This window comes from Hemicordylus capensis, chromosome 2 (genome assembly GCF_027244095.1).
Source record: "Hemicordylus capensis ecotype Gifberg chromosome 2, rHemCap1.1.pri, whole genome shotgun sequence".
Lineage (NCBI taxonomy): Eukaryota > Metazoa > Chordata > Lepidosauria > Squamata > Cordylidae > Hemicordylus > Hemicordylus capensis.
This window is the reverse complement of record NC_069658.1, coordinates 375,445,281-375,589,459: the sequence shown is the minus strand read 5'-3', so window position 1 is coordinate 375,589,459 and position 144,179 is coordinate 375,445,281. Positions and strand designations below refer to the sequence as shown.

Here is a 144,179-nt window from a genome sequence, read left to right as displayed (position 1 = left end):
TACTTTACAGTTTTAGGGGATTGTTCCAGATGGAAAAAATAAACTAAACTAACCCCTTTCCAGTTATCCAGGATCCTGTCTAATGTCACTTCTTTCATTACAGTTTATATACACAGTAACAACCCATATCAAGCTCTTACTAACCACCAGTGCTCTCTCAAATTTTTTTCATCTTTTCATCAGTTTTGTTCTGGCAGTATCAAGGCAGTGTGTGTGCATATGCATTCAGAATGGGGCCTTCCTGATTCAGCCTGAGTGGGATATAAAATTAACTGAGCAGACATCAAAAAAAATTGTGAGTGTGCACACATGCACATGCCTTAGAGGGAACACTGCTGTCCATGTGCGCTGAATATTTACTCAGCACTCAATCCAAGTAAAATAAGACTTTGTTCCAAGCAAGGATGGCTGTCGAGCCCTTGAGATGGCTCAATGGCCGAACCAAACCGGGCCTGGGCCTGATCCAAGCCACTCATGGGTGGCTTGAATCCAGTCCAGATTCAAACCGAACTGGCCTGACTGCTTTCATGCATATCCCTTTTTGTTTTTTATTAGACAGAGAAGGAACTGCAAAGTTATTAAATATTAAATTTATTAATGCTATTGTTAACCGCTCAGGACAAAGTTGGGGGCGCTGTACAAATTTGATAAAATAAATAACAAAAATAATAAATTAATGGATTCCAACTTTATTTTGGTACGTTTCTGTGATAGCCATAAGAGTATTAGAGAATCTTTTTTTTTTTTTTTTACAAAACTTGGATTCAATTTAAACAGTGAGCTTTATTTCTTTGATCACAATGAGAAAGTAAGTTGTCTGCAAATGATTTAGAAATCATATCATATGAGGAAGCATGTGTCAGTAGAAGTCACACTCGGAGAGGCTGTATCACATTGCAGGAAAGCAAAAATATATCTACATGTCAAGAGCAAACATGACTAGAACTGGGAGCCTCCAGATCTGAGGTGCACTGCTTCCTGTATTATAGCAAGCCACTCTAACAGAATGAAGGCATTCAATGAAACAATTGTATTATCCTCCTTAGTAACTCCACCCACCCAGGCAGCTTATTGGTTCTCCTTGGCTGGGTCTGACTTGGCTATAAATGCATGTGATATGATCAAAATGCCCACTCCCAGTTAATAATCTTGCAGCACTATTTTGTACAAGCTGAAGTTTCCAGACCATTTTCAAAGGGAGCCACACGTACAACACATTGCAGTAATCTAAGCAAGAGCTTACCAGAGCATGAGTAACTGTGGCCAAGTGATCCCTGTCCAGGTAAGGTCACAGCTGGCGTATCAGCCAAAGCTGATAAAAGGCACTCTGAGCCACAGAAGCCACTTGAACCTCTAGTGACAGTGTTAGACCAATGAGCACCCCCAAACTGTAAGCCTGATCCTCCAGGGGGAGTGCAACCCCATCTAGAACAGGCTGAACATCATTCACCCAGGCAGATGAACCACCGACCAGTAGTACTTCTGTCCTGTCTGGATTGATTCTCAGGTTATTCATCCAGTCCATTACTTCATCCATGTGCAACTATTCAGGACAGACATCGTCTCATCATCTGTGTCAGATGAAAAAGAGAGATACAGCTGAGTGTCATCTGCATACTGATGAGACCTCAGGCCAAATCTCCAGATGACCTCTCCCAGCTGTTTCATGTAGACGTTAAACAGCATCAGGGAAAGATAGGAACCCTGTGGAACCTCAAAGCATAAATGTCAAGGGGTTGAGCAGTAATTCCCTAGCACCACATTTTGGGAATGGAGCTCAAGGTAGGAGTGGAACCACCTCCAAACAGTGCTTCCCATACCCAACTCACCAGTCTATCCAAAAGGATACTTTGGTCGATGGTAATGGAAGCTGCTGAGAGATCCAAGAGAATTAATAGGGTTGCACTCCCCATCTCTCTCTTTGCATAGGTCATCCCACAGGGCAACCAAAGCAGTTTCTGTTCCAGAGCCGGGCCTGGAGGATCTAGTCTGTTTCCTTCAAGAGTGTCTGGAGTTGGTCAGCCACTGCACTCTCAAGCACCTTGCCCAGGAAGGAAATATTGGCCACAGCCCTATAGTTGTTTACATCCTCTGGGTCCAGGATGGATTTTTTTTAGGAGTGGTCAAATAGCAGCTCCCTTCAATAGAGCTGAAGCCACTCCCTCTCTCAATGAGGCATTTAGTAGGGATGTGCGAAACAATTTGGGTACAAAATGATTTGTACCCAAATTTGTCCAATTCGAGTGATTTGTAGACAAATCACCCCTGTCCTCAATTGCCCAGATTCAGCAAACAAATCACCCCCGATTCGGATCCAAAAAAGTTGGAGATTCAGACCTCCATTTGGTGATAAAATTACTCATCCATACTTTTGGCACTTCCTACCCAAAAGCAGTGAAAAGTTCTCCGACACCTGTGTTTTAATGACCTGGGAATGAAATGGGCTTCTACATTAATGTAATGTTAAAGAGTATTTCTCCCTTTATTTTAGTTGTTTCTTTACATTCCTTGTGAAGTTCATAGTGGTGTTGTCATCAAAGTCAAACTAACCAAGTTGCTGATTCCTATGTCAGAAACGCTAACCCCTCCTTCTGCTTATCCCATCCTCATTATATCTTGTGAATGTAATAGGACTGCTTCTCCTATGAAGCTGAAAAAGACTGTGAGGGAGTGGGAAGGAGGTGTGCATCACAACCAAGGCCTTCAGCATCTAGGATTCTGTCGCACATTTCACAGGAAGGAATGAAAACATTTCTGCTGCATCTTTTTCTTTTCTTTTCTTGTCGTATCTAAAACATGTTCCGGAGTAGAAATGATTCATGTCAATAACGTATTAATAAAGCCACAATATAACCAGTTGATGGTTTGAGAAAAAGCTATGTGCCAACAGCAGGTGATGCTTAATACAGAGCTGAAGTGTGGGAGGAGCAAGGTAACAGGAACAATATAAACTGAAATTAGCCCTGCCTTGTTATCTCTATAGCCATGCTAACTTACCCATCCTTTCATATTTCAAAATTCAAAGCCAAATGTGAGTTTCAGACATGATTGGGCAGACATTAAAAAAACAAAATTTCTTTATATTATTTATTTATTTATTTATTTATATTCTTTTTTATACATTCATTTTTATACCACCCTTCCAAAATGGCTCAGGGCAGTTTACAATTAAAACAAAAGCATTAAAATCAACTAACAGTTAAAACAGAGGTTATAAAACACCATAAAACAACAATTAAACAATCGGAACAATTCAAAAACCCTGAAAAACCAGATTACAACGTTAAAACCATTTATACCAATTTAAGAGCCCTGGAAGGCAAGGCCAAACAGATAGGTTTTAAGGGCTCTCCTGAAAGCCAATAAAGAATTCAAATTATGAATTTGTGCTAGGAGTAGATTTCACAACCCAGGAGCAGCTACAGAGAAGGCCCATCTTTGAGCTGCCACCAGATGTGCCAGTGATAACTGGAGATGGACCTCTTCAGATGACCTTAACATGCAGTGGGGATCATGCAGAAGAAGGCACTCTCAAAGGTAACCTGGACCTAAGCTGTTCAGGGCTTTAAATCAGCACTTTGTATTTTTCACAGAAACATATCGGCAGCCAGTACAGCTGTTTCGAAACAGGCATAATATGGCCACTCTGTGTTGCCCCAGAGACCAGTCTGGCTGCCGCATTTTGAACTAACTGAAGTTTCCGAACTATGTACAAAGGTAGCCCCTACGTAGAGCGCATTGCAGTAGTCAAGCCTGGAGGTCACCAGCTGTTGCACCACTGTTTTGAGGTCGTCTTCTTCAAGGAATGGATGCAGCTGTTGAATTGGCTAAAGCTGTTAGAAAGCACTCCTGGCCATGGCCTCCCTACCTGAGATACCAGGGTGAGGCATGGGTACAGGATATACGGTGCAGATATATCTTTATAGCAGATATAAAGATTCTTGATAGTGGAGAATCCAGTTTCAAAATTTGAAAGCACTGCCTTGTGTTAAAGAAAACAACCCACTCTTTATATTCAAAGTATAATTTGTTCTGGATTCCACAAAGTTCAACTTCTGCATCTGCTTTCAGTGCCACAGTTCAATCTTGCAAAATTCCATCTTCTTTTATATTCCCTTCATTGTTGAAAAGAAAATTGAGTAAAATGCTAAATTCCATTGTCATTGTTAAATGTTGTCAGTGTTTACTGTTTAATGCACGTTGCATCTGCTTTAATGAACTGTGTTAGCAAAATGTAAAAACATAGCACAACAATAAAAAATATATCAAAGTCTAAACTTTCCAATGAGTAAAACTAGAGATGCCAGAGGACCTCTCCATAGGGATGTGCGAACTGACTCAAACTTGAGCTGGTTCAAGCTCAAACTGGTTCAGCTTGAGGTTGAGCCGAACCCTTTGGGTCAGTTCAGGCCCAGTTTAGCCATTAAATTTTTAGTCCAGCTATTAAATTTTGTAAAGAAAAAGAAAAATGTTTGAATGACTGCTGCTGAGGGCTTTGGAGGGCCATGGCGGGGGGATCTCTAGAAACTCCCCCAGTCATGCAAATGGCCTGTGTGCATGCGTGGCAGCCCCTTAAATGGCTGAGTGTGTTCTTAAATATTGAGTGTGTTCTTGAATATACTCTCAGGTCATGCTAGATAATGGTAAGGCTGAAAAGGCCTGATAGTGCTTTTCAGATCTGAGTGTGTAACCAGGCAATGCCCCAGAAGGCTCTGCAATGTGCAGGTGCTCTATTTGTGGCAGAGAATTTAATGTGGAAAGTGAAGGGAGAATGTTTGAAAATCACTAAAATGGTACATTACCTGAACGGGAGTACTATGAGTCAGCAATAAGGCAGCCCAAGGGATATGTGAGGGTTCCAGATGCACATCAGTTGAAATGTGCCAGCCTAACTGGGTTGGGGATTAGGCTTTCATCTAAAAATCTGACTGGGCCAAATGCAAGATCACCTTGATGGTTTTGCTAGAATATGCTGAGGTTTGCCTCTACCAAGCCCATTATCTGGGTGGCTGTTAAAAACATCAAACATTCCTTTTATTGTCAAAGTTATCTGAGGTTACCCTGTATTAAGAAAACTGAAATTGTCCCAGTGCAGGATTTGTTCATGTTCAAAAGCTGAAAGTCAAGGATGGTGGTGGTGATTGTGGTGGTGAGGTTAGATTGGGCAGAGTCAGTGTAGAGGCAAAGGAACTACAGTAAACATTTCTCTTCGGCACAGCCTTCATTAACAAAGCTGTGCATGTTTAGTTAATCTGTTTCATTCACACACACACACACACGCACACACACTTTACCTTTTCCAGTGGACCATGCCCACTAAATTTGCCTCCAGTTTTACTATCCAGAAGCCTTAACAGCCAGCAGATTTATGGTTTGTTGAAAAAGCACAGTATAACCTTCAGCAGTAAACCTTTTTCAAATACAAGCTCATGTGCTTGGACTGCCAAGTGAATTTAAATATGCTGCTGGCAGTGTGAGGAAATGGTTTCTATGCATCATCAGTATGAGTGGTCTGTCTTCTAAGTGTAGACTGCGACACAACAGGTTTTTCCTTGTATGTATATCACACACACACACACACACACACACACACACACACACACACACCTCTTTATGAAAAAATCTTCGTAAAAGACCACTGGGAGTTGATAAAAAGGAGAGCTGGTTTTCTTGCACGGAAAGGCAAACATCATGTATCTGCGCTGACTCAGCCTTATCAGAGATGATGTTCCCCCTCTAGGTCTCACAGAAAAATTCTTGAAAAGAAAATAATATGCTTTCAGCATGTATAAGTGCACTACTGAGGAAGACACTGCACTGTTCTATCTCATCAGCTAAAGTAGAACCAGACTTGAGTCTTAGTCACAAGGCTAAGGTTGCCAGGTTACAACTTAGAGACTCCCTAGCCCTCTTCAAACACTTGTTGCACATATGTGCAGCTGTCTGTATATATGTACATGCTTTTGTGAGAGTGACTGTACATGTTCATTTTGAAAGCGAATCTGGGACCAGGCCACTCAAAAGCCGGGGACAGATAGGGAGTGTACTACCAAATGGGCACTGAATGTAACATGCAAGTAATTGTACATGGGTATAGATCTGTTCATGAATACAAGATACATAAATTGGACATACATTGAATCGAACAGGTTCCTAAGGCTCCTGTTCAACAGTGGGCTGGTTTTCATGCACTTTTAAATGTTGGAAGAATCGAGGGTTGGGATGTGCTCGAAGCATTTCAGCACTTTTGTTTTGAGGCACCTAAACACTTTGAGTGGCCCCAGCCGAATCGTTGTGGCAGGGGGCGAGAGGGCACTTTACAAGGTGGAAGGCAGGTCTTACCTGCCCCTCCCTTGCTCCTCCGCCACTCTCTGCCAGTCCCGAGCGGCTCTGTTTATATTCAGCAGCTGGGCTCTCTGTTTGCCCAGCTGTATCTTACTGGGAACAGGAAGTTCCCTGTTCTCAGAGAAGCCCTTAGGCAGCATCAGGAAGGAAATGGCATCTGAGCAAGTGCAGACACCATCTTGAGTGTTTAGTGTTGCTGAACACTCAAGATGGCATCCACACATGCTCAGACACTATTTCCTTCCTGATGTTTCCCAAAGGCTGCTGGGACTTCCTGTGCCCAGCAGCACTGCTCATGACACTTGGGGGTGGCAGGGGGCAGTGGAGAGCAAGGAAGGGGTAGGTAAGACCTGCCTTCCTCCTTGTAAAGAGCCCTCTTGCCTGCTGCCAAAACGATTCAGCTGGGGCCGCTCGAAGTGTTTCGGTGCCTCAAACCAAGAGTGCTGAAACACTTTGAGCACACCCCTACCCTAGATTCTTCCAACATTTAAAAGTGCACGAAAAGCAGTCCTCTCCCGGATGTGCACCTAATGCTTCGTGCACACCCCTAATCTAGGACTTCTGGAGCTGCACACACTTTTATTTTGTGATTGTGTGGATCCAGAAAAGCTCACTGCTGCCAGATTGGCAATGCACCAGCCCAAGTGCCTCATTCTGACATAAGATCGAATATCACTGATTTCGGGAAGAGCTTGGGCTTGGGCATTGCCAACCTGGCAGCAGTGATCTTTTCAGAGTTCTCAGCTCACAAAACAGGAGTGTGCATGGCTACAGAAGCCCTAGATTCGATCCCTCCTGACATTTAGAAGATTGTGAGAACCATCCCAGTCACAGTGTAGATTTAAAGGCAACTGCCGCATCCTTTGTTCTTTTGCTCATTCCTCTCTGTCAGCGGGCCAGGAAGAGGGTTGACAAAAGGATGTGGGGAAGTTGGAAATGGGCAAGAGAAGACAAGCCTTCCTTGTCTCCTGATTCAGCGGTGGATGGGGGAAGCTCCAGGTCGTATACAACCCTACAATTCAAATAAAATACCATGTATTTGGAAGGAAAATGAGAACCTTTCAAGCACATATATTCAGTAGAAATGCGTGGAAAGTGTCCATTGGAATCAATGGAAGCTTCCCTTCCCAAACTAAGAGCAACTTTATAGCATAAGAAGAATGAATTAAAAAACCCTCTGTCTTGATAATCATAATCACACCCCCTTCCATGGATGCTATTTATATTTGGGGGGAAATATGTAAGGCCAAACTACACATTTAATGTAATTTTGTCCATGGATGGTCAACATAATCCGAAGTGCATTCACACAGACATGAGCCTCACGAGTTCAATAGGACTTCCCGCCTGTTTAGGATTTCATTCTAAGCACATAGAACATATTGGATATAGCATAAGACAGGGCTCCTCCAATTATTTTTTTCTGCAATATCTCTTGAAGTCTCTCTCCTTCCACCCTAAACAATTTCCTAAGGGGCAGAAACCCACCACCCTACCCTATGCACATTCTGTTGGAAATGGATTTCCAGTGCATCAACCTTTTGCACCAACTATCCTAATGACCACTGAGTAGAGATAGTGAGTAAGGGTCTCTCTAACTGTTCTACCTGTCTCTACTCTATGACCCCTGATATGACTCTACAGGTATTTCCTGTGTTGAGCCAGAATCCCTTCCATTCCTCTTAGAGAGCAGATGGAAACTTCTCTCTCTCTCCCTGCCTATTAATTATGTAGTTCTATAGATTAGGCCTTTCCTATTCAAAGTGTGCTTCACCAATAAATATTAGTAAGTATTTAGTTCTATAAGAATCTCCATGTGTCTTCTCTAAATAGCTGCAACCACTCAACTCTGCAAACTACTCTGTAACTGGAGTGGGTAGCTTCTTTAGTGCTCTGCTGATTAACTGGGGGATAAAAATTGCAACCCCCAACACATTCTGTCCACAGAGTGGGGATTAACTCATAACCTTTTGCCATTCTTCTCAATCAACACTAGTGCTTCACTACATATTTATGAGATTCTATTTTCCCTATGAAAGTTGGTTTCAGGGGGCACAAAGATGTTCATAAAAACTTCCACACGTTGATACATTGTTTATACCTGTGTACAGACAGATATGAGGTGGGGAAGGAAATGTCTGTGGATAGTTTAACCTTTCCCCTTGAGAAATTTCTCACACCCCCTGGTCAAAGGCTACAAAACTATTTTGTAATCTATCTATCTTACATATTTTTATACCACCCCAAACTTACCTTTCTGGTGGTTTACAACAAGATAAAAACAACATTAAAACATTAGTTAAAAACAAAAACAAGAAATCTAAAACACAATTTATTTTTTTAAAAATATATATTCTAAAACAACATTAAAACATGGGTGGCTGTCAGGGGGAGGAAGGAATGCATCCCTTTTGTCTAGGCAACTGAGAACCTTTCATACTGAGATATACATGAGAACGTGCATCCCACTATAATGCAGTCAGTGCAGAGGAACAATGTTTGCACTTGAATGCCCATCCAAATGTGGTTGTTGCTCCTCTGCACAGCATTACTTTGGATGCCTAATGTTAGGACATGTTAGCCTGGTTGCCTTGCCAATGAAGGTGTATTCCATCTTTCTCCTACAGTAATATGCCCCCCTTGCTAGTACTTTTGTACCTGCATCAAGGAGTGGGGGGAAAAATTGCCAAAATATGAAGCCTTATTTTGCGAGAGATGAAAATATCCATGAAACATGCCCCTCCCAATATTGGTTCAGTACTAACTGACACTGGCTATGCTATCCATAAATTTTAAGCTAGATGACTCTGAAGAAGGGTTCAGTGTTACTGCCGAACCTTTCTCCACCTCTTTTGCTCATTCTTTGTGCCTTTTGCATACTAGGAGGGGCAAATACAGGTGAAACTCGGAAAATTAGAATATTGTGCAAAAGTCCATTAATTTCAGTAATGCAAATTAAAAGGTGAAACTGATATATGAGACAGACGCATTACATGCAAAGCGAGAGAAGTCAAGCCTTAATTTGTTATAATTGTGATGATCATGGCGTACAGCTCATGAAAACCCCAAATCCACAATCTCAGAAAATTAGAATATTACATGGAACCAAGAAGACAAGGATTGAAGAATAGAACAATATCGGACCTCTGAAAAGTATAAACATGCATATGTATTCAGTACTTGATTTGGGCCCCTTTTGCAGCAATTACTGCCTCAGTGCGGCGTGGCATGGATGCTATCAGCCTGTGGCACTGATGAGGTGTTATGGAAGACCAGGATGCTTCATTAGTGGCCTTCAGCTCTTCTGCATTGTTTGGTCTCATGTCTCTCATCCTTCTCTTGGCAATGCCCCATAGATTCTCTATGGGGTCAGGTCAGGCGAGTTTGCTGGCCAATCAAGCACAGTACACTGTATACTTTTCAGAGGTCCGATATTGTTCTATTCTTCAATACTTGTCTTATTGGTTCCATATAATATTCTAATTTTTTGAGATTGTGGATTTGGGGTTTTCATGAGCTGTATGCCATGATCATCACAATTATAACAAATTAAGGCTTGACTTATCTCGCTTTGCATGTAATGCGTCTGTCTCATATATCAGTTTCACCTTTTAATTTGCATTACTGAAATTAATGGACTTTTGCACGATATTCTAATTTTCTGAGTTTCACCTGTAGGGTAGCTAAATTGGTCTCTGTGTGTGCATTTTGGCTCAGTCCAAATTTTCATTAGAATGCAAAGGTAAACAATTTCAACTAAAATGGATACAGTGCACAACAATAAAGCTTAGCAGAGTGATCACATTTCTGTGCTTTTTTGGCTCTTTAGTATACACGTTAATCAAAATAGAGTTAGGGTTAGGAATATCAGCAGTAAACACAAAGTGTTTGCCTGGTCTTACCAATTAATTGTTACTTCAGTGCTGAATAATCCTGCTTCAACTCCACTTCAAAAATTCAAACAGCAGCACTAACGCTAATGATTTCATGTACCGAATTCATCATTAATCTTTTTTTTTTAAGTAATGAGGAAAAAATGAGCTGATTGCAGAGATTCACCTGTTCATTGGAACTGTATGTTCTCATTCTGTCATGCCCAGAATCACGTGCTAAATAGCACCTTGCTATGGGCAGAGACAGAAATCAGAGGTAAGGTTCTACTCAGTAGTGATTAAAGATGGTAAATATGTCTAGCAGTAAATATCAGCCTTGAGACATATCTGCATCACCATTTGCTGTGGATTTATAATGAAAAGTAAAGAAATTGAATTAATATACAGACATAATTTCCTGCTGTGCTGTAGGCACAGATGCCCAACAGCTGTCATGTGAAGTCAATGGGTCTTTAAAATTGTTTCCTTTTATCAGTTTTTATCAGAGAAGCCTAAGCATTATCAACTTAAATGATTTAAAGGTAAAGTTGTGCTGTCGGGTCGGTGTTGACTCCTGGCAACCAGAGAGCCCTGTGGTTGTCTTTGGTAGAATACAGGAGGGGTTTACCATTGCCATCTCCCACGCAGTATGAGATGATGCCTTTCAGTATCTTCCTATATTGCTGCTGCCCGATATAGGTGTTTCCCATACTATGTCTATACATAGACATAGTATGGGAAACATACCAGTGGGGATTCAAACCGGCAACCTCTGGCTTGCTAGTCAAGCCATTTCCCCACTGCGCCATTAGCAGACCTTAAACTCAGCTAAACTGGCAATCCTGTTTCTCCATGTAGCAAACAAGTGTCATAGTGCTATGAACTATACTTCTCCAGTAGCAAGCTGTGTGTACGTGTGTGTGTGTGTACACTACACACACACACACACACACACACACACACACACACACACACACTTATAAATTCAGGAATCCAAAACTGAGGATTAAGGTGCTTTACATTTTCACTCGTGCTCTGAAAAGCATGGGAATGGCAAGTCATGGATTGTGTAACTGTTCCCTCTTTATTTTGAAGCATGTCCCATTTAGTTTAATGGAGCTTACTCCCTTGGAAGTGTGCAGATAGAACTGCCACACGAACAACCTACTTTTTTGATATAGACTGCCCTTGAACACGGAGAGCCAAACTGCCTGTGTTTGATGTAGAACCTCCATGCACAATACTAATCTGCACCATAATGCTGGTTTCTTCGCACTGGGTGGGAATGGTTTGGGGGATTTCCTTGCTGCATCTCTTTTGAGCATCCTAGCATGGGGTACTTGGTCCCAATCCTATATATATTTACTCAGAAGTAAGCCCCACAAAAATCAATGCATCCCCACTGCATTAAGTTATTTTATGCTTTGCTGAGGAGCTTGAGGGCAGGGAAAAGAGAGCTCACATTCTTTCTTAGGAACCCTGCTGGTCCTGATTCCTATGTCTGCTTACTCAGAAGTAAGCTTTAGTGAAATCAATGGACGTACTTCTCTGTAATTCATTCCAGGCTTTGCAGAGGATTTTGATTCCCCTCTTTGGTGGGGATGAGAGAAAAGAAAGAAAGGGGACAGAGCAAGAAAACAAAAGCCCATAAAATGAAAGGGAGGGAAGGGAATGGTTGTTTACAAGTGCAGAGTGCTTATAAACTCTTCTTATCATAAGAACAACCCGGCTGGATCAGGCTCAAGGCCCATCTAGTCCAGCATCCTGTTTCACACAGTGGCCCACCAGATGCCTTCAAGAAGCTCACAGGCAGGGGGTTAGGGCTTAACCCCTTTCCTGCCATTGTTCCCCTGCAACTGGTATTTATTAGCGGCATCTTGCCTCGGAGGCTGGAGGTGCTCTTTAGCCACGAGACTAGTAGCTATTGATAGACCTGTCCTCCATGAATTTGTTTAAGCCCCTTTCAAAGCCATCCAAGCTATTGGCCATCACCACATCCTGTGGCAGAGTTCCATAAGTTAATTATGTGCTGTGTGAAGAAGTACTTCCTTTTCTAGGTCCTACATTTTCCAACCTCCAGGCACCTATAATCAGAACCCGGAAGTCACTCACTAGAAATTGTCAGTACTTGCCCCTCCAGCTCTGGCTTCAGGACCTTCAGTGGGCAGAATCACTGATCTGTGCTCTTAGTTATTGTTTCTCTGCCATTATGGGGATTTTGAGCAATAATTATTCAAAACCACAAGATGGATGTTTTTCAAACAAGCAAAAGGCACTGGTTCAACATGGAGCTGAATTTTTGGGAAATACTAAAAAGATACTTGCATTTCTAAAAGATATATTATCTGTGGTGAAAAAAGGCTGCCAACAGTCAGACGCCTCTTTTTAGAAATTAACATTAAAACTGCTGCATCCCAGCCATTTTTCAATGGAGCACTAAATTTGGAGAGAATAGTATCTCTTGTCACCTAGTCGATGTGTGGAAAATCTCAGGAAGATTGGATGGATGCTTTTGATTTTATAAGCAATAGAACGTTCAGGTCTTGAACATCTCCTTAGCATACCTATAGTGGCATTACTGTGCCAGTATCATCTGAAATGAACAACATTACTATTGTCTGGAATGCAGACTGTCCTCCACCGCCCCCCTCCCATAACAGATGACAGCAAATGTATTTCAAAATATTTGGCCAATACGATAAAGCTTCTAATATAGTATCACCTCAGAAAGACAACAGATGTTTTAAAGCATTAATAATCAGTTTATGTCAGTGGTCCAAGTCAGACACAAACCTGTTAATTTAGCAAAGTCAGACTGCCTTCCCATTTCTTTCTCACACTGGAAAAGGATCCAGCCACTACCAGAGACTTTCAGCGGCACCACCTAAATTCCATAGAAGCTTACCTGTGAGCAATATTACCCAAATCCATGTTAGGAGCCTACTCCCAGATCCATGTTAGCAGCACAGTACCAGAAGCATGCCCTTGGGCATGTGCTTAGGAAAGACAAAACATGAATTTTAATATCAGCATTTGAAGTACTCATTTCAAAACCATCATGTAGTGTGCAGAATCAGTGAATGGCAAGAGATACAGGTGCTTATCAGTAATAAGTGCATGTGGTCCAAACATGTCTCTAAACACAGGAACGTTTCCACACAATTTGCTGCAGATGACTATGGGACTTAACATTAACAGTATCCATGTGGAAATCCCCAATGCAGAAATAGTTTTCAGAGGCCTCCAAGTGAAGTCTGTATCACACAAAGCACCCTCTCCTCATTGTGTTCCAGTGGGTCTAAACTGGTTTAAACCCCCTCCCATTTGATAGGTTGAATATAATTATTTTTGCCTTTTTCAAATCTCAGCTCTGCTTTCTGGAGCAGTTGGTCATATTACTGGAACAAGGTACAGACTTCACTTGGAAATCCTTTTTGGAATGCAACAGGAGTACAATATGAAAAAAGCTCCTTTATGTAATAATGTCTAACCTTACTGTACTGTACATCTACTGAGGCCAAGAATTATTTTAATAATGTAATTATAAGTGGTAGGACAAGTGCGTTTCCATTATAAGGCTGCTTTCCATAAAAGAAAAAACTACTTTTCATCCTGTACCACAGTAACTTATGCACCCCTGTATGTAATTTGCCCAGAAAAAAAAAATGATTGGAGTCATTCTCCATTTTCCAAAGAGATTTAGGGCACAGCCCTATAATCCAGCTAGCTGGGAGGCTGTAGGATTTGGCGGACTTACTTTTATGTTGGCATACCTTGCGAGATGTGGTGATGGAGCTGTGATATGAGCAGAGCAGAGTTACGCCAAATCAGCTATCTGCTGGTTGTGTGCCTGGTCCCTACATCAGTATAACATTACTTCAAAGGTGGTACAAATCAAATGCCTCCCAAAGCCAATAGACTGCTCCCCCTCTGCCCAAATGAAGTATGAGATAATTTCAGACTAATGCTGCAGTCAATCACAGTACATCCACACTGTCCCCCTCCCCCTGGTACATGACCACCTGACAGAGAACCCATAATTCAAATGATCAGTGCAGTGCTCTGGATGATCTCTCTCTGGCCTCATATTGTGTGCACTTTGAGCACACAAAGGGGGACTTTGGTGATGCCAGCTATGGAGAAAGTGCACCTGGCACAAGCAGCTTTGTAGGAGAGCTGGTCTTGGGGTAGCAAGCATGAATTGTCCCTTTGCTAAGCAGAGTCTGCTCTGATTTGGATTTGAACACTGAGTGAGTGAACACTGTAAGATATTCCCCTCAGGGGATGGGACCTCACTGGGAAGAGCATCTGTATGCTTGCATGCAGAAGATTCCAAGTTCCCTCCCTGGCAACTCCAAGATAGGGCTGAGAGAGACTCCTGCCTGCAACCTTGGAGAAGCCGCTGCCAGTCTGGGTAGACAATAGTGAGCTAGATGGGCCAACGGTTTGATTTGGTATAAGGCAGCTTCTTAAGTTCCTAAAATACACAGCGAAATGAAGAACAGATTACTACTACTACTACTACTACTACTACTACTGATATTTATATACTGCTCTTCAACCAAAGTTCACAAAGTGGTTTACAAAGAAAAATATATAAATAAAATGGTCCCCTGTCACCAAAGGGCTCACAATCTAAAAAGAAACATAAGGCAGATGCCAGCAACAGCCACTGGAGCAATGGCGGAGTGGACCGCCGGCGGCCTGTGTGCGGCCGTCACCGTGGCCCCGCTGACCCCACCCCCACATCTGACGTCAGATGCTGGGGCTAGCCACGCCCCTGTATCTGACAGACACGGGGGCATGGTCTGGCTGAACAGAGCCTTGAGGCCTTGAGCCTCCGTTGAGGCTCCATTCAGCCCAGGACAGGAGAGTTGCCCTTTAACTGCCAAAGGGGCCACGCGGCCCCTACAGCAGTTAAACGAAGGTGGGCGCTGCTTTCACAGCACAGCCCAGGAGAGGCTCTTCCCTGCCTTTTGCAGGGAAGAGCTGCTCCTGGTTGTGCGCTGGGAAAGCAGCACCAGCCTTTTAACTCCGGAAGGGGCTGTGCGGCCCCTTCAGGAACTACTTAGGTTGGCACTGCGTTCGCAGCATGCAACCAGGAGCGGCTCTTCCCTGCCTTTGCAAGTTTACATTGGTGTAGTGCCTTTGCAGGGAAGAACCGCTCCTGGCTGGCACTGAGAATGCAGTGCCAGCCTTTGTTTAGCTCCCGAAGGGGCTGCATGGCCCCTGCTCGGGAGCTAAACTAGCCTCCCCGTGTCTGATGTCAGACCCGGGGGGAGGGCGTGTTGGGGCCACGAGATGCAGCCCCTGATTGGTCGGCAGCCCGGGTTCTTTGAACCCATTGGCCCAATGGTGGCTCCGCCCTTGCACTGGGGGGATGCTGTACTGGGTCTGGATATGGCCAGTTGCTCTCTCCCAGCTAAATCTTAGAAAAGCATCACTTTAAAAGGTGTCTCTTTGCTCAATTAGCAGGGGTTAACATGTGTCTTCTCAGAACTCTGAAGCAATTGTGCCTCAAGACTCCACACACAAATATTCACCAGAAGTTACTTCTACTTCTTAATCCCAACTGGGGATACAAGGCCAACAGAGCTCATACAGGTAAGCATGAATGCTGCAATTCCACAATCTCTCAGTTGCAGTCCTCATTCTATTCCATTTATGAGATGGTGATAATACTACTAACCTATCTAATAGGGTTGCTGTTAGGGTTACTGATGTTACATATTCAAAATTGCTATGTCCAAAAAAACCTAAAATAAAAATTATACTATATAAAACACCAGAAACCCAAGGTGCCCATGCTTAACCAATCACCATTCACTGGTCTAACATAGGATAATTTGTCAATATCTTCTCAACATCAGCGTCTTATTCTGGATTTTTGCCTTCACAATCCAATATAACCCAAGATAAAATAAAGATTAAATGGTGAGATGAATATTATCCCAAAATCCTGCCATCAGTAATACATGAGCAAGTCTTGTTGACTTCAGTGGGACTTGTGATGAACAACTCTGTGCAGGATTATATGCACATAAACAACCTCAGCGTTCATGGAACGCCAATCATAAATTACATCACATTTGCCTTCTGATAAAAGTGCTGTTGAAGTTTTGACATAATACCACATTTAGGATCCCATATCTGGTGTCTGTGGGATATGTAAGTGGAACAAAGCAAACAAGGAGTCATTTGCAAAGCAATCTATCTATATCTTGAACAAAAAATGGCACAATCATATTTCTTTTTGTAGGCAGCTGGGTAAGGTAAAAGCTCTTGCTGCACTGTGCAAGTGCACTTCTGGAGAGCAGTCAGTAGCAACCCACATGGAATGGACCAATGACATGCAATGGCAGACTAACGGAGAGGCAGAGCAGGCATTTCCCCATGGCTTCAAAATGTTGCCACCCCTCCAGTTTTACCACCCTTCTCTGGGGGTGGCTGCAGCTGCGGTATGTGTGTGTGGTAGTCCCCCCATACACCTTTTTAAAAATGCCGCTGAGCGCCGGGATGCGGGAGGCAGAGACTGCAGCAGTGGCTGCTGGGAGAGTGGTGGGGAGGGGAAAGTTCCCCCATTTACCTTCTAACACAATGTTGCTGCCTGTGCGGCAGGACAGGGTGATGAGGATGCTGAGAGAGAGCACCTTCCAGCTCCCCTCCTTCTAAAATAATGTTGCTGCATGGCAGGATAGGTCGACAAGGCTGGGGGTGGCAAGAGAGAGCTCCTTCCAGCTCCTTCCTCAATGACTGAATGGCCCCATCTGCAGGCAGCCTGTTATGGGCCTTTCTCCATGTGCATGCAGAGAAAGGCCCAAAAGAGGCTGCCTACAGGCAGGGCCATTCTGTCATTTGGAAAGGAGCTGGAAGCTGCTCTCTCTTGCCGCCCCTTGCCACCCCATCCTGCCACACATGGGGGACCTTTCCTCTTGCCCCCCCCCCACTTTCCCAGCAGCTCTCACTATAGCCTCCGTCATCCCCATCCCACCACTCAGTGGCATCTTTTTAAAAGGTAAAAGAGGGGACTTGCCTCTTGCCCCCCGCAGCCGCCACAGTCACCATCGTCCCCATAGTGGGGGTGGAAAATCCTTAGCCGCCTATGGACAGCAAAAATTTTAATCCTCCCTGATGACATGACACTGTCAGCCTAGACAGAGCACATTCACCAGCAGCATATCTTCACAGTGCAGTATAAGCATTGATCTTCCTTGGCTGCCTCCAACAGGTACCAGATGGTGAGGCTGTGCAGCTCACCTCTCATATGGTTACTGTTTAGCAGTGGCAATATACTGAGGCTATTCACACAGGCAGCAAAGCCCAGGCTTGGGCCACCCATCCTGGGCTTAGCTGCTCATGTGCACCACCGGAGTTGATCCTGATCCCAGTGCTGCCTCAGCTCCAAGCCCAGAAATTTACTCCAGGTTTTAACCTGGGTTTAAGGGCATGAGCACTCCACATAGTGACCAGGTGGCAAAAGCACCGGTGGGTCCCTCAAGGCACTGTGCTCCTGGCATGGTACATTGAGGAATGTTGGAGGACTTCCTCCTCTGGCTTCATGCTCTTCTGCTCATGTGCTGTGGTGAGCAGTAGAGCTTCGACAGGGATGTTGATTCTCTGCAGGGAGACAGACAGGAGCCTGCCTCTGTGTCAGCCCTCCGCCCACCAGAGAAAATGGCTGTGCTCAACTTTAAAGCACTCAACTTTAGTGGGTTTCTACCCCACCTCCCTAGCTATGCTTTCCTTAGCCATTCGATCAATACTCCTTTTTGGATAATACAGACCACCTGCACATTCATTATCTAACACCTTAGCCCTAAGTCAATGCATAGTTAGGGTAATGCATAGAGAGCAAAGCTTGACAAATCCCAGGCATCTAGAAATTTAACCATGTGATCTAGATGAGGATATTCAGAAGTAGAGTTATTTAATAACAACTTTGTTTATCCCAGGTAGCCCTGTTTCTGTTTCAAGTACATTACTTTTAAAAGAGATAGAAACCCATTGACCCTTCCCCTCCAAAATGTCAACCATTGTAATTTTATTAACCAACAGTTGTCTGGCTCCTAAATTTTTGGGCTGGCTCCTATATTTAAAAGGTGTGACTGGCATAGAGTGGTTTACATTGGTGTAGTGATAGGGGCATCTTGTGCAGATCAAATTGAGCTCATCTCTCTTCTTGTGTTGCCTGCCAATTGCAATCCTATTAAAATAGTCTCTAAAATGTATTCAATTCAGCTATATAGGGAAGCGCTGAAATAGCTGGCTCTCTTTTATCTTTAGAACTGAATGTATGCGAGCGATTCGAAATCTTGCCTCTTCATCCCAATGAACCACTCCCCTTCTTGACCCATTCCTCTCTTTTGCCATAGCTTTTAATGATTCTGGTAAGAAATTTCTGGCAATGGCTGCCACTGATGGAATAATGCAGATATATCCTGTTGGGACACCAGAATAACTGATTTGCTTGAAGCATTGGCATCATGTCACTAGTCACAATTTTCAGAATTACTGCAAGGGATATTGTCAAAAATATATAAATTACTAATTACATTGTGACAGTGCTCAAAACTATACTCACCCACCCACCCAACCAACCAAATGATTATTTTTTTTACCTAATTATGACATTTTCATGACTCTCCCCCTTTATTTATGTTTGTGATGGGCTAACCCTGCTCCTCCCACCCCCAGCATCAGGACTTGGAATGGCCTGAGTTTTTCTAAGCCTTTTGGGGATATTGTTCAAAGCTTGAGATAGCTCTATCATGACCACCGCATAAACACCCTTTGGATTAACTTTGGGAACTGTAGATTTTTATATCCTCATTGAGTCAGGAAGAATTAACAAGTAGTTCTAGTAAAAACTTTCCCATATTCTGGGAAACATACCAGCAGGGATTTGAACTGGCAACCTCTTGCTCACTGGGCAAGTCATTTTCCCGCTGTGCCATTAGGTGGTGCATGCAGTGAAACAGATGCATAGCATGACATAAAATAAGCATGGTTCTTCCTACAGGGAGGTTCAATCCATATACGATGCTGCCAGGCAATAGTTTTTAAGTCTTAGACCCTCCTGCCTGTGGTTGCTAGCCTGGCAAAAAGCATGGGTAACCGTGGCCGAATCTGACTTCTCAAGAAAGGGACACAAATTGTTAGCAGAATGGGGAGAAGCAGAGAAAACAGCAGCTGAAGGGCTTTGCCAAAGGCTTTAAGCTTCCTGCTCTCTGCAATGAAGACTCCTGAGAATGCTAGAGCCCTCCAATGTCAACAGGGACTCTGGGAACTGTAAGGGTATTTACATTCCTGCTGGTGAATGAATCAAGAAACAAAAACAAAACAAAAAAGACACTTCTCAGATTCAACAATGCTTGTTCTGTTCATGCCAAGAAGTCCTCAATAAAGATGAAATAAACATCCTTTGGATTAACTTTGGGAACTGTAGATTTTTATATACTCATTGAATCAGGAAAAATTAACAAGTAGTTCTAGTAAAAACAAATCTGCCTACTTATCCCTACAACTGGACTAAATTTGATCCAAATCGGTTAGGCGGTTCATAAGTTAGCCATTAGCATTAGTGATGAGCCCGGACCATTCTGGAGGCCATTCTACAGGCCTTTGGACTGGTGGAGAAGTGAAGCATGTGGAGACGTGGAGACATGAAGCACGCACAATGTGCGCGTGTGCGCATGTGCAAAAGGCTTATTGAAGCCTTTTGCAGCGTAGTGCAGCAGCAGCCAAACAGGAGAAGGGGCGGCAGGGAGGTATCCTGCCACCCCAATTATTAGCAGAACTACGGACTCTGGAGGGGGAAGCGGCGGGAGAGGTAAGTAAACCCTCCTCCCGCTCTTAAAGGAACCCCCCACCGCAGGGCCGGACCGCAGTTCCGTGCACACCCCTAATTAGCATCTAAAATGTTCACATGTCTGCCATATTGCATCAGGGTGGATAACACCATTACAAACTAAGCCCTTGAGCTGTCCCTATGTGTCCCTACAACTGTAGCAAATTTGGTTCAAATCAGTTAGGCAGTTCATAAGTTAGCCCTGTAATGCCTCAAATGTTCACGCATCTGCCATCTTGAATGGGGTGGATGACATGATTACAAACTAAGCACAAGCATCATTCAGTTTTAGCCTCAATTGCTCCCTCTCTCCAGCTTGGTACGTTTGTGCAAGGGTGGAGAAGGATGGAATAAGAGAAAGCATGGAGAAGAGGGCTGGTGTCAAGCTATTACAAGACAAGGTGATACTTTGAGATGGAGTGGGTGGGTGGAGAACTGGGCTCCACTTTAAAGGACACAGGAATGCCTTAAGTGGAGGACTTAATTCCCTATTTCTGGAAATCTTGTCCTTTCCTACTTTATATTAAGCTAGAGGCAAAGATCACAGTTGCTCTGGAAAACATATCTTGTGTTTTTCAGAAAAGGAAATATAGCATCTACAAGAAGAAATTTGGTGACTATAATTCCAAACAATCTGTGAACAGTGCATTTTCAATTTTCAGTATGTTTATGATGAAAATATTGACACTGTTAATCAAGGAAAGTAGATGTGGCATACACAGAGAATGCCTTATAGGGCATTCAGATATAGACAAGGAATTAATCTGAGAAAACAGGGTTTGGCTTTTGCAATGTGTAATAAGACAGAGAAGGCAAATGATCTAGCTCCCCTGATTTTGTCATTTGTCAATGTCTAGCAACCAGTGGAGTGTCGATACATATTGTAAGTCACATTATATGGCATTGGTCAAAAACTTGGCAAGCTGCTGATCTCACTTGGAAGTCAAAGTAGCTACCCTGGAATGTTTAGGATGCCACAGAACTAGTCATTCACAGTACAAGCATTAGCAAGTCAAATCTCTAGATTTCCGAGAGTCCTTGTTTCTTTCGTGAACTGCCATTTAGTTCTGACCACGCTGGCATTTTTTTTAAAGTGTGTTTGTGACTGAAATGTAAAAGAAGTTGTGATTTCTCATAATAATTATGGGGCAACATATGTTCTGTATTACAGTAGTTAAGCAGATGTGCATTGTTTTGCTTTGTTTTTATTCTTAGATTTGTAAGCCACTCAGATCCTATTTGGAAGATGATTGAGGTATGAAATTATGAAATGATATGATATATGGATGCATACCTACATATTTTATCATCAAATTTAGAGCAGAAAATGTGGGGTAGGCCTCTAGCTCAGTGGCAGAGCATCTGCTTTGCATGCAGAAGGCCCCAAGTTCAATCCCTGGCATCTCCATGTAGGAATGGAAAACCTGAAACCTTAGAGGGCTGCTGCCAGTCAGGGTAAAGGTAAAGTCTGCCAACAAGTCAATTCCGACTCCTGATGCCCACAGAGCCCTGTGATTTTCTTTTGGTAGAATACAGGAGGGGTTTACCATTGTTTCATCCTGTGCAGTATGAGATGATGCCTTTCAGCATCTTCCTATATCGCTGCTGTCCAATATAGGTACCAGCGGGGATTAGAACCAGCAACCTTCTGCTTGTTGGTCAAACATTTCCCTGCTGCACCATTAGGTGGCTGCTAGTCAGGGTACAATACTTGAGCTACATGGACCAAGGATCTGACTTTGTATAAGACAGCTTCCTATTTTCCCATCACCACTTCTTTAAGTGAGGAAAAGAGCTGGAGCAGCATGCTGGAGTCATTCATGATACTGATAGTATTCTTCTTTCTTTCTTTCTTTCTTTCTTTCTTTCTTTCTTTCTTTCTTTCTTTCTTTCTTTCTTTCTTTTTCAGAAAAAGGGAAGAAGTCCAGCTCACTAGGAACACTAGCAATTCCTGTCTGTAGAATTATGTTTATGGTTCTATTGATTTGCCAGCCCAGGAACTGATCCAGGATCCTCAGGTATGCTGGCATGAGGTTGCTTTGTGGCAAGTTGAAAAGCTGACTACACATTCTCATTAAAAAGCTGACTACACGTTAACCTTAATACATTTTAAGAGGTATGCTTAAAAGCACACACACACATAAATAGCAATGGAGGTCCTGATCCTGATTGGAACTCCAGTGCAGGGGGAGAGAGAAATTAATGTACCCATTCCATTGTCATGTGTAGCAAACGGATGATTAAAGGATGAATGGCAGCTTTGGGGTGGGCGATTTTTGATGAGAAAACAGTTCAAGGGGGAAATTCTAATCTCCTGTGCCATCAGGATTGGGTCCCCACAGTGCTTTTTCTAAAAGAAGAGGTGCTTCAATTTTTAAGCATGCCACTTCAAAATGCATATAGGTTGTTGTGTAGTTTGGCTCCTTGACCTGACACTTAATATATGCCAGATCTGCATAATATACGCATAATTCCTTAAAGACTGAATATCTGTAACTAAAATATTCGGAAACTTCAGTTGGTGCAGAAGGCAGCTGCCAGGGTTCTCTCTGGAACTGCTTACTCAGAGCATATAACACCTATTCTGAAAGAGCTGCATTGGTTGCCAGTTTGTTTCCAGATCCAATTCAAGCTGCTGGTTATTACCTTTAAAGCCCTAAATGGTTTGGGCCCCAGATATCTGAAGGACTGCCTGCTCCCAAGGGTTTCTGTCCATTGGGCACGATCCAGTACAAATATGAGTGTGGAAATTCCATATTGTCAAAATCCTTACAACCGTTGCCTACATTATCACATATCTAATAACAATACTGCCAAAATATAGCAACAACTCCAATATCAAATCCTGAAATTAAGTATCACTGGGTATCAAATAGTGCCACAGGCAGCTACTTTAGAGGATGCAGGTAACAAAGTTGGAACTTGGTTCAGAAGCAAAGCAGGAATCAGAGCCAAAGCGGGATAATGGGTGGGCAAACCAGGATCAATGAGCAAGGCAAGGGCTGCATTAGCCTATAATGCGGAACTGCAGTTGAAGGAGCAAAAGGTTCCACAAGCGTTATGTCTGAATGTGTGCAACTGAGGTCACACGCAGTGATGTACCTGAGGTTGATGTTTTGTGCCTCCAGTCTGAACCCTTGGGTTGTAGTGAGTTTTGTCATCGCAACCCAAGGTTTGACGCAGCCTGCATTTTGTCTGAATTCAGAACTGCAGGCTGCATCCCCTGGAACGGGAGTTGAGGGAGGAGACTCCTCCCTCAACTCTGGATGTGATTGGCTATGTGGGCTGTCCTTCATGGAAGAAAGAAGCCCACACAGCTAGTTCCCCCTCCTCTCTGCAGTCTTGCTGACTGCAGAGAGGGAGCTCTCTGTTTTGTCTCAATTTGGATGGGAGAGTGGGGTGAGGAACGGAACTGAAGGTCCATTGGACCTGCTATTCCATGTTAAGCGTGAATGCAGCCAATGTCAGGAACAAGCCAAGGGCTCAGCTGAGGAAACAGTCAGGAACCAGGAGCAAGCTGGAAGTTCAAGTCAAGCTGAGTAAATACTCAAGACACAGTAGCAAGTCAAACCAAGTGATACTGAGACAAAAATTATTTCAACCCAGTTCTTATTTCCTTCCTGTTGTGAGGGCAAGCAATGGTGGGGCCAGGACTTGAGGGCTCAAAAGCTGCTGCAGTGTTTCAAGCTGCCTCAAGGGGCAGCGGTATTTGGAATCTCCTCCTGTTTCTGGCAGCTCCCAATAAAAAGCCTGCAAGAATATGACGAATATTATAGCAGGACAAAAACATGAGGTTCAACAGGGAAAATGTGGAGGATAATTGGGGAGCAGCAAATTATATTAGCTTAATATTTGGATGGGTATTAGGAAATTGGAGTGATTCTCAGGATCCATCTATCCACATGATTCAAAATAGGGGAGCGCACGGACCAAAAACTGTGATTCGGCTGGAATTCAGATTGAATTTCAACTGACTCATGTGCTGCTGAACCAGTTTAATCACGCTAACCATCTGGTCCAGTCTGCTCATTTTGACCGAACCAGTTTGGCAGTTTGGGTGGCTAATACATGTAAGGGGAATCCACCAGTGAGGATTCCTCTTTACAAGTAAAGGGATGGGGGTCCTGGGAATCCTTTAAGGGGCAGCTAGAGGTGGCAAGAGAAATAGTTTAAGGGTCTTACCTGGCTGACACGGCTGCTGGTGCCACCACTCAGCCCCCAGCACAGCCCAAGCATGTGTGATGCCTCATTAGCAAGCCACCTGTGTGGCAGTGGCACGGTTCCAGCCTTTGTGGATGTGCACATCGCACACACTTGGGCTGTGCCAGGGTGCGGGGAGGGGGAAGCAATGGCATTGGCAGCTATGCCGGCTGGGTAAGGCCCTTAATCTACTTCTACTTCTCTCACTGTCCTCCCCACCGCTGCATGTTCAATGCTGAACAGATTTGCCTGACCGGTTCAATCACAGACTGGACCACCCCTGGTGATTTGCGATTGAGCAGCTGAACTCCCCCCCCCCCGCCACATTTTGCAGTAAATTGGTTCCGCATCATTCAGTTTGTGCACACCCCTAGCTCAAAAGCATGATTGGAACATAATTTTTATCAACAGTTTTTTTGCTTGATGTTTCTAGTTTAAAGAAACAAGATACTAAATGCCTTTATTATATTGGACTGTTCCTTCCTTTCAAGTGATCTCCTGCTGGACCTCCTCCTCTCCTTCTCCATCTGGGAAAGAAGCCCAATAATAGATCTATTCTTATTACCATCTGCCAGATCTCTAGAATAACGGCGCAGTCACTAATGTTTCAAATGTTGTCACATCATGTGCTAATATGTTTTATTTCCCTGCACATGGAGGATCACTAACCCATGAGTTGTAATTTGTATCAGTCTCATCTTCCTGACAATGTTCATTATGTTTCTGATTTGGCATGCAAAGGAAAGCAGAGTTGTTTGCTATATTTCAGAGGCTGGAGCATGTCACTGTCTTTATTCAATGTATGTAACATCAATCATGCAGTCATATGGCCATTGGCATCAGCCATTCAGAGCAGAAATTTATGGTACTATAATTTTCTATAATGTGATTAAGCATTTGGTTTCTTAGTACTGATGGGTGCTTTATGTTCTGAACCTCAGATTCTAAGCATATCCACACCATGGGTACTTGTGCATTCATGGACATGCATACAGCTACGGATGAACTGATAAAAAAATAAGTTATATGTGGAGGTATGTTTGTATATAATCCTGCAGCAGACAATGAAGGAACTGCAACTGGAGGTGCTGTGAGGTAGTAGTGGTGTTGGGTTCACAGCATCTAAATGCTGGAGACAAAAATGTATTTTACAACCGAAGTATAATTTGTCCCCAGCCCCTAATGAGTGGTGTCTCTTCTTGCATCACTACTAACTTCTCTCATAGAATTCAAAGTGCCCCCCCCCCTTTGGTTTATAGGAACAAGTAAGCAGAGTATATCATTCTGGGTCATCTCTCTGGGTTGGAACTCAGGGACACCATGTTATGGTGGCTGTGGTCCTACCTGGAGTACCATACCCAGAAAGTGGTGATGTGGGTTCCCAGCCTGTCCTTTATCCATTGGCCTCTGGGGTGATTCAGGGTTCTAATCTATCCCCTGTGCTGTTTAATATAGACATGAAACCGCTGGGAGACATAATCTGCAGGTATAGGCTGAAGTGATTTCAGTGTGCTCATGACACTCAGCTCTGCATATCATTTACACCTGATATTGTGGAGGCAACTGATGTTCTGAACTGGTGCCTGAGGACCACTCTGGGTTGGATGGTGGCAAGCAGAATGAAACCTAATTCAGATAAGATGGATGTGCTCTGGGTCAGTAAAACTTGTAATTCAAGTGGTGAGGTAAATCTGGTCTCAGACAGGATCACACTCCCCCTGAAAGATCAATTTGATCACTTGCAGGTTCTCTTGGATCCAACACTCTCCGTGGAAGGTCAGGTGGCAGCTGTGCTCAGGTGTGCCTTTTACCAGCTTCAGCTGGTACACCCACTACATCCCTAACTGGACAGTTGCAGGAGAGTAACAGCAGGAGAGAGGGCATGCCCTCAACTCCTGCCTGTAGGCTTCCAGTGGCATCTGGTGGGCCACTGTGTGAAACAGGATGCTGGACTAGATGGGCCTTGGGCCTGATCCAGCATGGCTGTTCTTATGTTCTTATGACAACTGGGAGCTAATTTGGATTACTGTAATGTGCTGTACATGGTGCTGCCCCTGAAAATGGTTCAGAAATGATAGCTGGTTCAGAATACTACCACAATGATGCTTGTGGGCTCTAGTTCCTACCCAAGCACCACACCTATCTTGCATCAGCTTCATTGGCTGCCTGTTTGCATCTAGCCCAGATTCGATGTGCTGGTTTTGTCCTTCAAAGCCCTACATGACTTGGGTCCAGGGTTGAGGAAGTGCACAGAACTGCTCTTCCCAGTTTGGCTTGAATCCAGACTGCGGTGGTGATGCAAATTGTCTCTGTGCATGCATGGAAGTCAGTGTAATGGCCTCCGTGCATACACAGAGGCCCAAACCAAGCCACAGCCTGCCCGGCCTGTCATTTGGGAGGCCGGGGGTGGGGTGTGTGGTGGGGTGGATGCGGCTCCACCACCTTATTTTAAAATATGTCCTTTTCTCTTCCCATCCACCCATCCACCCCACATTTACTTGAGGGAAAGCCCTTTACTTGTCAAGGTAAATCCTTGCCTTTGAGCCAAGTCAGTTCAAACTCAAGCCTGGCTCAATTGGAGTCAACTCATACACCCCTATCCAGGCTATCTGTCAGACCACATTTACCCCTATGAATCTCCCAGGATCCTTTTTACTTCTCATTGTCATTTGTCCTCCTCATGACAACATGCAATATTGTAACATCCAGATGAGACTGATGCAGAGATTCCCAACCAGTGGTATTCCAGATGTTGCTGAACTACAATTCCCATCATCCCCAGCAATATTTTTTGTGGCTGAGGATGATGGGAGTTGTAGTTCAGCAACATCTGGTGCACCATAGGTTCGGGACCCCTGGACTACTACTACTTCTCTATGTGGGGCTGCCCTTGCAGATGGGTTGGAAGCTTCAGCTGGTCCAGAACGCTGCTGCAAGCATGCTTGTGGGCGCAAGTCCCTTCAGAAGTGTTACTTCCATCCTGCAGTAGCTTCACTGCAGTGGACTGGTTACCAGTCCACTTCTGGGTTAGATCCAAGATGCTGGGCTTGACCTTTAAAGCCTTACATAGGAACATAGGAAATTGCCATATACTGAGTCAGACCATAGGTCCATCTATCTCAGTATTGTCTACACATACTGGCAGCAGCTTCTCCAAGGTTGCAGTCAGGAATCTCTCTCAGCTCTATCTTGGAGATGCCAGGGAGGGAACTTGAAACCTTTTGCTCTTCCCAGAGCAGCCCCATCCCCTGAGGGGAATATCTGACATTGCTCACACATCAAGTCTCCCATTCACATGCAACCAGGGCAGACCCTGCTTAGCTAGCGGGACAAGTCATGCTTGTTATCACAAGACCACAGCTACCACAGCTCTCTATGGTACCTGTTGGATCCCATTCACCCATATGAATCTGCTAGGGCTCTCCATTCAGCATCCTGGGCCCTGCTCATGGCCCTGCCACTAACAAAGCTTTGGCTTGTGGGGACTAGAGACAGACCCTTTTTGGTTGTGGTCTCTCAGCTTTGAAGCACCCTGCCAGAACAGCTTCACTATGCTTTCCCCTTCAGTACTGTTTATAAAGAAAATTAAATACTCATCTTTTTAGAGAGTCAGTCAGAAGGAAAGGTGGGCTGAGGCATGCTGCCTGACATTCCTCTCTCATCCCCTCCTGAAGATTACTCTTCTTGTTTGAAGCTGTGATGAGTCCTCCAGTCAGGAGCCAACAGAGAGTCAGAGAGCTGGGAGGTGGGATTGAAGAGTAAGCTGTTGTTCAGCCAGTAGCCCCCTCCCTCAGGGACCTAGGGACATTGGTCTCATCTCCTTCAGTTATAGCTATGCCCCTGGAGCCTGTTACATACACACAAACACAAAGTCCTTATGTGCAAAACATGCTGTCTTGGGTCTCATGAAAGTTAAAGAGAGTTTTCTTGGGAAATGGCATCTCCAGCTCATATAGTATCTGCAGGACACACTATATATAAAGCTCTGTGTAACTCCCTCGTGATCCTTTTTAAAATGAAACGTAGCTCTGGAATCTGTAATTAGGTCAGAAGAAGGAAGACTGACTGTAGCTGAACCCACCAGCCAGGGACATCCATTGGGTATCCCCACTAATTATAGGGAATCTGTTCATGCAGCCCCCGCTTTGCTCCTTCTCTTCTCTGCAGGGGCGTAGCAAGGTTGGAGTGGGCCCAGAGACAAGATTTTAAAATGCCCTCCCTCTCTGAAGCTCAGCTCATGAAGTATAGAAATCTTAAATGAAGCTGAATAGTGGTAACAAAAAGCATATATATGAATAGTGGTAACAAAAAGCCACTAGTGGTAACAAAAAGCATATATAAATTATATTCAATTTATTGACTATAATGAAGAGTCATGACTATAATGCTAATGAGGGGGTTCCCACGTGACTTGGACACTCAGATGGATATGTGTCCATGCTCAATGTTTTACCTCTGCTAGGACTATGAGTATATGGTGGTGGTTGGTCTGCTTTGCAGAGAAAACCGGAGAGTCAGGGGCAGGGAGAGAGACAGAGGGAGAGAGAAGCTGATCTAGTGGAAGAATTAAGGGCAGAGGAGAGGACCCCAAGAAAGCCTAAGGAAATAAGAGAAGAGAAGCTGGTCAAAGAACCAGCAGACAAATCTGAGGGCAGGGACAGAGGCGTAACTAGGGAAAACGGCGCCCAGGGCAAGCACTGAAATTGCGCCCCCCCCGCGCCCCCCCAACATACATCTGACTTGCTTGAAATAAAAACACAGGCAAATCAAAAAGATCATGAATAAGTAGGGGTGAGATTTTTCTTTGTTTTAAAAAAGCCTTCCCAATTTCCTCTTATTTTTAAAACTCTCTCAAAGGAAAATATAAGTTTAATATGTGAAACAAAATACACATTGAATGAAAAACCGAACTGAAACCATTGCAAAAACCATTGCAAAAGGAAACTCACGCAATGCAAGTGGAGCCACAAGTCGCTCTCCTCCTGGCTTGCATTGCGTGAGTTTCCTTTTGCAATCCCACCTCCCACCTCCTTTTGCAATCCCTCGGAGGTGGGAGGAAACTCACGGAATGCAGAATCCTGGATGCTCAAGAAATATCACCTTTTTAGAAAACTGACACATTCCTTAGATTGACTGACAGTAGGCACAACCAATGCTTAATAGAGTTTAATGCCAGCACACACATAACACACGCACCAACCAAGGAAATATGAGGCTCCGGTACATAACAATAGGAAAAGAACGGAGTCCTGAAAACCAAGGCGGTATGCCCGGGTTTCATGGCACAGACAGAGGGGCTCACGCTTAATTTGACAAGGTCAGGAAGCAAGAACAGGAGAGAGGGAGAGAAATCTAAACTTCTGCTCCCGATCGACGCTTTAAAAAGGGGGCGGGTGTCTGAAGGAAAGACAAAAGAAAATTGCCGCGCGCCAAGGTCCTACCTTGTTCGGATCTTTGATTTGGGGACAAGAGATTTGGTTGGGCTTTCCCTTGTGCAATGGAGCAGCAGCAGCCGCCCAGCCCGGTCTCTCAAGCAGCCTCCATTGCTCTCCCCGCTGCGGCTGCCACACCATGGCAAAGCGAGCAGTGAGCGAATTCCATTCAAGCGATCACATGCTCTTCGCCTGCAACCCGACAGCCTCAAGTTGAAAGGCGGGGAGCAGCCGCGGTTGGGGTCGAGGCTCGAGCTACAATTGGAACGCTGCCAGCTGGGTCTAAGAGAAGCCCGTTCTGCTCCTCCAGCAAGCAAGCCACTCCCCAAAGAAGCGCCCCCCTCTGGGTTGCCATTATGATTGCACAGACACACACACCTTGTTGTCCGTCCTTGATGTTATAGTAATGTGTGCGAGTGCGACACAGACACAGCAGGCAGCTGGCAGCAGCAGCAAGTTAACACAACAAACGTTCTGGTTCTTGTTCTTCTGGTCTGACTTGGCTCCTCGTGGTGGTCGCCGACGCACAAGACGAAGAAGTCCACGTGCAGGCGGCGCGGCTGGCGAGCTCTCCTCCCACTGGCTAGACACGCATGCGCGGCGTGTCCTCCTCCCTCCCGAGTGCAACTGGTGGCGGGGCGGCGGCACCACGGGGCAGGGCGGGGAGTGAGCTCAGGCTAGCGGAAGGAGATGTTGACAGCGATGCCAAAGGAAGAAGAGCAGCAAGCAGGCAGGCGGCCGCAGGCAGGCACTTCTCTGCAACTTTAGGCACCCGGTGGGGGGGGGGTGTGCCGGGACCCAGGGAGGGGGACTGCTCCTTGGGGACTGCCTGCTGTGCAGTGTGCTCAAAAAAATTTTTCTCAAAAAAAAATTTTTTTCGTGAAATTCAGGGGATCGGCGGGGGCACTTTTTTGTGCCCCCTACCGAGTGGCGCCCGGGGCACGTGCCCCCCTGCCCCCCCTATCGTTACGCCCATGGGCAGGGAGGAGAGCATCCCAAGAAAGTGGGGGGGGGAGGAGAGACCAGTAAAAAGAACTGACAGCAAGGCCAGGGGCCTGCAGGAAGAGCCTGGAAGATATTGCTGGGGGGAAAGAGTGAGAGAAACTATTAAAAAGGACTGGAGGTGGAGAGGAAGGACAGCCCAAAGGAGTTCAGAGCAGGAGAAAGAGAACCAGAAGGTCCCAAGAACCAGAGGCAAAGAGGGAGGGAGGGAGGGAGGGCAGACAGGAAAGCAGATCATAGCATGAGAGAGGGGAAAGGGACAGAGCTTCCCTAACTGTGGAGGAGAGCAGCTGCCAGTTCCCCAGTGGAAGGTGAGTCTAGGCACTGAACCTATGTCAATGTTGGGAGGCTGCTGGGAACCAAGAAATGTGAATGGAGAAGGAAGTGGCTCCCTGTGCAGTTGGAGGCCACCAAGGATGAGCAGTGATCAAAGTGTGAAGTTGCTAGGGTCTGGTGGCAGAGAAACAGGGGCATAACTATAATAGGGCAAGGGGAAACAGTTGTCTGGGGGTCCACTGCCTTGGCCCCCCCTAGAGACAAGTCACATGACTGACTCCCCCAGCTTTCTTGGGGTCCTCTCTCCTCTGCCCTTAATTCTTTACTAGATCAGCTTCTCTCTCTCTCTGTCTCTCTCCCTGTCCCTGACTCTCTGATTTAAACCTGTGGTTGTTACTTTCATTGGGAAAAGTCGTGCCTACAAGGTCCTGAAAGGGGTAAAAAAGCACCCCTCGTAATAAGCAAGTGGCTAGGGCATCCTTAATTTTTCCACATTGGGCCATTTTTCTTATCAAAATTGTCTCCATCAAGCTGCTATTCTCTCCACACGGGAAAATATTTATTTCCCTAGAGGCAAAATAAATGATACCAATTGAGTAAATATATGCAAACTTGGGCAATGATATTAATCACAGAGTTCGATTTCCATGCTGCAGAATATGGGCTTCACTAGCACACAACCATCAATGCCTTTGAAAGCCAAAAGCAAATTACTCCTCTTGGTAGTGTTTAAAAGAAAAAAGCAGCATATATAATATGAATAATATGAATGGACACATACATTTCCACGACCAACTTTCAATATTAAAAACAGCATTGAAAGGCTTCTAAAAGTAAAGTCAGAAGGATTTGGGTAGTCTAGCAAGGGTTGCCAAGTGCCAACCCTAAGACCCCAGGGTAGTGGCTGGGGATGACAGGAGTTGTAGTCCAAAAGCAGCTGGGGTTCCAAGAGTGGAAAGCCCTGCTCTAATGGATATCTCAAAGAATCAGGTTATAAACAGTTGGGGATACTGGGTGTGCTTTTACAGAAGGTTACACTGACACTAAGAAGAATTAGACGTTCTCCTGAGAAATGAATGGTCCCAACCCTGCCTTTGCTATGTGATGAGAATATGGGAAAACGGGGTTACTTTCAGGGGAACATTGGTGAGTTGGATGAAAGAGTGCTTAATCCCTCCCATACCTGTTGATTCTCGCTTGCAAATGCCTTCCTGCATTTATGTATGTATGTATTTTATTTATATACCGCCCTTCCAAAATGGCTCAAGGGGCCTTACAGCACAGTAAAAACAATTAAAACAAGTTAACAGTTAAAATCAAACTATAAAAACAGAATATAACCAATTAAAAAAATTCAAACAGCTAAAAAAAACCCCTGAAACACCAGGGCAGCAATTTAAAACAGTTTGTCAATCATTTAAAAACCCTCGAAGGCCAGGCCAAACAGACAGGTTTTAAGGGCTCTCCTGAAGGACAGTAATGATCTCAAATTATGAATTTCTTTTGGGAGTGCATTCCACAGCCCAGGAGCAGCTACAGCGAAGGCCCGCCTCTGAGTTGCCACCAGATGAACCAGTGGCAACTGGAGACGGACCTCCTCAGATGACCTTAAAGTGCAGAAATAGAGAATGCCACTGTTGCTGAACTGTTTCAAAATTAAAACCAGGCAAATTCCCCTTTGCCTTCACCTCAAAAACCTGAATGCCATTTAACAGAAAAGCAACAAGAGCTAAAACAAATATAACTGAGCACATGAACCAAACCACCAGGGTTCGACTTCCAGCTCTAAAAACAGTCGCCAAAAAACAATTTGCTCAGGCATTAAAAGATGTAAATGTTGCACTTGCAGAAATAACAACCAATAATTTGCAATAAACAAACCAACTAATGTACAGTGCAGCAACAATAACAACACAAGAGCTCGGATATAAGATCAGTGGACCTGTAAAAGAAGAAAGTAGTAAAAGCTTTATAAAAAAAGCAATGAACATGTGGAGTACACAGTTAACAATCAATGGTGAGGCACTTGGACAGGTTAGCATTAGAAGAGGTATTTTCCAAGGGGACTCACTATCCCCTCTTTTGTTTGAAATCGCCATGAACACTTTCACAAATACTAAACAAAACAGGCCTCGGATACCAAACATCTAAAACATCAAGTAAAATAAACCATCTGCTCTACATGGATGACTTGAAGTTGTATGGAAAGTCCCAATCAGAAATTGAATCACTGCTAAACACTGTCCATATATTCAGTAGCAATATAGCAATGGAGTTCAGACTAGACAAGTGTGCTGCATTAATAATGAACAGAGAAAAAATAAGAAAAAACAGAAGGACTAGAACTGCCCAATGGAAGCAACATCAAGAACCTGGAAGAGAAAGAACATTACAAATACTTGGGCATGCTCCAGGCTGATAACATCGCACACACTGAAGTTAAAAGAAAAATTGGTCCAAACTCAATGGTGGGAACAACATACAAGCCATTAACATTGGGCTATACCTATTTTCAGATACAGTGCAGGAATAATAGACTGGACCCAGGCAGAGCTAGAGACGCTAGCTCATAAGACCAGGAAAATAATGACCATCAATCATGCTCTGCATCCCCGCAGTGATGTAGATAGGCTATACCTCCCTCGCAGCTCAGGTGGAAGAGGAATGCTGCAAGTCCATCAAACAGTAGAGGAAGAGAAAAGAGGCCTTGAAGAATATATAAAGGACAGTGAAGAAGATGCACTTAAAATGGTCAATAATGAGAAACTATTCAACACCAATGAAACAAAGCAGGCCTACAAGAAAGAACAAGTCAAGAACCGAGCAGAAAAATGGAAAAATAAGCCACTGCATGATCAATATTTGCACAATATAACTGGAAAATCAAACATCACCAAGACCTGGCAATGGCTTAAGAATGGCAACTTATAGAAAGAAACAGAGGGTTTAATATTGGGTGCACAAGAACAGGCACTAAGAACAAATGCAATAAGAGCAAAATTAGAGAAATCAACAACAAACAGCAAGTGCTATGAAAAGAAGCAAGTGCTATGTAAAGAAGCAGATAAAACAGTGGACCACCTAATCAGCTGTTATAAAAAGATCGCACAGACTGACTACAAACAAAGGAATGACAAGGTAGCAGGGATGATACACTGGAACATTGTATCATAGAATACAGTGTTCAAAGAATACAAAGAATACAAGCTACCTGTAGCCAAAAATTGGTGAGACCATAAAATTGAAAAAGTTGTAAAAAATGAAGATGCAAAAATATTATGGGACTTCCGACTACAAACAGACAAAAAATGGGATGCAACCACCAAAAAGGAAGGCATCTGAAGAAGTTCTTAAGGTCCAGGTTGGGACATAGGGGTTAAGGTGCTCTCTCTCAAATACCCTGGTCCCAAGCCTGGCCTCTGGCGCTTTATAAGATGTAAAAGAAGCCAGTCAGTCATACAGGAAAATTCCCACTACCTGAATACTAGTGTAGTGTAATAGCCAAGAGATAGAGTTTTAGCTGAGAAGTCTCCAGCTTAATCCTTGCTTCTGCCATGAACTGGCTAGGTGGTCTGAGACAACTTCTATATCTCTGCATCATAGCCCATCTGCAATATGGGGAGTATAACAGTGATTGATTATTGTAGTAAAGGTTGCTTATATAATGTATGTGAAGTGCTTTGAACACTCAAAACACCTTACAAATGCAAAGCAACCAAGGGTCCTGTGGCACCTTAAAGACTAACACATATATTACAGCATAAGCTTTCATGTACTAGAGTCCACTTCATCAAATGAAAGCTATTTATTATCATCCTCCTAGCACTGGCAATAATTGCATTTCCTGGACTTTTTCATGCACTCAGATGCCTGAGCTCTTCACTCAGATGAAATGAAGCGGGGGGGGGGAACCCTCGCAAACAAACAAACCAACAACAACAACAAAAACCCCCACACATGTACGGTATTTAAAACCCAAGCACTTATATTAGCAGTTTCACATTTGCCCCACTGAATTTCATAGGGATTATTTCACAAGAAAGGTGACTTTGAAATGAAAGATGGCATCTGAAGACTCCCATGATATAACATAAACATTGTCTCTGTGCTATGATTAGGAATATTTAAAACTCCAGTCACATCAACAAATATGACAGCCATGTACGGCTCTGGGATTTATATCATCATTGGGTAGCTTGATCTACAACTAACTGCTTCAGCATTCATAAAACACACATTGTGTTAGACTGGTGGACATATCCATCCGAATAGAAAGTACATACACATCACATTAAAATGGAATAGGGGTAATAGATCTTCGGGCCCTATTTGTAGTTTTACATAATGGCTAAATAAAGAAGCAATGAAAATCCTGGTCACATCCAATTTACCTTGACACTGAACTGGTTTGTGCTTAAAATAGTTATTGGGCCCATTTGACAAGTGTGCAAATGACACATGATTATACCCTTGCATTGTTGCATTCTTCATACATTTGCTTGTGCATTGTATGAAGAAGTTAAAAAAGATTAATGAGCCAGCGTAGTGTAGTGGTTAGAGTGCTGGACTAGGACCGGGGAGACCCGAGTTCAAATCCCCATTCAGCCATGATACTGGCTGGGTGACTCTGGGCCAGTCACTTCTCTCTCAGCCTAACCTACTTCACAGGGTTGTTGTGAGAAGAAACTCAAGTATGTAGTACATCGCTCTGGGCTCCTTGAAGAAAGAGCGGGATATAAATGTAATAAATAAATAATAAATAAATAAAACAGCAATAGCCTAGGGTAAGGGGGCGGGGTCAAGGAATGCTGCCATATGGACCTTTAGAAAAACAATTTCTTCTATACAGGCCTCATCCATCCATCCATCCATTTATTCATTCATTCATGGTTCAATTTTATGACTTTTCATAAGACATTGAGAGAGCACAATTTACAAAAGTTAAAATACAATACAACTCCATAAAAATCACATTTAAAACCTTAAAATCCATTAAATGGTAAAACCATAAAACACACACAAAAAACATAAAAAGTCAAACAGAAGTAGGAAAGCTTGAGAGACCTGGCAGCCCCAATGGGATAAAAGCCTGAACAAATAAAAAGGTCTTTAGTTGTCTTTTAAAAGCAGCCACAGATGTCAGAGTGGACATTCATTGGGAGAGCATTCCTGAGCCTCGGGGCAACAACAGGGAAGGCCCTGTCCCAGGTGCACAACAATTTAGCCTCTCTCAATGTTGGCACATGGAGCAAAGTTCCTTCTGACAACCTTGTTGAGTGGGCAGAAATCCTTGGGAGCAGGTGGTCCCTCAGGTATCCAGGGGTCAAATTGTTAAGAGCTAAAAGGTAATAACAAGCACCTTGAATTTTATCCTAAAACAAGTTTGCACCCAGTGCAGCTCTTTCACAATAGGTGTAATATGCTCCAAGTGAGCAGTTCCAGAGAGAACGCTGGCATCTACATTCTGCACTAACTGAAGTTTCCAAATATTCTTCAAGGGCAGCCCCATGTAAAGCACAATACAGTAATCCACAATGTGACTTCTCATGAAAGGGATGCTGCTGGCACACTAGCCCCCTCCCCCACCTAAGCTGTGCACTTGCTCTTTCAAGGGGAGTGCAACCCCATCCAGAGTTGGTTGACTCACCTTATCTCTTCATCATAGTATTTCTGTATAGGAGGAGGCCGAAGGATCTGACAATGTCTGCTTCTCCCTTGACATCCCATATATCCCCTGCACCAACATGAAAGCCTTTTGTGCTAGCAGAGCAGATGAGACTCTCCTCCTCCTCTTCCTCCTTCTCCTCCTCATGTCACCCAATAGGAGCAACACATGCTGGGCATTCTGTTGGAGCAACAGGTTGCATGCAACCCTCCTGTGGGTTGAAACCCAGATCATGAACACGTATGCACAGTAAACTCAAATCAAATCTATAATAACCCATTTCATTTGGAAGACTGGAATTTCCATTGATTAGATCTTATATAGACAAGCTTGTTCACACAAGCATGTTGATCTTTTAAGAGCCCTAGGATCAAGTGATTTTGTGTGTGAGTAGAATAAGTGACCGTAGATCAAAAACCACAGGCGAGGGTTTCTTATCAGCTATGATAATCTGATGAGGGCCTCCAGGGTTTAATCCTGTACCTCTGGTATGGCTGGTAGAGACACATGAGAGCACCATTTCTGTTGTGGTACTCAAAATATGAGACTCCATCCCAGAAGGTTCATTCATCACCCTCTTTGCCATGGACTGAAACACAGCTTTCAATGTACATGCAGCTTAGTGATTTCAAGCACAATACTTTCAATTGAGGCACTTAATACATTTAGCTGAGAATCAAATTTTGCATACATTTTTGCATTTGAACCAGAAATCCTATGCTATTCTTCACTATTGAAATATGGTTTGGTTCAGTCTATATTTCAAGACAATATTCCTTGTTTAGTGTCACTTGATTGCTTCAACGCACAGCCAAATTGTAGCCCACCACACAAGCATATACAGGTGGCCCTCATTATTCACAGAGGTTCTGTACTCACCTACAACCTCGAATAATGAAACTGCGCATAACAAGACCATGAGTCCATGAGAATTGGGTGGGGTGGGGGTTAGGTTCTGGAGCCCCAGAAAATGACCAAAAAAAAAAAAAAAATCACACACAAAAGGGGGGGAAGCAGAAATTAGGATGAAGCACAGTCCTTTACCTTGGCTACCTCAGCTTTACCACTCTGCCCCTCTCCAGGTGCTTCAGCTCCTCTAGTACGGTGTAATTCTGAAGTTTCCCCACTCCACAGCTGAAATCCAGCACTTGGTAGCACAAACCCTGGCCTGACTGGTTGGTAGGTTGGCCAAAGAGGCAGCACAGCAATCGCTGACCAACAAGTCAGCTTTTGGAATGGGGCCCCTAAGAAACTGCATTATGCATGCCAACCTCTCTGCATCACTATTTGAATCTATGTCTTTTCCCAATGATGTTTACTCCCTATTTTATATTAAAATAAATGAAAGCAGATTGGGAAAATAGTGAGTTTCAATCTTTATTATTCAGGGAATGATTTACATTTATAGTCTTCCGTGTATTCACTGTGGGCAGCCATAACATTTTATGTTATAAAAGGCAACCAAACTATTACTGCTACTGTATGATTTCCAAGAAAAGCAACAAAACCTCAAGAAAAAAATAACAAAAAAAATCAGTTTAATTAGTTGGATTTTATTTTGAAGTCTACTCAAGGGACACATCCATTATTCGATATGTAAATGGGAGAGTGTCAGATTCAAAATCAAATGTATATTACATAGCTGTAAAAATGTTTGTGTCTAATCACATGAACAATAGTTTGCTTCAAAGCTATATAACAGATGGGATATTGCTTGATCTGATCTGCTGTATGCTAGTACATCTCTGAGTTTCATTCACTTTATTCAAATCTGTTTGCTTTTCATATCTACTTTAGTACTGCCAATAGATACACTCAGGTGCACTTATATTCCAATACACACACACACACACCTCACATCTATATAGTCAGAAATTTGAAATGCCAGCCATATAAAAGGCAAATGTTTATCCTGATTATTTGTCAGACTTGGCTTCAAACTGCAATATAAAGCATAAATATTTCCATATAAGCAAACCATTAGTGGACTATGGAGTTCCACAAAGTTGAATTGTACTATATGGGGGAGATGCAGCTGTTGGCCAAACCTGCATCCATATGTCAGGTTCTCCGCCTCTCCTACAGACCATATGTGATCACTTGTTCTGTATGGTGATTGATTGCACCACTTGTGTGCCCTTTCATGTCCTGCTAGTGACAATGTAATACGTGCAGAGAAACACACCATAACATAATCACGTGGAGCAAGTCATCCTATGTATTATGGAGAATAACTTGTCATGGGGATGCCACTTCTAATGGAAGTCTTGGGTCATCAAGAGCAATGTGTATTTACAATCTCAGGAGCCATTCACAATTGCTGTGAGCCTTATGGGAGTTTATTTCCCATCAAACTTCTTGTGTCGTTTCTGATTACAGAAGACACCAACTGCATGGTGCCTTCCCATTTAATTATTACCTGACTGGGAAGGAGAGTGGCAAATGAATTGGAAGGTACCACACAATGGCTGAGTTCAGACATACAGGATAACCACAGTTATAGCTGGCTGAGGTTGTAACTGCAGTATGCCCAGAGGCGCTCTTACCCCTGAACTTCTGGGCTGAAGTCCAGGGCCTCCACACGGTATGTATTTCACACTTACCATTTGGGAAGGTGCCATGGGAAATTGTCTCCCATGCTACTAGCTGTAAGTATGATGAGTCCTCTTAAATTGACTTTGCTGCAAATTCTATAGGTTTTTGGATTGTAACCCAAGACCATTTGATCCAGGCCTAATAATTCTGAAGTGCTTGAGTTTTTGGTAGTAGAGCACTACTCAGGTCAGTGAGTTTGAAATCAACTGCACTAGTTTAAATGGATACAACCTTCAGTTGTATACTTTCATTGACCTCAGTGCCATGGATTACCCCATGTAAATACAGTATTATAGCAGTTGGTGTCAACTCCTGGCGACCACAAAGCCATGTGGTTTTCTTTGGTAGAGGAGTTTACCATTACTGTCTCCTGCACAGTATGAGATGATGCCTTTCAACATCTTCCTATATTGCTGCTGCTCGATATAGGTGTTTCCCATACTCTGAGAACATACCAGTGGGGATTCGAACCAGCAACCTCGTGGCTATAGCTTTTGTAGCCAAATATTAAATCTTGTTCAGTAACTAGCAAGTGCCTTTTGAACACAATAATGTCTAATTGCAGTATTTATAACAAGTTTATGCTGGGGTAAGTGGGCTAGATATTGCAGCCTAAATGGATGCAAATCTATTAGGCATTGCTGTTGCAGTAAGATGATACAGTGCCAGTATCTAGTGGCTGGAAAGGCAGGATCAAAATATTTTAATTAACCAAACAAACAAATAAATAAATCCAATTCATACAACTTCCCAATCTTTTATTGTTTCATGTATTGTTATTTTCAGGAAGCAGTTCTGTAAATCAATTTCATATTTATTTTATGTTATAATATTATAGTCTTTGTTTCTCACATTGTCTTGAGAAGATAAAATATACACATTACAACCATGCTGAAGTGTAGCAAGAGCCTGGGGTCCAAAGAGCTACTTTAAAGACACCCACAAGTAATGCCTTAGAAGCACCCAGTACATGCTCACTGGGGTTTTTGACATTTTATAACCTATCCCCATACCATTTTCACAAACTACTTTGAGCTCCTCACAGTTTCAGAAATAGTTTACCAAAATGTTGAAAGCACACACTCCCATGTATTAATTCTGCTATGTTAACCAGAAATAAAATTAAAGTAACCTGACTTGATTTGTTCTGAACAAACATGTGCTGGCCATATATAATGGTCCCATTAACAACCTTCCATATTAGTCATCTAGGCTCTGCTACTAGCTTACATCCCACCTATTCACTATTTTTTTAATTTCTGGCACCTGTACATTCACTCTGTGCTTAATTTTAATTTTATGTGATCTCCATTTGATTGAAATTTAATTTATTAGGCTGATTATTTGACTGAGGGGAAGAATAAAGCAATAAAATCATGTAGTTCATTTATTTAGTTTGCAAATACTGTATTTCATTGTTAAACTTAAAGGGAAAAAGGATGTCAATTAACTTATTACTCCAGTTATACAAATGTTTTCCCCATGCCAATTAGTTTTTAATGGAAGATAAGTTCAAACTTTCATACTGATTTGAGATATAGGAGAATGGGATAAATCTTAAAGTACTACTTGGTTTATACACGCACCTTGCCAATATAATTGAACTGAAGAATTACAGCCACTTCACATGGAGGTAATGGACAACCTTAACACAAGTTGTTTTTGAAGAGGATTTACAGCCAGATATGAAGTATGCTTACTCAGAGGTAAGGCCCAGTTTCCAGCCTAAATCTGGGAAACAACTCTTTCAAAAAATCTCAGTTGAGTTAGAAGATTATACGAGTCTGAGTTTATGTCCTGGCAATATACATAATTTTATTACTGGTTACTTATTAATTGTTACTTGTGGTGTTTTTGGTTAATCCATTCCTTGATCCAGGCCAGTTTTTGAATGGGGCTTTAGTTACTTGTATTCCAGTCCTGGAGTAAAGGCGGGGCTAACAAACAGCAGCAAGGGCACTGAAAAGCAGTCTGCACTATTATGTACATAATATCTATTTCATTAATATTCCTGATTCCACTCCATGGCCTTGTGTTTGCATACCACAACTCTTTCCCTTAGATTCTACACTACTCAGTGTGAATGTTAACCATGCCCTATTCAAGTATGCGGTAAATGGCAAGTAATTTGAATATATCATCATTGCACACAAGCCTTCCCATGCACTGATACAGTGACATTTGGTTTTATGAATGTTATTGTCCACAATCAGTTCTGAGCCCCACTGGAATTTATTAAAGAGAAGATAGCCAGGAATAAAGAAAGCTGTACCACAGCCAACTCACTGGAAAAAGATTTGTTGTGGGTTTTTAAAAAATGTACATCGCTGTAAACAGAGATAAACTGATATCCTAAAAACACCTGAATTATCATGCACAGGTGTTTCTATGTAACACTTTATGCTAGGCTGCCAGACCAAATACTTAACTGTGGCTACTGCTAAGAGAAGTATTCTTTATCACACCTTGGTTTATAAGGCTACTAAGCAATTATTTTTCCTTGCTATAATGAGAATTCTATGTGTTCTTATGGCATGCATGCATACATGCATAAATAGCCCAAACTGCTGCATCGAATTCCCAATTCAGTCATACAAATGTGATGCAAAACAACTATATTTTATACCTAACAGAATTCCCTATTCCTCCATCATCACTGAAGGCCCACATAAAAACAACTTGGAACCTGGGTTTAAGCCTTTAAATGTGTGGGAAGGTAACATCATACTCATGGAGCAGTCAGTCAGTGAGAAACAATTTTTGCTTCTGTACATGTGGGATATTACCAAGAGGTCACCTTCAGCAGACCATTGAAGCCATGAGAGGGATATAGAGAAGAAAGCAGTCTCTTAATCTATGTAGGGTCCACATCCAAAGGGATGCTTCACACGAGTTGTTTTCACACTTGTTTTCCTCATTTTGTTGCTGGATCCACAGAAGCCCCCAAATGCCCTTTAATTCCCTCCTCAGGTTTAAAATACAGATTGGAGAACTGATACAAGACCTTTTAAAATAGTGTAGTGATAGTCAGGTTTGAGGGAGTACTAGGCCTCAATTAGAATAATGGATTGGAGGGAGGGCCTCTCAAAATAAGGAAGAAAGCCTGGGAGAATCAAATCCCTGTGGCCCAATCCAGGGACTGGGTTTACTGGACAACAGCCTATAGAGAAGTAGGGGAGGGGTGTGTGATTTCAGTTCATCCCTGGAGGCCTTGGAGTGAGGTCTGATCAGCAGCCTCTGTAGGAAAAGGGGTAACAAACAGCCTTGGGCTAGGAAACAACTAGAAGCTCTTTACCTGGCAGTAAATAGGAAGGACAGGGACCAGTTTAGCTAGATGCTTCAGGGAATTTATTTTTATTTAAGTGCTTGGATTTTACTGCATGATTCTTGTAGTTCCTGGGGAAGGGTTTTGCTTGAATGAAAGCAGTGATTGTTGATGTCTCTTTAGTTTTCCTTATCATCCAATTATTAATACATCATTGTTGTTGCTATAGAGAGTTACTCCTTATTGGGCCCTGCCCTAGTCACACACTCCTGAAGGCCTAAGACTACTCAAGCCTTTCTTGTAGGGAGGGGTTTCCCACTTTACTCTCCCAGAATATTCCCTTGGAAGTGTGACTCAGCTCATATACAAAAAGTAGATGGTGAAAGCCTACCTGGGCCTCACAGACAGAGAAGAGATTTTGTATCCTGCCCTCAGAGGAGAGCTGGTCTTGTGGTAGCAAGCATGACTTGTCCCCATAGCTAAGCATGGTCTGCCCTGGTTGCATATGAATGGGAGACTTGATGTGTGAGCACTGCAAGATATTCCCCTCAGGGGATGAAGCCGCTCTGGGAAGAGCATCTAGGTTCCAAGTTCCCTCCCTGGCATCTCCAAGATAGCGCTGAGAGAGATTCCTGCCTGCAACCTTGGAGAAGCCGCTGCCAGTCTGTGAAGACAATACTGAGCTAGATAGACCAATGGTCTGACTCAGTATATGGCAGTTTCCTATGTTCCTATGTTCCTCTTTTGATAGTAACAAATAGAAAAATTGAGGAAATGACATTTGTGCAGCAGTGACCTTTGGAGAGGTATTAAAGAGTATTATGGAAGTCTTGTGTGGGCAGCTTCTGAAAATGTAACAGGGAAAAAATGGGTCTGCATGCAGAACATATATGTCTTGATCACATCCCATAATATTTTGGACTTTATAGATGAAATGCAATAATGGAAAAAACCCATACACTTGCTAGTTTGTCTTTTCAGTCTCTAGCAATAGGAACCCATGCAGTCTCAGTCTTCTGGACCACAGAACATACACAGACATAATAAACTAGTATTTTTTTTTCTTTTACAATATATTACATAACAATATCTGTTTTCATATCAAGCACTCCCTGTCTTCATGTGCTGTCTTGTAAATAAACATAAAAACAAATTCGTATATTTTTCTTTCTACAATTGGATAAACAGCTGCATGACATACAAAGGGCTCTTTAGTGTGAGATATTTTGTATTAGAATACAGCTATGAAATCGACACATACCAAGTGTGTTTTCACTTTAAAAGACATGGAATCCCATCTAGAGAAAATAAGACTGCAATCCTGTAATGTTAATTGAGAAGTAAGGACTATTGAACCTAGCAGTAGTTACTTCTGAGTGAACTTACACAGAAATGGGCTGCATATCATGCTTATGATCCCCTGAAATTAATGAGCAGGTTCAGCATGACTAACTTTCTACAGGTAAGGTCATGGAAGTGACAACTAAAGAAGAATGAGAAGATTAAATATGCAATCCCCCTCTGCTGCATAGTCTGAGGCCTTGAGGAGAGACAACATAGGAACATAGGAAGCTGCCATATACTGAGTCAGACCATTGGTCTATCTAGCTCAGTCTTGTCTTCACAGACTGGCTGTGGCTTCTCCAAGGTTGCAAGCAGGAATCTCTCTCAGCCCTATCTTGGAGAAGCCAGGGAAGCAACTTGGAAACTTCTGCTCTTCCCAGAGCCACTGCATCCCCTGAGGGGAATATCTTACAGTGCTCACACTTGTAGTCTCCCATTCATATGCAACCAGGGTGAACCCTGCTTAGCTAAGGGGACAAGTCATGCTTGCAAAACCAACTCTCCTCTCAAGAGATCACATGGCAATCCAGTGGGGCAGAATTGACACTACACAAGAATGACACCATATCACACACAGGGGCATAGTTATAATTGAGCTTATGGGTTCAAAGAACCCAGGCCCCCAAGCTCCAGAAGGCCCCTCAGCTCCACCCCTCCTTATTTCCTTCATTGTCTACCTCACTCTGAAGGGCCACTGGGGAGAGGGGTGAACACGGATCTCTTCTTCCCTGATCACACATCTTATTCAACTAAATATTACCAGGAAAATGTAGGTTGGCAATGAATTTCCATATGTTCCCCATAATATTTAGTAAGCAGGGCTATACACTGAACAAATATTCCATTTGGAAGCTCCTTAAGAGGTTCTGCAAGTTGTATGATTCAATCTGCTGCCTTGGCAGCAAATTGAGCTACAGTTTGACCCACTTCAAGGGGTTGTGTTTCTTTTCAAAGATGATGTTTTGGCCATGGACTATAATATGAAATCATTAAAATGATTTGTTTATTGTCCAAATGGGATAAAACACACAGTAAACTGACTCCTTTGAGGCCATGGTGCCCTCCAAATTTCAGAGAAATAGCTCCAATGTGCATGCACAATTTAAAGTTTTACAAATCTCTTTTGCCAAAGAATGCCTGAAAGGTTTTTTTTTCCTTGTCAGAATTGAATAAAAGCTGTAGGCATGTTAGTCCCTTGAGAGGGCATGATACCCATGAAATTTCAAGCACATTATTTCATTTCTGTGCAGACACACTTAAAAATTCTACCTTTGCTTTTGATAGCTAGCAGCCACCAATCAGAAACAGGGGAAGCAGCAGAAGGAAACATTTAATTGGCTCATTCACTTTAAAGGAAAATAAGTCAAATGCCTTTAAGTTTTTTGTTTCATAGGAACATAGGAAGCTGCCTTATATCAAGTGAGACCATTGGTCCACCTAGCTCAGTATTGTCTACACAGACTGGCAGTGGCTTCTCCAAGTTTGCAGGCAGGAGTCTTTCTCAGCCCTATCTTGGAGATGCCAGGGAGGGAACTTGGAACCTGCTTGCAAGCATGCGGGTACTCTTCCCAGAGTGGCCTCATTCCCTGAGGGGAATATCTTACAGTGCTCATACACATCTCCCATTCAAATGCAAACCAGGGTAGACCCTGCTTAGCAAAGGGGACAATTCATGCTTGCTACCACAAGACCAGCTGTCCTTTCATTGATTTCATTGTAGAATGAGATAGAACTTGCAGATATTTTAGTCCCTTGGGTGGGTTTTAAGGCCTCCAAATTGCAGAGAAATGGCTCCAGGAGCTTTTTCACACAGGGCTTTTAGTTTGCATCTCCTCTGGAATGCAGGGTGTGCATTCACATATCAGCCAGATTTACCCTGAAGTCCCTGCAAGCTACTGGGGACACATGATTGAGGTTTTTTTATTGTGCGTTAGAGTGTAGCCCGGTTTATATCCAGGGTAAAAAAATCCACCTTTTGTGTCAGGCCTTTTTTTTTTTTTTTGGCAACTTAGAACTCCCAGTAAAGCCTCCCAGTAAACTTGTGGTAAAGTCTGCTGTCTGAAAATGCTCCAGGCATTTCTGTGTAAGTACACTTTAAAATTCCACCCCTTAAAAAAAAAAAAAAAGGCCAAATAATTGCCCAATTGAAGCAAGTCAAATTGGCCGAGTTTGGCCTGAATAAGATTGTGACTCAATTTGGAGATAACTGGGCCACATCATTCCAATTCTGTTCAGCCTCAATTCAGACATTGAAGCATTGGGCAGCCTTAGTCTAATGCCCCCAGCACTACAGCTATCTCTGCTTTCAGACCTCTCACTGTACACCACAAAAATCAGATTTGAGCACAAGATGATGTTTCCTTTATGACTTCCTTTGATCACTAGAAGTGGTAGACTATCCAGCAACATAAATGGGTAGCCCAGTCCCCTCTCATAGAGGAAGTTGAAAAAACAACAGAGGTTCCTGATCCTCCTCCTCACCCCCATCAGGGAGTGATGTAGCAAGGAGAAGCAGTCACAGCCTCTGGTGGTTGTTCACTTGCTTGCCCACTCTCTCACTCTGCCCCAGACAGACGGTAATGATTGGGGTAGAGTAATGATTGAGGTGGCAGGTCCATTGAGGTTGGAGGGTCAGCTGAAGACAACTTACCATCCCAAACCTGAAGCCAGCACTGCGCTGGCCACTACAACTGGCAGGCAGTATGTATGAGCAACCTCTAGATTAGCCTGACTTAGTATAAACACAAGGAGTCTGGATTTCTTACTTTGGCAGTCAACATAGCTGTACTGTCTCTTTAGTGCATTTCAAGGTCTAGCTTTCCCAACTCCAGTGACATTTACCTCTGGAAGCCCGAGATGGAAGGTCCATATCTGGTCATCCCAACTTGGTCCTGATAAATAGGAGATTGTCCTAATTGCACCAAAGTACTGACGGCTGCTGCCAGTCCTGATATACAGGAGGAGTTTTCTTAAGAACATAAGAACATGGAAGCCCAATCAAGGCTGCTAGGTAACATACTGAAGTCCAGGACCCCCAGGGTAGCATTCTCTGAAAAGCTACCTGTTCCACATGCAGGGCCAGTGAGACACACAGAGCTGAGGGATCTCAATTTTTGGATGAGATGTTGGTGACATGAGGAGGGGTTTAGATTTGTTAGGCACTGGGATACATTTTGGGGCAATCAAAGCCTGTACAAAAGGAATGGGCTCCACTTGAACCAAGATGGAACCAGACTGCTGGCCAGGTCACAGACCAGCTTTTAAAATGACACCTGGGGGATAGCCAACAGGAACTGGGTAGTATTTCATTCAGCAAACAGAATCCCCTATGGTATGAGGGTGCAAACATTTCAGATGTACAAGGGGACAGAGTAGAACCAGGAGTAGAGCCGATGGAAGCACATGACAGCTGGTCAAAAAGGTCAAATTACAGTAAGGGAGAGAGCAGAAGGCCAATGCCTGGTAAGAGACTTGGCATTTTAAGTTGGCTGGAGTGCTTGGTTGCTAATGAAAACATAGATATAGTGTGCATAATGGAAACCTGGTGGAATGATAAGAACCAGTAGGACACTGTTATTCCTGGATACACACTCTACAGAAAGGATGGAGAGTTGGTAGATTGGGAGTGGATTAGCACTGTATATTAAAGAAGGGATAGAATCCAACAAGCTAGAAAACCTAGGAGGACTAGCGTCCTCCACATAATCATTATTGGTGACAATACGAGGAAAGAAACGATAACTGTTATTAGGGATGTGCTATCACCCTCTGAATCAAAATGCTTAGAGTGACCTGGAGTTAAAGAAACAAATCACAGATGAATCAAAGAGAGACAGAGCTGTAATAATGAGGGACTTCAATAACCCTCACATAGACTGGGCAAATTCACATGAGGATATTGACAGAGAGGCCACATGTCTAGACATGCTAAATGACTGTGAGTTAGAACAGTTGGTTGTGGAACCAAACAGAGGGAAGATGACCTTGGACTTAATCCTGAGTGGTGCCCACAGCCTGGTGTGAGATGACAGAGTTGTTGAACTATGGGGGAACAGTGATCATAGTGTGATCCAATTCCGCATATATGTAAGTGGAGCATTGCTAAGGAAGTCCAACACAGATACATTGGACTTCAGAAGATGAAACTTCTCAAAAATGAGGCAACTGGTAAAAAGGAAGCTGAAAGGGAAAGTCAGGAGGGTCAAATCACTCCAGGAAGCATGTAACCTATTTAAAACTACAATAATAGAAGTTCAGTTGGAATGTATATCAAGAAAGAGGAAAGATACCACCAAGTTCAGGAGGACACCAGCATGGCTAACAAGTAGAGCCAGGGAAGCTATAAAAGGGAAGAGGATTTCTTTCAGAAAATTGAAGTATTGCCCAAATGAAGAGAACAGAAATGAACATAAATTCTGGCAAAAGAAATGCAAGGAGATCCAAAAAGAGAGTTTGAGGAGCATATAGCTAGATGTTGCAAGGGTAATAACAACAGCTTCTTTAAATTTATCACAAGCAGAAAACTTGCCAGGGAGGTCATTGGATTCTTAGATGATGAAGGCATGAAAGGGATTATTAAGGAGGAAGAGAAGGAGATTGCAGAGAAGCTGAATGAGTTCTTTGCATCTGTCTTCATGGCAGAGGATACTGACCATATACCCACTCTGGAACTGAGCTTCTCAGGCTTGAGAAGAACTGGGCCAATCTGAAGTGATGAGAGAGTTTTTCAATTGCCTTGAAAAACTAAAAATCAACCAATCACCAGGGCCAGATGGCATCCACCCAAGAGTTCTGAAGAAACTCAAATATGATCTCCTAGCAAAAATATGTAACTTGTCCCTGCAGTCTAGGGATGTGCCCAAAGTGTGGTTCAAAGCATGGTTTGTGTTAGAACTTACTTAGAACATAGAACTTAGAACTTAGGAAAGGAACTTTAAGGAAAAAGAGAGCAGGTGCTTACCTGCTCTCCACCACCCCTTCCAGTTTCCTGCTGTGGTGGTGTGCATCCCCAAAAGCCCAGCACACCATCAGTGCTCCCACGGCATCCACACATGCATGGACACCATGTATATACAGTACACACTGGTTATTTCTATTACAGTACCAAAAAATCACAAGAAAAGCAGCCCTAACTTGCACCTCAGTCCCAAACTCAATACTTCAGGTGTTGGACCAAATTAATCTGATTTCTACATTTCAAACTTTATCAAACATTTCACAAACTTTTCTAAAGACAACCAATATTTTCTTACTCTTGTTCACATATGAATTTCAGTATTGCGATGCATCAGTATTCTATTGATTTCCAGAGTACCTTCCCCAACCTAATATGTATAGTGTTAAGGGGTGACAGAAATCAAAGGTCAGCAAAGCAGTTCCCTTAGGAATTCCCATTTACCACTCTTGCATTAGATCTATATAGTTTGCAAACGCTACTCTTTGAACACAGCTTTTAAACCTTAGGACTTTCTCCTTCAATTTACTACTATTTGCGTTGCATTGAAAACGGCACTCCTCTCCAGTTTGGTTTTCCAGCACCATGGAGAGCACCCAGTAGTCCTAGAGTGATGGCTTTTGAGCAACGTCCTCAGTTTGTATCGGCAATCTGCTGCACCTTGCTTCTATAAACATGTCCATTCATAAAATCCGAAGCTGATTCCCACAGCTGGTGGGGGGGAAGTTGCGGGGCGGGGGGAGGAGAGGGGTGATATATCTATGGGAACGCGTGCATGTAGCCAGAGAAAGCTCAGTATTTAGCAGAGTATACTGTGTCTTATTGGCCACCTGATGTTATTATTCTGCTGGGCAGTGACAGATGCATCCTTGAACAGGCAATGACATTGAAAGGGTGCTTGGCAGCAAAGGGACTTTTATTCAAAGTGATATTAAAGAATCACTTTCCTGCACCATTTGGCAATGGCAAGAAAATCTTTCATTCAGGAACATAACTGTCACACACACACACACACACACACACACACACACACACACACCTGTCCAAAGATGGCATAATAATAACAACCCACCTCCTCCAAAACCTAGCCTTGCCTTGTCATTAATATAGCAAAGATCACTTTGGACAAATATGTCGCCTCCCCATTATCGGTGTCTAAAGGTGAGGAGAAGGCAAGACTTGTATGGCTTCTGTTTTACGTGGATCTTTCTTTAAGCGTCAGTCAGCAACACAATATGTATTTGGGTATTAACGATCTCTCTCCAACCCATCCTACATACAGAATATGTGTGTGTACTAACCACACTCACTCAAAGGGGGGGGGGAGAAGGAGGGAGAGGGGAAGCATCTTTAACATTTCCTAGTTTCTATTCATTCATATTTATGAACCGACTGAATATTTGATCAAAAGATTGAATAACAAGGAAGGCAGATTGGGAAGGTGGGTGATTCTCTCCCCCCACCCCCCGCGCCATTTCGGCACTAGCCTTGAAAAATCAAAATAGTCTCTTTGGTCAATTGCATCTGTCCGAAGATTGTATCTGTAGCTTCCCCCCTCCAGCCCTAAAAGATCTCCCTCCTTCCTCCACTACTATCCCAAATCATCATCATCATCACCATCATCATCATCATGTTGCAGATTGTAGAAAGGATTTGAGTGTGCAGCCAGAGAGAAAGGGATTAGAGAGAGAGAGAGAGAGAGAGCGCTGGAAGTTAAATTGTGCTGCATATTAAAAAAAAAAAAATGGGCGGATTGGTCTCTAGATGAGAGCTTGGTACCACCTTCCTTTCTAAAATAAAATCTCTCTGGCATGAAGTCACAGCCTATTTCACATCCGGTTTACCCCGGGACGTACTACTACTGTCTTGGTAAAGAGCAAAGCTTTTTGTTGTAGAGCTGCGATCTGAATCCCAGGGAAGGAAAATTTGGGTGTTAAAAATCGAAGAGCGAAGCAGCAGCAGTAGCAACAGCAGCAGCGGCGGCGGCGGCGGCGGCAGAGTCCATGATGGCTGAGAGCGACTGAATGAGTGAGAAGAGCAGCGGAGTCTTAGCCGCTCTAAGGCGCCCTTTACCTTCCAGCAGCCCCGGCTTTCTTGGGCGATTCTCTCGGGCAGACTTTCCCAGTGCATCGGCGAGGCTGTGCCCAGAAGGTCTCTAGGTAACAGTCGCTTTCCTTCCTGCTCTAACATCTGCCGGAGAGCTCTTTCTGTGTCTGCTTCCCCCCACCCTCTCTCTCCGCGGGAAGAGCATTTATGGATGGAGGGGACTAATTTTGCTTTCTTCTCCCATAGCAGGTACATCATCGGAATGATTTGCCAATATTTATTCCCCCATCCCCCACCCCATCCCCCTACCCAGGTTGAAAATCCGCAGCGATCGATGAGCAATTGATAAGAAATGGGGGGGGGGGGAATGATCTGCTGGCGAAACAATCAGAACAATTACACATATTTCGGAGGAGGTGGAGGGGTGGCTGGGTGGTGGTGGTGGTGGTGGTGGGGGTATGACTTTCTCAGGGAGAGGGAAGAATACAAAGTTGCTATGCAGGCTGCAAAAACAAGTCTCCATCTCCTCCTCAGAAGCAGGCGGAATTTCTCAACCTGGGTCCAGAAGCAGAGCTTTATTTTGGTTCTGAACGGATGTGCCTGACATGGATGTGTGTGGGTATCTCCTATGCGTTGCTCTTTCCTTTAGAACTATTCAAAATAGTGTGTGTGGGGGGGGGAGAATGATGGGCTGGACTGATATAGGAACACATTTTTTATTTATTTTTCGTTGCCTTTGATGGGTCCCCCCCCCCAAACAGGCTGCATCCTGGCACCTGTAAGGATTTGGTGATTATATGTATGTATTTATTTGATTTTTTTTAAGGGTGGGGTAGGAGAATGGAAGGGTAAGGGAAGCTCATTGTAATGGACTGATATTTTAAAACTGCTTGTTTCAGGCACAGTGCAAAAGTTAATATTATAAAGAATTGTGCTTTTGAGACTACAGATGCAACACCCATCTTTCTAGGGGAAGCAGTGGAACTCACAGTATTCCCTGCTACCATGAGGATCTCTTGCTCTGCCTTCCCATTCCAGTCCATATGGACACCCTCTAAATTTTGCTCACCAAGTGTTTAGCTCCAGATCCTCGTACTCCAAACACCATCTATCTCGTTAAACTGTCTTGTCTCCATTCCATTTTGCAATAGCATGGTGTTGTCTGAAAAATTTCTTTCTCTCCCTCTTTTGTGATTGCTTTCAAATAGTCTAGTCAGTATCAGTGCCAGGAGAAAAAATTCTTGGGTAGCACATGAGACTGTAGTGGATTCCAGCACTTGACATACAGCAAGAGGCAGGAAGCAACAGCATTGCCTAAGCAGCCACACTGGATTGCAAAGATTGCTTCCAGAAATATCATCCAAGTTTGTTATTGGGTTGGGGAAAGGAAATGGGGCAGGCCTTTTCTTTTTACTGAAATTAAAATGGGACTCGGCTCAATCATAAAGTGAAAAACAAAAACATGGAGTCTTTTGTAACAAGGGTGTGCTTCTATCAGCAGACAGGGAGACTGGTTACTTACAACTTGAGGAAAGGACAATATTCATGCAATCATCATCAGCATATGATTTGCTTATAATGTGTGCCCTTTAGAATGATGGAAGCATCCATGGGTATAGATAGCAATGGAATCCAGAATTGAGATTCTTGTGTTATGCTGCTGCTAAAATACCTTGGTAACCAAAGGCAGGCATGGAGATCTCTCTAGAAGAAACTTCATAGGACTTCCTATGGATCTCCAAGACCCTAGGGAACACCCTTTCCCTCAGCATTGACTGGGATGTTTATCACTCATTAAAGCTGAAATAATATTTAAATCCTTTGTGGTTCATTTATGTTATTATAAGGATTTATAAATCTAAACTTGAAAGTATCAGGGGGTCTCCCCTCCTTTTGTTTTGTTTTTGAAGGATCAGAGTAGAACAATGAGAAACCTTATATGAGTTCCAGGACTTTTAAAGCATGAGATATGCTAGATCTACATTGCTCCTTGAAGCCAAATGGAGAATCCACTTTCTAGAAGTAGAAATTATTTAGTGTGGAATGGATGGAGCCATTTTGTTTCCCTTTGAATGGTACACCAGTGTAAGTCACTGTTTTGACTTCAAGGAAAGCCATCTGAAGTTCTTTTAACTCTGTTGTATTTTCAAGTAGTATTTGAAATCAAGCAATGCTCACGTGTTTATATTTTGTTTTCAGCCTCCAAAATCTACCATGAAGATGACGCATCTTTTCTATGACAGCCTTTGGGCCTGGGCTCTCCTCATGAGTACACTCAGTGGAAGAAGGTGGGAAAAGATCTTTTTAAACCATTCAGCAGTATCACTTGGAATCTTTTTCTTATTGGTTACAAGAGAAAGAAATAAGCAGCACATGGGCTGGGCTACTACTAAGTGTATTTGGGGAAAGTTAATCCTGCTCAAATCCCAGCTAAGTCAAAATACAAGATTGAAAGAAAACTACAGTTTGTTTGCATAACATCTTTAGTGCAATGCTGTTCAGAAAGAGTTTGCCAAAGACTGCATGACCTACACTAAGGTTAGATTAATGATTTAAATGCGGCTAAAATATATAGTCCTTCATACAGACAAAGTGCACAAGAGTGTTTTCAGCATAGGAAAAGCAAAATATAATTTCATTTTAGACAATAACACAAAGGTGTCTTGATCTTATCTTGTTTTCGTGGAAATTAGTGGGGCTGGCCTGTGAATTCTAGGGCTGGCACTAACTTAAGTATTTTCTCATGAAAACCAAACTTTATCAGGAAACTGGATCGCTACAACAGATTGCATTTGAAAACATGAACAATATTGCCAAGACACCTTTATTGGTGAATTAAACATTTTAGGCCAGGTGACAGGATGCATGAGAAGGTTATAATCCACAGTCATTAAGATGAGTGGGAAATTTGCCACTGACACCAATGGAATAGAAAATACACTCAAATATACTGAATGAGGCATTGGGATAGCTCTTAAATTGTGAAATGCATTCATCAAGATTACATTTCTCCCCAAAGTGAACATATCACCGGAACTATATTTTCAATGTGAATTACAAATTATGTTGAATAATTGTGTATCTAACTCGATGTTGCTCAATTCACCTTCTTTTATGCAGCAACAACATTTTAATCCACCTCATGAAAAAACCAGAATGTGAATTAAATTGTATGAAGAGTTGGGATGGTGAAGGATAATCAGATTTAGTGTCAGCATTTCTTCTAAAAGGACAACATAATCAGACATATAAACAGAAGATGTACACACAGCTTAAACTGATGAGAGATAAAGGAACAAGCAACTGAATTTCTGAAGAAAAGGAAAGGACATACATGGAGAGGAAAGACAACTGACCAATGGATGTGTTCCATTGCATCATTTTCTTTATGGCATGTGCTGGCATGTCTGTTTCACTAGATAGTGTAGATTTGAAAGAATCAAGATGCATTTGCCTGCTTTTGAAAAATGATATGAGGTGTCACTATTATAATGACCTGTAGATGGAGTTAGTGCACAGTGTTTCATTATATAGTTGTTTAGTGAGAAACCACAAACAGAGTCACTAACATTTTCTTTCAAGATGTTCACAATGAAAAACAATCATTCCAGGGATAAAATGTTTGCCCATCCTTGTTCATGTTTGTCTTATGGCTGCTAATAGATCAATAACACAATGGAGAAAAGTCACACAAAGTGAAAGGTCACCAGTTTGCAGTCAGAGAGTTCTGTACCAGAACTGGCACTTCCAATGCTAGTTATAGATGGTCGAGATTGGTTACATGTGCCATAGATAAATGGCAATGGAAAAAGATTTGTCATTTTGCATTTCAAATTATTTGTTTTGAAATATTGGAAACAATGTGTTCATGTTAGTAGTATATGTAGGCCTATTCATACAAAACAGGGTGGCTGTTTAGCAGAGAAATGATCAGGAAAAATAGTCAGAAGTTGCTGAATTAAAAAAAATCACATTCAGAAATAGTTATAACCAACTGTGTCTTCACTAAGTATTTTTCTTTTTTTCTTTTTGGTACATCACATGGATCTTCACCTGCCTTCAAGTATATACATGTATCAATGCATTTAGAGATAAACTAGGCAAACATCTACACAGAGTTAAGCACACTGTTGAAATCAATATAACTTAAGTCCTTCATTCTTCACTCAAATCATCATTGAGTTAAGTGGGGATTGTGACCACTGGTGTAATTCACCTTAAAACTGAGATAGCAGTTCCAGAAAAGTTTGACTGAGAAGCAGTTCAAAGAATTGTGCTGGTATTGAAATTAATGGCAGATACACAAACCAACAACTTTGAAGATCACATTGCTTATGGGTAATGTAGTCTTGTAATTAAGGTCTGGAAATTGGTGCTTAGTGCCATTTTACACATTTAAGAGAAGCTGGGTCCTTGCACTGGAGGCTGATCATATTGTATTTGAAAACTCTGAATGGCTCTTGCATCTGAAGGCTCATCAGAAACGAATTCTTGGAAGCCTCTGCCAATCATGGCTCATGGACATGTCTGCTGTGTGTTTTCGGAAATGCAAATAACCTTCAAATGTGATAGAAAAGAGATAGTTGATATGTGGTGGGATCCATCTTTTCTTGAATGTGTGAAGTAGCCCTAACACTTTCATTAACAAATGTTACATTATACTGTCTAGGGAGTAGATTTTCAAGAAATATGAAGACTTCCCCCAGTGTTTAAAAACTATCATAGGGAATTTAAATATCCACAATTTTGGAAAGGTGTATTTTATAATAGGAGTACTATTGTTATATCTCTCAGAAAAAGCTAAATATTTTTTTTCATAAACCAATTTAATTAACAAGCATTTAATTGTAATTATTATACATCTATATAAATATATGCTGTCAAGTCGGTGTTGACTCTTAGCAACCACATAGATTCTCTCAAGAAGAGAGAATCTAGCATATGTGTGTAGCAAATGTATATATGCTATACATACTTCTATATATTTTTGAAGTAATAGGTTGGACTGTTGTTGGACAAGTGATGATAACAATTATGTAGGACATTTTGCTTTTTTAATTTGGGATTTTTTAAAATTTAAAAATTATTTTTAAAAGAACTGTAACTGAATCACCTCAGTTATTAACACGGTCAAAAGAAATGGAGCTTGCAAAGGGTTGAAATCATTCTTGGAGAAATACACTTCAAAAAAGTGTTTGGTAAAAAGATCTCAGTTAATCACATCACACCAGATACCAAGGAGGCTGATTCAGTAATAATGTATGTGACAAAGTGATCAAGAGGAGAGTAGCTTGGGTTCAAGGGCTAAGTCTTGCTGAGTTTACACTGGCAAATGTCCCACTTTGCAAATAGGAGCTTTCCCAGTTAAAGGGCAGAAGAAGGACTCCAAGATTTGGCTTCAAGACAACCAAGATAGATGATTAGGAGAAAACAGTATGACTTGTACTTGAAAGTGCAGAAGGGGAACCACTTTCTTAATGACAAGAACTTTAGGTGTTTGAAGAAGAGGTTGGGAATTCGACTCATGCCCATGGATACCTGCAGAAACTATTTGTTACAAGGGTTGATAGACTAACATTTCAGTCTGGTAAAAAAGGAGATAACATATTGACTTCTAGGGACTATGCTAATATTTAGAGTTCTGTCTATGGTGTACTGGGTGCAAATATTTCTCTATCATGAGAGTAATAAGCATGAAATCTAGGGGAAAGATAGGAAAACAACAATGCCATCTCAAAATGTAATTTCCTGCTCATGGTTTAAGAGTGTCTTCAGTTTGGCTTTCCTGAAAGCATACTTGGAAGCAAAATAAGTCAATAATACTGAGAAGGTTTCAGTGTGCTTGCATTTTAGTAAAACATTTGATTACACTTTTTACTAATGTGCCAAAATATTTGCAGTGATGTGAACCAGGCTGCTTTGTGTGGAGGTGATATCATGGATGCAATCTTAAACACACTTTCTTGAAATTTGTGGGGTTTACTTCCAAGTAAATGTGTTTAGGATTGGGCTAAATAGCTATTTCTTTTAGCATATTTCAGAAAGTCTTTCTTTCATGATGCTTTTCATTCTAAGAAAATAAAATATAAAATATAATAAGCCATTTTGTCTTTGAGTAAGAAAAACACACTACCCCAACAGTCCTAAACAGAAATGTTGCAAAAATGAATGGGAGGTAAACAATATAGGACCAAACCCAAACTTATTATCCATTTCTAGGCTTACACGTGTTTTGGCCTAAGCTATTTAATGAGTATGTACACTTTAAAAAGAAAATATGTAGTGGAAAGAACCCTATAATGCTGCCACAATCTGGCTTGATGGAAGAGATTTTGCATTTATAAATCAGTATAAGTAAGATTAAGCAGATTTCAGAATTATGATTTTGTAGGTTTGTGGGTGGATTAATGGTTTATAATGTTAACAGCACTGTTTGTTTTTCAGCTATGGACAAACTTCCTTACAAGATGAAATTAAGGACAACACAACGATATTCACCCGAATTCTGGACCGTCTGCTTGATGGTTATGATAACCGCCTGAGACCAGGATTGGGAGGTGTGTGTTACTGTGATTTCTGGATTGGTTTTAAAAAGAACATTGTCTAAAATGACGGACCCTTTGCTTTTTGTAAGTTGCTTCAGCTTCTGTTCTAGGTCTATAAAGCTGTAGAATGAATAAATAAATAACAAACAATATGGACCAGCTCAATGCTGCAGCATACCTGTCCTCACCTAAATCCCATTGCTTTACTAGTGCTTCATAATGGATGGTCAAATTTGTTGACCCAAAGCTGAACAAAAATGTTTGTTCAGGTTCCTGATAAGAAGTGAGCCAAATTGGTTTAAATGTGACATTTTCAGTTTAACTGAGTCAAGGACTGAGTATCTTAAAAAGCAAAATCTGCTTTTTTCACTTGAAATAATATGAAATAATAAGGATAACAATGGAATTGCATTCCCAGTCATTTTTAAGATCATTTTTAAATGTATTGATTTGTGCAAATACAGGAAGTGTGAGTGAGCTGTGCTACCTGTATTTGTGTATCATTAACACCCAAAGCTTCTCTAATGATTATTAGCATTTGGTCCACAATGTTTTTTCTGTGCAGTTCTCCACTGTTCATTACAATGCATATAATTTGTCAGTGTTGTTAGGAAAATTGCTGAATTGTCCTTCTGAATCCATAAGGAATCTATCCATACACAAATAAACAAGAGAAATAAAGCCTCAATGCTTTATATTGGGGGCTTTCCTGATTTCTACTACTATTTCCTCACATTGGAGCAGAGGCTGCTCCTGAGACTCTCTTGATGTTCAGAAGCAATGTTGAATGGGAGTGAGGGGTTTCAGTGGGAAAGCGGGCATGAGATGCACTGGTGTCTGATGTATGATTTTGGATTTTGCCCAAGTTATGTTTCATTAAAAATTCTTGGAAATAGTTTTGAACTGATTCTTTTTGTTGTCTGACATCTTTCAAGAAGAATTTTTTATACTAGCTCAATGAACATAGGGTTTGATTTTAAGTATCTATTCCATGAATGGAAGGCTATTCTATTAACACAAGAGAAGGGGCAATTTTTATTGATCTCCTTCCTGCAGTAGCCTTCCATGTTACAATCCTGTTCTCGAGGATCCCCAACCTCAGAAACAGATATTCAGAGGGGTGCAGGGAATTACGAAGGGAAGGAGAATCAGTAAAAATTGTTCTCCTCATGGGTGGAAGTGGGAGAAATATTTAGGATCCGATCTAGGGGCTTCAACTGAATCTTTGTTGTCCATTATATATCAAGTTTCAATGGGTGGCTTCACATGATCACTGCCAAGTAGGTAGGCTGGGTAAGCTGGGAATCAGCAGGCATGTCATGTGAACCCGATTCTACTAACTTGCTCTGCCAACTTCAAGTCTTGGTTACAGAAATCAGGTGGAAATTGACAGAGGCTCTAACAAAAGGGTCAGGAACTGCTGGTTGGCGGGTAGACACGACACACCTGCTGGAAGCATACACTTGCTGAGAACCTCTGGTTCCCAACTCACCAACTTGGCAATGACCGTGTGAAGGCACCCATTGTTTTATGAGCTTTCAAAGTTATAAGTTCATTGCTTGGATCCAAAGAGGGCACACACATGAGAAAGAGCTGAGCATGCAGCCAGATCTTGAATTTCTGTTTCTGCTTTAGCAGCTCTCATAGCTACAGAAGCAACACATTTTCTAAACCAAACAGTTTCTTGTCTCTTCAGCAGCTGGAATTGCAGTCACAAAGACAGGAAGTAAAACATTCCAGATATGTGTGCCATTCTCCTTTGTGTATACATAATCTTTGTTTGGATCGTAAACCATCTGCTAAGCATAGAGAGATGAAATAAGACTCAACTGTTAGGTATGTCTGTTTAATGGAAAATTGAAGAGTTGGTCACTCATCACATTTAATTTTAATAATTTTCAAGGACCATTCATTTACCACAAAGCAAACAAGCAAACAAATAAAAAACATGCGACCTATAGTCTAACAAACTGTCCAGTACGTTTTATTTTTCAATGATACCATTCTTTCCAATCGATATTGAATAAAGTCTTTGATATAATTGTATTGCATTTGCAGATTATTTTCTTTAAACTTTTCCATTCTTAAGTATTGTGTATATATTATTCTGCTGTTAAGAACTCTATGAAATACTGGATTGTCCCACACTGAGGATTTTGAATGTAATTTTGAAAGTAATATGTAACAAAACAAGTAATCATTTTGTTCACTCACTGGGATAATATTTCCTCTACTTTCATGTAAACTCTGGGATTAGTCCAGGAATAAATATTTCTTGATCCTTGATTAATACAATGGTGGGTTTCAGTCAGCCTTAATGGTAAGAGCTAGTATCATTGAGTGTATTACACAAGTAAATCTGGGTGATTTCAGTTAAATAGAATATATGAATTTACGCCAATGTCTTCTCTGATTATTTTGGCATTTGCTGCATTTTGAGATTTACTGTATATTATTCTAATGATTTAGGGAAATTCAGATGTAGGGGTGGAAGGGTATCTCAGCCCTAAATGTTAGACTGGCATAGCACCTATATTGTAGGAATTGGAAGGGAGTAATTTAAATCACTTAAATTGTCTATTCAGTGGTCACTGTGAACCTTTCAGTCATTTTCTGGTGGCCAAACCCAGGATGGCTGCTGTGTGACAGTCTGCTTGACCCTTCCCTATACCCAGCATGTAGCTTAAGATGTCCATGTCCATCCTCTTAGCACTGAGACATTTCTACATGGGGTGCCTCTTTTGTGTATGGACCCCTTGGGTCCTGTCTATAATCAAAAGATCAGAATAAAATATAATAAATATAAAATTGGTTTCATTCACAATCAAGTATAGTCATGTCCAATCATAATACAGATTGGCACCCTCATTGCACTAGCACATTTTCTAACAGTGGCAGAGTCGCAGAAACAATGTTTCTAACAAGGAGATATAGATGCCTGTTGAGAACGTATATTTTATCTCAACTTAGGCTTTTCCTCTCCCAGCAAAATGAATGCCTGTGGTATTAGGCTGTGCTAAACCAAGGTTTGTTCAGACAAGTAAAAAAAGAAGAAGAGGGATTTGTTGTTCCTCTTAAATCTCTTTATTGCCAGTTATCAAAAATCAAAGCTCAAACACTGACATGATGTCAAGATACATAACTTCATTAGAGGTTTTCAGTTTCACAGCAGAACAAAAAAGACAAAAACCAAGAGAGGTTCAGGATGCAAGAAAAGCAAGTCATTCCCTGCCCCCACCACTTAGGACTTACTAAAGAAAAACTTGCACAGTTGACTTTTCCATCCCTTCTACCCTGTTTCAGGCCTAAGTTAAAGGTGTTCTCTCCCTCTTCCCCTCCTCCCAATTCAAACCAAATGTCAGGCGCTAATGATCTAATCGTTTTTACTGGGACATGCGTCAAGGCCAAGCAAGAGTGCAAAATAACAGTTCTCAACAAAAACAGGGACTCACACAAGTCCTGCAGAAAATGGCTTTTCTCAGGTTCACTTTTAGTCACTTGAGAACAAACCCCCACCAAATCCACCCCCAAAAGGGACATGCCCCATAACAGCAGTTTCTGGCAGTGTTAAATATGCCCTCATCCAAAACAATTTTGTGTGCACGCTAATATAGGAAGTCTTTGTATTAAACACTAAAATATTTAAAGCTAGCCATTAGGTGTGTAATTTTGCAAAGCAGGGCAAATGTTATATGTGGTAGTCCAAGGAAGATTAAAAACTGCTACCAGTTACTTAAAGTATATGTGTTAAAATGTATTTATAAAGAACTATAAGATGGAGAAGAAATTTCCCATGCCTGCTTACAGGCTTGGTCCATTTCACTGGTCTCTCTCATGTTTCTTCCTGTGGTGCACACATGGTCTGAACATGTGGACTTGATGAGGGCCAGGTATTCCCTGAAAGACTTTAAAACATTATAGGGCTTAAAAATGGTAAAATAGTGAGGCTATTCTCACGACCTCCCCAGAAAGGGCTTAAGGAGCCTAGTGAGCCTTAATGAGTGCTCTGCTAACCCTGCTCTTTTGATTGTGAGTGGCTGCAGTGTGGCTCCATGCTGTGGCAACTCATGAGGAGACCCCAGACTGGAAGGCTACAACAAGCCTCTCAGCCTTGGGGGGCCTCCCCAGAATGCCCCACACCCTTGAGTGGGGCATTCTGAGACTTCTGGGGGCAGGCGGCCCCCGCTCCCCGCCTCCCCTACCTGCTCCATGATGGAGCCAGTAGTAGTGTGGGTGGCCAATCCAGCCACCCAGGGCTAGGCAGATGCTCATGTGCAGGGAGAGAGGGCTTGACCCACCAAACCCCTTACAGCTCTCTACACTGCTCGTGTGGAGAGCCTCAGTATCTATTAAGAGGTGAAAGACAGATCAATAGAAAATGATGCCTGTAACTGTGGTTCTAAATAAGCATTCTTTGTTATTGCTGTCCAATAGTGGTGTGTACAGACTGGACCATTTGGCACAGTTCGGTTCAAATTCGAATTCAGATCAAACCGCCCTGAGCCGTATCGGAAGGGTGGTATATAAATCTAACAAACAAACAAACAAACCACACCAAATCAAACTGGTTCAGTTGAACCTATCCAGTACACAGAATGTTGTACCCAGAACCTATCCAGTACCCAGAATGTTGGGGGCAATATACTAAATCATTGTAAACCGCTTAGAGAGCTCCGGCTATAAAGCGGTATATAAATGTAAGTGTGTGTGTGTGTGTGTGTGTGTGCTATCGGCTGGGCCGGTCAGTTCAATGAACCAGCTCAAATTAGTTCAAAGCAGTTCATGACTGAACCACTCAAAATGGCCCAGTCCTCAGCGGCCTGTTTCATGAGCGAACCAGTTCTGCACATCCATACTCTCCAAATCTGAGAAAGTAAAATAAAGGTTAAAATAAAGGTTATTGAAGCTATGCCTGACCACAGTCTACCATTTATTAAAATTAAAAGTAATAAATAGAAGTGGCTTCAATCTGATCACAATCCCTGCCTTCTTTACTAACATTGATGACAACTATTTTTTTAATTACTCATCAGTACATTCGCTCTAATGCTGAAGATTTCTGCAATCATTTCTGTCATCTTGTCTGTGTAACAGGGATTTGTCAGGCAATTCTACTTGCTTCAGCTACTTAGGGTTTGTTGCTCCCTGCTCCCTGACCAAAATTTGACAGAGATAATAATGAATAAAAGGAAACATTTTCCAAATCTGAGCTGGATGTCCAGAAAGTTAATACTGATTCAGATTGTGTATAAGTTAGGCCCTGATGGGATGTAATGATTATTCATAGGATATACTGGAGCCTGGAGACTCCTGAGGGCCCAATGCAGATTTGTTTCAGACAAGACTTAGACTTCAAATAGTCTAGTGTCTAGTCCAAAATGAATATATGGGAAAACGGGTCTTGGACTCCTCAAATCTGACAAAAGTGTATAGAGTGCTCAGCCATCTCTATCAATTACATTTCTTGAAATCTGATGGTGTACTACAATAATTCCCTAGAAACCATGTAACATGGAGAACAAACATTCTTGTCAGTTCTCGCAATATGCTTTCTCAAGTTTGCATCATAAATATTCTCTCCTTGTTTTTCTTGGTCAGCATGAGAAGCAGATATAGGAGTTTGTGGATTTGTCTGCTTATCTGTATGTTTATACATGTATGTTTATACATTATACATCTGTATGTTTATACATGGTGCCAAGACACAACTCTGTAGAATTTTGAATGTATAGTTCTCTTAATATTGTGGGGAGGGCAGAGGTTAGCCATTCCAATAACTTGTAGGAATTATATACCCAAAGATTAGTTTCTTTGATAAGACCACAATTTTTTTTGTATGTTTTTCACTATTAAACAGAAGTCGGGAAACATAATTGGAATTCAGATTAATAGCATAAGAAAAAATATTTCATTTAATGGATTGTTTATTGATTAATGCTGGTACAGGTGACCCTTGTTATCCATGGTCACCTGCAGTTTTGTGTATCTGCGGTTGGGCTCTATATACCCGACCTCGTTATGCCTGGTTCTAAAAATAGTAAAAATTCTCCCATCCACAGTTCCTGGGTGGCTGGAAATGCTTTCTGATGTAATTTCCATCCATCATTTTGCACCACGGAGCTATTTTGTGTCTCTTTCTTTAAACCACCCCCCCTGCAATTTTTCATGGAAAATCATAGGAATTGGGGGTTGGGGGGCATTGCTGGACAGCTGGAGACCAGGAGAACATGGTACACTACTTTATTTCTCTTCTTTTGCCTCCTCTCCACTTTTCAGCCCTTTTTTCAGCTCTAGGAACCTAATCCCCCCATTCCCATTGACTCAAGGTCTCATTATCTGCGGTTTCATTATCCACTGTTGTAGGGCAGAACTGAAACCCTGCAGATAATGAGGGCCATCTGTATGGAAGTTAACTTGAGATAGATGTTTAAAAGATTGCTACGTAATAAGGACCTCCTATATCATGTAGGGTGGCAATAATTGTGATATTACTGATGTGTTTCTCCTTGCAGCACAAAGATACATTCAAACCATCACAGACATGCACAGATCAAAGCAGGATGCCCTGCAACGATATATTTGTGCCAGTGTGCCACTATAGTGTTAGCAAGAATCTTTTCAATAAGTAAAGCATCATGTTTTACGACACGATACATGAACAAGCACAAGTTCACCAATCAAAGCAAGCAAATGCAGAAAAACTCAGGATTAGACTGCAAAGCTGATTAACAGGAAAACATTTGGTTCATTATCCAACACAGAATTAAACATCCCAATACAGAGTTAAGTGTTTTTAAACACACTGATGCCAATATTTCATTATCAGTCTTCTTTCAGACAATAGACAGTGCATTTTTCATTGTGTCTGATGACAGTACACCTGAGCACGTTTTGTTTTGAAGTGGTGAATGCTGTACATCTCTGGTACTTTTACATTAGATGGAATTTTTATTGCCAACTCTACTACCCAGTGGCATTATATTTTATAAAAATAATAAATTGCATTTATTTATTTAATTAGTTTTATATACTGCCCTTCCAAAATGGCTCAGGGCAGTTCACAGCATTTTGGTGATTCATGTTTCAGAGCTTTTGCAAAGCATTTGAAATATAGCTGAAAATTATTTTAAAATAACTATGTGCCTGTTGCTATGTATTATAGGGATATATAGCTTGATTGTTAGTGGTGCAGATCTTTAACTGATGTGACTTTTGAATGAGGTTGGGGGTTGCCCTCCAGTATCTTTATATGAAGGCCTTTAGATCCCCTTGTTGGGAAGCTTTCAACTTGTTGGGCATATATGGCATCGCTATTCCTACTCATAATGTTTGGTGGCACTGCTGTCCACACACACAAATATATTTATGTTCACCGTTTATTCTGTTATCATATGTAATACCCATTAGAAGCTTCTGTTTATCTGGGAACCCCCTATCTGCAACTCCTGTCTTCCCCTGTTACAATTGATTGTGGTTGGGATGATGGGTGTTATAGTTCAGCAACTTCTGGAGAACCACTCCAGAACTTTGTTTTGGAACTCCTGCCATTGATACAGCATAGTTCCTAACAAAAGAGACCAAATTAAATTTGTAATAGGCTTTATCTGGCATGTATGGATCACAGAAAATATCAGGGATTGGTTAAATGACTGGCCCCTGATATTTACCTGACAAATGCAGGATGAAGGCCATTTAGGACTGCATAGGCCATAATTCCTATGGATCTGGAGGGCTTTTTTATTTTGGACTATGATGGCAACAAACACCAAAGACTTTAAAAAACAGGCTACACAAAAAAAGAATAGCCAAAAACTTTATTATTATTTCTCAACTGCACAATTTTCTCACAGATAGTAGATTAACATCTGTCATGGTCATAAGTGTGTGTGTGATTGAGGTGACCCTTAGTGTTGATTGTGCTGCTTACTGTTCTTTAAAGGGATATCAGGGGGCTAAGAAGTACCAAAACATTATCTATGGCAAATGTATAAGAGCTTTCTCATACAACCATGTACATCGCTCAGTGTCTCATCACAGAATGATACATTACTTGATGACTCACTGCTTGAACATGTGCGTACTCATTGCTTCCTTCATTGGAATTTGGAAAGCACTGGTTTTGAGGTGGGGTCAAGAAACATGCAATGGATGTAGCATTTGATCTATTAGGGCAGTTTTACAAATGCAAGTCATCACTTGATGTGACAGTTATTAGGCAATAGATGTGTGCACTCCCTCTTCATGCCAGTGGCTAGAAAAAATTATGAACTTAGCCTGGCTTGTTCATTGCTTTTGTATTTAGAATAATGAAAAACATTACAAACAGTAATGAGTGCAAAGATGTACAGGAAGGAGTGATACTCTCTCAGTACCAGCATCAACATTCTGCTTCAGCAAGAGCATAAACATTGCCTACATTAGGTAGCATCCAGCCCTTCAGCACAGTAGTGCATCATCAGCGAAAGCTCCTTCCAGGAAGGAAAGGAGAGTTTTGCTTATTCAAGAATCCCTTCTAGTTGTGCATGGACCATTTCCAAGAGTGCAACTCTTCTGTTCATTAAAGAAGCTTCTGCAAGTGGTATACCACTGCACTCAAGGTCTGGATGCTACTCATCATTTCCACCCATTCTATAAAGCATTGGTAGCAACCTTTGCTCCACCAAATATTTTCTTGTTATTACTAAATGTCCCAGAATCCATTTTATTCAGGCCAACCAGGGAGGACCTGATATCAGTAATTTGTTACACTTGACCAAAAGATCCTACATTTGAATGCTTGCTCAAGGATGAAGTTTCCTGGGTTATCTTGGGCCAGTCACCATCTCTCAACCTAATCCACCTCACTGGGTTGTTGTAAGGACCAAAAAAACCAAACATCATGAATTTCTTGGAGAAAGGATGGGATACAATCATGTTAAATAAAATGGGAGGTGGTCTCATTTCTAAGCAATGCAGGTTCCAAGTGTACTATATTGCTCATTTGTATAGAAATGCTGCCATTAGGTTTTGTAGTCCCTCTAGATCATGGATATGAGCCCAAAACATGAAAAGCACAGGCAAAATTATTTCATTGTGAATTGATACCCACAGCTCTGTGAGTCAATTGCTGCAAAGCTGTGTCCTATATAACAATGACTCATTATTTTTGGTGTATCTAACAAAGTACAGTTGCATCATCTTATTGAAAAAGTAGTAAACAATTAAGAACAGAGAGACAGAGATAGAGATAGAGATCAAAATAGAGATGTAGAGGTAGAGGTAGAGATAGAGGTAGAGACAGAGCCTATGAAAGGGCAAGTTCTCTTCTCAATGCATATGCATTATCTATCTATCTATCTATCTATCTATCTATCTATCTATCTATCTATCTATCTATCTAATTCTCTAAGGCGTACCCGTGGCTAATCCTGTGTGTGGCAACTCTCGTGAGAGCTCATAAGCAGAAGCACCGTGGTGATTGGGCAGTCGAGTTTCCATATGCAGATAGGGAGGAGGAGCCTGTGATGGTTAAGGTCAGTTGGAATGCAACTGTACTGGTCAGAAGATGTTCTTGATTTTAGGGGAGAGGAACCTATATATAAAAAAGGATAGTGGGCAGGGGTCTGCTAAGAGAGGGGCCGTGAGGGAGAAAAGAACTCCTTCAGAAGAAGGAGGCTGCCATTGTATGAATCACATGAGGAAACAAGATGAGCTAGATCTGTTAACTCAGGAAGGGAGAGAGAGAGAGAGAGAAGAAGAAGAAGAAGAAGAAGAAGAAGGGAGGGGAAGAAAGATAGAGGGGAAGAGCGAGTGGAGGACAGAGAAAGAGAGAAAAAGAAGGGAGGGGAAGAGAGAAAGAAGGAAAGGCGAAGGCGAAGGACGGGGCCGAGCCCGTCAGTGGCCTGAGGGAAACGAGCTATCATGGCTGTGCCTATTGGCAACAAGGAAGGGCCCAGTCAACCACTGCTGCTGTTTGGGGCTACTGAGGCCATTGGTGGAGGGAGGGAGGCAGACAAGGAATGGGCCCGGGTCTGTCAGCGGTCCAAGGAGAACAAGCAGCCATGGAAGTGATGGCAGTGAGGAAGGGCCTGGTCAACTGCTGCTGCTCCTATAGAAAGAAGCAAGAGAGGGGCTTGGATGAGGGTAGGGAGGTCTCTGGGGATTGGGGGATGCAGCTTGGCCAATAGGCACCAGCAATGCTGTAGCCGCAACCAAGAGGGGTGAGGGGGATGGAGTAAAGTGATGGAGGAGTGACCAAGAGGGGTGAGGGGGATGGAAGCAACCAGATGGAGCAGGAGGAGGAGGAGTGTGGCTCAGATGAGGGTGGAAAGACCTCTGAGGTGAAGGGGGCTGTGGCAGGGGATGAAGGGAGCAATCAAGTACTAGCACGCAGATGCTCTGCGAGGGTTAAGCTAGTTATCATTTTTAAAAATCTAGTAAAAGCTGGCTATTTGTACAGGATAGAAAAAGGCTCATAACACTTGGGATAACTATCAAATGATACAATGAAGATATTCAAATGAGCAGCCCAACCCCAGGCTAGGGCAGTCCAGCCTGGGTTGGACTGCTTGTGTGTTGCGCCAGGATGTTCCCAGTCTTGGTGCTTTTGCCCCTGCTAGCCCAACTTTTTAGCCCATCATTTAGATAAGATTATATGAACCTGCAGTTCATTTAACCTTGGCACGCGATCACGAGCATGATCACCACCAGGTTAAAAGGCTTCCCCCTGGCCAGGCAAAGACACCACTGCTCATCTTTAAATTATTTAAAATAAAAATTTCGTATCCCGCCTCCATGAGCAGTGGTGCGACCTCAAATTGTTATGTAGGAATTGTCAGGTAAAGTGCTGTAGGTCACAGTGCTACAGATTGTCATTATTGAGGCTGTTTGTACCTTTACAGTAGTTGCAAAGCAGTTATTCTTTAACATTCTTTCCAAGTCACTGTGGGAAGCAAGCACTTTGATCCAGTTATATCACAGTCCTGGAATTAAATTAAAGTGATTTAGTGCTATTGATTTCCGTAGGTCTTACCACTTAAGCTTATGAGATTCATTCCAGCAAAGTTGGAAGTACTTTGGAAGGGGTCCTGCCACAATAACATCAGAATGTGAAATCCTAACCAATATCTGGTTTTGACATTCCAATGCATGCATACAGAATTCTGTATGGAGCACCTGCCTCACATATGACATTTCTCCACCATGCAGACTAAGTTGTTGGACCATTTTATGTGTGATCTACACTTAAGTGTGGATTGATCATTTTTAAGCCATTGAACTGGTGCTTCTAGGCAGATTAGTATACTCATTTCTGATGCAGCAGATCAATGTGGTGTAAAGCTATTTTATCACAGAGAAGCAGGAGAGAGAGAGAGAGAGAGCGAGCAAGAGAGAGAGCGAGAGAGAGAGTGAGAGAGCCCTTGTTAAAATTGTGCCTGGTTTATGCCACTCCATCATGTAGGTAGGACGTCACTTAACTGAATGATCCATCATACAATTAAAAATAATTATCCTGCCTGCTGCAAACTGGTCTTTCTCACTAGCATGTTGTTTTCCACATGGAGGGAATCATTTTAATAGAGGAAAAATCACAAAGAGTTGCGTGGCATCTTAAAACTAATACATTTATTTTAGCATAAACTTTCATGGACTAGACCCCATTTTGTCAGTTGTATTAAGTGTTCTCAGTTTGTGTGTGTGTGTGTGTGTGTGTGTGTGTGTGTGTGTGCAGTGGCCTTTGGCTGGGGATTATGGGAGTTGAAGTCCAAGAACATCTGGGGGCCCAACATTGAGGATCCCTGCTCTAGAGCATCTGTGCGCTAGTACTTGATTGCTCCCTTCACGCCCTGCCACAGCCCCCCCCTCACCTCAGAGATCTCCCCACCCTCACCAGAACTGCACTCCTGCTCCTCCTCCTCCTCCATCCCATTGCTTCCATTCCGCTCACACCTTTTGGTCATGGCTGCAGCATTGCTGCTACCTTTTGGCCAAGCTGAAGCCCCAGAGACCTCCCCACTCTCACCCGAGCCCCACAGGAGCAGCAGCAGCAGTTGACTGGGCCCTTCCTCTCTGCTGCCACCACCATGGCTGCTCGTTCCCCTCAGGCTGCTGACAGGCCCAGGCCCAGGCCCATCCCTTGCCTGCCTGCCTCCCTCTGACAATGGCCTCAGTAGCCCCAAACAGCAGCAGTGGTTGCCTGGGCCCTTCCTTGTTGCCAATAGGTGCCGCCATGGCCACTCATTCCCCTCAGGCTGCTGACAGTACATCTTCTGACCAGAATCAGTTGCATTCCAACTGACCTTAACCATCACTGGCTCCTCCTCCCTATCTGCATATGGAACCCCCACTGCTCAATCACCATGGTGCTTCTGCTCTCACAAGCTCCTTCTCCCTATCTGCATATGGAATCCCCACTGCCCAATCAGGTGCTTCAGTGGGGGCATGGCTTGCGACATCCCCCCACACACCCCTGGACCATCTTCAGGAATAGCATGTAATCTGAAGCATACAGCCAAGATTACAGGCTTACCATTTCAGTGACATCTCAAAGGAAATGGGTAGGTGAGACTAGGGTCAACTATAGCACTCTACAGGCTTTTCATCTATTGTTAAGGTTGCCAACTAGGGATTTTTATAGAGGACATGCGACTATTTGGGGGGACCAAACAATCTTGTTTGCATTAGGAGGAACAGAGACAATTTGGGGGACCAAACAACTTTTTTGGCATGTGTTGTGCAGTCCATAATTCTGGGGAGCAGCTGGAACATTTTGTTCACTCAGAACACTTTGCTCTCATGAGCAGCTTCTTTTCATCTTCCTCCTCCCCCTTCCTACTGAACATCCCTTCAATGGGGAAGCCGGAACTGAGGTTGTGTTTCAGTGGCAGGATGCATAGCCACGTGATGCAGGAGCATGGATAGGTGGGCCCGGCAGGTACAGCTTGCTTCCTTCATGTGGTGGTGGTGGCGGCGATGACAGTGAGAAGTTATCAGTTAGCTAACAAACTTTACTCAGCAAACTTTACTCAATTGGCAACGATCCCTGCCAAGTGAGTAAAAATTCACCTTTTAACGTAGCGAATCTCTTCTATTTATCATGGAGAGAGCAACTGGCCCTATCCAACCCCAGCACAACATTCCTTCAGTGGCTGATGCTGGTGTTACCTTGCATTTCTTTTTAGATTGTGAGCCCTTTGAAGACAAGGGATCATCTTATTATTTATTTTTCTATGAAAACCACTGTGAAACCTTCTGTTGAAAAACCCTCTATAAATGTTTGTCATCATAGAGAATAGCAAGCGAGTGGGAGACCGTGCATGCACTGTTGCACCAACATGCAAAGAGGCTGGCTTGGTAGGTAGCATGCTGTCCTGCTTCCAGCCAAGAGGTGAAGTTGTTGGCCTGGCTTGGGAGAGCAGGCTGGGTGACCCATGGGGGAGGAGGACAGAGGACTCACCAGGAGATGGATTTACAGTTGAGCAGCAGGGGCCTTGAGAACTCTGCACCTAGACAGCAGAATGAGCAGACATACAGCTCACCTGGTCACCAGCTTCACAGTGGTGAGCTGTATTTATTCTGGATTGAGCTTTTTTCACCATCTGGACCTGGCAACCCTACCTATTACCATGGGTATAGCTACAGTAGTGCCTGGTAGTGCACATGCATTACCATCCTCCATCTTCTAGTTCCTGTACACCTGCACTTTTTTCTCCTGCTTGCTTACATGGTGTCACTTGCAAAAACCACACACAGACATATTCAGATGTGTATCTGTAGTTTGCCAGCGTCAATAGTTTTGGACCTTTCTTTCAGCCCTTTCATCTGGGAACCTAAGTGGGAGATTCAGAGCCTCAGGGCCGTGTCTATCTATTAATCCACCGATGGGATTGAGTCCCTACCAAAAACTGTGTTCCTAGCTCTGTGAATCTGTAGACTTTAAGCTCCTATTGGTTGTAAGGACAAATTTGGCCTCGCCTACTCCAACCTGGTTTAGTGAAGTCATGTCCCTGTTTCACTCATTGTTCCTCCTGCTGGCGGATGCAGACAAACTTGTTTCTCCCTAGTTTAGCTGACCGGTAACCTGTAAGTGTTCCTGCAAATTCAGCCCATAGAGCTACAAGCTGAATTGCAAGTTGTTGTTGTTTTAAGGGATTTCATCTACCCCAATCTTTGTCTCTAAACTTGCAATAAAACCCTTTTGTATTTTGACTGTGTGGATTTAATACTGTGCTTGAAAGCTCTGAAGGGAGTTTATGTGCCCATTTGGCTCACACTGTTTGCCCTGAAATTCAAAATACAAAGGGATGTTGGTTATATCTTCCCATCTGTGTTGGTAAGAAGAGTGGAGGTTTCTGATTCCTAATGTGGTCTAAAAATCGAATGATCTTTAGGGTACTGTTAAGGAGATGGCAGCAGCAAGGACCACCCAAAAGAGGAATCTGAAGAGGGAGCGGATTACATTCAATTAGCCCTCTCCCCAACAATATCCTCATCATACCACCAATTACCATTTAGTGAGGTCATTCACACAGCTGGGTGGGTGTGGCGGGGGCAGGGGGAAGGCTTGTTATACCTCCCTCCTTCCAGAGGACCGAGTCCATTTGCTGGGAGCAACTCTCACAAACCACACTCCCAGACGAGGAGCACTGAGTGAATGCAATGTGCAGCTCCAGAGGCTGGGACAACACGTCCCAGCCCCACAGTGCACCGCGTGACATGTGTAATGCATTGGGGGATTCCCCCAAGAGACAGGCACTCTAGGCTCCCCTCTCTGCTAAACCCAGCGAAGACACAACCTGGTAGCCCAGGTTAAGGGAGCACTTGCTCAATAATAGCTGGGTTAAAAAGCCGAGCTAGGTGGCACTGCCCCGCCAGGATTGGGCCCGATCCCGGAGGTTCTCACTCGTTAGGCTGGGATTAGGTTAGGCTCCGTGTTAGAACAGCCTCATTGTCTGTGGCATTTTGTTATTATGCTGGGCAACAATTTAGAACAGAAGTGCAGAATATTATATTTTAATTTAATCAACTCTTGCGTTAGTGTAACAATTGTCTAAACAGGCATTATTAATATTTTGTTTTTGCTGTAGTACAAAAAGTAGTTACACGTTAACACTAAGAAAGGAAGTAGGTCAGATACAATTGTGTGGAGCAACGCAAAATTATTGTTTTTGAGCCACATAGCAGAAAACGTTCTGATGCCTAACCAGTTTAATCTGTCACCTTATGCCGCTGCCCACTACAGAGCAAGTAGCTACATCACTGCAAACATACTGGCCTATGTTTTCTTCTTCAAAGATTTCAGCAAATTAATTCCTGATTAAACTCCCATGCATTCTTGATTCAGAACTAGATCTAACTCTGTTTTTCAAACCATGGAAAACTTTTCAAAATCTTCAAAATGACCAAGGCTTAAATTTTTTTGAAACCATTCTTTTTGGAGTTTGGGGGTATAGAGTACAACATGTTGCATGTTAGATCTGTACTTTTCACTGGATCTAAGGAGACACTGGTCAACATCCAGACTAATAAAGTTCTGGTGGTATAAATGGTGCTACTGTGACTTCCAAAAATATGATCTTCAGAGGCATGACCCTCAGGGGATATTTTTGGGAGTCACAGCCAGCTTCAAAGGCAAGAGAAGATCAACAAAAACAGGTCTCCCCCATAACAACCATTTCATTAGTTGGGTGTTGACCACTGTTTTGTTGCCATAACTAAACACACACACACACACACACACACACACACACACACACACACACACACACACCAGGTTTCTTCTAGATATCCACAAATCTGTGCAAGATAGTATCAGTCGGGTAAAACATTTGCCTTGTCCACTGCTTCTCCAGTCTGTCCCATCCCAAAGCAGTTGTCCTGGAGAAAAAAAAAGAAGTTGTTTGGGTTTGGCTGTTTATGTTTGTATGTAACATACAGTTAGACTCATAGGCCACTAGGGATGTGCAAACCAGTTCGAATTTGAACCGAACCAGGGGGTGGTTCGATTCGAACCAAAATCGAACCACCACCCCCTGGTTTGAACCCAGTTCAAATTCGAACCAAACCGGTCGAACCAGTTCTATGCACATCCCTATAGGCCACTGGGCAAAATCTAAATTTAATCAGCTCTTTTCTATGAGATCACAGACTTCAATTCCCAAGCATTTTGCTCAGCTAAGAAGACTAATTTTTCAGGATGAGTATTTCTTTTGGGATTTACCGTAAACTTGCTGTGCTTTGAGGTTAATTCCTTGTTGTGACCCTCTTTAGGATTAAACTCAAACCCAATTAGATGTCAAGAAAATCCTTACCTTTCTTTAAAGCAATTAATATTCTCATAAGCAGATTTGATTAGGCTTCATCCATTTTGCTTGATGGCTAATTAGGAAATTCTACTGTCCAAATGACTTTTCAATATCATTCATATGTTTGTCAGTCCTAAAAGCAATGCAAAAAACAGCACTCAAACAGCCATCGATGGGTACGTAACTTCAGATGGAATTCTATATCACTTCTTCCTGCCTAGAGAGAGAAAAAGTTGATGTTGTCCCCATTGCTCTATGTGGGCACCACTTAATCACTGGCTGCTGGTACCCTCAGTGGTGCATGGACTGATTCAAAGGACCAAGGGCAGCCTGTAACATCACTTACGTGATTGTGGTTTTGCGAGAAGAATACAGGAGAAATAGTGTACCTGTAAAAAAGTCCCCAGGTAATGGTAACAAAAACCTGAGGATTGCAAATCCTCAAACGTCATTTTGAACTGGGTGGTGTTTAAAGGGCAGTTTGAGGGCACTGCAGGGAACCGTGGAAAGAATGTGTACACAGATGCACACAGATGGCATGCAGATTGCTTTGTGGATCTTAGGCGAACTGCTCAAGATGATGTTGTGGACCAATTTGAGAGGAACTAAGTCAATGCATTTGGATAAGAGCTTCTAGTAGTTGGATCTAATGAAAACTATTGATAGGCACTCACTGTCCTAATTTCCTGCTTCATCAGAGCGTGTAACTGAAGTGAAGACTGACATCTTTGTCACCAGCTTTGGGCCTGTTTCAGACCATGATATGGTAAGTGATGTTCCACCTTCTTTTTGTTTTTAACTTCTTAGACTTCAAGACAGGTGAGGGAATCTGCAATAACCTCTTTTGTCTTTTACACGGACTGCATTCTACAACTGTAGCCGTTTTTACAATGTTAACCATTGCCATTCATATTGATTGTATCTAAGGGCACCGAAATATCCACCTTGAGCACTGTCTTTAATGAGGCCATTGGCTTGCTCTGTACTAGTTTTTCACACATGTATGTGCAGTAGCAATTAGGAGGGGAGTTTTGCCTATGGTCAGCATATTGCCAGGGCCAGCATCCTAACACAGCATCTAAGCAAGCAAATAAAACAAGTGCACACCTCTAGTGTCCACACTTTTCAAGCGTGGCTCTGTGTGTGTGTGTGTGTGTGTGTGTGTGTGTGTGTGTGTGTGTGTGTGAATTGCCCATGCTTTGGAGGTGCAGATGCTAGTGCTGTGTATGTGTTTCCCTTGCTTGCATGGGCATAGCGTCAAGATGTGAGCCCATGTGAACAGGTCTTACTAAAGATATGGTGAAGAGATTATTCACCATAATCATAATCAGTCAGCAAGATTAGAGAAATTCAGAGGATAACAACTAATTATTTCAGACCACTATCAAAACAGTTATCAATGGGATGTAGAATAGATGCCATGTCCTGCCAACACAGGTACTTCATTCAAAGGATTATACCTTTTGACTTCAGATGCAGATGTCTGTAATGGTTTGGATAATGTTTAACTACTTGATTAATTACAAGTCTGAGCATTCACTTTGCTATATGAAGGGTCAAAAGAAAATCTGAAACTCTGTAATGCATCGGAGATATTTTATTTTAGGAATCATGCTGTAGCAAAGAGATTGCATAGCTTAAAACAAAAAACAAAAAAGGCCCAGACACTTTTAAAGCTGTGCAGTAGTTAAATATGGTATTATGACATTTATTAAAAATAAATACAGGTTTTTAAAAGAGCCTAGTAAAATTGGGAAAACTGCTTCATCCTGTTGATCCTGTAGTCTATATTTCATAGCTGAGTAGATGCAGTTTTGTAGTCTACATTGGTATATGTAATGACCTGTGTTATGTTTAAGATGCACCATTTGCAAAACCATTTTCTTTTGGGAGTTGCACATACACTTGCAAAACTAATTCCTGCATGTTAGGAAATGCTCAAATGTATGGAGCATGCATACTGCTGGAATACTTTGGGGGCTGAAGTTGAAGTCCACTCTGTTCATAATGTCTTGTTTTTGCAAGATGGTTGGAAGAGCTCACCAGTGCTATCCATCAAAAATATTACTTTATGAACTTCTCTCTCTGTCTCGCCTTCTTCCCCTCTCTCTTCTTCTCCCTCTCGCCCCACCGACTTGCCTTCCCAGATGCTATTATCAATACGTTTGGAAGATCTAAATCATGCCTGACCTCCCCAACTCTTGACTTACCTAATGTTCATGTATTGGACATCATGCTTGCATATGGGCCATATAGTCCTCAATGCATGCAGGAGGGAATTGTGTGTCTTGTGGTGTACAGACCATGTAATTCCAGCCTATGAATGTTGGGCTCCACATGCATAGGCTTCTGTGTTGATGTGATATCCAACATGTGGACCTCAGTTACACTGAAGGAGTAGGGCTGGCAGGTGCAAATATGATCCCTGTATATTGTGCTGATAATTATGTCAGCTGAGGGCTTTTTTGTTCTTCATAATTGTCTTCTGTAGTCATTGGAACTGTCTCCATAGAGAGTGGACTCATGTACCATGCATTGCAGCTGATGCTCCATCTTTAGAATCAGTCACTTTAGTCCTATTTAGAGATGGAAAGATGAATCCAGGATTCATTTTTGGCCTGGAATCTCAGATCCTGTGAAGTTAGGGGCAACAATTGCATTTCTGAGTAAAGATCTGAAACTTGATAGCACCTAAAAGTGCTTGGAATCACTGGTGGATTTGGTTTATTGGTTACTTGTGCTCTGTTAAGTGAAACTGGGGTGGATGAGTGAGGGAGGAAAACAGTCGGTTGGCTGTGTGCTACTGAAATCCCTGCTCATTAGTTTAGTGTATTCTATTCGTGATCTTTTGAAATCAATGAAGTCAGACCAGTTGGAAAGCACATGATGTGACTGCTGACACATATTGCCAGACCTTAGCCAGGGCTGCCCAAGATTGCTAGGTGCTGAGAAAGGAGTGAGGTCCAAAACAGGTATGAGTGAGGCTGGAAATGGTAGATCAGGGTCCAGGGGGCCAGAAGAAAGGCTGGGCTGAAGTTTCAGACAGGGCAGATCAGGGTCCAAGGGGACAGGCTTGAAGACTGCACCCTAGAGAAGACTGCAAGCCAAAGCAGGGCAAGGTGAGAAAGAGCAAGGCACTAGGAATCTGCTGCTGCTCTTTTTTTTATGCTCTATTGCTTAGGCGGATGGGCAAACTCTGAAACCAGGGTCCTGTAAGCCAAGGTGAGCATGGATTGGCCCGTGGAGGCCAACTGAGGGTTGCTGCAGCCCAGTTGGTTCCCTTGCACTACAATGCTTCATCTTTAAGTTTGCAGTGGAGGCAGAGTGCTGGTGGTGCAGGCATTAAGCTGTTAAGCTGCCAAATACAAACTGCTGGGATCCTCCGCTTGTGCCTTACCTGCCTGGTGCAAGCCGCTCTGACTTCCTTGGAGAAAGAGCAGAGTGTGTAATACATTAAATATGCCTACATATCTGGAGCATACCCCTTGGTTAATTCTTTTGGTGTCCCTTGGTGATAGTCTAATACTGACTATTAGAGTAAAATAAACTCTTGTGAAGTGGCAGAATCAATGTGAGGTTTGTGCTTATATCTGGGCTGCAGCATTGCCATTGTGTTTGCTTCTGGGTGTTAGTATTTGTGCAGGTTGCCTGTGCACTGAAGTCATAGGCAGCTCTGATTAGTTACAAACAGGCAAGGTTCAGGTGAAGTTCAGGTAGGAGTTCAGGGAAAAAGAGAATGAACAGGGCGTCTGACAGTTGGCTCCTTCAGAATGATGAAAGGCAGAAGCCCTGGTCCCTCTGAATGGTGACCATTTTTCTCTATGGGAATTTGGTGTGGTTAGATATTAGTGTTTTGAATATTAATGCTCCTCTATGATTTATTGATTTTGCTTATTTAAAGGCCCAGGTGCAGAAGAGTGGATGAGTAACATTTTTCCAGAGACATATATGGGTTTCAGAGACCTTGTTGATGGCCTCCATGGCAGCAGAGCAGTATATTAATTTAAATATAAAATAGCAGCATAAAACAAAATCTCCCTGCTCCAGCTTTTTCACAGTTTTCTACAAAAGTGCCTCTTTAGCCCCAGAGCACATTTCCTGTCTTTGGATTGAGGAGGCCTAATTTTCCATCAGAAGAAGGGGGTTCACTCTACTCATTGCCTCGCCAAAATGTTAGGACAAAACAAAATCAATAAATGTTCAGTCTTTTAAGTGCAGTGTTCTTGAAGCCTCTGCTTCTTCAGTGCACCAATTGCCAAATGGGCTGTTTTCAAAGGTTCCCATTGTCTTCCTTTAGGAATATACAATAGATGTATTTTTCCGTCAGAGCTGGAAGGATGAAAGACTGAAGTTCAAGGGACCCATGACAGTCCTCCGACTTAATAATTTAATGGCCAGCAAAATATGGACACCTGATACTTTTTTCCACAATGGAAAGAAATCCGTAGCTCACAACATGACGATGCCTAACAAACTCTTGCGAATTACAGAAGATGGGACACTACTGTATACAATGAGGTGAGAATAGCAACATGGTGCCTTCCTATTTGCGAAAAGAAACAGAATAAATCATGTTTTTGAACAAGTTAGTTATCCCACTCTTTTTCTTTTACAGATATTAATGTTAGATACTATAATGATGTGTGCACCACCAAAGGGATAAATTGGATGTAGTCATTTTCAGTGTTTATTTTTCTTCTGCTCCTCTATCCTTACCTTTTTGCTTTGTAAGTTGATTTAGTTCCACTGAACTTTTCGGGATAGAGAGAGGCTTCCATATATACATTTAACCTGTTTGGGGATTAAACGAATAAAGCCTAAGTTTAATAAGCTTAGGCCCGAGTTACCTTAGAGAGCGCCTTCTTCTGCGTGATCCCCACCGCACATTAAGGTCATCTGAGGAGTATCACATCCAGTTACCACCAGCTCGTCTGGTGGCAACTCGGAGGCAGGCCTTCTCTATAGCTGCTCCGGGGCTGTGGAATGCGCTCCCTGCAGAAATCCGCAATTTGAATTCTCTATTAGCCTTCAGGAGAGCCCTTAAAACGTATTTGTTCAGCCTGGCTTTCCAGGGTTTTAAAATCTGTTTTAATATTCTAACCCAATTTTGGGGCTTTTAATAACTGTAATTGTTTAATTGTTGTTTTAAAATGTTTTTAAATTGTTAATTGTTATATTGTTTTTAATTTGTTTTAGCTCTTTATTGTTTTAGTGGTTTGTTTTAATTGTAAACCGCCTGAGTCATTTTGGAAGGGTGGTATATAAATCAAATCAATCAATCAATCAATCAATCAATCAATACTAAATAAACTTTAGCTGCTGCTGTGAAAACAATAATTCACACCCTGGCACTAAATTAGCATCCTGACAAGTAGGGTTTGGTCTCGCTTAGCTTACAGTCCACTAACTGGACAGGGTACAAGGAATGCAGTTATCCTCATTTGGAGCATAGGGACCCATTTCTGGTCCTGTTTTGTCTGCCCCAGAAAAGGCTCTTGAAAGATGAGGGCACTGGTTTACATCTCTGCAGGACTTAGATATGAGTATGAGCATGTCCAGGAACCTATTTGCAGACCACATTGTCTTATTTGTCTGGCCCCACAAAGATGTGCATTTCCAGCCATTTCAAGTTCTGAACGTAATGATCAAAAGCAGCCCAGAGTAACTTATTAAAGGCACACATCAATAGTAATGGAAGCTGAATAAAGAAAAAGAAAAGGGAACTCTAGTTGAAATCTAGCATTGCTAATGTTTTCTAGATTTACACATTTAAACTCATTGGTTCTAGAGCTGTCCTACTGAAGTCTGCCCTGTAATGAGTGAGCTCCAGACTGACATATGTTAAAGCAAAAATGGCTATGCCATAGTCATAGTTGAACACATTACTGTAGAACCTCAATAGCCGCGGATTCGTGTATCTGCAGGCAGGTAATAAACACTCAACCTTGCTATACGTGGGTTAAAAATGCTTTTAAAAGGGTTGTATCTGTGTATCTGTGTATGGCCAGAAATGACCTTGGAGGTCATTATCAGCTGCCATTTTGTGACAATAAGCCATTTTGTGGCTCATTTTGATTTAAAAAGGCAATTCCCCTGTGATTTTTCATGGAAAAATTGAGACTTTGGAATGTCAGAAGGCCCATGGAGCATGGCAAGGCCCTTTATTTTGGCATTTGGGGGGATTTTTTGGCATTTGGGGGTTCTTTTTCAGGTACCAGGAACTTAAACCCTGGATTTACATTGCCCCAGTGCCTTGGTATTCGTGGTTTCAGCATCTGCGGTACTAGCTCAGAATGGAACCTCCACAAATACCAAGGTCTTTCTGCATCAGTATTGATAAAGACATTTGCAAGGTGACATTTGAAGAGTGAGCAAGGAACGCAAATGAAGCTTTTAAACCAAATGAGTAAAAGTATTTTTGAGTAAGCTTGTGCAGATGATTGTTTGATACTCTACATTAACCAAACTGTGATAGAATGCATACCTGTATTATAATTTGCGTGAAAGTGACTTTTCGTTACTGAATCTGTTCTATTGCCTGTGACCCCCTTATAGACTCACAGTAAGAGCAGAATGTCCAATGCATTTAGAAGACTTCCCCATGGATGCACATGCTTGCCCTTTGAAATTTGGAAGCTGTAAGTTGACTTTAACATTTCCCCCCCTCCTTTCCACAGGCCACTTAACAGAACAGGGCATCCAAGAGCTTGGGATTGAATGTGTGTGCACACACTTTCCAATCTCTGCAATTTTATTTTGTAAAAAAAGATTTTCTACATGAATGAATGTAATCCAATATCTGGCACAGGTGTTAGTCTAAGGGGGAAATGGCTACACTCCAGAGATGTAGAGAAAGATGTTACTGCACTGCATATAAAGACTTCCCTGTATCAGCTTGATTATAGCTATGTTTCATTACATAAAAAGTAACTTCAGTAATATGCACAGGGAATGTGTGTGAATTGACCCTGATAACAACGAACTGCTTCCAATTATAGTTTATTTTTTCAAATAAATTTTATTATTTTATAACTGGTGAATTTTTAATAATCAAGACACATCATAAAATGCAAATAACACAGGGTTTTCAGAGAGAAAAAACGTCTTTCCAGGATATAAAATAATCACGTGTCAGATGTGTCAGATATAGGGCTGGTTGCTCATTTTTAAAGTCACGCCAATCATTTTATGTTATTCATAGCTGTTTTTAGAAATTGGGAGTAGACAGAAAGCTAAAAACATTCAAATGAGAGGATACTTTTGGCCCTTTTTGAAAATGAAAATAGGTGATCCATCCACTGGGAAACCATTCTGTATAAAATGCCCATTTAAATAATAGTGTGCCCTTATACAATGCCTTTTCATTTTGGTTAGGCTTACAAAAAGACTTCCAAGTTGGATGCTCCCAGAATGAAAGCTGGCATTTTGAATGTTTGGAGCACCCAAATATCAATGAAATTATTAATGGAAAAGATGTGTTCAATCCAACACATCAATGCAGTGATGACCTACAGTCAGCATTTGCTCCAGCTGTGGTAGCCATGTTAATGTTGCATGGTGATCCAATGATTCAGCACAGATCCTTGGCAATACCTTCAAATGATAATACCTGGCATTGTTCTCTTGCCTCTATGTAGGCTATTTTGAAAGTATGTGGGCAAGATTCAAGGGAAGAGCTTGTGAGATAACAGAGACTATAAGAAAATATGCTTTGCATGAAATATTTTCCACACAGATTTGCTTTTCATCCTGGGGATGCTGGTTGGTTACTATAGCTCAGAGCTGTGGTAGTCTCTCTTAAGCATATTCCAGTTGTCCACTCAGAGAAAAGCCATAATATGGACCAGATCCTCAGCAGACAATGCACCCACTCTGTGCAAACATGGATATATTGTAATGTCATAATGATAATTTAAGAAAATGCAAGTTGCCGTGTCAATGACAATTTCATTTTCTTCAAGAAATGGAGCATTACTCTGATAATAGATATTTATTATCTGTATTTTACAACTCAGCATGCTAATAGTTAAATAATTTATTATTATTTATGGAGTTACTCTAGACTGAAGAAACTCACATTTACTGAGTGAGGTAGAAGTGAATGATGGATGTTTTTCAGTTTGTGCTGCTACTGCAGCTTAGGAATAACTTATTAGGAAGTCATTGTAGGAAAATGTTTAATGTTTCACCACAACAGAAACTTGACAATTAACAAAAAAAATTGCTTCAGGGCTCAGGATCTAAAATCTTGAAGTATAAATCTGGGCATAGGCTGATTGGGATATTATTTGAAGTGAAATACCTTGGTGGTTGAAGATAATTGGATAAATCATGGAACAAAGAGCATGGATAGAAGACAAAGCATATATGGATTCAAGCCATATGGATGTCTTGGCAGTGGCCCTCAGTGTCACCTTTTGGTACACTGTTGTATAAGGTGGCACATGCTTTTTCATCAACATTCACCACCCTTTACAGTTAAGTGTTGAATTGATACACTTGGCAACATTTTGCCTTGACCATATTTCAACAACTTCAAAAGACTCTCCAACTCCTATCAATATTTCTGCCCTCCCAATGGTGTACAGCTGGATCAGTGGAAAGCAATATTAAAATTGGCATACAAAACTATGTCATCATTCTTATGACATGTTGATGGCGCTGAAAAATAAACTAAACTGTTGGACCAGAGATGAACATCTGGCTAGAAAGAGGAGCAGGGACATGAATAATGTGATCATCATCATCATTATCATCATCATCATCATCATCACAAACTACGCCATTGAAATGGCCAACAAACTTTTTTTAAATAAAAAATTAACATTTGTAATGATGTACTGTTCTTTTTAATTAGATGCTTATACAAAATCAGAGGTAAGATATGAATGGACACGGGAACCAGCACAGTCCGTTGTGGTTGCTGATGATGGCTCTCGGCTGAACCAGTATGATCTTATGGGACTAAATGTGGATTCTGATATTGTGCAGTCAAGTACAGGTGAGGAATATGGTCTCTCTCTTGCTATCAAACAAGATCTGTGGGGATAATATAGCTATAGAGTAAATATATGTGCAATGTTATAGCACCCTCTGCAATAGCAGAGTTGGCAAATATGAAATAACATAACACAGCATTTAAATTTTACTATATTTTTAAAATTTATACACTATCCTAAAAAGCACCCAGTTCAGCTTATAAAGCATAACAAGTTGTTCTAGTAAGAACTAATCAGCCTACTTTTCTTTCATTGTCTCTACAACCAGACTAAATTTGGTTCAAATTGAGGTCCTCGTAAGATCTCTTGCACCTCAAATGTTCAAGCGTCCACCATCTTGGATTGGGGTGGATGACATCATTACAAACTAACCATTGAGGTGTCCCTGTGTGTCACTCACTACAACTATACCAAATTTTGTTCAAATAGTTTAAACAGTCCTCAAGTTAGTGCACTTCCAACTCAAAAGTTCTCACATATGCCATTTTGGATCAGGGTGGGTGACATCATCACAAACTATGCCACTGAAGTGTACTTATATGTCAGTCACTGCAACTTATATAGTCCACGAATTAGCCTGCTTGTGCCTAAGATGTTCATTTGGCTGCCATTTTGAATGGGAGTGGATGACATCATCACACACCATGCCATTTGGGCATCCCTATGTGTCCCCACAGCTGTAGCAAAGTTTGTTTAAATCGGTTCGCTCACTTGAGCCTCAGAAGTTTATGGTTCCTCCATCTTGAATTAGGGTGGTTGACATCATCACAAACTACACCACTGAGGTATCCATGTGTGTCACTCACTACAACTGCCCTGAGCCATTTTTGGAAGGGCGGTATAGAAATCGAATTAATAACAACAACAACAACTGTACCTAATTTGGTTCAAATCACTTAGACAGTCCACAAGTTAGCCCACTTGCACCTCAAATGTCATAGTGTCTGCCTTCTTGGATGGGGGTAGATGACATCATCACAAACTATGACATTGAGGTGTCCCTACATCTGCAGCAAATTTGGTTCAAATAGGTTAGACAGTCCTCATGTTAGTGCACTTCCAACTCAAAATTTCTCATGTATGCCATCTTGGATCAGGGTGTGACATCATCACAAACTATGCCACTGAAGTGTACATATATGTCAGTCACTGTGACTGTACTCAGTTTGGTTCAAATGTGTTAGGTAGTCCACAAATTAGCCTGCTTGTGCCTAAGATGTTCATTTGGCTGCCATTTTAAATTGGAGTGGATGACATCATCACACATCATGCCATTGGGCATCCCTATGTGTCCCTGCAGCTGTAGCAAATTTGGTTCAAATTGGTTAAGCGGTTCACAAGTTTGCCCACTTGTGCCTCAGAAAGTTTACTCATCCACCATCTTGGATGGGGTGGATGACATCATCACAAACTATGCTGTTGAGGTGTCCCTACATGTCCCTACAACTGTACCTGATTTGGTTCATATTAGTCCAGGCGTTGCAAAGTTCATGGGACGGGAGGAACACATGGATAAACAAACAGAATGCCACAAACAGAATCTCATAAACCTACTGGAAAGTAGGCTAAAAACAAAGCTGAAAGTCTGGGTGGGGGGTGGGGGTAGAATCAACTTCTTAAACAACTGCAAAAGCAGCAGAATCTTAATTCAAATCTTAATCCAAAGCCATCAACATTCCACTAAAACCATAGAACAAATCTGGCCAGCTTTTAATTTTGATACGCTCACTGTTATTAAGTGGTCTGGCACTCTAAGTGAGGTCCCACCTGATAAGCTTAGCTTGGGTCTCATACAGAAGGTGGTGTTCCCTTAAATACTCTGGATTCAAACCATCTAACAATTGAAAGACCAGAACCAGCATTTTAATACTTGTCTGGGAGCCAAGGGAGTTCTGCTAGCACCGGTATCAAATATTCGCTGTGGCCCATTTTGTGTAAATAATGGGCTGCTGTCTTCTAAACTAGTTGCAAACATTCTCTGAAGGCTACCTGATATACAGCAGATTAACGATAGTCCAATCTAGAGACTACCAAGACTGCTATAGCAATGGAAGTCGCTAAAACATATTCCTGCCCATGGATACCTAACCCTCAAGGAACAGCGCCAAGTCCAGGAGTACTCTTAAACTCCACGCCTTGATGGGAAATGAAATAGAGGGCAGGCAACCAACCAACTCTCAGATCAATCAGTCCACCCACTGTTAACCATAAGTAATAGTGCCCTATTATTTAAGCCCAATATGATTGGCAAATATTTGCTTGGCTTCCACAGTATGTGGAGGAAGAACAGTATTCCACTAAAGTAAAAATTTCTTTAATTTTATATTACTACAAATTTAAATTTTTATATCCTACCATTCTGCTAAACAGGGTCCAAGGTTTCCAACGACAAATATAAGATAACCATGACTGTAAAATGCACACATGCAGATGATATTTACACCATTGATTGAAAAAGAAGTCTCAGTCTCTAGATGCTAAAAGTGGTCTGAACAAAAATCCTTGAGAGTTAGGCGGGGACTGGCTCATCCCCACAGAGCATCCTTGCATAGCATGCTTTGTTAGAGAGTGGGTGACGTCCTTCCTAAGATGGTTGTGGGGATATATTATTTTCATTGGAGACAATTGTTGCATTTAAGTGTTCTATATAAGGCTTTGCTGAATATTTACTTTCCTATTCTATGAAGCTTTTGGTTTATCAGTTGTTGAACTGCTGCTTTGACTCCCCCCCACCCCACACCAGTGCTGCTCAGTTTATTTCCCCACCCCCCGCTACTGGAGTTCTTTTATGATGAATATGTATATTTTAGTGGCAAATATGTATATACTGCTTTTCAACAAAAGTTCCCAAAGTAGTTTACATAGATATATATGTATGAATGAATAAAATGGCTTCCTGTCCCCAGAGGGCTCACAATCTAAAAAGAAACATAAGATAGACCCCAGCAACAGCCACTGGAGGGATGCTGTGCTGGGGCTGGATAGGGTCAGTTGCTCTCCCCTTGCTCAATGAAGAGAATCACCACTTTTTAAAAAGGTGCCTTTTTGCTCAGCAGGGGAATTTAATAATGATCATTATTTGGTTTATGGATCATTTATATGCTGTTAGTCACATTGGGTATTTTATTAAATAGAGAGATAGGAAACTAATATTTATAATAAATAAATATTATAACTCAAATAAATAAACAAACGCTTGCTTGACCAGCACAGTCACAGAGCATCTGCATGCTAGTACTATATTGCTCTGCTCTTATGGTCAGGTAATGGACACACAACCTTGGCATATGTGGTAAAAAAATCCAGCCAAAGGAGTTAATTCCACATATCAGGGTGGCCAGAAATTACCTCAGGGATCATTTCCAGCCACCATTTTAAGCACAGAAACCATTTTATGGCTCATTTCTGTAAAAACAACAACAAGACAACCTCATGATTTCCATTCAAATTTGGGGGACATTTGGACTTGCGGGGGGGCATGCTTGGACTCCAGACGTCCCATAAAGCAAGTAGGGCACTTTATTTGGTCCATTTTAACATTTTGGGGTGGGTTTTTTTTAGTCTGAGAACCTAACCCCCATATTCTCATTAACTCAAGCCTTATCCACAGTAGTCTGTGGGAATGGAACCCCAACAGATGAGGTACTCCTGTACTTGCTACAGAGCCGTGACTTGCCTGTATTCCAGGGCACAATACAATTGTTGCAGATCTTTGACTTCTGTCATAGTAGAACAGCTGAATTTTGAAAAAATACTTGTGGAGAACTAAGGTCAGGTAGTTTTTGAAGACTTACCCTTCTTTTAAAACCGGGCAAAACATATTAGTTTGGTCTTCAATGGCTTAGTGTTCCAGAAGTTGTACTTGTTTCATTGTTTCCAGTTTGCCCAGTTTACAGGATATCTGTTATGCTTCAACACAGTCGTGCTCATGCATCTGTTAGGGATGTTCATGAACTGGTTTGTGCACTCCTGGGAGGTGGGGGGGGTGTCCTTTAAGAGGCAGGGAGGGTGCCCTTAATCTGCTCCACCACTTTTCCCCTGCCAGCGCTCTCCCCAAAAGTGTTGGTGTGGGGCTTCAGCATAGCTGCTTGTAGCCCCAGTGAACATCATACCAGAAGTGGCCAACACACATGTGCACGGCACACAAACGCACCAGCCACTTTCAGTACGACATTCATCAGGGCTGCAAGAAGGTACACTGCAGCACCACACCAACATTTTTGGAGAAAGCACCAGTAGGGGGAAAGCAGCAGGGCAGGTAAGGGCACCCTCCCTGCCCCTTAAAGCAGGGATCCTCAACAGTGGGCCCCCAGATGTTAGTGGACTTCAACTCCCATAATCCCAAGCCCCAGTGGTCTTTGGTTGGGGATTATGGGAGCTGAAGTCCAGTAACATCTGGGGGCCCTATGTTGAGGATCCCTGCCTTAAAGGACACCCCCAACTCCAAACCAGCTCAAACTCCACACTCCCAAACCTGTTCAGCACTCCAGAAAAGGAGCACCAAACCAGTTCTTGCATACCCCTACCATCTGTAGGTGGCAGTTCAATAGGGTTGGCAGAGGAGTTGAACACCCCAGGAGCAGAAGTTCCAGAAAGGTTTCACAGGCAAGAGTCCCAATTCAGTGGTCACTTAGTCAGAGCCTCAGGAGCAAGGGAAGATCATCCAGGTCAGGCAGAAGCAGAAGTCCTGGGCTCCCACTGGCATGAGAACTCATCAGGCTCAGACCAATTTTGTGCAGTTGTTACCAGCAACTGGGCCAGGAAAGGAAGTGATCTAAATACTGTTAGAAATGGGCCACAACCTTTTCCTAGAGATTGAGAGCAGACATTCCTTACTCATGTGGAATCTGGCTGTTGTTCCTCTTCTCGGGGAGATCCCCTAGTTTGTTGCATTCTAGCTGCAAGGCAAGCACTCCTGTGCCTTTGGTTAAGTTCCTTGCGGGCATGGGTATGCCGCCGTGTTGAGGAATCCAAATAGGAGTCCCGACAGGTCCCAGGGGTTGTGGCCACACCCCTGTTCTTGACTGGACTTGGAGGGATGGAGGTGGCTGTGGAGCAAGGGGTTTCCTAAGAGGGACTGGCTGGAGTTAGAGGTAGTGGCTCCTGAGTGTCCTCCCCTGGGATGTAACTGTGGAGTCCTGGGAAGTCCCTAGAGGAGGTTCTTCTTCTGCTGTAAGGGGAGTTCTGAAGCCTCTGAAGGTGCTAGTGTCTCCCATTCCTCATCTCCACCATCCACTACTGATTCTTAAGCCTCCTGGTTGTCCAGCTTGGAAGACCTCTCAAGTTGGGGTCTGACAGTATCATGCAACACTGCACTGAAGGCTGCAGAGAAGCTGAATGAGTTCTTTGCGAATGTCTTCACGGCAGAGGATACTGAGCATATACTTGTTCCTGAACCAGGCTTTTTAGGGATGGAGGCTAGAGAGCTGAGTCAGATAAAAGTGACAAGGGATGATATTCTAAACTGTCTGGAAAAACTGAAAGCTAACAAATCACCAGGGCCAGATGGCATCCATCCAAGAGTCCTCAAAGAACTCAAATGTGAAATTGCCGACCTCCTTGCCAAAATATTTAACTTATCCCTGAAATCGGGCTCTGTACCAGAGGACTGGAGAGTGGCAAATGTAACACCGATTTTCAAAAAGGGATCCAGGGGCGATCGGGGAAATTACAGGCCAGTTAGCTTAATGCCCGTTCCAGGCAAATTGATGGAAAGCATCCTCAAGGATAAAATTGTAAAGCACCTAGAAGAACAGGCCCTGTTGGGAGTGAGCCAGCATGGCTTCCGCAAAGGTAAATCTTGCCTCACCAACCTTTTGGACTTCTTTGAGAGTGTCAACGAGTGTGTGGATCAAGGTGATCCAGTTGACATAGTCTACCTGGACTTCCAAAAAGCTTTTGACAAAGTTCCTCATCAAAGACTTCTGAGGAAACTTAGCAGTCATGGGATAAGGGGACAAGTACATGTGTGGATTTCTAACTGGCTGAAAGACAGGAAGCAGAGAGTAGATATAAATGGAGAGTTTTCAAAATGGAGGGAAGTAAGAAGTGGGGTCCCCCAGAGATCTGCACTGGGACCGGTGCTTTTTAATTTATTCATAAATGATCTAGAAGCAGGGGTAAGCAGCGATGTGGCCAAATTTGCAGATGATACCAAACTCTTCCGGGTACTGAAATCCAAAACGGATTGTGAGGAGCTCCAAAAGGATCTCTCCAAACTGGGGGAGTGGGTGACAAAGTGGTAAATGCGGTTCAGTGTTGGCAAGTGTAAAGTGATGTACATTGGGACAAAAAACCCCAACTTCAAGTATATGCTGATGGGATCTGAGCTGTCAGTGACGGACCAGGAGAGGGATCTTGGGGTCGTGGTGGACAGCTCGTTGAAAGTGTCGACTCAATGTGCGGCAGCTGTGAAAAAGGCAAATTCCATGCTAGGGATCATTAGGAAGGGGATTGAAAATAAAACGGCTAACATTATAATGCCCTTATATAAAACAATGGTGCGACCACACTTGGAGTACTGCATACAATTCTGGTCACCACATCTTAAAAAGGACATTGTTGAACTTGAGAAGGTACAGAAGAGGGCAACCAAGATGATCAGGGGACTAGAGCACCTTTCCTATGAGGCAAGACTACAACACCTGGGGCTTTTTAGTTTAGAAAAAAGACGACTGTGGGGTGACATGATAGAGGTCTATAAAATCATGCATGGGTGGAGAAAGTGGAGAGAGAGAAATTATTTTCCCTCTCACACAACACTAGAACCAGGGGTTACTCCATGAAATTGATTGCCAGGAGGTCTAGGACCAACAAACGGAAGTACTATTTCACACAATGTGTGATCCACTTGTGGAACTCTCTGCCACAGGATTTGGTGAAAGCCAACAACCTGGATGGCTTTAAGAGGGGTTTGGATGACTTCATGGAGGATAGTTCTATCAATGGCTACTTGTCGGAGGGCTGTGGGCCGCCTCCAGCCTCAAAGGCAGGATGCCTGAGTACCAGTTGCAGGGGAATAACAGCAGGAGAGAGGGCACGCCCTCCACTCCTGCCTGTGGCTTCCAGGGGCATCTGGTGGGCCACTGTGCAAAACAGGATGCTGGACTAGATGGGCCTTGGGCCTGATCCAGCAGGGCTGTTCTTATGTTGTTCTTATGTTCACTGAGCAATATTTGCTTGTATGCTTAGGTACAGCTGTATCTCTGAGAGACATAACTCACATGACACTGCTGGTGCTCAAGTATACAAACAGTGCTTGGTGTGGTGTTGCATAACATTCTGCAACTTGCCTGGAATGCGTGCAGTTTTGGGAACACTAGGTCATCAATGTGACTAAATTAGTTTATTTTTCTTGTTTCTAAAATAAAGCATGAGCCTCCAAAGCAAAATATAATTGGAGCTGGGCATCAAAAAGAATCCCCACTGTTGCTTGGATAGACTATGCAATGAGCCATATGAATAGCCCATTACAGGAAGTGGCCATAGCTTTCTATATTATGGAGTCAAGCCTGTGGCTCCAGCTCCTGTAGTATATTTGTCTGCTCTATCCTTCACATGCACATGTTTTCCATGTCAATTATGAACTAAATAACTATCTAAAAGAGTGCCGAGAAATACAGCCTACCTGGCTGGCTGCTTATCTTCAGGAATTTGAAAGCAGACCTTTCTTTCCATCCAGAACAGGCTATGAAGGATCACTTTCAGGTCTTGCTATTTGCTTCCCACACCGAAAGAGCAGTCTCAATGGAAAGAATATGGTTAACATTCAAGTCACTGTTTGCAGCATTTTGTCAATGCTGTGAGGAATGAGGCAGCTCAGGCAGAAAAAAAAAAATAAGGAATTCCAATTTGCAAAGATATCAAAACAAAATTAGCATAATGGCTTAAAAGAAATTAATCACTGTTATTTATGATTAGTGCCAACTTCTGCACAAGATGCTTGTACAGATTAGTTTTAAAAAAGGAAAGGCACTTCTATTAAGGGAGGCAGAATATCAGAGATTAAAAAATCAAGGAGAAAATAAAAAGTCTGCAATAATGCAAATGGAGATTGGAGGACTGAAGAGGAGATTTCTTTGTACCTAAATCCCTGCTTAGAACATGCATAAAACAGAAGAACTGGGGTGGGGGGCAATCCTAAAAATTATCCTGTAGAAAAGGAGAAAAGAATATGGGCCTTGCGTTGCACATATAGGACTTCAAGTTCTGTTTCTGAGAACCTGAAGCACAGCTGGGAAGACCTTGTGAGTCCTAAGTCTATGCTGGAAATAGTGAGTTAGACAGTATGTACATCTCTCTGTCTCTGTCTCTCTCTGTCTCTCTCTCTCTCCCCCCTCACTCCCTGATGTAGAAATATTTCAACTCAAAACAGGCTGTTTCGAGTGTTTCAAGCTTGAAACAAGTTGCCCTTTAAATTAAAAGGTCTGCTTCGAGCTTGGAACAAAACATGTGGCTGCCTTTGTACGTAGTCCGGAAACTTCAGTTGGTTCAGAATGCGGCAGCCAGGTTGGTCTCTGGGTTATCTCGGAGAGACCACATTACTTCTCTGTTAATGGAGCTACACTGGCTGCCAATAGGTTTCCGGGCAAAATACAAAGTGCTAGTTATAACTTATAAAGCCCTAAACGGCTCAGGCCCTGGGTATTTAAGAGAGCGTTGTCTTCGTTATGAGCCCCACCGCCCACTGAGGTCACTTGAGGAGGTCCATCTCCAGTTGCCGCCAACTCGTTTGGTGGCTACACAGAGACGGGCCTTCTCGGCTGCTGCCCCAAGATTGTGGAATGCGCTCCCTGCTGGGATATGAGCCTCCCCATCCCTGGCAATTTTTTTAAAACACCTTAAAACACATCTCTTCAACCAGGCTTTCTCAGCTTTTAAAAACTTGTTTTTAAATTGTTCTGATTATTTAATTGCTGTTTTACAATGTTTTTAATTGTTAATCGTTGTTTTATGCTTTATAATTTTTGTTTTAATTATTAACTGATTTTAATGGTGTTTTAATGTAAACTGCCCTGAGCCTTTTGGAAGGGCATTATAAAAGTTTTAATAATAAATATATAAAATAAAATAAAATAAAACAACACAATTTCTATTCAAAGCTTGGTGACATTTCGAGCGCCATTTGGGGGGCCTGTTTCCCCCTTTCTGATTGCTTTTCTGGCAATGGCTTCTGATTGGCTTGTGATCTCCTGGCTTCTTGGTTGGCTTGTTATCATACAAATCAAGTGTTGTCATGGGCAACTGTGCCCCCATTGGTTGGGGAGAGGGAGGAGGGAGATGAAACACAAAAGGAGGGAATTTCAAAATTATTCAGAGGGACTGGGAGGCAAAGAGAGAGCACATATAGTGTGCCTCTCTTGAAGAGGATACATCAGGAGAGGAGGAAAGAATCAAGGAAGGTTTGATTTTGTGGTTTTCTCATTACTGAGCATATTTGCTGTGCTATTGCTGCTATAACTATCTTGTTTTGCTCAAATTGATAAAGGCAGAACTTTGGTGCCTTCCTGCCTTGAGTAGTGGTTTGGTTTGTATGTGAGATAGTGTTGTGGTGAGAAATGGATAGTGGCAGCACAGCTCTCTCTCTCTCACACTCTCTCTGTGTGTAATATTTCAGTCTTGGTGACTGCTGTGATGAGCTCCATGTCTGACCTTGAGGCTAATATGTACTTCACTCACTGCTCTGGTCTGCTCTGCAATGTGCATTGCAGGGTGTACTCAGTCAAAATGTGGATGAAGTTGTTCTAGTTGAGCTTATGGCTATGCTTGTTGCTAAGGATGCTGCTGTGGCAGCTGTTGCAATGCTAGAAAGTAAGGAGTCATAATTGTATATGAGAGAGCAACTTGTGCCAATGATTACTGCAGCACAGGCAGTGTGGTTGGCAGTGGATTCTGGGTCAATGATTCATTTTTAGCCATTTTGGACTGTGTTTGAAATGTGTGTTCTGTCTTGGGAAAAATAGATCCCCTTTTACTGTGTGCTTCTGCAGTATTTTTTTTCTCCAAGGCAGGGTTGAACAATGTATTGCAAATTGCAATGGAAAACTTGTGTGCACTTCTTCCCACCATAGGGAACAATGAGAAAGCTCAAAACAGTCAATTGTTCCCCATGGGTAGCATCTAGGGACATTGAAGTGGGCTGTGTGGTAGGCCATGATGGGTGCTACCTACCACCCAACCCACAAAATAAATGGGCAAGTGGGCAATTGTTAAATGTTTAACCTTTCCCTAAAACCCCCATAGGATCCTATGGGGTTTGGGGAAAAGGTTAAAAATGTGTTTCAAATCACCCGCTTGCCCATTTCTTTTGTGGGTTGTAGCACCATGCCCTACCACACAACCCACTTTGGTGTCCCTAGGAGCTACCCATGGGGAACAATGGTGTGTTTCAAGTTTCCCCATTGTTCCCTATGGCTGAAACACTCAAAACATTTTAGGTTTTTAATAATAATAATAATGATGATGATGATGATGATGATAATAATAATAATTCAATTTCTATACCGCCCATCCAAAAATGCCTCAGGGCAGTTTACATAGAGAAATAATAAATAAATAAGATGGATCCCTGTCCCCAAAGGGCTCACAATCTAAAAGAAACATAAGATACAAACCAGCAACAGTCACTGGAAGTACTGTGCTGGGGGTGGACAGGGCCAGTTACTCTCCCCCACTAAATAAAGAGATTCACCACGGTAAAAGGTGCCTCTTTGCCAAGTTAGCAGGGTGTTTTTGTTTTGTCAAAACAACGGGTTTGACCACTGTTTTGACGAAGCATTTCGGTCATCTGTGTTTTGTTTTGAGCTTGAAACAAAATGCAAAATCTGTTTCGTGCACATCCCTTTTCTCTCTCTCTCTCTCTCTTTCTCTCTCTCTCTCCCCAAAATGGTAGCGTAATCCTAACAAGGAGAAAAGAGGTTGAAAACAATATTCCATTCTCTTGTACACCTCCCATTTATTTTAGAGGAGAGAAGGCATTCTGTTGGCAATGTTCAAATTTATCGCATCTTGGCTGACAAACACAGTTATAATCCTCCCCCACAAGTGTACTGAAGAACATTTGATAGTTGTGTGTACAATGGAGTGCTATGAAAGTGAACATTTCTCACCTATGTCATGGCCATATAGGCCCCATCTGAATAAGATATTATATCATATAAAAGAATTTGGGTCCCAGATCTTTATATCAGTCAGAGATGGTAGGATTATATAACTAGATTGTTAGCTGCTTTGAAAACAGATAAACAAAAAGTGTGTATAAATTTATTGAAATAAACAAAGGCAGAAAACATAATTCACAATAATTAGGCATTTCCTGTAACCTCATTTAAGATTTTTGAACAACTTATGGATGAAGCAGTGTTCCTGATGGCACAAAGGGGGAAAAAACACAGTATGTTGGATTTAGATCTACAGGGCTGTCCTTAGAGAGCCCTGGCAGGGTGAGGGGCCTGCGGCAAATCCGCCAGTTCCAGGCCCCCTTCCAGTTAATTCTCATGGGGGTTAAAAAAGTGGGGCCAGGGGCGGTCGCCCTGCTTGCCATGCTCTAAGGACAGCCCTGTAGATCTCGATGAGATCCGTTTGTTTATTAATGTTTAGACACATTGCATTGAGGAAATCTTAAGTTTGGCTGTAACCAGTCCCAGAAAAATACATCTGGGGTGTCTAGACTACTTAACAAGGCTGCCTGGTATGTATATACTATAGAGAAGACTGGATTACATGATAGAGTTTAATATGCCTTCATTATATATAATGTGATTTTAAGTATTTACTTTGCAACAGAACTGTGGATAATACCTGATACATAGATTTTATATGCCTTCAAATTCTGTGAGGGAGAAAGAAGATGTGGGTGAAGTTAGTTTCCCCCCACAGTGCAGCAGTGATGTGATGGAAAGCACATTTTTGCACAACATAGTATTTTCATATAACTACCGAAAATATAAGAGCTACATTGCTGGACCAGAACAAAGTATATCTAGTCTAACAATCTGTTTCCAATAGTTGCCTACCAGATGCTACTGGGAAGCCCGTAGTCAGGAAATGAAGACAATAACCTCTCCTGCACTGGTGTGAACATAGGGTTCTATTTATCTGTGGCTAATTATCATTCATAAACGTCTCCTCTTTGAATTTGCTTAATTCCAAAGAAAGACATAGACACAAATGTATAGGTTACACCTTACTGTTCCCCTTACTGTTCCCCACTTTTGGCATATATCTAGGAATGTGATCTGAATGAATGGCCCTGTTCCATCCAGGGAGAGCCATTCATTTATGCACAGCTGATGCAGTTGCACATCTGGATGAGCATCTCCATCTGCCTTTCACTTTTTTCCCAGGCCCTCATTTAAGAGATTGTATGTCTCTGTTGATGCTCTTGAGAGTAAGCATCCCACCCAGGACCACCGATCGTTGCTACAAGGAGAATTGGATTGGAGCTGTGCTACTGTTATTATTTAAAGGCCTAGAACTATGTCATCTCTAATTATGGCAGAGGGAATCATTTGCTTTCAGACCTACTCATTTCTTTTCTGTGCTGACATTTGTTTTATTTCAGTTCTGTCAGTGCTGAATGTAATGCCACATTATTAGACCCCTAAGGGATTTGGTCTTTCAAGATATTAAATTTTCAACTAATCGTCACAAATGATGAGACTTAAAATAAGATGCCTGTTTAATTTTCCTATTTAATAAAAGCCATTCAATAGTGATCAGGCACCACAGATGGCTTTCAATGAAAAGTTGGTTGTTGTTTCTACTGTGTTTACCCAAGTAGAAGACAACCCTGAATTTAAGATGACTCCTTTTAAAATATGGGTTAAATATAGGTTATACTATTTACCCAGAAGGAAGGGGACCCTAAATTTATGACGACCTCCAATTTCTGACATCAAAGAACTTGGGGGAAAACTAGTCTTGGATGAAAGCCATACAACTATGGAGAACCAGCATAGCGTAGTGGTTAGAGTGTTGGATTAGGACCAGGAAGACCCAAGTTCAAATCCCCATTCAACTATAAAGCTCACTGAATGACTCTGGGCCAGTCATGTATCTCTCAGCCTAACCTACCTCATAGGGTTGTTGTGAGGATAAACATAACCATGTGCTCTCTGAGCTCCTCAGAGGAAAAGCAGGATATAAAAGTAAAAATAAAATAAATAAATAATGTATAATCCCTAGAACCACAGGGTAAGAGTGGTTAAATATTTATTTAAATATTTCTTTAAATTAAAAAAAAAATTAAAGGGGGAAAAACAACAACAACAAAAAACCACAGGGTAAGAGTGGACCCAAAGGACCTTGGACAAGTCACCTTTCAAAAAAAAAAGAAAGAAAAGAAAAAGAAAGCCAGCCATGTTCTCTCTTCAAAGATCAATCTATGCCAAGCTTGTTGTGCTCCACAAGCTGAACAAAAGCTATCTACTATATATTGTGGCCATGTCAGGTCACAATATATAACATTTATTGAACATTTATAACTTTTCTTTGCATAGTTGCGATCACATATAGTAGCTATTCATGCAGTCCTAGGCAAGGAAACAAACTCTCTCTGTCTATCTATCTATCTATCTATCTATCTATCTATCTATCTATCTATCTATCTATCTCCATCCATCCATCCATGTCTACATGCATGCATACACACACACTTCTTCTTCTTCTTCTTCTTCTTCTTATTATTATTATTATTTACATTTTATATCCCGCTCTTCCTCCACGGAGCCCAGAGCGGTGTACTACATACTTAAGTTTCTCCTCACAACAACTCTGTGAAGTAGGTTAGGCTGAGAGAGAAGTGACTGGCCCAGAGTCACCCAGGTAATATCATGGCTGAATGGGGATTTGAACTCGGGTCTCTCCGGTCCTAGTCCAGCACTCTAACCACTACACCGGCAGTGTGCAAAGTTTATAGAACACTGCAGACTGCTTGCAGGCTTATACACAATGCAAAAGCAGTTGTAAACTGCCCAGAGACGTAAGTAAACCGTCCAGAGATGTAAGTTTTGGGCAGTATAAAAATATGTTACATACATACATACATACATACATACATACATACATACATAAATGGAATCAAGGAACGTGGAAGGAACATAGAACAGGAAAACAGCAAGTTCAGGCACTGATCTGGGCACATATGAAATTCTTTAGTGGCCAGCTGGAATGGCCACTGAGGGAGACATGTCTTGGCAGAGAAGCCAAATGGCAGTTGGGCCCTGCTGAGCAGATGGAGTGGGCCTCCCGGTCTCGTTCCTTCCTCTGTGGTGGCCAGGTGGAATGACCACTAAGGGAGGCCCTTCTAGGAGGGCCAAATCAAATGGCTTTTGATCTCAGCTAAGCCAATACAGTAAGCCACATTGTGTCACTGGCCCTTTGATGTAGCCAGAATGGCTGCTGGTGGGGACATTTTTGGGAGAGGAAAAGCTAAATGGGAGGTGGTCCCAGCCAGACTGATTAAGTGGCTGTACGGTCTCACCTCAGCCACTGATATGGATAGAAGCTGTTCTAGAAGGTGCCGAGGCAAATGGCTGTTGATTGCAGCTGAGCCACTGGAATGGACTGTGCTTTAAAAAGGGAAGTTCAGTGAGTCTCTTGTGAGTCACCAGTAAAGGTAAACTGTCGAGTCAGTGTCGAATCCTGGCGCCCACACAGCCCTATGGTTGTCTTTGGTAGGAGGGGTTTACCATTGCCTCCTCCCACGCAGTATGAGATGATGCCTTTTAGCATCTTACTATATCACTGCTGCCCGATATAGGTGTTTCCCATAGTCTGGGAAACATACCAGTGGGAATTTGAGTCTGCAAGCTCTGGCTTGCTAGTCAAGTCATTTCCCTGCTGCTCCATTAGGTCACCAGTAGATGGGTTCTATTCAGTTTGGTGATTCGCAGGTTGTGCAGGCTGATCTATACAATCCATGTGCACCTCAAGCAGAGAGCAGCTGCTTTGCAGAGGATGTATTACCGGCAAAATACACCCAAGCCTTCCAAAAGAGAATGTTGGGAGAAGTGGAGTACAAATCCAGACAACTCAGCATGGTGTATCCATCTGATGAAGCAGTAGACAATAGGAAAAAGCCCTTCTAGTTCAGATGAAACCCCAAATTATCCAGCATTTCTAAATACTGTCCTACCTCCCTCAAATCACAAAACCCTGGAATTTGAATAAATAATATTTTACAGAAAATATTTCTAATGGTTTTTAAAAATGTATTTCTGACTTGTTTCTGCAACAGTTTGAAGCATTTTATCCCATGAATTGGAAACGGAATATAACACCTCTCCTTGTTGTTTTTTCCAGGAGAATATGTGGTGATGACTACTCATTTCCATTTGAAAAGAAAGATTGGTTACTTTGTCATTCAAACATACCTGCCATGCATTATGACAGTGATTTTGTCGCAAGTGTCTTTTTGGCTCAACAGAGAATCTGTTCCAGCAAGAACTGTGTTTGGTAAGTGTCCTGTATTACCAGAGGAGCAGTGCTGGTTCTGTGTTCTTGCGCAGCAGCGTCATCAGGGGCGTTAGAATCCCGCAATGGTGTGAGCAGATTGCACCACCTGCATTATGCACCACCGGCATTGTTTCACAATATTATCACACATTATTGCATGTTTTTATTTCACATTATTGCACCACCTTTATTGCACCACTTGAATTATGCATTACATGCTGCGAAACATGTAAGCCAATGATAGAGAGCTTGTTTTAATAAAACCAGAACAGCTCTTATTTCCAGGCTTCCATGACAGTTCTATAGGAAAACCAGTAGTTAGGCAGGGTTCACAAATATTAGCTAACAATCCATCCATCCATCAATCCAGGATTACCTTAGAATTTTTCTTTTTATCGTGACATTTCTTATTTCTGAAATTCATAAAACCTAATTTTGGCAAAATGACTTTTGTGGGGGGCAGATATATATTTTCTGTGCTTTATGTTTGACAACTCATTCATATCTTTACAACGATATCAGATATCTCTATAACAATATTAAATACTCCGAAACAGAAATATTGAGTTCAGAAAGCGAGTTAGGAACAAAAACACCAGCCTATGTTACATGGCATAGCATATGGCATATTGATATACTGTAGATAGATAGAGAGCATATATTAGCATATATTAGCATATGCTATATTGATATAGCATATGCCATATTGATCACTCAAAGCTCATACAGCTTTGAACAGTCAGTGAATGGTCATTTGCACACTCTGAAGAAATTGCAGTCTGATATCCCCCATTCCAGCTGAAACCAGTGATCAGCTTCCAAGTGGCATTGGCCTGGAGGGGAAGGAAATGGGACTATGAGGACTGTCCGAGTCATCTGTCCAGGACGATAGGGCCCAGGTAGTGGTGAAGAAAACAAGAATCCCTCAAAACACATTAGGCGGTGTGACTACCAAGTGCTTGGTCAGAGAAGCAACTGAGTCTTTGTCAGGGCAGACCAAATAATTACTTGATTGGGAGTTGGGATTTAGATTAATTGGTTGTCATTAATCACACGGCTTACAACACAAATCTGTGTTATAGCTGAAGCCCTTTTATGTCCTATCAAAGCATTTCACCTCTGCATTGCTGTGTCCAGTAACAATTGGGGTATATTCCATGAGTTTCAGTAGTTTCACTGCTCCAAGTAAACATGGATCTGGCGGCTGGTTTCTCCAGTACAGTAAGCTGTCTTTGGGGAACTGTCACTTTGGTCAAATGGACAAGCTTAAACTGCAGTAATACAATGCGTGGACTTTCAGGAATGTACCTAAAGCACAGTCGTAATTACACAATGTTGTAAGCCTCCCAGAGAAAGAGGTTCAGGACTGTCTACAAATTTGAAAAATAAATAAATAATAAAAATAATAAAATAATAATAATAATAATAAATAATAATAATAATAATAATAATAATAATAATAATAATAATAACAACCCAGTGATCCTGAAGCTGGAAGGAAACTCCATTCTTCTCACTTTCATTTATACATATTGTAGCTTTTCATGGGCCCATGGGATACTACACAAAGGGATCCTGCTGACTCTGTCCTCTTTTCTTGTTCTGCTCTTGACAAAGGCATGCAGTGGGCTTTGCATACTATAGTTCTCTTGTAGCTAAGAGAAAAATCTGAGCTTGATGCAAAAGACATAAGATTGGGTCCAGCTCTTGCATTAGGACCCTCATGCAGGTGGTTGTCTCATTGCTGCTTAGTACTGCTTGGGCACATCCAGCTGGATGGTCTCCAAAGGAATAACCCAATTTTTTTTTTTTTAGATCCTTGGTGTTATCTGGTCTTGTGGTAGCAAGCATGACTTGTTCCCTTAGTTAAGCAGGGTCAACCCTGGTTGCATATGAATGGAAGACTAGAAGTGTGAGCACTGTAAGATATTCCCTTCACAGGATAGAGCTGCTCTGGGAAGAGCAGAAGGTTTCAAGTTCCCTCCCTGGCTTCTCCAAGATAGGGATGAAAGAGATTCCTACCTGCAAATTTGTTGATAAACCAATGGTCTGACTCAGTATATGGCAGTTTCCTATGTTTCATTCTCTGCGTGGTTTTATTATTTTTTTAAATTTCCAGCTTCAGCTATTTTGAAAAAAGGAAAATCACAAAATATGTAAATATGAAATGGAAACGTGGCATAGATATAGGAGGAGAGAAATGAGAGTCTGTTCAGTTAGGCTGCAATTCTGTGCATGGTTAGAATGCTTAAATTCCATGGACTTCAATGGGATTTCAACAGTCTGATTTCATATGGGACTGCAGTTAAAGCCAGTTTTCATACACGAATTGTTATGCAGTCAGAGGCATGGCAGAACAGATATGACTGATAACTGAAAGCTTGGATTATTTCCTTCTGAAAATAAATAATGCATCTGAATATGGATAGTGGAAGATATTTCTGATTGCTCTGTGTTTTGGCTTACACTTGACACAGTGGAAATATACTGTGGCAGAGATTTAATACATGAAATGTCTGCAGTTGTCAAGGTAACTGGTGAATATGTGATTTAACGCAACAGTAAGCAATGTAACACAGATGCAGACCTCTTACTCTCAGTAAAAGCTTGGTAGCTAGTTAAAAGAAAATCGTTCAGCGGCAGGTGCGGAACTGCCCTACTCAAAATGCAAAGTATATTACCACAGTGGAATCTTCTTTCTTATTTAATCAACATTAGTAACTAGCCTTTAAACCCATGGAGAACAGCTTGAAAGTGTTGTTGCAGAATGTGTGATGGAATTCCAGAACAAGAAAAGGCATAGAAAGAACCATCCATTTCATTTTTTAACATCATGATCGTTAAAGCCAATCCATCGAGGCAAGACATAACTGTTGCAAAGGAAACTTTACTGCAAATGAGAAGATGGTTGGGTTTCAGTCAGCACTGACCTCAGACATTTCGTGCATGAGTCAGAAAACTCAAATCCTGCCCTTGATGATGCCACATGATCTGTGCGCTTTCTAGATCACACCCTAGAACACCAATAAAATACTTTGGCTTGGCAGGATCGTATTGCAAATGACCCACAGAATCTCAAATTGCTACAACGGGAAAATACAGCTATTTTTCTGCAATGGACTTGAAACGTGGTAGCACTAAATTGCAAAGATAAAATCTGAAGTAAGGCATTGGAAATGTGAACGGCACCTTGCTGTCAGCACAGGGACTGCGGTGTCACAACACAGGAAGTACGGAAGCGCACTTTGCAGATCCGTTGTGACACTATAGTAAAGGTTAATCTGGAACACACCCTGCCATCGCATGCAGGCTATTTTACCCTGCCTAATGGTAAGGGCTGTTCTTGGTTCCAAGTGTTCTTGGTTCTGGTTTCTTCTGTCATCATCAATGTTCCCTGTAAGAGAGAATCCCAGATGTTGTTAACTACAGCTCCCAGAATTCCTAGCTGCAGTGGGCTTTGGCTGAGGATGCTGGGAGTTTTAGTCCACAACTTCTGGGATTTTCTGTTAGAGGGACACTGATCATCATTGTCATGTCATCACGCTCGAAAGGAGAGCTGGTCTTGTGGTAGCAAGCATGACTTGTCCCATTAGCTAAGCAGGGTCTGCCCTGGTTGCATTTGAATGGAAGACCATATGTGAGCACTGTAAGATATTCCCCTCAGGGGATGAAGCCACTCTGGGAAGAGCAGAAGGTTTCAAGTTCCCTCCCTGGCATCTCCAAGATAGGGCTGAGAGAGTTTCCTGCCTGCAACCTTGGAGAAGCTGCTGCCAGTCTGTGTAGACAATAATGAGCTAGATATACCAATGGTCTGACTCAGTATATGGCAGCTTCCTATGTTCCTGTTTTTATTGATAATGGAAAATGAGTGATAGAAGAGTCACAACAAACCAGGAGATGTTGCTGTAGAAAATGTGTCTAAAAGGAGTCCAAGGAAAGCTGCTTAGTACATGCTCACTACTAGAAAGCAGATTCCCAAGGGCCAGTTATGAATTGCTTTTTATTTGCAGAGCTGAAGTATCTGCGCCTACTTCCTCATGCCCATGAAGGCTTTGGGCTTGTTCTTCAAACAATAATGCCCCCTTCCCATATCACCTGGCAAAATGCTTTTGAAACTGAGCTCCAAAAAAAGAGGTTGAGGTATGGTACGAGGGGCTACTGTTTACAGTAACAAACTTACACCCTAACTGAGCTCTTAAGCTCTTGGATGATCTCTTCCTACAAAAGAAAATAGAACTTGCTTTTGGCAGGTGCCAATACACATGTAAAATGAGCCTGGAAAAGTAACAGCTGACATTTCTCATTGTAGTGACTTACAGAGTATACCGTATTATATTTGTGCTGTGAAAAGAAGGTAGCCACAAGGTTGAGGGCTAATGTGTTCTGAAATGTTTTTGCTTTACAGGGGTGACAACTGTGCTCACCATGACCACCTTGAGTATAAGTGCACGGAATTCCCTTCCAAAGGTGGCTTATGCCACTGCTATGGATTGGTTCATAGCCGTGTGCTATGCATTTGTCTTCTCAGCGCTGATTGAATTTGCAACAGTAAACTACTTCACCAAGAGAGGTTATGCATGGGATGGAAAGAGCGTTGTTCCTGAAAAGGTAACCTCATCAGTACTAATTTAAGTTTCTACATTCAATTTTATATATGGTACGGGCAACATGACCCACAGTCCTACTAAACAGAAGTGCTTGAACTTGCAAGCTGATCCTCAGTATATTTATTTTTTAAAAGTCGCACTGTGTTTAATTGGGCTGCGTTCATACTTGCATTTTCTTAAACTGAAGTACTTCTGTAACACTGGGTTGTGCAGCAGGCTATGAATGCTGAAGTCAGAAATATTTTGATAATCTGAAGGAAAGCAATTTTTAAAATGTTGAATGGTTACTGTACTTTGGAATCCAAGCACTATCAGTTCACACTTACTCATAGGTTATTTATGAATGCATTCAGCCATTAACTAATGAGAAGATAATATTGAAATCTGTACTAAAATGTGTAATTAAGCTCAGCTCCTTTTTATATAGCAGCTAAGGGTGAATTTACACTTGCATACTGATCACTCAGTGCCTGCAGCACCAAGTAATACAATGAGCCAAAGCCTGGGCTTGGCTGCCCAAGAGAACTGCTGGGATCCACATGGATCCTGCCGCTGCCGCTGCCACAGTGCTAAACTTGGCTTTCAAGCCCAACTTTTAGCCAGGGTGAATGCAGCAAGTGCCCCGTTAACCCAGGCACCAGGATCATGTGTCAGCACGAGTTGCTTGCAATCTGCGCTGACAGAGATGGCATCTAGAGCCCCCATTCCCTGGGGAATCCCCCAGTGTTCAGTGCACAGTGCATGGTGGGATACCCGGAGGCCTGGATGTGTCATCCCAGCCTCTGGAGATTGGGTTGTGTGAGAGTGTGGTCAGCATTCCCAGAAGGGATCATAGGCTCATCGGGGGGCAGCGGGGGAGGTAAGTGTGCAGCCTTCCCCCTGCCTGCCTGCTCCCCCGCGTCTTTGGTCGTGTGAATAGCTCCTATGTTTGAAACAGCTATAATCAGAGAGAGCTTTCTGTACTTGCTCTCATTTCCAAAGATGACTTTTTAATAGAAGAGTTTTGGACCTACATTGGCAAGTGATGAGTAATCAAGTGAGGAAAATGACTATGACAAAGCTGGGGAGAAGAGAAACCCTAAAGTTCCAGCCAAAGTTAAGAACTTCTATGAGCAGAACTGATGGGTTCTGCTCTGTAAATGTTACAATTTGCAATCCGGAGTAGATTGCAGAATCTAGAATGGATTTTCCAAATGTTCTTTAGGTTTCAAAATGGTCTCCTGTCAGAAGCCAGAGGGGTTAGAAGCAGGAACCTTTGATTCTGTGTCCAGCTACCTTGTGAAGTAAGCTGCTGGGTCATCTTCCTGTTTAGGAGGACTCAATGGTGAGCCTGGGTGGATGAAGCCCTTATTTCCCAGAAAGATGCTCCAGACGGCATTTTTGTTGGCTTATTATGTCAGGCATCTGTGCACCGAGCTGAAGGTTTCTGGTTGTAGCATCTCCTGACACTCTCACAGAAGTGTGAAAGAATTTGAGGCGCATCTCACGATCGGCGAGACCCGCCTTCAGACAGTTTGCAATTGCGCCCACAGACTATTTCCAGACAAGGGGCTGTGGGGATTGGGGGCTGCACGGCCCCCGGAAGTTCCAGGATGCCCTGCATGAGCGCACGGGGCATCCTGGAGAGACCCCCAGGGGGCTTATTTCAGCCTCCCACCGGGGGTCTCCTTGTGTGTTGTTGCGGCACGGAGGCATGCTGTGGCAATACATGATCAAAAAGGCGGGGTTAGCAGAATGCTCACTCTGCTAACCTCAGCTAAGGGGAGGCGGAATTAGGAGAGTTTGCTGCCCAGAGCCGCACAGCTCCTGTGGCAGCAGACGATCAGCAAAAAGCAGGTTAGGCTCCCTTAGCCCACTTTTTGCTGATCGTGAGAATTTCCTCTTTGTGTGTTGAGAAGGTGAGGATGTTACTGACTTTGTACCACATTAATGGGTCCTTGCAAAGCAAAATCTAGTGCTGCCTTCCCTAAGTTTCGTTTCATGTTCTTTCTGACTAGCTAGTTGTAATCAGTAGGTCCAGCATCTAATCCATCAGTCCATCTTTCCTAAAAAGAGCATGAGACTCCAGCACTAGATTTGTGGGGCAGAATTCAGCAAAGTTGTTACTTTATGTCCCATTGATTTCAGCCAGAGAGCTAAGCCCCTAAAATGGTAGGAAGTCAATGCAGATGCTGTAGCACTGGAGCTTTCCTAGACAGCTGGTTTTACCATGGGTTTACTGCAAAGCGTTTACTACATGTTCAATTTGTTTCAAAAACCAAAGAAAAAAGTGAATATTTTTACCCTGGACATAAATCAGGCTAGGCACTAGCATGCAATTAAATTTCCAAATCAAGTGTGAAGTGCTCCACACAATCTCTCATGGACTTTGGCACAAATCCGGCTCCATCCTGAACTAAAAACCCCATCTGGGACTTTTACACACATGGCTTTTAGTTTGCATCTCCTCCGGAATGGAGGGTGTAAGTACACATATAAGCTGGATTTACCCCAAAGTCACAGCGGACCATCAGGGACCAGTTCACACATGATTCTGCTTTCCCCCAAATTACAAACAAATGAAGAGAACCCGTGTGAAATAGACAAGGTAAAAAAAAAGCAAGGACACAATGTAGAATGAAACAATACTGTATATAAAATCTCAAACTAAAGGCATCCAGAGATAAGCAGCAAATACAACAATGTAAAATACAACAATGTAGACTTTGACAACCCACCCCCCCAGGCAAAAACGCACTCTCAGAGGAACAATGTAATGTGAACAAACTAATATGAAGCTGCTGGTGCCAGTTTGCTGAAACCCCTCTGCATGGTCCTTGGAAAATCCAAAAACTATAGCACTGGAGTCTTAAAGCTTAAATGAAGACTCGAAGACTTTCTTATAGCTTGATTGAAGACTGGAAACTGAAGAACTTGAAGAACTTGACAGACTCCCTAGATGATAGTCTGTTTCACATGCATCTTCATCAGAAGTTCCTTATTTAAGGAAAAGCCTTGTCATAAGAGCAGCACATAAGTGCCTGCAAAAACATGCTATGAACCTTCTTATTTGAGGAAAAGCCTTGTCATAAGAGCAGCACACAAGTGCCTGCAAAGCATGTTTTTGCAGGCACTTGTGTGCTGCTCTTATGACAAGGCTTTTCGTCAAATAAGAAGGTTCATAGCATGTTTTTGCAGGCACCTATGTGCTGCTCTTATGACAAGGCTTTTCCTTAAATAAGGAACTTCTGATGAAGATGCATGTGAAACAGACTATCATCTAGGGAGTCTGTCAAGTTCTTCAAGTTCTTCAGTTTCCAGTCTTCAGTCAAGCTATAAGAAAGTCTTCGAGTCTTCATTTAAGCTTTAAGACTCCAGTGCTATAGTTTTTGGATTTTCCAAGGACCACGCAGAGGGGTTTCAGCAAACTGGCACCAGCAGCTTCATATTAGTTTGTTCACATTACATTGTTCCTCTGAGAGTGCGTTTTTGCCTTGCGGGGGTGTGTGTCAAAGTCTACATTGTTGTATTTTACATTGCTGTATTTGCTGCTTATCTCTGGATGCCTTTAGTTTGAGATTTTATATACAGTATTGTTTCATTCTACATTGTGCCCTTGCTTTTTTTGTACCTTGTCTATTTCACATGGGTTCTCTTCATTTGTTTGTTCCTTTGCCCGTGTCCCCGTTTTCTTTGTTTGTTCCCCCAAATTACTGCTGCACATTCTAGCTTAGCCCATGTCCGGGTTTTAAAAAATCCTCTATTGTGGTGCCTTTTTTCCCTTTTAATGAACTTTATGGTATGCCCCGACACTTCTCCCGTGATGTGTGGAGGGGCCATTGCCAATAATTTGGCTTTTTTCAAAACTCGCACTTTTGTGAGTTTTGTTTCTTTAAAAAACAACAATAACGTCAAGTGGCACCAATCATCTTCAGATAGAGCCTGCAGCTCAGGAGGGGCTTTCACTGGGGATCAGAAGAGGAGGTATTAAGCCTTGCCTGCCCGCCCCCAAACCCAGCCTCCCTCCATTTTCAGTCCATAAACAAACTTCAGCAGCACAAATCCTGTCACAAGTTTTCAAATTCAGGTTCCAAAACTGTCCCTTGGTTATCAGTAAACCTTTATTGTCTTGGAGAGGGGGGGATTCTGGTTTGGTTATCAGTAAACCTTTATTTTGTTAAAGAGGGGGAGATTCTGCTCTCTGTGTTACTCATCTCAGTGGGCACAGAAGCAAGGGAAATGGGCATGGAAGAAAGGGAAAGCCAACCCTGCTCTGCATGCCTGTTTATTGATGTAAGAATTGTTTGTTACATTTTGGAAACATTCACTCCCCTTTACCAGGCTTTACACATGCAGATGTTGTTGGAGGATGCTTGGAAGCTTAACAATGGAGACTACAGGTTCAATGTAACCTGAACCCTTTGTGTCTGAGCTGATTCCATGAGGCTGCATTTTTCTTCATCTCAGAGAGAAAGCAATGATTTCTACTTTAAACTTCCATGGCGTCTTAAATAGTCTGGGGTGGGGGTGAACATGAGGTGATGAAGGCAGTCACAAAGGCAAGCTTATTATAAAAGTCAGCAAAGATTTGGGTCAGATTCAGCCAGTTTGGGTTAAGTGTTCTGTTTTGACTCGTCAATTTTGTGGAACGCCAGCTGTCAAACAAACAAACAAACAACAACAACAATAATAATAATAATGAAGGGAGGTATCTCTTGCCTCCTCCTGGGATGTGATTGGTTGAAGAAAAAACCCGGAGCAAGCTGTGGCACACAGGAAAGCACACAGGAAAAAGAATGGGGAGAGTAACTGACCCTATGTGAAAGGCCCATCTAGTCACCTGAATTTTAATTCAGCTGTGAGCCTGCTGTGAAGCAGATTCGCTCTTTGGATACCCTGCAGCATGAAGCCATGTCTGGATAACTCCCAGGAAATACTCCGGGAATAGTTTGCTCCTGGCATTTTCTATCACCTCTCTATATAATGGCTATTCACCGAAGTCTTTTCTAATTACTACAATGCCAAATTGACAAGGACTCTGGATTGTTTCTCTCCTGTACAAGGGAAATATTAGATTATCAGAGAACTTAAAATGAAAAGAAACTTTGAAATTTGGAAACCACTGAGGACTGTGGGATCTAACCAAAACACATCTGACCTTGAATGATTTTTGGATCACTCTCTGCAGATGGATTAACTGTGCTTATTCTGTCTGTTAGGTGGAAATAGTCTGCAGCTTTTATGCCAAAAGCTTCTGAAGGATTTCTTTTCTCCTAAGTTTGAGTATTTTCCATGCCTCTTAAAAAGATCAATGTGATTATTATTCATGTGGGTTTTTTAAAAAATTCACCCATTTCTAATATTTAGGTAAAGGAGTAAAAATGCAAATGAAAATATATGAACTATCAGGCCACCTAAATAAATAAATCCTGGAAAGCTTCAAAAAGATGTTCAAAGTCAAGCTTTGGCAACTCTGCAGGAAAAAGTTACTGCAGAGAGAACAGCCACCAAAACTCTGTTTCTCTACAGACTATGGGGCTTTATGAGCAGTGATGCTGAGATTCAACACTCTCACCACACCCACTATTCCTGCTCTGAAGACATTCTGAGGCCTTTTGAGACAGGAAAACATCTTATTCCTTTTTTCTATCAACCACGTTGAGAATTTTTGTGTGTTAATAAATATTGGCTGACATCCTGACTAAGGCAGTGGCCAGGAAGATGCTCCCACACAACAGAAGGCTTCCAGAGCTCCTCTGCAGTGCAAAGCATTTAGGGTGGTGGGTGGTGATGCTCATCACTCTCTGCTTCCCCCAGAAGTACATTGCACTCTCTGAAAATATGTCCCTGAGGGCTGTGTAGCCCTCGGAAACATATTTTTGAATGGAACAGGGAAGCAGAAAGCTGTGCATATCTCTCCCCACCTTGCATGTTCCATAATGCAGAGCTGAGTAAGCTCTCTACAGTGCAGATGTGTTTTCCAAGTGTGATACCACTGTCTTATGTCAGGATGTCAGCCATTTGTAATATTACACACACACACAGAAACACACAAATGTTTATTTTATTTTATTTTATTATTTTATTATTTTATTTTACCTTTGTATTCCACTCCTCCTCCAGGGAGCCCAGATTGCTGCACTTGATTATGTTTTCCCCAACAACCCTGTGAGGTTGGTTAGGCTGAAAGAGAAGGGACTGAGTTTCATGGCTGAACAGCATTTGAACATGGGTCTCCCTGGTCCTAGCCCAACACTCTAACTACACAGCCCACCCCATCCCAAATAGCTGAAGCAGGCAATAACTTAATAACAACTTTATGTCTTTGACACTATTTACCTCATTTGATACAGTCATCTGACTAATCAATAAAGTTCATTCTTTCATTTATACTTTATTTATATTTCCATACACTAAGTTCTCTACCCCTTTGCCTGTGTAACACTTACTCCCCACACCACTACCACCACTACCAATGCCTCTTCAGACTGAACTGACAGATCTTGCAGTTGTCTTCTAAAGGTTTCTCAGACTTGGACATGTTGTATCTGTTCCCAAAACACTTGTGCCTCTGTGATGTTAGGCAAGTTGAAACCACCAAGAACATCCTCATTCACTGCCTATTTTATAGGGACATCTGAAATACTCTCATCGTCCCACAACTTACAAGGTTGCCAGACCACACAAGCCAGTCCTGTGTATCATTACTACTCTCTGACTGCAGCCCCCCTCATAACACATAATATTGCCAAGTTCTGCAACATTATGGCAGTGTATTAAATGCTGGGTCCTGGACGCCGACAAGAGTTAATCAGGCCCGACACAGCTCAGGGCTGTACCGATGCCTCTAACCTCCTGCTCCCCAGTCCTACAGTTCTGATCTTAATTTTAACTTAAAATTTAATCCTCATCTTAAGTGATGTTATAGTTTTCTATAGATCTTAGCCTATGGCATACTATGACTTTTATGTTATCACCTTCAAACTGTCTTCACACATATAAGCTGTTCTTAACAATATAGCTGTTATTCTCTTAGCTTCTATGTTTTTACCTTATCACATTTTGAATTTTGAATTTTAACCAGTTTCATGGCTTCTTATAGTTCTTAATTTGATAGAAATATCAATTTAATATTATCGTCTTCTGGTTCTATAGTCACTGTCTTCACAGTCCTGATAGGCATTGACTGTTTCTGAACTATAATTTTATAATGTTAATCTTCCACTTTTGATGAGTTTTTATGTTTGCCTTATGCTGGTCAAAGACTGTAATAAATAAATTGTATTGCATTGTCTGCACTAATTATTCTCTGATACTGAAGTAGAAAGGAAGTGAAGAGCTTCCTGTGTGTACTTGAGTAGGGCTGTGTTCCAAAGAGCATTAGAACATAAGAACAGTCCTGCTGGATCAGGCACAAGGCTCATCTAGTATTCATCTAGATATCATCTAGTATAGTAGATACAGCATTCTGTATCACACAGTGCCCTACCAGATGCCTCTGGTAAGCCCACAGGCAAGAGGTGAGGGCATGCCCTCTCTCCTGCTGCTGCTCCCCTGCAACTGGTATTGAGAGGCATCGAGCCTCTGAGGCTGGAGGTGGCCCACAGCCATCAGATAACATTGATAGACCTTGCTTCCATGAATTTGTCCAAGCCCCTTTTAAAGCCATCCAAGCGGATGGCCATCACCACATTCCATGGCAAAGAATTCCATAGATTAATTATGTGCTGTAGTGAAAAAATACTTCCTCTTGTCGGTCCTAAATTTCCCGACCTTCAGTTTCACGGGGTTACCCCTGCTTCTAGTGTTGTGTCTGTGAGAGAAACATTTCTCTCTGTCCACCCTCTTCACTCCATGCATTATTTTATACAACTCGATCATGTTTCCCCTTAGTCACCTCTTTTCCAGGGTAAAGAATACCAGATTCTGTAGCCTAGCCTCATAAAGAAGGTGCTCCAGGTCCCTGATCATCTTGGTTGCCCTCTTCTGCACCTTTTCCAATTCTACAATATCCCTTTTAAGATATGGTGACCAAAGCTATACACAGTAGTCCAGATGTGTCCGCACCATAGATTTGTATAAGGGCATTATAATATTAGCATTTTTATTTTCAATCCCCTTCCTAATTATTCCTAGCATGGAATTAGCCTTTTTCACAGCTGCCACGCACTGAGTCACCACTTTCAATGAGCTGTCCACCACAACTCCAAGATATCGCTACTGGTCATTCATTGACAGCTCAGATCCCATCAATGTATATGTGAATTTGGGGTTCTTTGCCCCAATGTGCTTCACTTTACACTTGCTTACATTGAACTGCATTTGCCATTTTATCATCCAATCCCCCAATTTGGAGAGATCATTTTGCAGGTCCTCACAATCTGTTTTGGATTTCACTACCCTAAATAATTTAGTGTCATCTGCAAATTTGGCCACTTTGCTGTTCACCCCAATTTCTAGATCATTTATGAACAAGAGCACTGGTCCCAGTACTGATCCCTGGGGGACCAGTTTAGAACATCTTCCCTTGTCACCTCAAATTGGCCCAGTTCTTCAGCTGCTAAACCTGAAAAGCTCAATTCCAGAGAGGGTATATGGTCAGTCTCCTCTACCATGAAGACAGATGCAAAGAACTAGTTCAGCTTCTCCGCATTTTCCTTATCTTCCTTAATAATCCCTTTCACACCTTCTGATATATTTAAAGAAGTTTTTGTTGTTCCCTTTTAGGTGTGTGCAAGTACATCCCTACCTACACTTGAGTTTCAACACTTTTTTTTAGAGCACAACTTTTCATGCTGAGTTTGCAGTTGTTCCCAAAAATATCCTGCATGTTGAGAATGATTTGTCAGGTGACTAAATTTAGAAGGGGGAAGGTTTCTGAAGCTCCAGCACAAACAGAGAGCTCCCTATGCAACTCTTTGGATCCTCGCCTCATACATACATTGGAGCCTATTTTCTATGATCTATATAAAAATGGACTACTGTGAGCAATGTTTTTCAAGATAAATATTTAAAATGTTCAATCTACTAAACAATTAATCACATCAAAAATTACATTAAATTTTTAGTGGGTGGAAATATATCAGCTGCTGTAGCTTGTGACCTTTTGGAACATTAATGCAATTATGCCTTATATGATGCCTGCATAGAAGAGATTTTAAAATATGCATGATTTTTGAATGGTGACTTCCTTAGGATGTTCCCAGATGATGATCATATTAGATCTAATAAGCCTATCACCAACATTTGATTCAGAAAGCAGAGCGATCTCATAGCAGAGAGATAGCAGTTTGCTATCACCTTTTCAATAATGCGGATATAGTTGTATGTAATTTGTGTTTGCTATTTCTATATCACTTTCATGCAACTTTGTACTTTCTCCCTTGTTCCCCCTTATGCCTGGAAATCCTTTCCAGATCACCTGTGGGATGCCTCCTTCCTTCCTTCCTTCCTTCCTTCCTTCCTTCCTTCCTTCCTTCCTTCAGATCCCTCCCCAAAACTCACTTTTCTGTGAAACATTTGACACAATCTCCTACTCCCTATAGCCTGCTACACAACTTTGAGCCTCCTACTGTTGTGGGACTATAACTCCCATCATCCCTGACTATTTGCCACTGTGCCTGGGGATAATGGGTGCTGTAGTCCAACAACAGCTGGAGGTCCAAGGTTGTGCAGTCCTGGCTTACTTCAACTAGGCTTAAGTATATGCATATGGAATCATCTCATATCTTTCCCCTGCCTCCTTTCCTTTCCCCATCTTCTTTTGTCTCCCTTTTGTCTGTTTCTAGATTGTGAACGCCTCACAACAGGGACCTATTGTAAAGCAGGGACCTATTGTAATGTTACTCATTATTGTGTAACAACAACCACCACCACCTGCCAGCACTTTATGATCCTTATCCATTGATTTCACATCATAATGATAGTGCTCAATATTTCAATAGTGCATTTATCAAATCATTTTCTAGACTTGTATATGACATTTTGCAGTTAATTCCTTGCTAGACTGCTGGAACACTAACTCGGGGGCTGATGGATCAAAAGAAATCCATGTTAGGCAGCTGCCCAAAGCCATGGCAGCAGTTCAGTTATAGAGCACATCTTTTGTATGCAAGAGATCTCAGCTTCAGTCTCTTTCATCTCAAATTAATGGGCTGGGAACTCTCTGCCTGAGATTCTAGAGATCTATTTTGACTCAGGGTAGGCAATGCTGTACTAGATGGACTATAGTCTAACTCAATAGAAGAAGGCAGCTTCAGATGTTCAACAGAGTGTGTGCAGCTCTTGTAGTACATATATGGATGCAATACATATCCATTAGTTTTATTTTCAGGAGCAAAAAATATCGTACTGCATTCACATTGGCAGATAAATTCCCTGTATGGAGCAATAATTTCCAAAGTATGAAAAAATAAAATGGTCTGTGTCTTTATTGTTGTGCAAGGTGCACATACTTAAGCCTCCATATTAGTAAGTCAGTCAATACTCTAAATAGAGAAGTAGATGAACAGTAGCCAGTCAGCTCATTAAATGCAAACGAGAGAAGTAATATCATGCACTCATGATGGGCTACTATGCACAAATAAGATACTCCTTTCCCTATCAGGAACAGTCTTTTAATGCTTCTTTTTCCTTTTTACAAGGGAAAATCTATGTCTCTATCTGCTTATACCTGTCTATTCAAAAAAATCCATATAGAATAATCTACAACCATTAATATTCAGATTTTTATTCCACCCTTCCTCCAAGGAGTTCAGTGAAGCTGGCCCAAGTTCACCCAGTGAGCATCTCTTCTAAGTAGGAACTCAAATCTTGTCTTGTGGCAGCAAGCATGAATTGTCCCCTTTGCTAAGCAGGATCTGCCCTGGTTTGCATTTGAATGGGAGGCTACTTGTAAGCACTATAAGATATCCTCTTTCCCTAAGGGGCCACTCTGGAAGAGCATCTGCATGCTTGCATGTAGAACAATTCAAGTTCCCTCCCTGGCATCTCCAGATGGGGCTGGGAGAGACTTCTGCTTGCAACCTTGGAAAAGCCGCTACCAGTCTCTGTAGACAATACTGAGCTAGATAGACCAATGGTCTGACCCAGTATATGGCAGCTTCCTATGTTCCTAAATCAGGTCTCTATGATTTTCATCCAGCACTCTAACACCTACACAAAACTGGTTCATTCTCAGCCACACATAGGAACTCCTGTCCTGGTGCTGTCACTCACCTCCCTCTTTCAAGCTGTTCATGGTTACAGTGGCAGCCATCTGCAGAGGAACTCCCTGTAACCATGAGGAAGGTCCTTCCATGATCAGCAGTTTGAGTGGGGGGTGGGGAAGTGTGAAAGGGGCTATAGGGACATAAAGATCTCTAGCTGACATACTGACTCATGAAGGCTGGGCAAGGCTGTCCTTAGAGAGCCCTGGTGGGGTGTGGGGCCCAGGGCAAATCAGCCAGTGCGGAGGCCCCCTTCCAATTATTTCTAATGGGGCTTAAAAGAGTGGGGCCCAGGGTGGTCATCCTGCTTGCCATGCCCTGAGGACAGCCCTGAACATGGGCACTCCTAATGTCAGTGCTGACATAGCACTAGCCCCCGCACAGCAGTAGCGCCCCCCCATGTTTTCTGAAGCATGAGCACTCTTGTGCAACAGTGCAAATATTTTCCAGAGCTTGTCTGCACTTTGGAACCATTGTGTTGGCGCAGAAATGCATTGCTGAGTGTCAAGCAATATGCCCACTCTAACAGTTCTGGAAAGTATCTGCACTCTTTCACAAGAACACAAAAGCTTCTCAAAGTACAAAGACCAGTGTGTGTCTTGGTGGGGTGGGGTGGGATGGCACTGCGTGGGCGCTGGTGTGAGGAACACTCACACTTCATTAGTCAATATAGCCGCCCAGTGATATAATGGCCTCCCAGAGACGTAAGTTTGGGTGGGGTATAAATATGATAAATAAATATCTATGATTAGGATCTGAACTAGCATATGAACAAAGACATCAGGAAATCTTGTTCTTATCTTGCAAAACATATATATCTATTTTTATGGATTGATACCACAAACATACAATGCCACTTTTTGTCACTGATCTGGTGGGGTGTGTGGTGGATGAAAGGAAAGTTTGCACCTCCCTGCTACATATATTTCTAAGCTATCCAAGTTAGAAGTATAAGTTCTTCATTCCTTTAGATATTGTGTTTTTTTTAAAAAAAAAATGAAAACGTGTCTTAGATTAATTGGGAAGGTGTCTTACTTAGATTAACATTTGTGGTTGTTTTTTTTACTCCTAGCCAAAGAAAGTGAAGGATCCTCTCATTATGAAAAACAACTCTTTCACAGCACCAGCAACAGCAACCAGCTTCACCCCTAATATTGCAAGGGACCCTGGACTAGCTACCATTGCTAAAAGTGCAACAATAGAACCAAAAGATGCTAAGCCTGAAACAAAACCTCCAGAACCCAAGAAAACTTTTAACAGTGTCAGCAAAATTGATCGACTATCAAGAATAGCATTTCCTTTGCTTTTTGGAATTTTTAATTTAGTGTATTGGGCTACTTATTTAAATAGAGAACCCCAGCTTAAAGATGATGCCCCTCCTCACTAACTCCATTAACCATCTAGTTTATTCAGTCTCTTTTTGCACTGGGGATTGCCTTTTGGTTTTAAACACACAGTAATTCCCATTTGCTTCATTGCCTCTGTCTTAAAGAAATTGAGATTCCTTATTTTATAAAGTAAATGTTTATATATATATATATATATATATATATATATATATATATATATATAACTCTAGGGCTGTAACAATGTGATATAGACGCCTGATTCTGAACCGTGATACTGAACAAGAGAGGGAAATGTAAAGAAGTCTAAAACCACTTGTAGATAGCCTATTGCTGAATGTCCCCATAAGAGATGCTGTACATGTCAGAACAGAAATATTTTTATGCAAAATGATAGAAGGTAAAACAGTCTTTATATATGTTCACGTTGCACATATAGTATTGTACTTTCCATTTTTGGAGTGCTGCTTCTTTTGAATTCTTTTATAGGATATACATCTTTCCAGAAAATACAATATTTTTCCTAGATTTCTTTTTGCCTAAACTCCTAGCCACCAGTTTTAAAGTATATTATATTATTTACATAAAGAAATCTTACTAATGGTACAGGTTAACCTGGAATAGCACATTTGATTCATGATAAAGAATGCTTTAATATGCTCTCTCACTGCAGTCTTATTTTTAAGCATCCAGTTGTCACTTGACTTGAAAATATTAAATCTATTGCACATTAAGTGCAGAGCTCTAAGTCCTTTTAACCTGTTAGGTAAAAACAACACTTGGATGATTTACAGGGTTCTTTTTGTTAGTTTTCATTTTGTTTTAGGAAGAAGAAAAAACAACATTCTGCAAGCTGTAGATGTGTTGAATGTATTATTTTTTAAAACGGTACATTAAAAGCTTTAGACTGAAAAAAATGTCTAGCAGAAAGACAAAACCTATTATTTCAATAATATGTAAATATACAGCATGAGATTGTACATTTTTTTACTTTTTTATGTTCTTAAAACTATTGTGTAGGGTTCACCTCTCAAAGCTCTTAATATGTTATATTTAAAAAGGAAACATATTTTAGAGTCTGCAGTTAAAAAAAAGTCAGTGGCATTTGAAAGGAAAGGAAAGGGCAAAAAACTCAAGACACAGAGGAGAGCTTGGAACTAATTCCATTTGTAAAGTGGCAATGTGTACAGTAGTTTGCAGTTTGAAACTGTCATCCAGTGTATACTATTAGGCTAATGAACTGGAATGCTCAGGTAATGCGTGAATATTAAAATATGGAATTATATTTGGTAGGAAAATGGTCAAATATTTAAGACAAAAATCATCTGTATATTATTGCTATATTTGCTGATACCTGTTAACAATAAGTGATGTAATATATGTAGCATTAAATACAGAGAAAAAACATACACAAAAGAATGTACAGGAAAATACATTTTATTGAGTAAACTTATTACATTTCATTTTTACTGTAGCAATATATTTGTAGGAACAATATGTAAGGGCTTTAAATACAAGATGTCCATTTTGCAAGTTATTAGTATTCCCTTCAAATTCAATTGTAGCCAGTTTTATTTCTGCTGAGATCTTATTTTAAAATATATTATATATATATATAAATATATATCAATTTTCAGAGATGGATATTTTCAAAACGTTTGAGAGCCTGAGGGATTTTGGGAAGCATTAACACAGTGGTTCAGAATCCATAACACATGGTAGTAAATGCATTTTAAAAACAATGCTACATGGACCTTCAATTGAAATAGCTAATCAGATAGTTTGATATCTATACATGTTACAGGCAATGTTTTATATACTCTTTATCAGTAAATCAAAAGGTTGCTGCTCACTTAGTATCTACAAAATGAAATAGTTAACTTTTTCTTTAGAAAAGGGGACTTTTTAAAAACTAATGCTTCATTGTCTACCATTTAGTCCTGTCTAAACTTGATGAGCTAATCTGATTGGAGCTTACTAAAGAGGATGTGTAATCTTCTGGTATTATGTGTAGATATGTGTATAGAAAAACAAAATAAAATACAACTCTTTAACTTCGGTATTTGTTTATCTTGTTATTTTTGGCGTTTAATCTAGTGTGTTCATTAAGGGCATTTTACCTTCCTAATTCTCCATTTTGCTACCTTTTGGTCTGAATTTTGCACATTAGATGTGAATATTACTTAACTAGTCTGCTTTTTTTTTTTTTTTTTGCTATGCAATGACTGCATTATATCATCTCTTAGTCTCTGTGAATAGTATACTGTACGTATAAACCTGATTGCACAGTTTAACAAAGACAAGGTATTCTCTATGTAGCTTTTTTACAATGCTTTGCTAAACCATGTAATAATAGTAAGTCTTCCTTGAAAATAATGATATACACTCTTATAGAGGACAGTTTCTGTTTACTCCTGGGATAATTAAAAAAAAAAAAGATGACATTGAATGTTTATTGCACTTCAGTGCAGTGATGTGGCAATAAAACCTAAATCTATAATAGAGGTTGTTTATGGCCGACGCATGTAATGCTTTACAGAGTTTAGCAAAAGCTCGTTATTTTATGTCAAACTGTAATTCTATTATACTAATAAAGTTAAAAAAATATGAATAACAGAAGTGAATGTTTTACTTGGTTTATTTTCTTTTTAAAACATGGCTTCATTCTAAGACCTGCTTGATAAATGACAAGTCAGACTGAAGTCCTTTTTGCCATGTTGTAAGAAATAAGGGAGTTGTTTACTGTGGAATATTTGGAAAGGAATGTGAGAAAAGAAATCCTGCTGTATGGTTTTACATATTGTTTAGAAACATAGTTTATTTTCTCTGATTTCTAACTCACACTACCCTATTTGTAGTTTGAGATGGTTCATGAAATTTACAGAAAAAACAATGAGGTAAAATCCGCAATAAAAATATAAAATCTTACATGAAGAGTAAAGTTTCTCCATAGATGCTTAATCCAAGGCAACCCATTAACAGTGTTATATCAGTGTACTGTACTGAAAAAGGCAATACATTGTAGAATACAACATATGTATTAGTTATTCAATGTATTTCTCATAAGGTTTTTTAAAATAATAATAATAATAATAATAATAAATAATAATAATAATAATAATAATAATAATAATAATAATAATAATAAAAGCTAAACAAAATGATCTCAAATGATTTGGGCTTATAGTACTTCTGGAAACTTCTCAGGCTTATAACTTGTTGATACCCCAAAACAAGGACATCTGTGGCTCTGGGATAGCCACTGAGAATACTGCTGTGTCCTTGTTCAGTCCAGAGGTGATCTTGGTTGATCTGAAAGCTTGGTGGTGGCTATGTTGGCTAAAGATGTTCTGAGTTTAATGGCTTACAACCTCTACTATATCAACATTTTCCGAATAAAAGTAGCACTTAGCAATAGCACTTACATTTATATACCGCTCTATAGCTGGAAGCTCTCTAATGATTTAGCATATTGACCCCAACATTCTGGGTACTCATTTTACCGACCTCGGAAGGATGGAAGGCTGAGTTAACCTTGAGTACATAGTTAAGCAATGAAGGTATGCAAGGAAATTGGTAAATAGGTTCAACAGATAAATGAGACAATTTAAACATTATCATTCTGTTCATGGAAGCCTTCATTTTAAAAGAGCAATATGTAAAAGGACAACAGTCCATCATCAAGAAGCATCTATCAGAGCCCCTCAGCTTTGAAAGATGCTGCCAAGACTTTTTGTGCAAAGTGATCGATAGTTCCAAATGTTCATGATAATAGATGCCTCATCCTTGGGGGACTTTCTGCTTTGCTTCCAGGTCTGCAGCCATCATTGCTCCCTGCAAGTCACTTTTTCTCTTACATACTCACATGCACACTTTTTGTCCTTCCCTGTAACCCCCATTATTTCATGATCAAAAAGCTGAGCTGAAGCACACAGTATAAACACAGTATAACCATAAATATAACCACAACATGGCATGTATTTGCTTTTGGGACTAGAAGTTCAAATATGGTAGGCCTTGCTTTAGCTTATCACATGTGTCTGAATAACTATATATGAATACATTGGTGTGTCTTGGGGAAAGTTACATTTTTCTCAGCTGTTATGAAACTTCAAACCAGTACAATAGAAGAGAATAGGTCAAGATTTCCTCAGGTTTTCAGCAGAAGATTAGCTGGGGAAAGAAGCATCACCTTGTACGTAAACATGACTTAAATAAAAATGTGTCTAGAGCCATAGTGCTGGAGTTAGGAAAGTGAAGTGTATTATCAGCCTGTCAAGCTGTTGCTGTCATGTTACATCGGATTACAAATGATGTCAGATGGAATCTGGAGAGGTTCTATCTCATTGAAATGACAAGATTCCAGAGGGCTGGACTCTGACTCTCTCTCTCTCTCTCTCTCTCCTTAATGTAGGCCCATCTAAACACACAGAATGACTTCATTGAGCTAGATAACCTCATTAGACTGTGAGACTTCTGAAACTGTCCAGAGTGGGTTTTTCATTCATTGTGCAGCTATCTATAGCACAGATTACAACAAAAAGCTGAATTCCTTACTTTTAAAAAAGAAATCTTCAGTAAGACAGACAAAGGGCGCTGATCATTTGATACTGTACTCTGTAAAGAGAATTGGTGTTTTTGTTGCCAGTTGTTGCACATCTAAAGTGATGTGTCAAGAATCATTTCTGCACAGTTGACTTTATCTGATATATGGTTAGTACAAGATTTAGAGTTAAAGGTTAAAATTAATGTTGCTTGCATTAAAACATTAACTAGCAAGGCTGCACCAATGCAAAAAGAGAGCAGTCTGACCAAACTTCTCAACTAATTGCACCAGTACATAGGGGAAGTGGCAATTATTGATGCTCTCTCCTTCCCCAGGAACCTTCTGTGCCACCTGAAAATATGCCCCTGAGAGCTGCACAACCCTCAGGGAAATATTTTTGGGTGGCACTTCCTGAGGGCTTCTTGGGGAAGATGGCTTCCTGGGGAAAGGAAGAGCATCAAAAATGGCTTCTTTCCTACTGCACTGCAGTTAGTTGAGAAGTTCTGTTGGGCGGTTCTCTTGTTCCAATAGAGCATCCTTGCTTTGTTTGTCAGTCAGTATCATTTGGGCACTGTTGACATTAGTGGTGGTTGTCCATAATTAGTGTAGTCCCTGGTCATACTTGCAGGTCCATGTGGGTGTGGGATTTTTAAGTTAAACTATTGGTGTTTAACTGGGGACACTGTTGGCATGAAAGGGGAATTATATAGAATGGTAACTCAGGTTTTGTGGCCTGGGTGTCTGGGAATGGAATCCCTTTGGACATTTGTTCAGTTCTGGGGCTCAGGCAGCCCCCCCCCCCCCCCGCCAATGCCCGCACTCAACACAGTAAACTGTGTGGCTTTATAGAGGCCAAATTTTCATGGGACTATGAATTAGGGATGTGCACAAGCTAGTTTGGCGCCTCTTCTGGGAAGCACTGAACCGGCTCGCTCACCAGCTAGGCTGGGTGTACAGTATGTGCGTGCCAACGCCATGTGGAGGCTGTGTTTCAGGCACGTGCTGCCTTTTGGAGAGCAGGTGCCACTGGAGGAAAAGCAGCAGGGCAGGGATGAGTAGGTAAGGAGCTCCTTACCTGCTTTTTAAGGGAACCACTCCCTGCCCCACCAGTGGCTGCACAAATGGCTCATGCACATCCCTACTGCTAATGGCTTCAGAGCTCCATTGGGGAAGGCAGTCTTTACATCTGAAGCTGCCTCCCCTGAGGGGTTATTAACCACATACTAGTTAGATTATGTCATTGTAGATCTTGTAACTAGTTAATGAAGTGCGGCCTAGGGTCAACCCACTACACATGTCTCATACACGTCTCACCTCTTATTGGGGACTGGGTGCAATAAGTTCTCCTGAAGCTAATGGCTTTGACACACTGCAGTTTTCCAAATGGTTATTTGCCCCAAATATGTCACTGAGCTTAATATTTCTGCCTCCGACTTGGGCCAAAGAAGTTAGACATGGTTATCCACTCCTTACCTTTAATGCAGATGCTCTCTTTGATTTATTTGTTTGAGAAATATATGTGGAAAGACACATGAAAACCATTAGTGTTGTGATAAGAGAGAAAGTACAAGCTTTAGGGACAAGTACTCTCTACTGGAGTCTGCACTTATTAAATTATGGTAAACTTTTAATGAGCTTATTGAAGTTAACTGGATTTTTCCTTTACTTCACTGGTGTCTGTTATGTCAGGTTATAAAAACAAAGCATATTTGAAACAGAAAGAAGAGTTGTATTTTGTGGCCAGTGTTGTGCTTGTGCAAGGAAAGAAAGCACTAGCTGTGCTAAGCATCCACACTTCTAATGCAGTGCTAGCATCAATGTTTCTGAAGCATGCATGCTCGTGTGTGTGTGTGTGTGTGTGTGTGTATTTTAACCAGTCCCCCTTTTTTTCCAGAAGTGTTCCATGCAACCACGAAGAGGGTCCCTGAGGGCTGTGTGACTCTCAGGAATCTATTTTTGGGCCATACAGAGCAAAAATCACACACACACACACACACACACACACACACACAGAGCCAAAACACACACACACAACAAATGACACCCTTCCCACATGAGCACCCATGCTTCAGAATCATGGATACTACTGCTGTATATGTGCTTTCTTTGCTTGTAAAGGTGTGCTAATCAGGATGTCAGCCAATATATTCCCCTTTGTGAGGTAGAGTTGAATGCTTTCTTCTCCATTCACAGGCATCACCATGTGATCTATGACATAGTTTAAGGCAGTTTTACAAGCTAATGATCCCTATCCTTCTCCATACAACGATGACAGAAAGTCCATTTCTTTCAAGGGGTTTCCTCATATTTTAAACATGTAGAAATCTGAGAAATACATTTACCCTCTTTGGATCAATAATAATAATAAAGGTAAGAGGACAGTATCTCACAATTATTTGGATTTTAAAAACAGAGAATAGGGATAAAGTACACTTTTCTAATCACTTGACACAGGGAATACTGTCAATTGTTTCTCTGTGTTTTGTCAACTATTTCTGTCTTGCATTTGGCTGACAGCACAAACCATCTGTTCAGTAGGAGTGCATGTTCAGGCCACTGCTGCATGTAAGGATCTGTGGATGAGAGCCATAATGATATTGATTTTGGTTATATAAATCTAATTGCTACAGTGAAGAAGAAAATATCTACAACCCAGATTACAAGGTAGCAACTACTACAGAGCAAGTGTACTACTCTGGCAATATATTTTTGTTATAGCTGAAAGAGGACTGAAAAGGAGAATCAGGAGAGTCACTTCACTCCAGAATGCATGGAGTTTACTCAAAATCACAGTACTAGAAGCCCAGTTAGAAAGTATACTAAACAAGGTGACAATAAGAGAGTTTGAAGAACATTTAGTTAAACACATCAAGGGGAATAACAAAAGCTTCTTTAATACATCAAAAGTAAGAAACCTGCCAGGGAGGCAGTTGGACCGTTAGACAATGAGGGAGTGAAAGGGATTATTAAGGAGGATATGGAGGTTGCAGAGAAGCTAAATAAGTTCTTTGCATCTTTCTTCATGGCAGACAATACTGATCATGTACCTGTTCCTGAACTAGGCTTTTTGCAGATGGAAGCTAAAGAACTGAGTCAGATAGAAGTGATAAGAGATGATGTTCTAAACTGGAAAAATTATAAACTAGCAAATCGCCTGGGCCAGATGGCATCCATCCAAGAACTCAAATGTGAAATTCCTGACCGTCTTGCTAAAATATATAACTGATCCCTACAATCAGGCTCTGTACTAGAGAACTGAAAAGTAGCCAATGTAACACCAATTTTTAAAAAAGGGATCCAGGGGCGATCTGGGAAATTACAGGCTAGTTAGCTTAACGTCTGCTTGGCCAATCATCCATTCTCTGCTGTGTCATTACTGCCTTGCAAGTTCTCAGCAGCCCCATGGTGAAGCGTTATGGCTCTGCACTGCTGTGTGTCATGTCAGTCACTATGAGTTAGTGATTAGATGCTGGATTTGGGCAGAGCTAGCATCATCAAGTACATCAGCATCATCAAGTACCTGCTGAGGCCCATACTCCAGAGGAAGGCCCACTGCTGGGCCCTGGGGCCTCTCCGCCATCCGCATTCTTGATCCAGCAAGGAAGCATCCTTTGCAGCATCAGTTACACATTAGGGATCTGGAGAACCAAGTTCGTCTTTCTTTCTCCTCCTTCACTCCCAACTATATTGGTGTATGTTTTTCAATAGAATGGTGTTGAAAATATCTGATTGGCCATTAAATATGTGCATATGTGTATCTGTAGTAGTGTAGTGTGTGTGCATTTCTGTGTATTGGAACAAAACTTTAACTAAAATATATTGCCAACAAAATAACCTTCTGTTATTGTTAAGCTGTTTCCATTTTTAATTTGTGAAGCCTTACAAAATTGGTAATGATCATATTTAATATAGCAGGGAAAGAGAAATTTCCTTTAAAACAATAAGAATAAGAAAATGCCAATTAGAAATACACTATTTAAAAAGGAAGAATCATTAAAAAGTGTTATGTATAAATCAAGAATTGAGAAAACTCTAGAGAAAAGAGGTTCAGGCAATATTTCTGTATCAACCAAGACAGCCTATTTATAAATGTAGTGTGCTTAATGGCAAAAATAGTAAGACAACAGGCTGTTTTACTACCAACTCTTAATGGGAATTACACAAAGGATGGATCTCAGGAGGCCGTAAGCAGCGATAAAGGTAAATATTGGCTCTAAAGAATGTCAGAGGAGCTATTATCTCTATGTATCCCAAACTTGCAATGGGTGTTATTAACTATTACTTTGTTTTATTATTGCCATTATTCTATTAAGCCAAGAAAGTTTGCTTGATAGATAAGGTGAATTTATGACCTCTGAAGTGCAGGCTCAACACAAATAGGAAATGGTAATTCATTTTGTTTCAGAGCATAATTGGAGTATATTATTCAGTGAAAAGGACTTCTAGGTCAAAGCCATTGAGAATATTGGACATTAAAAGTCAATATATATGATAAAGCAAAAAGCCGTTCTGTGCCTCCTCTTGGAAATAATACAATTACTGTTCAGAATGTAGTAATGACATAATTAATATTTACTATTGAGGTGTGTGTGTGTTTAATTTAAATTTTTTAATCAGGAGACATATATTAGGATGGGCTCTCATTGCATTGTGACCTCTGCCTGCACACTAGAAACAACATTTTGGGAAACTAATAGATATGTAGCTCTCCTGTTAAGAACTGCATACATGACTCTGCAATCACAAAAAATAAAATAAGTAAAAACTTTCAAACAACCTGACTTGTATACCCAAATAAAGCTCAAATCAAGGACTATTAAAGTGCTTTTAATTATTATTTTTAAAAGTAGCAAGATGTATGGTGGCTAGCTACCTGGCTGTACAGAATGGGCCCTTTGCAACAGGGGCACCAAAACTGTGGAATTCCTATTCTAGATAGAGTTTCTCACATCACCTTTCTTGGAACTTAGGCAGTTATCTTCCAAAAATACATGGGGTTTTGCTGCCAATGTTCTATTTCTGCTGTCGGTCTCTGTTTCTCTTCTTATTGGCTTTTGTTGATTGTGTTCTTACCACATACTGCTATTATATATATTTCATAAGTCACCTTGTGGATACACCGATTGAAAGGCAGAGCAGCAATAGATAGATAGATAGATAGATAGATAGATAGATAGATAGATAGATAGATATGAGACCTGCTGAAACAGAATGAATGAATGAATGAATGAATGAATTTTAATCACTACTTTATGGGCTTTTAGAGACCTGCATGATGATACACAGTACATGTACGGCAAAGTTAAATTCTTTTATCCAAGAAAATGGCAAATACCATTGTCATTAACAATATCAGCTCCAGCATTTCTCCAGCAGCAAAGATGGAAATGAAGTCCACATTACCTTGGTTAGAGTTTATTAATTACCTTAGTTAGAGTTTAGCCACATTTCCATTCCTGGGAAAGAGAGCAATACAACAAATGGATTAACTGCAAAGCTATTTTGTAGAGGGCAACAAGATAGCAAATAGTGAATGTACAGCTGAGCTGACTTGATCTTTGGCTATTTAAAGGACAAATAGGATGTGACAAGGGAGAACATTGGGTATATGAATTGGACTTCCCAGGGTCAGACTGGTCCCAAAGGGCTTGGGACTATGCCAGACTGAAGCAAAATATTATTAGAGCTGGATGGGTAACTCCTCTCTGTGTAGGTGGACATGTAAGTCAATTAAAAGGTGTCTGAGATAACAGATGCCACCTTCAGCCTTGGAACATTCAGAACATTTGATTATATAGGTGATGTACTTCAGTGTCAAGTGCCAATTAAAAACAGTGGCCCACATGTTCCACAGTGTAATGTGAGCAATGCGGATCTGCCCATACTGCTGTGGGCTCCTAACGATGAGCCAGCAGTGCTGTGCTTTTGCACAAGTGTACCAATACTTCAAGTAGCACACCTGGACTCTGGAAGCGCAACTTAGGTTGGAAACACATTGCTGAAGCGCTTTGCTGTGAGACTGCAGCAGTGTGGGTGGATCCACACCACCACATTATGTTGCAGAACCCGCAATCGTGTTTGAGGCACAGTAGCAGAGGCTTTGTACCTCTGTCACAACTCATCAAAACAGTACCTCCTGTGTGCCCTTGGAGACATTAGAATAAAGAATGTAGCAATCGACTTAGGAATGTGGACTGCTTGTAGATCTGTGTGTGGGCCCAAGATTAGGGACTGACAGAATTGCCCAGTTTATAGAGTTTTAGTAGAGAACAACATAACATCATTTCATTTTATCGAGAGATCAGAGTTGAAATCCAAATGGCAGAGATGCCAGGGGAGAGAGTAAAGGGGGCAAACTGCCTCAGAGTCACTACGGAGGGGTCCCAGTTTATTATTACTATTGCTCTTGGCTGCCAGCATTTGGTCATGCAGGAGGAGGGCCCCAAGACTTTGTTTTAACCTGGACTACTATTCTGCAGCCCTGCCAAAAAGCAAAACTGTCAAGGCAGAAACAGCTAAAATTAACATGCTGTTAAATTTGCATTAAATGCTTCCAGGGGGGCGGGATCTATGAGTGAATCTCTCCATAATTAAGAAGAAACTACAATAATTCAAGCAAAAGCAAAGTATTCAGTTTTCTAAGCTAAGGGCATATTTAAAAGGGGGGGATAGATTTGAGGCCTGGATAAGCTCTTATCAGTCACAAAGTGGGCAATGCGGATTGTTGCATGTGATTAACACAATGTGATCATTGAGCACACAATAGATGTTCCAATCAGAAGAGCTTTTACCCCTGGACTTCTGGGCCAAAGTCTAGGGCCTCCAAAGCCCCTGGGGCCCCCCGAATCCTCTTTAGTCTGTCCTGGGTGCTGTGCTCGCCTGACGGAACATGATGATGCTTAATTTGTAGGGGTACGGGCCTCCAAAGGCCTTTAGGTCCACACTCCAAAATCACCTAGGTGCACCTCTGGTAAGCCAATAGGCTTACTATGGAAATCTGCCTTTTAGAAGCAGGATTGTCATCTTGGGTCCCAAGCTTTCCCAGATATCAGTCTTTACAAACCAATGGTCATGATCCAGGTTCCATGTCCTTTCCACACAGAGGAGGAGAGTCTAGAGGACAGGAAGCCAGGAGTCAAAATATGGCTAGGGCTGGAAGGACAATGTTGAAAAAGAAAGGGCTGATTAGTGCATTGAATTTCCTCCTTCTCTCCTGCCTACAGCTTAGCAGAGAAGAATTATGAGAAGGTGAGCTGGGGTGACGTCAGGGCAACACTAATAAACTAACAGGGTGAGGAGCTTCTCACTAAGGGAGCTATTTATCCTGGAGCCAACTCTGGGTGATTATGAGGAGGTGGAGTAAGTAAGAATTTGATACACTTGAAATCCCTACCCTGATTTTTCCAGCTTTCTCCTTTCATTCCTAGCCATTGCTCCACTTTCTGATCCACCTGCATTGGCTCCAATAGCCCTCTTCTACACAGGGAGGGGAAATCTGTATAGACACTCCAATTTTCAATAGACACTATTTTTAAAAAAGACAAAACAGGTGCTAATTTATACAATTCCATACCTTCTGATATAAGATCCCTACTGGATCAGAACAAGATCTACTGTATCCCCCCTTTTTTTAAAAAAGCAGCATTACATTAGTTACCTTCAGATCCTGTGGAAGAGACTGATTTTTGAATCAAATTACATATTTTTGTTAGGTGATCAGACATTTCACATTTGAGTTCTTTAAGAATTCTTGGGCTGGGTACCGCCTCCAGCTGGTGATGTAATGTTTAATATTTAAATGTCTGTGTTCCATAATTTTTAATTTGAGTGTAGATACATATGTTTTGTTTGATGAAGCTGACTAACATAGTTTGGGAAGTTAGAATATGACATCTCAAATTTTAATGTGGAATGATGCTCTGCCTTTATTGTATCAACATTAAGATGATTTGATTCATTTATCCAAATATTTCAAAGAAGAGCATTGTTCATTTTTCTTCACATGTATTTTCAGTTGCTATCATGGACATAATTTTCCCCCCTTCTCAGCAGAAGCAAACTCTGAATACAAAAATTCATCCCACTTTCATCACTGCCAAGAGGTGACCGTTGCTGTGAAATTAAGCCTTTAGAGTCAAATTCTGAAGAGGAGGAATTCTGATAAAGCTGTGGGATAGAGTAGTATTGGTATTTTTTATGTGGGATGGGAGTAGGAACCCCAATGACAGTCAATTTTAAGCAAGAGTTAGAAAAATTCATGGAGGATAGGTCTTTTAATGATAGTCCATGATAATGATGATGATATGATAGTCCATGATAATGATGGTGATTATTATCCATGATAGTCAGTAGAGCCACCATGTACAATGTCAGTATAATTCTGAATATCAGATGCTGGTGACAAATCAGCAAGTGGGGGGCAGGAACATTGCCTTCATACCTTGCTTGTAAGATTCCAGAGAAATCTAGTCATTATTGTAAACAGAGCAACAGTTCAGATGGCATCTTAGTGTAATGCTGCAGAGGTCTTCTTGCAATTGACCCTTGAGGAGAGTCAGATATGGATAAGCAAATAAAATCCCTGAGTCAAGATCAAGGACCAGGTTCAAGTGTCTTGTGATTGCTTCTCTTCTGTTGTTGTTTCATTGTTGTTATGCTTCTCAACAAACATTTTCTCAAAGCTTCTCATTCCATCCTGAAGATGTAAGAGTCATCACTTTAGGAACATAGCAGCATAGGAAGCTGCCATATACTGAGTCAGACCATTGGTCTGTCTAGCTCAGTATTGTCTACACAGACTGGCAGCGGCTTCTCCAAGGTTGCAGGCAGGAATCTCTCTCAGCCCTGTCTTGGAGATGCCAGGGAGGGAACTTGGAACCTTCTGCTCTTCCCAGAGCGGCTCCATCCCCTGAGGGGAATATCTTGCAGTGCTCACATATCAAGTCTCCCATTCATATGCAACCAGGGCAGACCCTGCTTAGTTATGGGGGAAGTCATGCTTGCTACCACAAGACCAGCTCCCTTTGTCCAGCAAAGCAGGACGGAGCAGGAGCAGGAGTCCCAGCTGAGCCAAGTGACATCAGAAGGAAATAGAAAGGGAAACAATGCCTCCAATCTGCTGTCTTGTTCTCCAGCCACCTCCTCCCCTCCTTTTGCTGCTTGGTTTCTTGAGCAAAATTAAGCAGAATGAAGACTGGTGAGGTGTGACCAAAGCATACAGCAGAGAAGGGCTGGAAAGATGGAAACACTGCCCTAATCAATCTCCTCCCTTCCAAAGCCATCCCTAGATTTTAAGCAGCTGGATCTATCTCAGTGTCACCATTGCCAAATGCTATTATAGTCAGTGTCAGGAGACAGGCAGGGAACACAGCTGAAATGACAGATTGTTTTGTGCCATGAGGGACTTGAGGACTGAAAACTGCAACGGGTTTGGGCAAAGAGCGACTGGCCTGAGGCAGCCTGTGTCAGGATTAGGAAGCTGCAGTCCTGGGACAGCCGTGCCCCAGAGGTTTGACTTGTAAAGACTGTGTGGACCTAAATGCCAACAAATATTTGGCCACAGCTGATCTATGAAGAGGAACTGATGACAAACATAAAAATGGATAGACAAATCTCTTCTGTCCCTTTACCCTCGGCCAGCTGTTTTTCTCTGCTCTCTGTGGCCATTTGCTTTCACAAAATATTAACCGCAAACAGGAAAACAGGTTCAGTTCTCCCATCCTCACAGATCCTCTGGTAAAGGATGGGACATTCTTCTGCAGTTTCTCCATGACTTTGACATTGGTTTAAGGATATGGCGAGAATTATTTGGGAGGCGGGGAGGCAAAGCTGGGAAACGGGGAAGGTGAGCTTGGCATCTGCCGAGGGTACAGCTGGTAGAGGGGCACAAAGACTGACCATTTTAACTCTTAAGTGTGAAACTTTATGAAGATGTTTTGAATATCAGAAAATTACACCCTCTGTGGCATATATTTTGTGATGCTACAAGTCGCAGGCATTAAAATGAAGGCACAAAGCCTTTCAGTGGACAATACTGTGGGGATATTTGTCAATTTACAGTGTGGGAGAGGGAGGGGTTACCCAAACCATTGCAGAAGGCAGATGGACGTAGCTACAATGTAAAACAAGAAAACCGCTCACCTTTCAACAGTAATTCACTAATCCTACCATCTGAAGTAAATGCACTATCCCTGCTTCTTAAGAAAGCTATAAATATGTTGCTTATGACAGGAAAGAATAGCAGGATGCTTTTATGTATAGGGCTGGTGTTCACATGATTACTCACAATTAAGGAAGTCAGGAACCAGAAGTTCCCAGGGAGTACATGATCCCAGAGGGCATGCTGTCTAAAATAGCCAACCTTCTGTGCTGGTTCCCTCCATCTAACATCTGCCCAAGATTCTCCACTCAACTAATGGTGACAAGTTGGGTGGAGAATCTTGGTTGGAAGCTGGCTTGGGAACCAATTTTGATAGGTAAAATTGTGTACTTCATACTCTCATTGGAGATGTAATTTTAAAACGTTGCCTAGGGCACACAGATGGCCAGTACACTCCAGGCAGTAATGTACTGGAGGGATGAGGTATCAATATTTTAAATAAATAAATAAATAAATAAATAAATAAATAAGTGTGTGTTTGTGTGCATGCACGCATGTGTGTGTAAGAGTGTATCTGAAAGGGTGGAGAGGGGTTGCAGGTTCTTGCATTTGTAATGTCTCCTGAATCCCTGTGGCTTGTCATCTGTGTACCTACACCAAATTTACTCAAGGATGGTCCATAACTTGCATTTCAAAGTAGGAGAGAAATTTCTAGGGGTGTGCAATTCAGATTTTCGGTGATTCGGTTCGGGACCCGAACCGAATCACCCCTGTTCTGTTTTGTGCCCAAAAATGGGCCACCCGAATCACCCTTGATTCGGTTCAGATTTGGATTTAACCCGAATCTGAATCCGAATTGATTTGGGGGAAAGGGCCCAGGGGCAAAATTTTGGGGTGGGGTGGTAGTGCCCAATGGGTGGAAGCTACCACCCCAATTTTAGGGGGATTGGGCTAAGGGCTGATTTTTGGTGAATATTTGAAGTTTTAGTGACTTTGGGGCAGTTAGGGGGCATAGCATGGGATCTGGGCAAAAAGAGTGGGGTTGGGTGGTAGTGCCTAATGGGTTCAGGCTACCACCCCAATTTCAGGGGGATTGGGCAAAGGGCTGATTTTTGGGGAATTTCTGAAGTTTTCATGTCTTTGGGGCAGTTTGGGGCAGTTTGGGGCATAAAGTGGGGCCTGGGGCAGAAGAGTGGGGTGGGGTGGTATTTCCTAGTGGGTGGAGGCTACCACCCCATTTTAAGGGGGATAGGACAAAGGGGAGATTTTTTGGGAATTTTTGAAGTTTTTGTATCTTTGGGGCAGTTTGGGGGCAGAAAGTGTATCTGCCCCAAAACGGTGGGGTAGAGTGGTAGGGCCTAATGGGTGGAGGCTAACATCCCAATTTCAGGGGGATTGGGCAGAGGGCTGATTTTTTGGGAATTTTTGAAATTTTGGTGTCTTTGGGGCAGATTGAGGGCAGAAAGTGAATCTGCCCCAAAAGAGTGGGGTGGGCTGGTAGATAGTGCCTAATGGGTGGAGGCTACCACCCGTCCCCAATTTCAGAGTGATTGGCCAGAGGGCTGGATTTTGTTGATTTTCTGAGGTTTTTCTTCATAAAGTGCAGTGTGGTAGATTGATTCATTCAATATTCATAGTAAGTGAGAGTGTGAAAAAAGTGAAAGTGGGGTCATGAGAGTTCTTTACTTGAAAAAAATCTCATTTGCTATCATTGAATGAGAATTCACACCTCAGAAGTTTTTCTGAAGGGATGTTATTCCCTTATTTTCTGATTTTTTTGCACATTCCTAGAAATTTCCCCATTACATGCACATGCATCATCTAAGCTATCTCTTATGCATTTTCACTTGGGAGTATATGTCATTACACTTAGTGGGACTTACTGCTCAGTAAGCATCTACAGGATCAGGCTGCATCTCTCTGATCACGTGGTAACTCAACACTTGATAACTATCAAGTCATCAAGTGTTGACTTGAGCCAGAACTGGATGTGATATGATCATGGAGAAGATCTGCTGCCCAGGGGCAGAAGTATCAGTGTTCAGACACATTCAAAGAACATAAGTTGGCTGCCCCCTGGGGTCACTGAAGACCCCTCCCCACGTCATCCCCCTCTGCTGCTGCTGCCCCCTTTTACTGACCATGTCCCTGCCTCCTCCTCCCCCCTCCTCAGTCCTGCCCCTGCCATATGTTCTTTTGGAGTAAAAACAAACAGTCTGCCAGCATACCCAGTGTGTGATTCAAAAGCCAGCCAGAAATGGCAGCAGGTACATCAGGGCACAAGCACATCCACCACCATTTGCAGCTGGCTCTTGAATGGTGGACTGTTTGTCTCTGTAAGAGCTGGCAGCAGGGGCAGAACTGAGAAGGAAAAGGCAGCAAAGGTTTTATGGGTCCTGCTATGGCTGCCACCACCCCAAAATAGAGGGTAACCCCTGCTAACTTGGCAAAGATGCACCTTTTAATGTGGCAATTCTCTTTATTTAGCAGGGGGGAAGTAACTGGCCCTATCCACCCTCAGCACAGTACCTCCAGTGACTGTTGCTGGTGTCTATCTTGTGTTTCTTTTTAGATTGTGAGGCCTTTGGGGACAGGGATCCATCTTATTTATTTATTATTTCTCTGTGTAAACCGCCCTGAGTCATTTTTGGAAAGGAGGTATAGAAATCGAATAAATAAATTAGTAAGTAAGTAAGTAAACAAATAAACCAATTATCGTGGTGTCTAATGGCACCAAATTTTTTTTGAGAGCGTGGGCATATTCATTATCAAACATAGCCAGCTAATTACTGTCAATCTTTAACAGTTCCTAAATATCAAACAGAGCATTTGTTCTGGCTTGTTTTGATGCCCTGCCTTCAGCTGTAGTAGATGGATGATACTGGAATATTCCATACTCTGAACATTGCTGCTCATGTGGAGTTAAGGATGTAGAGAGCATTGGCTATGTTCTATTATACTGCAATTTTAACAGAGATTTGTGGACTGCTTTAATTTCCCCTTTAATAAAGACCTTAATGAGCAGTAGTGATGAAGCATATATTTTATTTTAATTGTCAGACTGCCAGTTCAACATTTCATAAACACAGACAGGTTTTGTTCAGCTGCTATCCGCATTTAAAAACAAGTTTGGACTAATGTTTCCAAATAATTTGGGAACACCATTATTACAGCTGAAACAGTAATGTTATTTGTCATGTGTACTTGTATTCTTATACAAATAGGCAGTAAACAAATATTACTAAAACGCCATAAATCTCTAGTTCTTTCTCCTCCAAACGAAACCAGATTGAAGTAATATTATCCCTGGAACTACTCACTGCTTGGGGAAGTAGGGAGCATACAACAGTACAGAAGAAATATGTTCCCTGTTCAAGTGGGCTTAAAATCTAAATAGGCCTGTGTCAGGTTAGCAATAGTGGCTTGTTAAAAACGACTGGCCCCATTCACATGTAACAGGGAACTGGAGTTAAAGGAGCCTGAAGTTGACTTTCCTGTACATCCAAATTTGTAAAATTCTGGTCCTGTCAGAAAACTCATGTGAGATTTTCCTTCCCAAATTCCAATTCGGGCTGTAGTGAGTTTCACTGCCCCTACCTGAGGTTTGCAGCCATCTGCTGTACATCCAAATTCTGAACTGCATGCTGCATAGGATGTAACTGGAGTCAAGGGAGGAAGCTCATCTCTCTCTCCAGATGTGATTGGCTGTCAGAGCTGTCCTTCAGGCCAGAATGAAGCCCGTACAGCCATTCCCCCACCCCTCTGCAGTCAGGTTCCTGTCCATTTCATCTGATTGCAGAGAGGTAAGTCTGTGGGATGGGGTGGGGAGGCCTGGGGGCGGACGGAACCGTGGGTCCATTGGACCATCGGTTCTGCGTTATGTGTGAATGGGGTGACTGAGTCAGATATTGACTAGGATTCTGAAAAAACTATAAGACAATGAGCATAGCACCATCATCAGAAGGAGATTTAAATGTCTATTATACAGATTAGAATGTAAGTGTCATTAACAATAGAAGTAAAAACATATTCCTGGATATCACAGATGATTTTTTTTTAAAGTCTCCACTATATTGTCACTCTGCCAGCAAGAGAAGATGATCTTTTGAATGTGGTTGTGACAAGAAAAAAAGGGCCATGACAGAGAAAAACAATGATTAGGAATAAACTTGGACCACGTGATTATGAATTTTTGGAAGGGAAGTTGGAAACTGCTGCAACTGTAAGGCAGATTTTGGGCCATTGAAGAGATTGTTTAATCACTTGGGTTGGATATGAAATTTATCTACCTAATACAACCAGTAGGTGTGATCCCTGATGCACCAGTCTTTATATCAAGCAAATTTCAAAAAGGAAGTCTTGTAGGAAAAGCCTGAATAAATAAGTGGATGTGGTCTAAGTATCATTTCTCAGGGCCCTGAAACCTGTAGCACGGGCCTGCTTCCTGCTCATAAAATACTGTATCTCATCAGTATTGAAAAAACTGGACAAATTATTGGTATCATTTAGCATGTTTAGGTACCCTTGTTTTACATTTCTAACTGCCTGGGTTGTATGTGTAGTCAGATATGGTAGAATAGCATGTATTATATACAAATTACAAATAACCTTTAGATGTGGTTCCCTATCCCTGGGATAGGAACATAGGAAGCTGCCTTCTACTGTCAGACCATTGGTCCATCTAGCTCAGGATTGTCCACTTAGACTGGCAGCAGCTTTTCCAAGGTTGCAGACAGGACTCTCTCTCAGTCCTATCTTGGAGATGCCAGGGAGGGAACTTGGAACTTGCTCCATGCAAGCAAACATGCAGGTGCTCTTCCTAAAGCATCACCATCTCCAAAGGGGAATATTTTACAGTGTGCTCACACAAGTAGTCTCCTACTCACATGTAAACTAGGGTGGACCCTGCTTAGCAAAGGAGACAATTCATGCTTGCTACCACAAGACAAGCTCTCCTCTAGACAATACGTCTGTCTGGTCTCTCTGGATGAAATTTATTATTTATTTATTTCATTTCTATACTGCCCCATCCAAAGGCACTGGGCGGTGTACAAGTAGAAAACAAAGGCAAACACCATTAAAAACAATCTACTTAAAACCATGTAAAAACAAATTTAAAACAATTCAGAATCATTTAAAACCAATTTAAAAACTTAAGAACAATTTTAAAACTGTGGAAGGCAAACATGTAAGTCTTTAGGTCTCTCTTCAAAGCCAGCAATGTGTCCAAACTACGAATATCTATCAGGAGTGCATTCCACAGACCAGGAGCAGCTAAAGAGAAGGCTCAGTTCTGAGTTGCCACAAGATGGAAGTTCTCAGTGTATGATGGGGATCATACAAAATAAGGCACTCTCTAAGATAACCTGGACCTGGCTAGCCACCACTCTCTCAGTCACGTTGCCCAACCAAGGGGGACTGGAGAGCGGCCTATAACTGTCCATCACTGAGGGATCTAGGGAAGGCTTCTTAAGAAGTGGTCTAATAATTGCCTCCTTCAAACAAGGAGGCATCCTACCCTCCCTCAGTGACGAGTTAATAATATTAACTAGGCCATCTCCAACAATTTTTTTCCTGCTAGATAGAAGCAGCCAAATCGGGCAAGGATCCAGAGAGAGCAAGTAGTAGGCTGCATCGCCCCAAGCAGGTTGTCCACGTCCTCAGGCATCACAGTTTGAAACTGATGCCATCTCATACTGCAAGAGGTTGCTGGCCACCAGATTCTTAACAGACTCTGCAGAAGCAGTGGAGTCCAAGTCAGCCCAAATACAGGAGATTTTGTCTGCAAAGAACCCCTTAAAAGCATTAAAGCAGAATATAGTCTCTGGAGACTGGTTCAAACTGGAAGGAGCCTGAATTAAACTCCTCACAACCTGGGTCAACCCTGCTGAATGCAAACCTGCAGAAGTGATGTACGCAGACCAGAATTAGTTTTTTGTTGCATGCACTGCCTCGACATAAACCTTTAAATGTGCTCTATGCTGTGTCCTGTAGCATTTGAGCTGAGTTCTCCTCCACTTGCATTCCAGTCCTCTACCTTGCTTCTTCAGACCCTACAACTCCTCTGTATACCAAGGGGCCACTTCTAAAGCAGATTGAGCACATACATCTAATCCTCACCTGGTGTACCATCCCTCCACATCCCATAGAGATAAAGGGAAATGTGGTTGCATAAAGATCCTTTGGCATGATCTATAGGTTCTCCCCCACTCCCATGGTAACTACCGTAATGGGCTTGCAGTCCATTCTGAGCCACCCTGGATTTCTGGGCCAGGTAAAATGTCTTTTTCCTTGCCGCATACTTAGGCCCTGAGAGGATGAATAAGAATTGGGAAGACCAGTCCTGAGTTCTGCTTCAGTGGCAGTGGTGGAAGAGATTTGTGTCTTTGGGCACCTACAGAGGCATTGTATGCATAGTGTGTGTGAGTCAGTGTCATGTGGCTACAGTCAGAGAGGCAAAGAGGCTCATTCCTTTAAACTACACTTACTTTCCATTGCATTTTAAAGAGGTGTGCTTCAGCCTGGAAGTGAGTCCCCCCACAAGTAAAAGTAGGCATGGGGAGGGGGCAGGGGTGTAGCGACCATACATCAAGGAGGACCATTGTCCCCAGGCCCTCAGGGTCTGGGGGATCCCCAAGGATCCCCCTTGCCCTCAGTCATGGTGCCCCCATGCCCCCTCCCACACTTATCTGACAAGCAAAGCACTCGCCAGCTGGGAGCATGAGGCACGCCCCTCTCCTGTCCAGCCAGCATTTCAATGCAACACTAGCTGGAGATGGATGTACCCTCTCCCAGGGATTGGCTCCACCCCCTATGTCTGACATCAGACACAAGGGGGCAGGGCCAGTGCTGAGATCAGGGCCATCAGCCCTGGCAGAGTTTCATTTCCCCTGCCAGCGGTTGATGGAATAGCTGGTGTTGATGGGGTAGAGCTCCCTTTCTGCAATTCCATTGACTGCTGACATAGGAAATGAAACTCTGCCAGGACTATAGCCCTGTCCTCAGCATTGGCCCCACCCCTTGTGTCTGATGTCAGACGCAAGGGGCCATGGCTTTGGGCACATGTGCACTTTGTGCACATGTTCAATAAACTAGGGGGCAAGGGTGCCCCCAGTCAGAATTTGCCCCTCCAAAGCTCCCTATGCCCCTGGGAGGGGGAGCTTAACTCTTTCTTCTTGCACTGCTTTCATGCCCCCAAATCACCCTGCTCAAGCTATTTGCTCCTGGAGTAGCTGTTTGCTACATACAGCCACTTCAGGGGCAAATAGCAACTTTTGTGGGGAGCAATCTTTCGAGGAAAACAGTGCTGAGGAAAACCTTACTCTCTGTCCACTGCAGTCTTGTTCTGAAATTGAACCAGGCCCCTGGCAGCTGTTTTCATTTGAAGAGGCCTTTCTGGCAGGGGTGTAGCCACCATGGAGATGGGATGGGGGTGCAAGTGCCTGGAGACTGAACAGATGACCCTTTTAATGGAGCCTATTTTCATCGCATGGGGCATCCAGTGCAGCAGTTGCATCTGCTCAGTGATGTCTTCAGGCCATGTCAGCTGAGGAACAGCTCTTTGAGTCAGCTGCAGAGAGCACAGTGAAGTCAGGGAGTAGGGGCCAATCTTTAAAATCTTGCCTCAGGTCCTCATCCAACCTAGCTAACCATGGCTTTCTGGATTTAAGCATATTTCTCAAAAAACAATTTAGAAGTTTGAACTTCATAAGATTTTGTAAGATTTGGGCTTAATTTTACTCATCTGGGTATTGATGGTGATGACAACAAACAACAACAACAACAACAACAACTAATAATAATAATAATAATAAGTAGTAGTAGTAGTAGTAGTAGTAGTAGTAGTAGTATATTCTACTTTTCCAAATTGCTCATTGTAGTTTTTCAGTACATTAACTTAGTAACAATACTGTAGTAAGTTACTCCAGTATTAGTCTGTCCATATTATAGATGGGGAGCTCAGGCTGAGAGGACAGTAGCTTGCCTAAGAATAACGCCCTGGCTGGGCTGGGTTGAATGTTGCCTTTTTCTTTCAGAATTCTATGCTTTACCATGTTTGTCTCATTTATCCTCACAGCAGCTCTGTGAAATAGGTGGCTGTTATTTCCACTGCACAAATGGTTAAACAGGAATTGATTCCTAAGCGTGAAGAACTGGCCAAAGCCTTGCAGCTAAATACTCCACATATTGTTGCTATATTAGCAACTGTAACACACACTGATCACACCTGAGCATTATTGTTGAGAGCAGATGTAGTGCCTCCATATTTCACTCCAAGGTATCTGCTGCCATTGAGAAATAGAACTGAAATTGGTACCAGAGTGCAGAGGAAGTTGAGTTGGAATATTACGAGGGGGAGCTATATATATTTTAGACTCCACCATTGCACTGTGTGCGTATGTCATATCCTGAAAAGACAGAGCTGAAACACAGTGCTGTAAATGAAACTAGTGAACAAATGAGACAAGAGCAGTCATTGATGAATGGTTAGTAAAAAGGTTTTTTTCCTTTAATTTCACCCTCAATTACCTGTCCAACATTGTAGTCACACCACCAGATAAACATCTCTGCATTTTTCTTTTCCCCACCTTTTTACAGAAAGACATAGAGAATCAGAAGAGAGATGGAGAACTATTAATTTTGTTTTTTCAGTGCTGTAGTTACTTCCAAATCAAACTGAAAACAGCAGCACCTCAATAAGCTCTGACCTGGAACTTGTAATCAAGAAAGTAATTATTAACACAATATATATTGAATGCTTTTAAATCACAGGGGGGCAATTTAGGTTCATATGTTTTATTATGGATCATGATTAAAAGGTATATAAAATTCCTTCTTGGATAACAGGGATCCACCCACACCCCCTTACTGAGAGTGCAAATTTATTTATTTTATTTATTTAGTATGTATATATATGCGACCCATACAAAAAGTCCCCGGGCGTTTCACAATATAAAACCAATTAAAACATTAACAGAATTAAAACAATTTAAAATACAATAAAAACTCTAAAACTGAAGCTTTAAAACTATAAACTAAAAAGCCTGACAAAACAGGTACGTTATTAGGTCCTTCGTAAAACTATTCAGAGAAGGGGAAACTCTATTTCATTAGGAAGCATGTATCAGAGTTCCGGGGCAACTCCAGAAAGGCCCAGTTTTGAGTGGCCACCAACTGAGCAGTGGCAACCACAACTGCACCTTCCCAGATGATCTTAACAGGCAGTGGGGTTGATGAAGAAGAAGGCGCTCTCTTAAATACCTCAGACCCAAGCCATTTAGGGCTTTATAGGTAATAACCAGCACTTTGTATTTTGCCTGGAAACCTATTGGCAGCCAATGTCATTATTTTAAAATGAGTGTAATATGATTTCTTCGGGCAACCCTGGAGACCAACCTGGCTGCTTTATTCTGTACTAACTGCAGTTTCCAAACTACATACAAAGGCAACCCAACCTAGAGTGCATTGCAGTAGACAAGCCTGGATGTTACCAACATATGCCCCACTGTTTTAAGGTTGTTCATCTCCAGAAATGGACGTAGCTGGCAAATCAGCCAAAGCTGATAAAAAACACTCCTGGCCACTGCCTCAGCCTGAGAAATCAGGAAGAGGTTTGGGTCCAGAAGTACTCCCAGACTACGTACCTGCTTGTTCCGGGGGAGTGCAGTCCCATCCAGAACAGGCAGATCTAAACCACTTCTTAAGTCTTGACCTCCCACAATGAGTACCTCCGTCTTGCTTGGATTCAGCCTCAGTTTGTTCTCCCTCATCCAGCCCATTACTGCCTCCAGGCAGGCATTTAGGGAAGTTAAGCCATTTCCTGATGAAGTTGACATGGAGAAATAGATTTGGGTGTCATCAGCTTACTGATAACACCTTGCACCGAATCCCCTAATGATATCTCCCAGCAGTTTCATATAGATGTTAAAAAGCATTCGAGACAGTATGGAGCCTTGCGGGACTCCTCACCAGAGCTCTTGTTTTGAAGAGCAACAGTCTCCAAGTGATACCATCTGGAACTTACCCAAAAGGTAGGAGTGAAACCACTGCAGAGCCATGCTTCCCACTCCCAGCTCCTTCAGGCGCCTCTGAAGGATACCATGGTCAATGATACTGAAAGCCACCAAGAGATCTAAAAGGATCAACTGAGTCACACTCCTCCTGTCAATTCCTAATTGGAGATCATCCAACATGCCAACCAAGGCCACCACAATCCAATAGCCTGCCCAGAAGCCAGTTTGAAATTGATATTCCACTTCCTCCTAGACAACCTGGAGCTGAGCCACCCATCCCCTCTCAATCATCTTGCCCAACCATGGGAGGTTGGAGACAGGCCAATAATAGCCCAGTTCTGAGGGATCCAATGGATGCCTCTTCAAGGGTGTCTAATAATTGCCTCCTTGAGACAAGGAGGCATTCTGCCCTCCCTCAGAGAAGCATTAATGATTTTAGCAAGGTCCTCTCCAATAACCCACTACTAGATTGTATAAGCCATGTTGGGCAAGGGTCAAGAAAACAGGTGGACGGGTGCACTGTCCCAAGTATCTTGTCCACATCCTCAGGAGTCACAAACTGAAATGGATCCAATTTAGCCACACAAGAGGAGCTGCTGGACACCTCCCCAATAGACTCTGTGGTAACTGTAGAGTCTAGTTCAGCTCAAATAAGAGAGGTTTTATCTGTAAAAAACTCATTAAAATGTCAAAACAGGTAACTGATGAATCTAAATACTCATTCAGGGGAGAAGGGGCATATACTAACCCCCTCACAACCCTAAACAACTCCTCTGGATGTGGTCTTGCAGAAGCAATGTGGACAGGAAAGAATTGTTTCTTTGCTGCACGTATTGCCAGAGCATAGATCTTCAAGTGCATTCTGTGTTGTACTCTGTCAGATTTGAGATTAGTCTTTCTCCATTTGTGCTCAATCTGTCTACCTTGCCACTTCAGCCACAGTAGCTCTTCTGTATACCAGGGGGCAAATTTAGAGGTGGGTTGGTGAGGACGCTTAGGAGCGATCATGTCTATTACTCTAGTGAGTTCATTATTCCAAAGTCTGAACCAGGGCAAAAACAGAATCACTGGCAGAACCAACCATAAACCTTCTAAGGATTCTTGGAATCTTACGGGATCCAATAGCCCTTTTGGGTGGACCATCCTAATAGAGCCTTCACCCCTATGGAGGAGGGTTGAGGCTGTGAGTCCAAACTTAACCAGATGGTGGTCCATCCATGACAATGGGGAAATCACAGGAGTCCCCACCCATGGAACACCTTCCTGATCAGAGCAAAAAACCCAATTGAGAGAGTGACCAGCAATGTGCGTTGGTCCTGAGACTACCTGGGATAGGCCTATTGTTGTCATGGCTGCTATGAACTCCTGAGGTTCCAAATTGGTTCCAAAGTGAACATTAAAGTCCCCCAGAACTGCTAGTCTGGGAGACTCCAACACCAGCTCTGCAACCAAGTCAGCCAGCTCAGTTAGGGACTCTGTTGGGCAGCAGGGCAAATGGTACACCAACAGAAGTCCCAGTCTATCCTTGGTCTCCTGATGTAGGCACACACATTCAATATAGACCAATTTCCTGACAGGAACCCTGGTAAGGGAGATGTTAGTCTTATGTACCACAGCCATTCCTCCCCGCCCGACAGACAGACATAAATAGAAATGCTGTTTCTGAAGAAATGACACAAATAAGCTCAGTCTTGCACCCTAGATGTAATACATAATACATAATGTTGGGATTTTTCCATAGACATTGTCTCAGAATTTATCTATGTACTGGCTTGTGGGAGGAGTCACAGTGTTTGTCTGCACCTCACTTCCTGGCTTAAATTCAAATGGAGAGGTTCTCCCTCTCTCTGCATAAGAGACTGTTAGTCTGTTTATTGTTTTCTTAGCCTACGTTTAGTTAGTAATAAATATCAAACTCTTGTTCGCAATTAAAGTAAGCTTCCTGGTGTAATCATCAGCTGTGGTGGCGCAGCGGGGAAGCAGCATTCCTTGGGAGCAAGAGGCTGTTAGTTTGAATCCCTACCAGTGTGCTTCCCAGACTGGTGCCTTGTAAAATATATATTTGTAGTCATCTATATCGGGCAGCAGCGATATAGGAAGGTGCTGGAGGTGGATGCTCATTTCAGTGACAACGACAAACAAAGGCATCATCTCATACTGCGTGGGAGGAAGGCAATGGTAAACCCCTCCTGTATTCTACCAAGAAAACCACATGGATCTGTGGTCACCAGGAGTCAACACCAACTTGAGGGCACAACCTTTCCTTTCCCCCCTTTTCCTGTGTAATCACTTATGAAAGGTAAGTAATTACTGTGCAACAAGTAAGCCCATATATTGATGCAAGGCAGTCAGCATGTTTTTTCTTAGTTATCACCTGGTGCTTCCTTTGATCAGCAAACTGAGATAGAGTACTGGTTAAAAAGATGAGCTGTGAACCAGGAGGTATCCAGCTCCAGTACTTGCTTCCTGCATGAACTCAGTAGTTGGTCTGGCACGCTACTATCTCTCAGCCTCAGGCCTCTGCAATGTGGGAGTATTTACTTACACTCCAAAGTGCCACACAAAGTGCCACTGACACTTCAAAGTGCCACAATCTTGTGATTGTTACACACATGTGCACATGCATGCATGTGCACGCACACAAACACACACACACAAGTTCAAATATATTTATGGCTTGCTTGCTCACTTTCCAAAATCCCAACTTCCCTTCACCTACCAGGACAATGAAGTGTTGATGAAATTCAAAGCTGTTGGGCATTCCATCCCACAAAATGAGCACTTCAGACCATCCCATTAGCATTAATTATTTTAAATTAAGTGCAGTTTTCAGTGGAGGTTGTGCCTGTCTTCCCTTGGGATACTTTGAGACACTTTCATTGGAAAGATACTGAATACAGTGCCTTCATTCCAGTAGTTCAGAATGCCTTCTGATTCTCCTGCTCCTGACAGTCAGCCTCTTTTCCATCCGTGGTGCCTTGACCCAGACTTATTAGCTCAGAAGTGTGTTGTCTTCCTATTTCACAGATCCAGAATGTGACAGACAGGTCACCAATATTAACTCACTGATTACTTCCTCACTCCCTTCTCTCTCATCCACATGGGAATGAATGACACTGAGCCTATCCACATGACACAAGCTCCCCAGTTTACCCCACACAGCTCATGTTATCTGGAGCACTGGGAACCCCCCAGTCCCAAGTGCTCCAGACTGGCAGAGCCCATTTCCTCTATCCATCTCTTTACTGAGATAGAACAAACTGCCGGTTCATTCTACCTCGGTAGGCAATCATGTGACCCTGGGTAGCAGGGTTCCCAAATGGTCTGCTGCCAACTTAGGCAGTGAGCTGGGGGGAAGGAGCAACTGCGTGGAGCAGAATGTCTGCCATAATGAGAGAAGCCATTTCACTGCTCAGCAGAGCTTTCCCCCCCTCCCGCTGGCACTCTGCCACTTGCTGCCGCATGAACATGTGGGTGTGCAAGTGGCAATGTTGTACAATATGGCTTGTTCTATCTAGCAGAGAGGCTGTTGTAGATGGCCTGGTGGAAATCATAAATGCTTCTCTGAGGGAGGGCAGGATGCCTCCTTGTCTTAAGGAGGCAATAATTAGACCTCTTCTAAAGAAGCCTGCATTATATCCCTCAGAGTTGAGCAATTCTAGGCCTGTTTCCAACCTCCCATGGCTGGGCAAGGTAATTGAGAGGGTGATGGCCTCTCAGCTCCAGGTGGTCTTGGAGGAAACTGATAATCTAGACCCATTTCAAACTGGTTTTTGGGCAGGCTATGGGGTGGAGACTGCCTTGGTCGGCCTGATGGATGAGCTCCAATTGAGAACTGACAGAGGAAGTGTGACTCTGTTGGTCCTTTTGGATCTCTTGGCAGCTTTCGATACTATCGACCATAGTATCCTTCTGAAACATCTGAGGGTGTTGTGGGTGGGAGGCACTGTGTTACAGTGGTTCCACTCCTACCTCTCGGATAGATTCCAGATGGTGTCGATTGATGACTGTTGCTCTTCAAAATCTGAGCTTAAGTATGGTGTCTCTCAAGGCTCTGTACTTTCGCCAATGATTCTTAACATCTACATGAAACCGCTGGGAGAGATCGTCAGGGGATTTGGAGCTGGGTGTTACCAGTATGCTGATGACACCCAGATCTTCTTCTCCATGTCAACTTCTTCAGGAGCTGGCATATCCTCCCTAAATGCTTGCCTGGAAGCAGTAATGGGCTGGATGAGGGAGAATATACTGAAGCT

General features: G+C 42.1%; 1 protein-coding gene and 1 long non-coding RNA gene across 4 annotated transcripts; one reads left to right on the top strand and one right to left on the bottom strand.

The window, feature by feature from the left end:
* The first annotated feature begins 50,397 nt into the window (after nucleotides 1-50,397).
* On the top strand, nucleotides 50,398-117,323 carry GABRA1 (gamma-aminobutyric acid type A receptor subunit alpha1). Of its 3 annotated transcripts, none has more exons than XM_053295417.1 (10): nucleotides 50,398-50,956; nucleotides 53,043-53,131; nucleotides 57,288-57,400; nucleotides 74,370-74,437; nucleotides 77,969-78,189; nucleotides 80,227-80,309; nucleotides 82,529-82,672; nucleotides 97,974-98,126; nucleotides 102,532-102,734; nucleotides 114,992-117,323. In XM_053295417.1, the coding sequence occupies exons 2-10, from the start codon at nucleotides 53,058-53,060 to the stop codon at nucleotides 115,304-115,306; spliced, it is 1,374 nt and encodes a 457-aa protein (XP_053151392.1). In that variant the 5' UTR covers nucleotides 50,398-50,956; nucleotides 53,043-53,057; the 3' UTR covers nucleotides 115,307-117,323. The 3 variants fall into 3 exon arrangements, with proteins under 3 accessions (XP_053151392.1, XP_053151393.1, XP_053151391.1); XM_053295418.1 differs by having other exon boundaries at nucleotides 50,955-51,092; XM_053295416.1 differs by lacking the exon at nucleotides 50,398-50,956 and adding an exon at nucleotides 51,323-51,458.
* On the bottom strand, nucleotides 72,329-78,650 carry LOC128344698 (uncharacterized). The gene is made up of 3 exons (XR_008315993.1): nucleotides 78,519-78,650; nucleotides 73,678-73,804; nucleotides 72,329-73,243 (listed from the first exon to the last, which is right to left on the bottom strand). It is a non-coding gene; the product is annotated as an uncharacterized LOC128344698 (long non-coding RNA).
* Nucleotides 117,324-144,179: the final 26,856 nt, after the last annotated feature.

Coding starts and splice junctions, on each gene's coding strand:
- GABRA1 (XM_053295416.1), top strand. CDS start 51,438: ATGTGCCTGACATGGATGTGT. Junction 78,190..80,226: donor ACACTACTGTATACAATGAG/GTGAGAATAGCA, acceptor ACCCCCTTATAG/ACTCACAGTAAGAGCAGAAT. Junction 98,127..102,531: donor TCCAGCAAGAACTGTGTTTG/GTAAGTGTCCTG, acceptor TTTGCTTTACAG/GGGTGACAACTGTGCTCACC.